Source organism: Eumetopias jubatus, unplaced genomic scaffold (genome assembly GCF_037043125.1).
Source record: "Eumetopias jubatus isolate StellerSeaLion01/CBP00866 unplaced genomic scaffold, mEumJub1_p1.0 scaffold_6, whole genome shotgun sequence".
In the NCBI taxonomy this organism is placed as follows: Eukaryota; Metazoa; Chordata; class Mammalia; order Carnivora; family Otariidae; genus Eumetopias; species Eumetopias jubatus.
In genome coordinates this window covers 30,558,896-30,703,074 of record NW_028274812.1, presented here as the reverse complement: position 1 = coordinate 30,703,074, position 144,179 = coordinate 30,558,896, and the positions used below count along the sequence as shown (strand labels likewise).

Below are 144,179 nucleotides of genomic sequence, written 5' to 3'. Positions count from 1 at the left end.
GGATAAGCAAAATGGGGCTAAGAAGAGGAGGATGGCCCAAAGGTATGGCAATCTCTGAAGATTTACTAAACTTACAGAAGATTTAATTTTTTTATATTTTGTTTATCCCATCCACAGTTGAGCTAACCACTCCATGATTTTCAGGTAATTAGATGATGGTTGACTTTGTATTGTTTCATTCTAGGCCATGATGCCCATCTTGGATCTTGGTCTGCCTCTTCCAGAAGTAGAATTCTGAGCCAAAGAATGTGACTAATTTTAGGTTCTTCGTATATATTGCCAAATTGCTACTTATTTTATACCAGACCAGAAGTTTCTAGGTGACTGCTCAGACTAAATTTTAAATTTAACTGTTTTTTTCCCTTGCTCATATAGAGAGGTCAAACCCTGAGCAGATAAAAAAGAATAATGGGTTAAGATTAGTGAGTTTCTCTCTCTGACACTAATTCACACTATCACACCCTTGGATCGACATACAACTTAAAAAAATAATAATATTTGTTCTTGGGCAGGACTCATGGAGAACATGAAAAACTAAAAATATTAAAACTGTGCAGCTATCGGGGAAAAGAGTAAACTGGTTTCCAAATTCTTGTCTTTCTATTCCTTTCCTAAGAATCTTCCCCCAAAAATTCTATCTTGTATGTCTCCCAGGAAAAGCTTTTACCCCTGAACCAGAAACCCCCAAAACAGATTGGTGCCAAATTAAAATAGATTTTGTTAACCTTTTTTCTCATAATAAAAATAATCTTTGATTATTTCAAAGCATTTGGAAAGAAAAGATTTACTTCCAGAGAGATTGATAAACATAACAAAATTAAGTTAATATTGTATATACAGTTTTTATTCTACTTTTTGTCTCAACACTAAGCTTTTTGCCATATCGTACAAATATCTTTTGGAAACATGATTTTTAAAGATAGGGTAATATTCTATTTTATGCAAAAACCGTAACTTATTTTCATACATTTAGTTTGTTTCCAATTTCTCTTATGATAAATAATAGTGATGATCCTTACACATCCTTACAACTTTCATTTCTTCTCAGATTATTCTTTAGGACAGATTCCTAGCAGTGATTTTTTTTTAATAAAGAGTGCAAAATTGCTTTGCAGAAAGCCTATACTCATTCAAAGTCTCACCAACAATGTATAAGAAGGTGCATTTCAAAGAACACTTATGAGCCCTGAATATTATATCTATATTTTTGTCAAAAACAACTCATTGCTTTTTCTCCAGGTCTTGGTAACTTCACTAATCTACTTATATGGCTTTTACAGAAGTCAGGGGAAGGATAGAGGGAGGAAGAGAGGGAGAGGGAGAGAAAGACAGAGAGTGAGAGATGATAGAGTTTCTGTCCCCAGAATTGTTTAAGGATTGCTCCGAAAACCAAGTTACTTCCCTTTATAGCATTTGGGTTGGGGTAGCTGTTGAGTTATGTGGTCAGCTGGAATTAGGCACCAGCACCCCCTAGAGATCCCCTATATGGTCTGGTTACGTTTGTTTCATGATTAACTTTACTGTTATGAACTCTTGAGGGACACGTAGAATAGATGCCAGGTCCTATCCCTTGTTTTGCACGGAGCTCAGAAGTCCTGTGAGAAATAACTTGAGCTCTGTTTAAAATTGGAATTAAAAGATGCAGGTCCCCAAAGTAATCTAGAGTAAAGGGAGAACAGTGAAGGCTGAATGAAAAATATCACCTGAGTGAGGAGTGGAGTGGAGTAGGCTTAACTGTGCAGCAAGGGGCGGATATTGAAGAGAATACTTGTTCCAGGGCGAGTGAGAAACTGGGCCCCGCTATCCTCTGAACCAGTCACTGAGGGCTGAAGGAACAGTATCCCAGGAGAGTAAATTGCTGGGCTGTGATAGACCTTTTTTAAGAGCAAGACATCAGAAATAAGAGATTTCCTACAGTTAGTGTAAAAAGAACACCAGGAAACTGCCCCGGAATTAGCAGAAGAGAGGCAGAAACCCATGGGAAGAGAGAAGGTCAGCTGTTCCAAAGCAACTGATTTTGGTTCCAGCAGGAGAGCCACAGCTGTCAACTGAGCAGGAAGGTGAGAAGAGCTAAAGGCTCCTCTGGCTCAAGGGGACCAGAGAACACCGCTCTGACTGCCTTGAGAGAAAAGCCCATCACCACTTCAACCCAGCTCCCATGCCCCCTACCAGTCTCCAGAGATTTCAACACTGAAAATGACCCGTACAGGATCATACTCCTAGGAATTCATAAAGCCAAACACCACAGCTTGCTAACCATGCCTTCAGCTCCTGCCTTCTTGCCACTGGTGTCCCCTTGCTCTGTGACCAACTCTCATCTGTCTGCCATCTGTCTCCAGTTCTGCTTTCCCCTCTTCACATAATTACATAGGCAGATTGATGACTCAGCTGCTTAAGCTAAAATCCCAAAAACTCCTTCGGGGAACAAAATGTCAGTCTCATAGTTTTTAAGGTATTCTTAAGGTCTGTAAACAATTACCTTGACTCTCCCTCCTTTACCTGATTTGTGGAAGGGGATAAGCAGCACCCTTCCTTTTTCCATGGGAAGCCACTGGAAAATAAGCAGAGTTCTCACCTAAGCCAACAGTATCTGACTCCAAAGACTTTTCCCTACTCTATCACTATCCCCAGGTCTTTTGTTTGTAGGACTGTAAGAAGCACTGGGGTGATAAATGAGGTTGAAGGAAAGGGGTGGGTGATGTGCTAGGATAATGATTGGAGGCGAGAGGGCTAATCCGCCCAGTTGTTTGTAAACTCTAATACAGATGTTAGCCCACAAATGTTTGAGTTTCCTTGGAGGGTGTCCCTATAGAATAGGATACTTGATGTCCCTTTATCCATAGCTTATAGCCTTAGTTGCCAATTCCAAGCAACAGGAAAAGGCCACTCAACAATTTTTGTGTGAGAAATGAGAACATGCTATACATATTTTTTGCAGCTTACTTTATAAAGTCGTGGCTGCATAAAATTTCATTGTTTTGCATACCACAATATTTTTAACCATTTCTCTATTTGTTGATGAATTGTTTCTAATTATTTTCACTTTTACAAGCAATGCTAAGATAAGCATCTTTATTATTTATGTACTCATGTTAGTAGTTATGTAGAATAGATTCTTACAAGTAGGATTGTTGATCTTGTTAAAATTTTTGGATAACAACTATCAAATTACTCTCACCAACATTTAAGAAGTTCATAATCCCAGTACCAAATGCCTCACATCCTTGACTGTACTCAATGTTATCAAATTTTTTAAACTTTTGCTGAGGACTTCTGCTTCCAGGAATCTGAAGCAGATATACTTTTCTCTATTCTGACTGCTAAGTACAATTAAAAACTCTGGACATTTTATATAAAGTGAACATAAGATGAAAGAAAAACATGGAACAACCCCTACCCCCTACAGTGTCAGTGAAGACCATGTGAGGAAACTGGACTTCCATCCCCATGTGTCAGTAAGGGAATGACCCTTCCCCTCTCTGCTGGGGTGGTATTAGAGAAGGTCTAGTGGAAAGTCAAGACTTTTTTGGAAAATGCAAAATTATGGAGACAGTAAAAAGATCAGTGCTTGCCAGGAGTTGGTATGGGAGGTGGAGGAATGAATAGGCAGAGCACAGAGGATTTTTAGGGCTGTGAAAATACTGTGCATGATACTATAATGGTCAACACATGTCATTATACATTTGTCCTAACCCTTATAATGTGTAACATCAAGAGTGAGCCCTATTGTAAACTATGGATGTTGAATAATAATGATATAGGTTCATCAATTATAACAAATGTACCACTTTGGTGTGGGGTGTTGATAATGGGGGGGTTATACATGCGTGGGGGAAGAGGGTATAGGGAAATCTCTGTACTTTTGTCTCAATTTTGCTGTGGACTTAAAATTGCTCTTAAAAAATAAAAAGTCTTTTTTTAAAAAATGACAATTAATAGATGCCATACTGAGATGACAAAGATATTAGAATTATCCAACAAATATTTTAAAGCAGCTATGATAAAAATGCTTCAAGGAGCATTTACAAGCCTGCTGAAACAAATGACAAAATACAAACATCAACAAAGAAATAGAAAGTCTTAACCAGGAAGGAGGAGGAGGAGGGGAAGGAAGAGAAAAGGCAGAGGAGAAGGGAGAGAAAGAAGATATAAAGAACTAAATGAAAATTTTAGAACCGAAAAATATAATAACCAAAATAAAAAGCTCAGTAGATGAGCCCAATAGCAGAATGGAGGGCACAGAGGAAAGAATCAGTGAGCTGGAAGATAGAACAATAGAAATTACTCAACCTGAACAAAAGAGAAAAAAATTATGCTGAAAAAAGTTTATTAGGTCTGCAGTGTCTTATTGGATTATTAAAAACAAAACAAAACAAAAACACCCTGACATTTTTGTCATCAGAGTCCTGGAAAGAGAGGAAAAGAGAACAGGAATGAAAAAAGCACTCAAAGATATATTGAAAACTTCCTAAATTTGGCAAAGACATAAACCTACAGATTCAAGAAGGTGAGTGAACCCCAAGCAGAACAAACCCAAAGAAATCCAGGCTAAGATGTAACATATTTAAAATTCTGAAATCTTTAGACTGAAAAAAAGATACCTTGAAAGCAATCAGAGAAAAATGATACCTTAGCTGTGTGAGTAAAGCAATTAAAAGGATAGTGAATTTCTCATCCGGAAACAATGGGGATTGATAAGAAGTAAAATAATATTCTTTAGGTTCCTAAAGTAAGAATTGTCAGGGCAGAATCCTATACCCATAACAACTTTTTTCAGGAATGAAGGGAAAGTCAAGCCAATCTCAGATGAAAGAAAACTATGGCAATTTTTCATCAACAGACTAGCCTTTAAAAAAAAATGGCTAATGGAAGTTCCTAAATAGAAAGAAAATTATATAAGAAGAAACTCTGGAACATCAAGGAGGAAGAAAGAGCAAGGCAAGGAAAAATATGGGTAAAACTTAATAGACTGTCAGTCTTTTCTTGAGATTTCTAAATTGTGATAGACACTTGAAGCAAAAATCGCTGTAACACTGTCAGATGTGGTTCTAAATGTATGTAGAGGAAATATTTATGACAGACAATTATATTACAAATGGGAGAGGGTGCATGAACATAAAGAGAGGTAAGATTTCTATACATCTTTCGAACCAATTAAATAATGACAACAGTAGACTGTGATACATTATATATATATACACAAGGTAATGCCTAGAGAAACCACTGATAAAAATATACAAAGAAATGCACTGAAAAACAGTATAGATCACAAAATGGAATTCTAAAAACATTCAAATAACCCCACAATAATACAGGAGGAATAAGAACAGAAACAGAAACAGAGATAAATAAAAACAAAATGGCAGACATAAGCCCAACATATCAATAATTACATTGAATATAACTAATCTAAATATATAAATTAAAGACAGAGATTGCCAGAGTGGATGGCCAAACTACATGCTGTCTACATGAATTCTCTTCAAGTACAACAGTATAGGTAATTTGAAAGTAAAAGGATAGAAAAAGACGTATCATGCAAACAATCCAAAAAAGGAGTGACTATATCAATATCATAAAAAATAGATTTCAGAGAAAAGGAAATTACAGAGATAGAGAGGGATATTAATATAATTATAAGATAGTCTGTCCACCAGGAAAATATAACAAAGTTAAATGTGTATGCACCAATCAACATAGGTGAAAAATATGTGAAGCAGAAATTAATGGAACTGAAAGGAGAAAGAAACAATTCCACAATTATAGTTAGAGAATTCAACACCCCTCATTCAACATTTGGTAGAACAGCCAGACAGAAATTAAGTAAGGATATAGAACTTCAACAGGTTCTAAAGAAAGTGTTCCTTCTATTAAAATTTTCTAAAATCTTGGTTAACCTTGGAATTTATTTCTGTTTATTATAAATAAGTGATTTAACTTATTTTTTCCAAGTGAATAGTGATTTGTCCCAAAGTAATTTATTAAATAATTCATTCTTTGCCAATTAATTTGAAATGTCAACTTTATCATATACACAATTCCCACATATATTCGACCTGTTTTTGAACTGTATGACAATGTGAGGTGGTTTCTTTCTAGTAATATATCTATATCCTACTTCTTATATATAATAATGTATTCTTTTTGCCCCAGCTCAGCTGAATGTTAAAGCAATTTTTTTTAACTTAAAGTACAACACAAAGTAGGGTACTCTATGTAAATTTTGGTTATGATAATTAACAAATATAGAGAATAGCCAGAAGCATGTACAATCCATCCCAACTGTCAAATACCCTAAAACTTGCCCCTGGTCATACAGTGAAGCAGTAGAGAGCTGGTTGTGGGCCACTTCAAATTATCTGTGGGTAAGCTCCATTTACTCAACTGTGCTGGTTACATACTAAGTATTATATAAAATAGAGTTGTATTATCTGCTACTGCTTCCATTTCAAGGGTGTTGTTGAGAACCTAAAAGAATATGCTCACCAATTTCACTAATGTTCCAGAATACCAGGCATGGTTGTACTTCTCCTGTCAACTGGTTTGTTTCTCTTCTTGATACTGTGACTGAGATAATATGTCTCCCTTTGCACAGATGCTTGAAAGATCATAGACAAATCATCAGTAGAAAAATCATAGCAAATATTCAGAGTCATGTAGCCAATTTGATGTACTGACTCCACCAAAGGATTCATCTTAGTTTTTTTTATTCCCATTACCCCTTTGTCATATTCTCTTCTCTCACTTGTTTTTCTTTTTTATCCTCCCTTGTATTATCCATATTTAGTAAGCAGAATAATGACTTCCCAAAGATGACTACCTTCTTATCCCTAGAACCTGTGAATACATCATGTCATATGGTGTAATGATCTTTTTGACATGCCAGTTTGGCTAGTTTAAAGTTCCTAGTTATTCAATCATTAATTGGTATGAAGGTCTTTTGTAGATGTGATTGAAGTCCATAATCAGTTAACTTGAAGTAAGAGAGATTGTCTGGATAGTCTGGGTGGGCCTGAGTCAATCAGTTGAAAGCCCTTAAAATCAGAGTTGAGATTTTCCTGATAAAGAAGAAATTCCACCTGTGGACAGCAGATTCAGTCTGTGCCCAAGAGTATACTTATAGAATAAAGCCTTTATCCACTGTTGGGATTCCACACAGCATTGCTTCCAATCAAGGAACTCACTTCACAGCAAATAAAGGCAGCAATGGGCCATATTCATGGAAATCACTGGTCTCACCATGTACCCCACTATCCTGAACCAGCTAACTTCTCAGAATAGTAGAATGGCCTTTTGAAGACAGTTATAGCCCTAACTAAGTGGCAACATCTTGCCAAGCTGGGACAATGTCCTCCAAGAGGCTGCATATGCTCTAGGTCAGCATCTAATACATGCTTTGCCTCCCATAGCCAGGATTCTTAGGTCCAAGAATCAAAGGGTGGAAATAGGAATGCTCTACTCACTATTATCCCTAGTGGTTCACTATCAAAATCTTTGCTACTTGTCTATATGACCTTACATTCTGCAGGTCTATCTAGAACTCTTAGTCCCAAAGGGAAGAATGGTTCTACCAGGAGACAAAAAATTATTCTACTGAGCTGGAAGCTGAGATTGCCATTCAGCCACTTTGGGGTCCCCATGACTCTGAAAGAACGGGCAAAAAAAGTTGTTACTGTATTTGCTGGACTGAGTTGACCTGATTAACAAAGAAATTGTAAGCCCAGTGACGATTCAAATTTTTCTTTGTGCACTTGGCGAATGAACACAAAAGCATGAAAGTATTGCTTTTGGGATTATAAATAAATTTTAGGATAGGTGAATTTGCAAATACTGAATCCTTGAAAAGTGAGGGTTGACCTATCTTGCCCTGTGCTAGTCAGGGTTCTTAAGAGAAATAGAATCAATAATATAGATGATAGATAGATAGATAGATAGATAGGTAGATAGATAGATAGATAGATGATAGATAGATGATAGATAGATAGATAGATGATAGATGATAGATAGATGATAGATAGATAGATAGATAGATAGATAGATAGATGATAGATAGATAGATAGACAGATAGATAGATGATAGATAGATAGATAGATAGATAGATAGATAGATAGATAGATGATAGATAGATAGATAGATAGATAGATAGATAGATAGATATTGTAAGGAATTAGCTTATATATAATTAGGGGAGGCTAGGATATCTCACAATCTGTCATCTGCAAGCTGCAGACCCAGGAAAGCCAGTGATGTTCCAATCTGAGTCCAAAGTCCTGAAAACCAGGACAGCCAATGGTATAAGTTCCAGTCCAAATCCAAAGGTGTGAGAACCAGGGGACCTAATGGTGTAAGTGTAAATTTGAGGACAGGAGAAAACTCACATCTCATTTCAAGCAGTCAGGCAGAGAGAGTAAAATCTCCTCTCTTCTGCTGTTTTCTTCTAACCATTGCCCTCAATGGACTGGATGGTGTGAAGCCACATCTGGGAGGGTAATCTGTTTCACTCAGTCTACCAATTCAAATGCTAAGCTCATTTGGAAACACCTTCACAGACATATCCAGAAATAATGATTAACCAAGGATCTGAGCACCCCATGGTCCAGTCAAATTGACACCTAAAATTAAGCATCACACCCTGTACTAAAGTAAATGGAAAACTGCAACAATCCGATTCAGCCAGGATTACTAATGGCCCAGACCCTTTAGGAATGAAAGTTTGGGTCACCCTGCTAGGTAAAGAACCAAAGTCGTTGAGGAGTTTGCTTTGGGTAAAGGGAATAGGGAATGTGTTGGTGGAAGAAGATAGCTATAATACCAACTAAGACATGTAACTAGCTGCAGCAATTAGGGTTATAATACTTATGAGTATTTCGTCCTCGTTTTGTCATGAAATATGTTTGTACGCATTTTAGCCAATGATTTTTGTTTTCTTCTCTCTCTTATCCCCTTATATAACATAAGATGTATTCATGAAATTAATTTTGTATCACATCATTTAAGTTACAGTATGTCAAAGAGAAGAGTGGGTATCATCCTAGCACTTTGCATCCTCTCCTGGAGAAAGGGTTAGTGTGTTTGGGTTGTATGCAGGATGTGTGATGTCAGGTGGAAGTGTGACTTTGTTGTTGCCTTTATTTGGAGCATAAGTATCATTTATAGAGGTGTGTAGCGATGCCAAACTGACAGAATGAACAGTAATGGTCTAGTTGACATGGCAACTTGCCTAGGCTGTAGTCCCAATTGTTAAACCAAAAATCCATGATCAATTAAATTTGACTTTAAATAAGAGTGATTGTCTTGCATAATTTGTATGAGCCTCACTCAATCATTTGAAAGGTCTTAAAAGCAGAGTTGAGGCGTCCTTGAAGAAAAAGGAATTCCACCTATGGACAGCAATTTCAGCCCATGCCCAAGATGTCCAGCTGCCCTCCCTGACTTGTCTAATCAGCCCCCACAATTGCATAAGCCAATTCCTTGCAATAAATCTCCTAATATATATCTCCTACTAGTTCTGCTTCTCTGGTTGAAACTTGACTGGTATACATGCCAAAAGAGAATTAAATCTGAAGATAAAATTAAGCTTGCTGATCAGTTGCAGCTGACTTTAAGATAGGAGGATTATCCTGCATTATTTGGGTGAACCCAGTGCAATCATGGGGTAGTTAAACGTGGAAGAGGGAGGCAAAAGGGTCAGTGGCAGAGTGGTACAGCATGAGAAAGAATCAACTGCTGTTGCTGGCGTTGAAGATAGAGAGGGGCCATGAGCCAAAATGCTGGCAGCTTTAAAAAGCTGGCAAAGACAAGAAAATGGATTCTTCCCTAGAGCTGCCAGAAGATATGCAGCCCTGCTGACACTGATTTTAGCCCAGTGAAAGCAATTTCAAACTTCTGACCTCTCAGACTATAAGATAATAAGTTATTGTTGTTTTAAGCCACTGAATTTATGGTAATTTTTTACAGCAGCAATTAGAAACTAATATACCAAATCTATAAATATATATGTAAATGTATTTATATAAATGATATAAAAATTATAGCATTGACTTAATTTCTTCTTTCTTTAAGATTTATTCATTTATTTTAGAGACAGAAAGACCAGGGGGAGGGGCAGAGGAAGAGGGAGAGAAAGAATCTCAAGCAGACTCCCTGCTGAGCATGGGGCCCAATGTGGGGCTTGATCTCATGACCTTAGATCACGACCTGAGCTGAAATCGAGTTGGACGCTTAACCTACTGAGTCACCCCGGTTCCCCTTAATTTATTCTTTACAAAAGAAATTCAGAAAAAAATAAGTACCCCTGGGATTAGTACTGTGTGAGAGATTGTTTAAAGTTTCTACTGAGACAGTCTAATAAAATCAATGCTAAGATTCATGATATGGTTCCTTTATGAAGAATTTATAAAGAAAATTGTCTAGAAAAATTGACTTCATGACCCTCAAATCTCTCAACCAAATCAAGAATATAAAAGGGACAGGAAAGTGTGGGGAGAGTTGGCAGAAGATATGGTGTGAGATATGAGACTAAACTGTGAGCCCAGTCTCACCCCAATCCCAAGAGGCAAAGGAGGAGCCAACTATCTTATGGGGTGGGGAAGTTTCCCCAGGGCTACCCAGATAGCTCAGTGTTTTATTTCTGCTTGAGGGGGGTGCAGGAGGGTTGGCTTCTTCTTTGGTGAAGCCAGGAGAGGGATACTGTGCTAGGATCTATATACCCAGAGCTTGTCCCCCACAGGAAAGAGAGAATAGGCCTATGAGGGCACAATGGGCCCCGTCTAAGCACACAACCTGGAGGGGCAAAGGGACCCAAGCAGTAAGTTAAAACCCACACATAGAGCCTCAAGTGGCCTCCAAAAGTGGAGATGCATCCATCTGGAACAAAGGACAGTGCCCATAAGAGAAAGGTTGGCTCTAAATGTCTGCCAGGTCCAGACCACATGGAGTCAGATTATAATGATGCCCTGTTCTTGTGAGAGCTTTTCTTGTCCCTTATGAGTCTCTGGAACAACTCCTTCCTGTTTCAACTTTTCAAGGTGGGAAACTGTGAGGGTTGAAGGTAGAGGAAGAAATAAAAAGGGGGGAAAAACTGAGATGCGGCCAACTCTATGCCCCTTTGTCACTTGCAGCCCCAGGTTGGCCTGTGCTAGGGGTTTGAGGCTTAACACATAATATAGTCCAGAATTTCTATTAACATCTTGGGTTGGATATTCTAATTACTTGATTGAGACTCCATGACACTTAGCACTGTCTCCTACATAAGAATGAGCACAAAAGTGAGAGGACTTGCCAAATTTTCATTCAGGGGAATAAGAAGAAATTCCCCCACTGAACACTTTTTTAAAAAGGCAGGAGAATGGATGAATAAATAAGTGAATTAACTGTTTGAGTTACATCAGCATACCAGTTATATTTATTATAGGGACTTTCCATTTCTCGCAGTATATTCCAGCTAGGTTAGAAAATTAACACGAATTCTGTTTTCCCATGATCCCCTGCTTCTGTGCCACACATAAACCGGACACCTAGAATCATCAAGATTTCCTCTCTTATACCCACCCATTCAGTCTCTAATGCAGTCTTCCTTTACATATATTTTATACCTCTGTTCCTTCCTTTCCATTTTCCCCACTCTCCCTTGTTCCATTATTATGGGTCCAGATGGCTTCATATCTTGGTTACTATAATAATTTTTTCATTAGTGTCCTTGATTAGGTCTTAGGATCACTTTCCAATTCAACTTATTTACACTGAAGCTAAACCTACATAAAAATATAGTATCTCTCCATGCTTCTTTGCTTAGCATTCAAGGCCCTCCACAATCTGATTCTACCTTCTTCTCAGCTCTATTCCTGCTTCTTCCCTATCCAATGAGTTTGTTCCCAGTAAAAAGGTATGCCTCTGTATCTTTTTCCTTATGCTTGAAATATTCCCATGACTGTGGCTATATTTCAATGTTTTGTGAGAACCTATCCTTCCTTCAACGCCCAACTCAAATGCTGCCAACTCCATGAAGCCTTTCCCAATTGCCTCAGTTTGAAGATTTAGCTGCAGTGTAAGGTGGATTCTAGAACAGTATACATCCACCTAATTAAATCAACTAGTAACTGGGAGAGGCCTAATATTTGCAGGTTCCCATCACTACTGATTTGACCTTTTAATATGAAATTTATATGTCTTGAGCCAAAGATGAATTGACAAAAGGAACGTGATTGACATAAGGAAACAAAAATCTCCATTCTATATTCAGAACTTTACAGGAAGATCTCAGGGGCAGAGGAAGTTTTGTCACAAGACAGTTACTTCTGTGCTGGAATAGAGTTAACTGAGTTTTCACTGAGGTTGGAAAAAGGACCCACTTTTATAGTCAGTGTCCAATCAGAAACCATATAGTAATCTGAACAATGAAGGTTTAATCTAAAAATTAGCTTTTTGATGTAGTGTTCCATGTATGGTGATTAACATAACATAATAAAATACAATTTAAAAAAGAAGTATGTTAATTATAACATTCTAAAAAATTAGAAATAAATTTTATGCCCAACATAAAACACATAAAAATAAAAAATAAAAAGTTAGCTACAAAAAAGCAAAAATGGGAAAAATAAAAAATTAACTACCGCAGAGGATTAACTAGAAAGAAGAACTGGGGCTAAGAAAGTATACCCTCAAAGGGAGTAAACTTGGAAAAGAGGCCCCCTCCTTCCAAGGCTAAGACTCGGGCCTTATTGGGGAAGTCCCCCGGACAGAGAAAACCCCTAGCTGTTCTGGGCCAGAGTTGATCGGTAGTTGGCTGGAGCACAGACCGGCAAGCAAGGAAATCCTGTTGGAGTGGAGTCCAGGGAACAGTCTTCCGGGGTGGGGGCCAACAGAGGCTGGCAACTGGGAACCATGACTGGGATTCACTGGGAATTTGCCCCGTGGGCATTCTGCAAGGGAAAGCATGCACAAGAGATGCCACACCTCAGAAGTCATTGTAAAGCCATCCGAGGAGGTACTGGGCACAGGTCCCCCCACGGGGAGGCCCTGTGTTGTGTTGGCCACCAGACACTGCTCGCTGCCACAGCTCTGTAGGAGCCTGGCCTGCAGAAGCCGGCCCCTCAAAGGACCCTGCTCGGAAGGAGCGCAGTAAGTGAATTTGAAAAAACGAGCCCCTTCTTCCTGCAATGTCCCTCCAGCTCCCTCTACTGACGAAGTGTAGCATTGTGCCAGCTTCAAGGAGAGAACTGTGGATCAAATCCGGCTGCAAAACAGTGGATCGGGGGCTGAGAGGCAACACACTGAATAACTGGAACACTGCCCAAACCGTTCTCTTCCGGTTTTTATTTTCCTATTCATCAAACAAAACGGATTTGTAAATCAACTTCCAAAGTACTTAAATCTCAGGATTTCTCTATTACCATCACCATCATCAAAGAATCCCAAGGGAACAACAACAAAAATTATTGAGACGTGTTCTAGAATAGATGCTTACAAACATCCTGATGTAGGATGCTATAATAGCCACTATATTAAACAAGCCATATGTAAGTACATGGTTTTATTCTTTCTATTTTAACATATGGGAAACTGAAGTCCAAGAACACATAGCTAGTAAGTGATGGATCTAAAAATATGAACCTGGGACCATCTGATTAGAAAATCATCACTCTTCTCACTAACTCAGCCTGAATTTCTCACCAAGAGACTAGTTATTTTTTTTTTGATGGGCCAAGAAATTCCAGGCATCAGGCTGAAAATGCAGTGCCCTTTGAGAAAACCCGCTGGTAATCAGCTGCTGCTGCTGCTGCTGCTGCTGCTGCTTCTTCTTCTTCTTCTTCTTCTTCTTCTTCTTCTTCTTCTTCTTCTTCTTCTTCTTCTTCTTTTTGTCTGACACATCTTTTCTTTGAATGCCTAAAAAATGCAATAGAAGTTATGGTTTTCTCTATGAAATTTGATAGTTTCGTTGTGAGCACACTTAGAGTCTGGTTGTACCCAACATCTCCGCTGCTGGGCGATGCTAGCAGCCTAATGTTTATGGAGCACTAGGTGTTAGGCTTGGCGCTAGGTCCTGCGCATGCCTTTTCCCGCCTAACCCTTGCTACAGTCCAGGGGGTAAGTCTGACCAGCCCCATTTTCCAGATGAGAAACTAAAGGCTGGAGAGGTTAAATATAACTTGACCAAAGTTATCACCTAAGCGGGGGCAGTAGGATTTGAACCCAAATAGGATTTATTTCAAACATTCCTGACTTTTAAGTTTTAAAAATATAAAATGGGGCTAATATTATTTTTTTAGCTACATTCAATTAATAAAAGAAATTACTGGGCGCCTGGGTGGCTCAGTTGGTTAAGCGACTGCCTTCGGCTCAGGTCATGATCCTGTAGTCCCGGGATCGAGTCCCACATCGGGCTCCCTGCTCAGCAGGGAGTCTGCCTCTCCCTCTGACCCTCTTCCCTCTCGTGCTATCTCTCATTCTCTCTCTCTCTCAAATAAATAAATAAAATCTTAAAAAAAAAGAAATTACTGCCTCGAGATTATTCGGCTCCTTTAAAAATGTTAGGCTATGTTACGGTGAGCAGCCCATTTCTCTGGAGTTACTGATACGGCACCCCTTGTCCATTCTCATTAATTCCAGGTGAGACAGGGCAGACCCATGCGTACTTGACTCAAGCAATTTGCAATTGTCTAGGATGAAGATAATTGCTGATATAGTAAATATTTTTGGCAAACTGATGTTTCATGGCCTCGTTTTTTACCTTGTGTCCGCTTGCTGAAAGCATTACATCGACCGAGGGGACCTCTGTGCAACTCAACTAATGAGTCTCCTTAGGCTTCCACTTCTATGTTTAGCCCAAAATAGATCTCAGTGCCCATTTCTGTGATGCTCAAACTAGAGCAACACTTATATAACTACTGAAAGCAAATTCATCCAAATATTTCACATTTAAGTATTAGCTTCACTTAGATTTCTTTAAATTCTATTTCATTAAATTATCTCATTTGTATAAGATGACTATAATGACAAAAGTATCTGTGAAAAAAGGTAGGGACAAAGAGAATTTTAAGAATTTAATAATCTATAGCATATTGTTTTACTTAATTCAGTTTTATAAAATAAAATTGTGCCTATCTAGACCTACTTTTAAGATAAACATATATATATATATATTCCTTCCATAGATCTCTTAGTCTGTGAACATAGATCAGTCAATTATATCTTCCTGGGACTTCAGAATGTCGCCTAAAAAGAATTTCACGTTCTTGTAAATCTCACTAAATGAATCACAATGACAATTACAAAAGTTGGTCATTACTGTTCTAGTTAATGAGAATTTACCGTGCATAATTTCCTCAGTTTTCACAATTCTCTGTATAAATCCCTCCTTTCCGTTCACACCACGGGGTGGCAGCCTTGTTTCTCATTTCAGGTTCTGTAGTTTCACAACAGGGATCCCCATTGTTACTGAATGGGTATTGGTTTTCAGAAGAAATCAACTCATACAAAACCACGTTTTGGAGGAAATGAGTAGGAAAAAATAGTGTGGGCCTTCTTTCCTTATTTATAAAACCAAACTGATCTCCAAAGTCCCTTCTAGCTCTAATTAATGATTCCAAGGCTGACTTGGAAACTGAACTTGAATCTAAGATTGTGAGATGGGGATGATGGGACAGAGCCTTCAGGAGCAAGCTGAACAAGCATGCAACAGATGGGGGAAGAGGTGAAGGAGGGCTTGAGGTGAGGGTGTTCCCAGCCTTTTCAAATGCAGAGGGTATGAAAGCAACCCGCTCAGCAAAAGTCTCTGAAAAGTTTGAGAGTCTACAGGACAAAAGGAATTAATGAAGATTCTGATGGAAGTTAGAAATGTGCTAGAAAACACTAGTTATAAGTATTTAATTTCCACACCCTAGAAAATATCCTAAAATCAATCCTTATATATAAAACTACCATCTTAGAGGAAAGTTAGGGGAAAAAATCATTGCTAATGGAAGTAATTCTAACTGCTGCCAGGAGGAGAAATACAAAACCACCCCAAGCCAATCAAGGCACAGTTTCAGAGAGGATAATCATTAACTGATCAGTAATATTATTGTAACTCTTCTGAAGAAAAAAAAAAAAGTTAACAGAAAGATAGCCATTTGCATGCTGTCTCTAAAGGGGAGGACAGAAAAATTTAAGACACCTTCTGCAGCATTGTTCAGGAGAGAAATCTTGATCACATTGCATTATATATTTGGTCTGTCTGAAGTATATGCACTTTTAGGTAAGATATTTACTATTCTAGTTTGATAATGCTTGCCATTAAAAGTATCCAAGTATTCTTCCTTGAACAAATGTCCTGATCCCTGGTTAGTTCTAAGAGAAAGTATCTTACTTTCAGGATTTATTTGGAGACAATATAGCAAAGTGTTTCAGGGCACAAGCTTTGGAATTATACCAAGCTTTGAATTGTCCTGCCACTTGAGTAAGTTACTCAACCTGAACCCGACCCTTTTCCTCATCTTGGTAGAGACACTAACTTACCCCAGAGGGTTGCTTGTGAGGGTTAATTGAAACAATAAATGTACAGTGTCAAGCAGAGTTTCTGGCACATTGCAGATACCAACAAATGACAGATATTGCAGGAAATGATCTCTTCACTAAAGTTTTATTAGTTTGGGTGGATTTTTAAATTGATTTTATTGGGGTTTCCAGATAACACCATCATGTGCAAATAAAAATCATTTTACTCTGCCTTTCCTATAATTATTTCTTTTTCTTATCTCATTTTATTGGCTAGAACTTCTAGAACAAAGAGGAGAAAATTATGGTGATAAGAGGCATCGTCATTTTTGTTCTACTTTAATGAATATGCTGCTAGTCCAGGCTTGACAAATAATATAAACACAAAAGACATCAAAATGTTCAAAGTTTGACTCTTCAGCTATCTCGTCTTCCTCCCAATAAGGTAAACGTTATCCTGGATTTTTTGTTTATAGTACCCTTACTTATAAAAAGAAATGTCTTTATTAGTTTTTTTTTGAAAGGCTTGCTTCAAAGAGCTTTTTAAGTTTGTTTAATTTTGCCCATCTTTGAGCTGGTATCATACTCTATATAGTCTTTGCAACTTATTCATAACACTCAATACTGAATTGATTGAACCCTGTGATAGCTTCTAGCTTTAGTTTATTCTTTTTAACGGCTATATAATATTTCCTTGTATAAACACAACACAATTTATCTGTTCTATTTTCAGGAGACATTTGGAATTTTTTTGTACCACTTTAGCTATTAGCAATGTGGCTTTAAATATTTTTGTGCACATATCTCAGTGCAAGAGTTATCCTGACAACTACTAACAAGATGAGATTGAGCATCTTTCCCTATGATTGACTCATATTTTTATTCATATTATGATGTTTCTTCTGTGAAATGCTCTTCAGGTCTTTCACCCATTTTTCAACGGGGTTGTCTGGCTTTCTCTTACTGATTTACAGAAGTTCTTCTCTTCTTGTCCTTGTTTTTTCACGGAGTGAGGACATTGATTTTAATGTTCTAAACTCAAACTGCTTTATGGTTATGGCTTTTTGTATCTTGTTTGAGAAACATTTCCCAATTCTGAGATCATAGATTTATTCTTCCATATTTTCTTTTTACAGTTTTGAAACTTTGCCCTTCACATTTAAGTCCTTAATTGTGCTGGAATTGATTTTCCTGTATGGTGTGAAGTAAGGGTCCTATTTTATAACCCATTTTCCTAACACTGATAATTGATTCGTCCATTCTTTCCCCATTGGAATTACAACATGACTTCTGATCTATATCATGTTTCCCTATATGAGTCTGACTTTGGCCCCTTACTCTGTTTCACAAGTCAGTTGATCTAATCCTGCACCAATAATTCATCATTTAATCATATAGCTTTATAATAAATTATGCTAAGTGATAGGGCAAGTCTCACCCTTTTCTCCCAACCTCGTTCTTCAAGATTTTGTGAAATTCCTCCAAAAATCTTCTGGGGATCTAGATTGGAATTCTATTGAATCTATAGACCAATTTAGGAAGAAATTACTTCTTTTGGATATTGAGTTTTCCTACCTGTAAAAATGGTATATCTCTGCATTTGTGTAAGTGTTCTTGAATTTAATAGTATAATTTTTACATAAAGGTCTTGCATATCTTACTATGAGTACTCATAAATGCTTTGTTTTGTAGATCCTATAAATATTATGCATTTTTATTACATTCTTGCAACTCTTTGTTGCTAGTCAAAGTGCATATGGTTGATCCTCAGTTTTCATTCCTGCTCTTTTCTAGTGTCACTGCTATGTTGTCACTGGCACTTGCAGCAGAGTCTGGAAAGCTAAAATCTACATCTTGCAGAATCTCCTTGAAGCTAGTTTTATCTTTGTGAATTAGTTCCCACCAATCATAAACACTTACAGGCAATTTGGGAGACAAAAGTAAGGCAAAAGTCACCTTTCTGTCACTTCATCAGTTTTTGGCGAGGAGGCAAGGGCACCGAGGTATGGAGTTTGTAGCCCTGTTCTAGAATCCAGTCGCACCTCGCAGGCATTGGGTTGAGAGGAAGCTGGGAAGTGGCTTTCTGATTTCAGATTCCTGAATTGCCGCAGTGGTGGTATGCTACTGAATGCAGTTGCCTGATTCTCTAGCTTAGTTCTTGTGGTCTTCTTTGGAGGATCCTTCTGTGCTGTTCTGCGATTCATATTTGGAAACTCAACTTTTCCAATGATTTCATATTCCTCTAATTTTGTCTATTCAATTTCTTTCTGTTTAAAGTAGTTAGAGTGGCTTCTGGTTCCTAGTTGTTAGCTGATTTATAGAAATGCAACTAATTTTTATATTTTTATTTTGTATTTAGCAACCTTGCCAAACTCCATTTTTATTCTAAATTTCCTTTTTATATAACCATTTCGTCTGCTAGAAATAACCATTCTGTTTTGTTTTAAATCCTGTATCTTTGATTTGTTTTTCTTGCCATACTCACCTGGCTAGTATTCCAGCAGAGAGCTGGTTGAAACAAAAGTTTAATGGCAATTGTCCTTGTCTGAGTCCCACTCTTAAAGAGAAAGTATTTGGTATTTCACCATTAGGTATGATATCTGCAATAAAGTTATTGTTATTATTTGTAGATACTTCTTACCAGTTTAAGGAAATTTGCTTTTATTCCTGACCTCATAAAAGTTACATTTTAAATCATAAATGCTTATTGAAATTCATCAGATGCTTTTTTTCCTATTGAAATATCCAACTGATTTTCTACTTTATTCATTTAGTGGATTATATTTACTTACTTTTTTTTTTTTTTTTGAGTAGGCTCCATACCCAGGGTGGAGCCCAACATGGGGCTTGAACTCACAACCCTGAGATCAAGACCTGAGCTGAGATCAAGAGTCAGATGTTTAACCAACTAAGCCACACAGGTGCCTCTATTCATTTACTTTCACATATGAAAGTAACCTTGCATTCCTGGGATAAACTCACTTGGCCATGGTATATTTCCCTTTTTACATTTTGGCTTGTAGGTTAAGCCCTCTATTGAAGTAAAATTGACATATAATAAACTGCATATATTTTAAGTGTATAATTTTATAAGTTTTGAGATATACTTACACTCAAAAAACCATCACCACAATCAAGATAATGAACATTTTTGTCGCTTCAAAAAGTTTTCTCATGCCCCTTTTTATAATCTCTTCCTCTCACCCCTCTCCTGCATCCTCAGGGAACCACTGATAAGCTTTCTGTCACTATATAGTAGTTTGCATTTCTGGAATGTTCTGCAGATGAAATAATACAGTATGTACTCATTTTGCTGACTTTTTTTTTAATTCAGCATAATTATTTCGAGATTCATCAATGTTGTTATTTTTTTTAAAGATTTTATTTATTTGAGAGAGAGAGAGAGAGAGAGAGAATGAGAGACAGAGAGCACGAGAGGGAAGAGGGTCAGAGCGAGAAGCCGACTCCCCGCCGAGCAGGGAGCCCAATGCGGGACTCGATCCCGGGACTCCAGGATCATGACCCAAGCCGAAGGCAGTCGCTTAACCAACTGAGCCCACCCAGGCACCCTCATCAATGTTGTTATTGCCTGTAGCAATAATTTGTTCCTTTTTACTTCTTATTAGAAATTCTGGTATTTCTTCTGTCTCCATTCTATGAAGATACCACCATTTGTTTACCCATTCACCTGTTACTGGATATTTGCTTTGCTTCTTGTTTTGGGTTATTAAAAACAAAGTTGCATGAACATTTGTGTACAAGTCTTTGCATGAGTTACCATTTTACATTTCCATCAGTAGTGTATAAGAGATATATTTCCTTTGCATCCTTGTTAACACTTGGTATGATCAGGTTTGTTTTTTTTTTAATTTTAGTTATTTTAATAGCTGTGTAGTGTTATTTCATTGTGGCTTATTTGAATTGCTCTAATGACTAATGATGTTAAACATCTTTACGTAGGTTTATTTGCCACCTGTATATTTTCTTTGATGAAGTGTCAAAGTCTTTTGCTCTGTGTTTTATTGACTTCTTTTGTTATAATTTTCTTTTTATAATTTTTTAGAGTTTTTATAAGATACATGATTTGAACTATTTTCTCCAAGTCTATAGCTTACCTTTTCATTCTCTTCACATGTTTTTTGAAGAGTAGAAGTTTGTGGGACACCTGGGTGACTCACTTGGTTAAGCCTCCAACTCCTGATTTCAGCTCAGGTCATGACTCAGGATCATGATCTCAGGGTTGTGAAATCCACTCTTGTCAGGCTCCACTCTCAGCAGGGAGTCTGCTTGAAATTCTTTCTTCTTCTTCCTCTGCCCCTCCCCCACTCTCTAAAATAAATAAATAAATCTTAAAAAAAAAAACCAGTAGAAGTTTTTTAATTTTGATGAAATCCAAAGTATTAGTGCCTTAATAGGTATTCTTTTGATATCATGTATAAGAAATATCTGCCTGATTTGAGGTCATCAAGTTTTCCCTTGTGTTTTCTTCAAGAAGTTTCATAGTTTTAGGCTTTACCTTTAGGTGTAGCATCCATTTTTGAAGTAATTTTTTATATATGCTTCAAGAAATGGATTGACGTTCTTTTTTTTTTCCCCCATTTGGTGACCAAATAATTCCAGAGCCATTTATTGAGAAGACTATCATTTCTGAATTGTTTTATTCAAGGATTTTGCCTAATGGTTAAAATGACCAGTATTTTCATATCTCACACTCTGTCATGTTTTGGTAACAAGTCATTCTAGTTTCATAAATAAATCTACAACTATTTCCTATTTTTCTATTCTTTGGAACATTTCATATAAGGTTGGGACTGCTTTTCTTCTTTGAATGCTTGATACCAGAATATTTGGTATCCACAAAAGCCATCTGGGCCTGAAATTTTTTTGTGGAAAAATCTGGGCTGTTAATTTAAGTTCTTAGGTGTGGCAAAATATGTTTTCCTAAGAATCTGTCCTTATCTTCTATATTATCAAATCCATTGCTATATATATAAATGTTTATAATATCCTCTGATTATTTTTTAATGTCTGCAGCATCCGTAATGATGTCCCTTTCATATTCCTGATAGTAACTGTTTGTACTTTCTCTTTTTCTCAGTTAATCTCAACTAAGCAATATTTGTAATTCTTATTAATCACATATATATCAGTCATTATCTCTTCAGATATTACCTTTGCCTATTTTCTCTCTCCTCTACTTTCTGGATTCTGATTAAATGTATGTTAATCATGTCTCCCCATAATTTATGTTAATACCTTTTCTTCTGTACTTTCTTTTTGTCTCTATTTCATTTTTAAAATATTTTGTCTAATTTATCTTCTAGTTCACCAATTCCCCTTTCAGCTGTGTTTGCTCTGTTGTTAAAACCATCAAGTTTTTAATTTTGGTTCTAGCAATTTCATCTCGACCTTTTTCAAATCTGCTATGTAATTTTTTCCTACAGATATTTCAAATTTATCTTTTATTTATTAAGAAGTAAGCATAGTTATTTTATTACCTATTTGATAATCTTCTAAATTCAAATATTAAATATTTATGGCTCTATTTCTGTTCTTGTTTCTTTTGGTTCTTGCTCACATTGTCTTCTTTCTCTAAGTGCCTGTGTAAGTTGAACTATATATGTGCTGGGAATAGTACTTGAAAACCTATTTATAGGGGGTCGCCTGGGTGGCTCAGTTGGTTAAGCATCTGCCTTTGGCTCAGATCATGATTCCAGGGTCCTGGGATCGAGCCCGGCATCTGGCTCCCTGCTCAGCAGAGAGCCTGCTTCTCCCTCTCCCTCTGCTGTTCCCCGTGCTTGTGCTCTCTCTCTCTCCTTCTCACAAATAAATAAAATCTCTAAAAAGAAAGAAAGAAAAAAACCTATTTCTAAGAATAATTTGAAACCTAATAGAAATTTACCTTCTTACAAAGAGGTCTGTGTTTCCGCTAGACATCTAGGGAAACTTATCAGTCTGAAATCATCTTAATATAAGTTCAAAGTTTGATGTTTCCACGAGAGGACTTGTCTACTTCACGTACATTCTTACGCTCAGCATATAGCTCTTTTGTGTCTCACTCTGGTGCCAGGAAGAACTCCTATTTAACTTCCCACTTAGTGCCATCACTGGGCTATTGATGTGCTCTTCGCTCAGTAAGGACATCAAAATACAAGTCCCAGTTCTCAGGACTGGCCAATACTCACCAAGCAAGATCACCTTCTAATGATCATTTACCTTTCTCAGTTCTTCCTTCGTTCTTAATTTTGGCCTTCTTATTCTCTTTTCAGTATTTGCTTTTAAGAAAGGCTTCTAGGGGTCCTGGGTGGCTCAGTCATCAAGCGTCTGCCTTTGGCTCAGGTCGTGATTCCAGAGTCCTGGGATGGAGCCCTGCATCAGGCTCCCTGCTCAGCGGGAAGCCTGCTTCTCCCTCTCCCACTCCCCCTGCTTGTGTTCCCTCTCTCACTGTCTCTCTCTCTCTCTGTGTGTCAAATAAATAAATAAAATCTTTTTTTTAAAGAAAAGTTTCTAGATTTTTCTCCCAGAATTTTTAGTAGTTTTCTGTAAGAGAATTGGTCAATTACCAGAATCCAGAGTTCTATTCCTTTCTTCCTGAGTCATTTTTGCTGTTATTATTTAGGGAAATTGCTCATTTCTTCAAAATGTCTGAACTTATTGGCATAAGGTTGCTCGTAGTGTTCTCTTTTTATCTTTTTGGTCTTTATCTGAGGCTAAGATTCCGTTTTTCATTTCTAATTGTTTTTTTTTTCATTTTTTTCTTTTAAGATTTATTTTGACAGAGTGAGAGACAGCGAGAGAGGGAACACAAGCAGGGGGAGTGGGAGAGGGAGAGGCAGGCTTCCCACTGAGCAGGGAGCCCAATGCGGTGCTGGATCCCAGGATCCTGGGATCATGACCTGAGCCAAAGGCAGATGCTTAACCACTGAGCCACCCTGGCTCCCTCTAATTGTTTTTATTTAAGCTTATCCCCTGTTTTCCTTGGTCAGACTCATACAAGTGTTGTCTACTCTATTATCCTTTTTAAAAAATCAGTAGAATCCTCTGTATTTTCTTTGTGTTTTCTATTTCATTAATTTCTGTCTTTATCATGTGTTTTTTCTATTTTCTTGGACTTCTTTCTGCTTTTCTTTCTCTAACTTCTTAAGTTGGATATTTAGCTCATGAATTTTCAGGCTTTCTTCTTTAAAGCAAATAAAAATCATATTAATTATATTAATCTCTACTAATTTTAATCTGCTTTACCTATTAATAACTCAGAGATTTATTGGCATATCTACTCTGATATAAATTAGTCAAATTTTAAACTTTTATCTACTAATTTTTACTTTTATTTTGCTGATATTAATACACCTACTAGTTTTTTATGATTAGTATTTTCCTGGAATTTTTTTAATTTAAATTCAATTAGCCAACATATAGTACATCATTAGTTTCCGATATAGAGTTCAGTAATTCGTCACTTGTGTATAACACCTAGTGCTCATCACATCACGTACCCTCCTTAACGCCCATCACCCATATACCCCATCCCCCCACCCTCTGGAATCTTTTTCATTTTTAATTTTCATAATTTTTACTCTTTAAATATAAAAACATCTTTGGAGATCTTATATTTTCTTTTTGTTTATTTATTTATTTATTTATTTATTTATTTATTTTTAAAGATTTTATTTATTTGACAGAGAGAGACACAGCGAGAGAGGGAACACAAGCAGGGGGAGTGGGAGAGGGAGAATCAGGCTTCCCGCCGAGCAGGGAGCCCGATGGGGGACTTGATCCCAGGACCTGGGATCATGACCTGAGCCGAAGGCAGATGCTTACGACTGAGCCACCCAGGTGCCCCTCTTTTTATTTTTTTTTAATCCACTGGAACAATCTCTGTTTTTGAACTCAACATATTTATACACAGAATATATTTCTATTTTTAATCTACTGTTATATTTTTCTGGCATATTTTACATGTGAGTTTAACCTATTTACATGTGTTATGGTTAGTAGAAATTTATAACTTATTTCCACTACCTTTATGCTTTCTTTTTGTTTCACTTTTTCTTTTTTAAGATTTTATTTTTTTATTTGAGAGAGAGAGTATGTGAGAGAGCGAGCACAAGCAGGGGGAGCTGCAGAGGGAGCCCAATGCTGGGCCCCATCTCAGGACCCTGAGATCATGACCTGAGCCGAAAGCAGAAGCTTAACGGACAGAGCCCACCAGGCTCCCCTGTTCCACTTTTTCTATGTCTTTTTTCTCTCTTAACTTTCTTTATACTTGTTTAATTGTTTATTTGTTTTATTATTTAATTTTTGTCTTCTAGATGAGAATTTATACACTCTATTTTTTTATTCTCTTTATAAAATAGTAGTCTTTTATTAATCTTATGTAACAACCCAACAAGATCCAAAATCGGTCATACTGTTAACTTTTTTCAAACAATACAAATCTAAGGATATTTTCCCCACATCAACCTCCACCCTGCTCCCCCCAAGTTAATGAGTTGTTAAGTGTGCAGGATAAAATTTCCAGAGTAAAAATTAAGTACATAACTTTCCCACTACGAGAGGGCGAGATGCATTTTCTAACTAATTTTATGTATTTCAAAAAAACGCTATTTATCTTAGTTGTGATTTGAATTATGGATTAAATGACCAAATGAACTTTTTTTTCAAGTAGGTGGCCTAAAAATACAAACATCTCTAGCTTTTCAAGATTCAATTATATTAATAGAAGAAATATAAACATAAAATGTAATCCATAGCAGCACAAAAAATGACTCTGAGGTGCCACCAGAATACCAGAACAGAGGAGAGTTTCTGAATCATATAAAGTAGATGTCACATGATAGTGTTAAATCTGAGGTGGGGGATGAGATGGCAGGAGGGGGGAACAGAGGAAAGTCCATTTGTGTGTGTATGTTTGTGTTGTCTGAATTTCTACAAAGGAAATGTATTTGTGTGTTATTTGTGTAGAAAAAAAAGGTTACATAGTCATTTATAAATAAACTATATGGATAGAGATTTGATGATAAAACCTAACAGAGCTGAGGATCTTTGAAACTCACACATTTGACAAATGTCATAAGAACTCCTCCAAAAGGGGGCTAAAATTGGAGACAGTAGAGCTCTTTAATCCATGTGGAATGTATTTTTGTTATGAAATAAAGATCTGACTGTATATATACCTTTTTCAGTGGATAGCCAACTGTCTTCCATTTATTGACTGATTACCCTTTTTCAACAGAATTGAAATGCACCTTTATCATTTAATAGGCTCCTTCAAATACATGGATCTCTGTTTTCTGTTCTTTTCCACTCATTTTCTGTCCATCCTTGCCCCAGTTCTATACTATATTAATTATTGTTGCTTTTTAATGTGTTTTTAGATCTGTCAGTTTAATATATATATATATATATGTCATGCTCTTGTATTTTCTTTTTCAGATGAAATTTAGAATTTGATGAATTTTATTAAAAATTATCATTAGCTATTGATAGGGATATATTACATTTATACATACATATGAGGAGGATTGACTTCTTTAAACTGTTGAGCCTTTCCATCTTATTTCTTCCATCTTCTGTCTCTGCTTCTCTTCCTATGTCAGCTTTGTTAACTGCTAGCGAACATTGTCTTCCTTTTTACAGAAGAGGATATGTGAGTCCATTGCCCTCAGTCCACACCTTCCCAGTCATACTACTAGAAAGGGAAACTGTTCTTTTTCCCAGCTGCACCTCAATAAATCCTGAAGTAGGACGCTCTTTGGCCTGGCTTGGTCACATACCCTTTCTTTACCTCACCAATCACAGGAGCCAGGAAAGTGGGGTAGTGAGTCCAATCAGGAGAGGTAAACTGTGCAGTATTTTGAGCAGAGACAGTATAATATAAAGAATTTTTAACTATAACAGGAAATTGGAGTATTAAGGGGTTAGCTAGCGTGAAACAAAGAAAACTGGAAAGAATACAGAAACCGCGTATTTAAAAAGCAGGCACTACTCCTGGGGCTGAGATGGAGTGCCAAGGAACAGCCTTGTGCACACACCGCCCCACCCGCCCCGATGCCGCTGAGCTCCAGACCTTGGTGGAGAGGGCATGGCCATGACTCACTGAAATTTACTATGATACTTCACAGACAGAATTCACAGGAAATCCCCCCTCTAACTCTGGGGATAGCAGGTCACAGGGAGATATCTCACTGGACGGGCTCTCCTACAAAGGCTCATGCTAGGGAGCAGGTTTTGGGGGTGAGCTGCAGGAGGGGAAGCTACATGTGTTGTTGGAGGCAGACACTAGAGAAGCTGCTGACACTGTAGGAACCCACATGCACAAACAGGAGACCGCCTGACTGCGGAGCTTCCAGAGGCACCTCTCTACAACAAAACGATGCTGTATTTCTATGTAATTATAGACACTGCTATCCTTAGAAGTGAAATTCTCATCTTTTCCCCAAATGAGGAGAAACAGTCTTCAGACTCATTGTATCCATTGCTGGCTATATTAATCCTCAAATTCAGTCACAGTGCCACTGAATATTCTGTTACTTAAAGACAATTTTGTAGGGGTGCCTGGGTGGTTCAGTTGATTAACTAAGTGTCTGCCTTCGGCTTAGGTCATGATCCCAGGGTCCTGGGATTGAGCCCCGCCTCAGGCTCCCTGCTTAGCGGGGAGCCTGCTTTTTCCTCTGCCCCTCCCCCTGCTTGTGCGTTCTCTCCGCCCCCCCCCCGTATCAAATAAATAAATAAAATCTTTAAAAAAAAATAAAAAGAACAATTGTAAAGTTAACTTCTATAGTGAGTTGCATTGTGGCCTCAGAAGATATGTCTAAGTTCTGGTGCCCAGTACCTGTGAATGTGCCCTTGTTTGGAAATAAGGTCTTTGCAGCGGTAATTAAATTAAGGATCTTGAGATGAGGTCATCCTGGATTTATAGTGGGCCCTAAATCCAACGCCTGGTATCCTTATGAGAGAGAAGAGGGGAATTTGAGACCCAGACACACACAGAGAAGACAATATGAAGACGGAAGCAGAGATTGGAGTGATGCATTCACAGGCCAACGAATGCCAAGTGTTACCAGGATGCCACCAGAAACTAGGAGAAAGACATGGAACACATTCTCCCTTAGAGCCTCCAAAAGAAATCAACACCGCCAACACCTTGGGGTGCCTGGGTGGCTCAGTTGGTTAAGCGACTGCCTTCAGCTCAGGTCATGATCCTGGAGTCCCAGGATCGAGTCCCGCATTGGGCTCCCTGCTCAGCAGGGAGTCTGCTTCTCCCTCTGACCCTCCCCCCTCTCATGTTCTCTCTCTCTCTATCTCATCCTTGATTTAACAGAACCACTGATGCGTCTCATGAAAGAAGCACTCTCCCCTTGGGGACTAAATTCTCTACACCAGCAGCAAAGTTTCCAGATAAGGGAAGAAAAATTCTGAGTGGTTTATTAGGTGAAATTGTGAGAAGAGCCAGTCCTACTGCCATACCTTGATTCAAATTTATTCTGGCTATGGAAGGGAAGGTACCACGTAATGGTCTCCGATTCAAAATATAACCTGAAAGACAGAATGTCATTTTTCCAGGGTGTTGCCTCCCAAGAAGGCTACAGCTGAGTCTTCAGTAAGTCATTTCACTGTTCAGTTAAGCCAGCTGCTTCCAAGTGTTGGTCGATGTGGTAAGATCTGTTAATTTCATAGACATGGCCCCATTGCTGCACTTCCTTTGCTGTGAAATGAATTCCCTGATTAGATGCAGTGTTGTGTGGGATGCACTGCGGGCAGATACACCGTTTGGTGAGTTCACAGATAGTGGTGCTAGCAGAAACATTAAGGGAGTAAAGCCAAATCCATTTTTCAGAATATGTGATTATTCCAATAAGGATGAATCTTTGCCCCCTCAGTGATGGAAGAGGTATAGTATAATCAATTTGCCATGAGACAGCTGGGTCATACCCTGGGAAAGGGGGCCATATCAAGAACTCAATGTTGTTTCCTGCTTTTGGTAAATTAGGCACTTAACAGTAGTGCCAAGATGAGCCTTGGTTAAGGAGACGTCCAGATTGTTGAGCACATGCATAGCCTGCATCCTTACTAGGATGGCCATTTTGTTCAAGGGCCCATTGAGCAAGCCTGGATGGCTGGGTAAGAGGCTGGCTGACATCCACAGATAGTGCCATTTTGTCCACCTGATTATTAGCAGTCTCCTCTGCAATGGATACCTTTAGTGTGCATCGAAATGGGACACAGATATCGTCACAGTTTGTGTCCATTTAGAGAAATTCATCTATATATCTCTTCCCCACACGTCCTTGTCACCAATCTTCCAATCTTATTCCTTACAAATCCCTGTATGTCTAGAAAAACCATTAGCAATTGCCCATTCTGGTCACCCCTCACTCTAGACATGGTATACAAACAAATATACTGTTCTAATTATGCCCCCTTGGAAGATTTTCCTTTATCACTGACTGTCCTTCAGACCCCTGAGTGGCCATAGGGGAGCCACCTGTGCTGTAGGAAGTAGATTCTAGGGAAGCCTTCCATGCTTCCAGAGCCTGTCAGGAGGTACACTGGAAGCAGGAAGCAAAGCCCTTTCCTACTTCAATGTCTCTCCATCCTTTTCTACTGATAAAACTTAACATTCTGATAGCTAGCAAACAAGAATATTTAAAGGATTAAGACCCATCTTCACAGAGCAGACATAAAGTGAATTTGGAACTGAGAGCGATAACTCAATTTCAATACAGTTGCCCCAGCTTAGCTCAGAAGCCTGCCTCTCTGCCAATCATTATCACTACTGCAATTCCCATTTGGATGCACATGGGATTGGAGGAAGGTAAAGAGGAAACATATTTCCCCAAATAAGAGGTAAGAGTGCTCTTCCTAAAGGAAGAGAGGTGTTCTGGGCTGACAAAACGATAAATGTTTCCTACATGATATCCTTTGACTATTCAGTGCACGTATGTGTACACACACACACACACACACACACACACACACACACACACACACTGGTTTTTACATATCTATAGTTTCTCTCTTTTTTTTAAAGATTTTATTTATTTATTTGACAGAGAGATGGAGAGTACAAGTAGGCAGAGAGGCAGACAGAGGGAGAAGGAGAAGCAGGCTCCCCGCCGAGCAGGGAGCCTGACATGGGGCTCGACCCCAGGACCCTGGGATCATGACCCAAGCCGAAGGCAGACGCTTAACTGACTGAGCCATCCAGGCGCCCCTCTATAGTTTCTCTTAACATAAAGCAACTGTACCTTATGCAGTTGAAAATGTGCTTGATCCCTATGCAGTGGGAGGCGAAAACTCAAAGTCACATCCAGCCCAAATTCAGGATCTTTGAGTGTAGTCAATCTTGATAAGGTCCTGATCTAGCTAAATGATAAATAATGTATTTTCCCCCAATGCACAAATATATAATAGAGGAGGTGGGGAACAGGATAACAAAAACTAATGAGAAGTGGCAAAAAGGAGACTCACTGTGCAATGGTTGAGCATATACCGTATCCTGTTGGACAAGAGGTACCTCTGAAACAAATAATGCAATATATGTTAAGGAAAAAGAAAAAGAAGAAGATAGCAGGAGGGGAAGAATGAAGGGGGGTAAATCGGAGGCAGAGACGAACCATGAGAGAAGATGGACTCTGAAAAACAAACTGAGGGTTCTAGAGGGGAGGAGGGTAGGGGGATGGGTTAGCCTGGTGATGGGTATTGAGGAGGGCACGTTCTGCGTGGAGCACTGGGTGTTATGCACAAACAATGAATCATGGAACACTACATCAAAAACTAATGATGTAATGTATGGTGATTAACATAACAATAAAAAATTTAAAGAAAAAAAAAAGAATAAGGGTAAGAAGGCATCTCTTCTCCAGCAGAGAATTGAGATCTTTGGTCAGCCACTCAAAGTGTCAAGATTTCCTTTATCTATTATCCTCAAAGACCCTGCCTTAGAGAAGTAGTGAGAAGGAATTTCCTGGGACCGCTCTGGTAACTGAATTCATCTTTCTGCTGATACCGAGACTGGGATGTTGTCTTTGACAAGCACACCAGTAGAGGCCTTTTGCAAGGACAAAGGCTTTCTGGCAATCCCTTAAAATTTACTTGGCTGTCAGTCAATGTCATTTGGGGGGAAATCCATTAGGTTGTTATCAGAAATCTCATTGAGACAGTAAGCTTTGAATAGGGACTTTGCCCTTCTTGTTTCTATCTCTTGGAAACTGGCCTAGCAACTCTGCCAATCACCTTGGATCTTAGTTCATTGTCTTTGCCACAGACTCTATCCAATGATAGGGAGAGAAACAGGCTGGGATTGTAAAGCCAGGTTACAGCTTTAGACTCTGTCCCCTAACTTATGCACCATTCAACTGGTATAATGGGAGAAATTATCTTTTTCAATTGGTAAGGGGCCACAGGAGAAGATATTTGAGGAGAGTCCTGAGTAATGAGACATCCCTGACTCCATTGCTCTGCTGGGTCTCTGCATTTCTGGTTAGTGTATGAACCTTATGGGGGGCAGAAAACGTAGTTGTTTCAATTGACAGAGTAGATATTATCTGATCATGATCAATAAAGGATAACTAAACCAGGAAGCAGAAAGGACTCCTCTTAACAGCTATATAAGTACCACCCTACCATTGCCCGTCTCTTTCAGAATGGCTCTACTGAACCAGTTTGTCTCTCTCATAGCACTAAGGGAGCAATAAGCAGCCAATAATATTCCAATAGCTTGATTTTTTTTAACCAAGTTCATAAAGCTAGAAGCCTTAGTAGGCATAGCTATCTATTGTGAAGAATCGCTGTTTGATTGTTTTTAGTTAGCAACCCGATGCAGGCAAATGCTTTCATAAATATAAAACTGCATGCTTGGATACCATATTAATGTCAAATTACTAGAAGTTTTGAAATGCTCCTCTCAATTTCTATACTTATTTCATTGCTGATTTCACTGCAGTTTGCAAACTGGCTTTGGTCCATACACCACATTCTAAGTAGTACTGATCTAACAGATAAATCTCACTATTTTCCCAGCCTCGGTATCAATTTCTGTGTAAATGGAGAGTCTTGGTTTGGAACATATACTGTATATTCTAACCTTACCTAGCACCTGAATAATGAATAATATTATAATCTGACCTGGCACCTAAATAATGGAGCACATTCTAAGACCAAGGAAGCCCACAGACTTTATCTCATTGTCTTACTTCTTTCATCATGAAGTGAATTCCGTGGGCAGAGGAATGGTGTATGGGCTAATGTGATAGTGTATAGACAATCAATAGGTCTATGGAGAATGATGCTTGCAGAAAAATCAAAATCCATTTCCAGAATGTGGAACTGTTGTACTGAGACAAATTGTTGACAAAAATCGTATGACAAAAGGGATTCCAAAACGATTGACATGCTTTATACCAAGTATCTTGCTAGTCCGCTGAAAGAAAGTTGCCTCATAAAGACCTTCAAGTTGGTCACAAGTGCAGGAAAATTGACTTTTCAGCAGTGACACTAATCACTGGATTACGGCCTTTCCCTTGTTATTCCCTTGGTAAATCAGACCGTGTTATGCTACAGCTTAAAACACTTCACTTCTCCTAGCACTTGTAAGAAAATCCAATCTCCTTTCCATGTCTACAAGGCACGAGGTGTATAACGCCTTAGTCTCTCTCCAATTTCATCTCATGTCACTCTTTCCCTCGATTTGATCAGGATGCCCCATCCACTCTAATGCTCCAGCATAGCAAACTCTTAGCATCTTGTTCCCTCTGCCGGTAACACTATGAACATCCCTTCCACTTCCATCCCTTTCAGTTAACAGCTGATGTTACCTCCTAAAAGTCATCTCCCTACTAACATACAGACATCTTTCCAATCAAGCTTCTTGTTTATTTTCTTCACTTACACCTAACACAAGCTACAATTATTTGAAAATGTTAGTACAGAAAATGAAACAAAATGGCAATTCCATAAATCTACAGGGCTTTTAAATGCTCAGATATTTTTCTGAACAGAGCGGGAAGCAAAAGACCAAGAGGCATTCTTGGAGACCCGATAAATAATAAAATACCCAAATGGTTGCATACTCCCAAATCCTCTGAAGTCAGCTTTCACCTTTTCTCCCTAAAGGACAGTGGCTTTATCATTTTTCATCCAGGAGTCACACCAATCAGAGGCCAGGTACCTATGACCCCGCCTTGTTGCCGTTTATTAAATCAGAGCTGCCCATTGGCCTCATCCAGGGTCAGAGGCTTCTGACTGCAGCGACTGAGCTCCGGAACAGAGGCCCGTGCCTTCCTGAGAGTAGGGCTCCGGGGGCGTCTCAAGGTTCTGCACTGCCTGGCGCTCCCCAGGCCGTTACTCGAGTCTCGCTCCTGCCGGTAGCGTCTCTCAGGCCACCCACCGAGGGCTCATCGGGCCCCAGAGCGGCCGTTCAAACTGGCGAGGGTGCGCCTCCCGGGGTCCCCGGATCATTCCAGGGCTATTTGAGCGCAGAGCCGTGGAAGGGTCTCAGGAAATTTAGCAAGTGAGCGCCCTCCTACGCCCGTTGGCCTGAACAGCCGCTCTGCCCCGCGCCCCAGCCCCAGCCTGCAGCAGCCCTCTTCCCCCGTCCATCCTTCCCGGATCTGGCTACACTGCGAAAAAGCCACTGAAGTGCTTGGGCTCCAAGGCGGAGCCCTGACCACAAACCCAAGTTGAGTAAGGAATAGCGAAGGGAGAGGCGACAGAAGTATGACCTAAGCTCCCTGCCCTATCTATCTATCCATCTATCCATCCATCCATCCATCCATCCATCCATCCATCCGCTATCATCCCCTGTCGCTGTATTTTAGGACTAGAATTAGAATTCCTTAATGAAAGCTTTATAGCGTCGTAAAATAACGCGTTTAACTGAAAAAACGAAAGAGGACTTTTTCAGACAGAAAAATGTCTTAGAAAATAAATTTAGTTGTTGAGAACTAGTTGTGCTAATTATATTAAACAGTGGACCTTTCAGTTGAATGAGCTAACGAGAAGGTTCTATGGTTTCGACAAAAAAATTTAAAGTCCTTTTATAGTATACTGTATGCCAGGAATTACGTACTTAAGTTTAGATATCAGCTAAAAATGTATAAAGGTCACGCAATTTTTTTCGAAATCTTTTTAGACGGTTCTCAAGCAAAAAACGTCCAGCCCAATATTAATCCCTGCCCCCAATACCCGGACATCACCAAGCCCAGGAGCGGGAGGGGCCCGCCTCGGGGGACGAGGAAGGAGGAAGGGAAAGTGGGGAAAGGGGCGGGGGGAAAGTGACGGGAGCAGTGAGAGCCGGAAATGACTGGCTAGCGAGGAACCCAGGGGCACCCTGTCCGGCGGCGCTCTAGCCTCCGCGCTCTGTCTCTATGCTCCCCCCGCGCCTGGTCTATTTATTGTCGCGGGGAAGAAGCGGCCGCCCAGTACCCGGAACAACAAAGCACGAAAGACGGAGCCCGAGCCTCGGGGGCTCCTAGCAACGGGCCGGGGCGGGAGTTCCATGGAGACTGGGGAGCGCGCCCGCCTCATCATCATCCTTGTCCTCCAGCTTATCCTTCGCGTCCGACGTAACCGGCAGCAGCGCTGCCGCCGCGTTCTCTGCCGCCGCCCCCTCTTCCCACGGTAACCCCGTAGGCGACCCTGGGCTTGGGGGAGCGCGGGCGACTGGGCGGCCTGAGTGCCGGGGGTGGTGTGTGAGAGCGGGGCCGTGCTGCGGGTGGGAGGTGCGGGGGCGGACGACCCGAGGAGAGGAACTAAGGTGGGGGCAACTGGTCCGGGGGCCGAGGGAGGCTCCACTTCTTAGGAGGACAGGGTGATATTTGGGGAGCTCATCAGGGATAACGGCGTGGGGGCGGGGCGTCCCTGCCTGCGAGCGTTATCGAGCAGGGTGTAGCATAAGAAAAGAGGTATTTTATTTTTCGTGTTAGCCATCCCTAGGAAAGACAGGAGAAGGGTGCTTCCCCATCTGTCTCTGTGAAGCTCTCACCCAGAGAAAGAAGGATCCTGCAAAGATGCTAGGGGTCCATTGCTTACCAGAAAACTTCCAGCGGCCTCTGCCGCGGCGGGAAGGCTCCCAAATAGCACCTTCGCGGTTCCTGGTGCTGGTAATGCCAACAGCCCTGCTTTATTATTATTATTGCTATTAACCAAATTAGGTGTGATGAAGAGTCTGGAACTAAGGAAGATAAAATGAATTGTGGGTAGGGCTAAGCAAGGATGAGAATTGGGATAAGCGCTTAATGATAGCCAGTAAGAGCCCTAAAAGTAAATTTAATTGGGAATGACGGTTTTTAAGACCCCTTCTGCAGAAATGTGCATCTGCAGGCTCTGTCAGTGTGCTCATTGCAATAAGACTCACACTGCAGCCAGTCCACATCTGTGAGCTCTCCGGCTGCATCTGTCACCTGCAGTTCCAGAGCGACACTGGTAGTTAACCATCGTGGGCTTCTGTATTTAGGGTTAAGAACAGTGCCTTAAAATTGGCTCAAGGAAAAAAAAAAAAGAGGAAACAGGCTTGGTTTGATTTTTGTGTGAAAAACCAGTTACAGAATCCCTGAGAAAATTGAAAAAGATAAATATAAGGAAAAGATTTAGCTATTGGAGCATAATCTACTGTCTGTTAAAGTTTCAGAAAATGGCAGTTCATTCGAATGGAGAAGGGACTTTTATCGCTATCAGTTCTGAAGAATTATTCACAGTCTGATACGTCCAGTTACATATTTATCAGCTTATATTACCTCTTTATGCTTTACATCACTATTTAATGGTTTTATGCTTTCCCAAATCATTCCAGGTCAGTAAATGAGGTTTCCCTGTGGCATACTGAAAAGGCTACATATACCTACTAGAGAATATCATTTTTGTGTCCAGTGAAAATAAAGCTCTTTATATAAAATCGAGGATTAAAGATGAAAATAAAACTGATAAGTCACAGAGGCAATTATGTCAACCACAGCCTCTGTTTGTCTCCCGCTTTTTTGTTGTTGTTGTTGTTGTTAAGCCTGGCTTGTCTTAAAACGAAATGTGTCATTCTTATCCCCAGCCCCCTCTCTTCATGCTCTCTGCCATCAAAATCAGAAACTGTAATGGTCTAAGTGCTACTAAGTGCTCTTGATTGGTTGACTGGTGCCAGAATAGAGTTTTTAACTCAGGCATTTTCATGGAATTGAGATGAATTGAGGTTCAGTGTCTCTTGTTAAAGGAAGTTCATGGATGTGCAAAGAGGTGGGCAGTTTCTTTTAATGGGAAGTATATACATTGGGAGACTTAAAATAGCATTTTAGGACTCCTCAGAGGAAAAACACAGTATTGTCACCTTTAGGTGAATGAATCAAGGACTGTTGTTTAATCTTTTCGTAAAGCTGTTCTTCTGTGAAGGATATCCTGGAGGATGACCACACTTGAGGCTGTTGGATGTTGAGTCCCGAGATTTTCATAGTGCCTATGAGACTTAGTGAATTTCCTCAATCTCAGGGTTGCCATCATACTCACTTCACCTAGACCTATTTGTGTTTACCTCTATCCCTTCCGTGTTAGAGTGGGTGTTAGGCCCTAGCTTCCACCTTTAGTAACAGTCCCAATTTCTGCGTTCCCTGCTCCCTACGACACCATTCCCAGTGTTGGGTGGTGTTTTAGTTCCTCTCCTTATTTAATCATGTCAAAATGATTTTTTGTGCTATTTGTATTATTTGTTTCTTATGGAGTTTTCAACATATGTGGTTGGCCTATATATCTTTTTCATTAATCTTACTTTGTTGTATTTTCCTTCTGTATCCCTCCCCTTTATTTGGAGAATTGGAGTGGTCATGTCACATGTCTGTATTCATTCTATTTGTGCAATACAACAGGTTAGGAGCCTCATGCTGAGAGACTCAAAAGACTGTATTGAAGTAAGGCATGTACAAAATATTGCAATTTTTCAGAATTAAAGGTGTTTTAGAAGTTCGAGTGGTAGTATTATAACTGTAGACATAGTCACTTTTTTAAAGGTAAGAGAGTATTGTAGATTTTACTGTGTGCTTTTATCTGAACCTAAGATTTTCATAACTCTTATTCTAAAACACTTTTCTTAACATTAGTCTTTTCTGATTATTTTTGGATCTGAATATTTGACTGAAATTACATTTTGCCAAATTTGAGGGAACAGTTGAAGTTATTTCCACAAATTTTTCTTTATGTGGAAAATTTTTGTCTCGAAATTTTTGTGGATGTATGGTGGTTCCCTGTTTATCTGTGGTTTTGCTTCCCATGGTTTCAGTTACCCTTGGTGAACCATGGTCTGGAAGCAAATGATCCTCAGAATGTTAATAGTAGCTTAACACTAGGTCATAGGGCCTACATCGTTCATCTCACTTCATCTCAACACACAGACATTTTATCATCTCACATTATCACAAAAAGAAGGGTGAGTACAGTACATGAAGATATTTTGAGAGAGAGAAACCACATTCACGTTAACTTTTATTGCAGTATATTGTTATAATTGTTCTGTTTTATTTTTGTTGTTAATCTCTTATTGTGCCTAATTTATAAATTAAACTTTGTCATAAGTATGTATGTATGGGGAAAACGTACTATGTATAGGGTTTGGTATTACATAGCTTTGGCATCCACTGGGGGTCTTGAAACATATCCCGCACAGATGAAGGGGACCTACTATATACATATATAGAATGTGCAGAATTTGCTCTAAAGTAGAACAAATACATGTGCAATATGCAACTGAATATTTTTAGAGTGTTATTTCTTATGGATGTGGCACATCATTTAAAATAAATATTGTATAATATAGTTGAGTGGGTGTCAGTGTTGTTTTTAGGTGAAGGATGTCTGTAATAATCTGGTGATTGATTTCCTTCTGTTGCATCATCGACCATGTGATGAAATTACTATTGCTTTGAAAAATAAAATTTAAATTGACTTTAGAAGAATTTATAGTAGAGTATTTCCACAGTGTCTCTAACCGAAAACCTGTAGTGCTTTGAAAATATAGCTATGTTGTGACATTTAAATTAAAAAACAAGGATTTCCTGAAATTTATATTCATATTTGTTGCACCTTTTATATGCCTGATGCCACGTCAGGTATGTACAGCTGGATGAAAGGTGTTTCTTTTCAGGTGCTTTTTGTGCACTTGTAGATAGCAGAGAAATGCCATACACGAATACCAAAACATGACACACAAATGTGTATTTTATCTTTTTTTAATTTTATTTTATTATGTTATATTAGTCAACATACATTACATCACAAATATGAATTTTAAATCCTTTGTTACTCTGGTGCTGTTGGTGTACAGATTTCATCATGTCCGCTAAATTAGAAGTTCCTCGAGGATCGGGACCATGAGTTGCTATCCTGTTGTATATTAATGTCATGCATGTGTGTTCATATTTGAAGATTAACATTTTAATAAAAGGATGTATACATATTTATTCTTTCACTTCAGGGAGTTGTCTGGTAGATGAGGGGAATCTTTCAGATTTCTAATCTAATTAGTAATCTAATTCTTGTTGTCTACAATTTCAACTTTTTTATGCTGGCTACAAGTTATAAGCGGCAAAAATTTCTCGTACATGATTAGGGCCTTTTTTTTTTTTTTCTAAACCAATTCAAACAATAAAAATAATGATTTTCTGCCTTGAGTAGATGCAGTCTTTTCTCTTGTCCCAAGAATACCACCTTGGGCAGTTTCAAAAAGGAGAAAGAGTATGTGCATGTTTGAGGTCTTTCCAGCCCACGTATGCAAATTTGACTTTTGTATTGTGATACAGCCTTTTATTAAGTAGGGAGATGGAGTGTGTGTAGTTGTGGAAAAACCAAGATTCCAGAAGTATGTCATTAATGAAAAAGAATCAGGTTGTATCAGAAATTATATTCATCTGGTTTTATCTTGTGACTGGTGATAAAATTCAAGGTTTGGTTTAAGTGGCTTGTTTTGTATGGGAGACATGCTGCTAGGGATCCCATTAAATGTTAAAAAAAATACAGTAAGGTAAATTTTGGGACAGTTCAGATTGGCCTTCATGCAGGAATCAATAATAAAACTGTTTAAAATTTCACCCAAAAAATGCAGCACAAAAGTTTGGCTGTCGACTTTGACCACACAGGATTCATTCATCAGTCAAGAGTATTGCAAGTCAGAGTCAATGTTGAGTTTTCTCAGGACATGTGTGGATGACTCTTAGTATTTTAAGTCGGAAATTTTTTATTGATTAAATAATTCCAAAGAATCAGGTGCTAACCTCCTTTGGCTGATAAATTACAGGTATTTTCATTGTGAGGCAGAACATTTTTTATCAAAATCAGTTATGCTTTCTTGGGATTAAGGTTGATATATGGACTCTGGATACGGGTTGTCTGTGTTCAGCACAGTGGTTTTCTGCTTCTTGGTGATGTGGCCTTGAGCAAGTTATTTCACTGCCTGGATTCCCCAGTTTCCTCAACCACAGTGTGGGGTTAATATTAGTACTAGCCTGTGGGGGTTGCTGTGAGAGCTAAGTGTAAAGCACCAGAACAATGCTCAGCATAGTGAGCTGAAAAACTAGTAGCTGATGCTCCTAGCAGCGGTACTAGGCAGCACATTAAAGGTGAACCGGCTGTATGCTTTTTTCTTCCTTCTGGGGACTTTCTGTTAAAGCATTGGAATTCTTGATTTGCGATCACTGACTGTTGGATTCGTCTCTGCTGTTAGGTTTTGGGGGGAGGGAAGCACTTTGTTTTAATTTTGAATTATCACACAGGCATCTGGTTATCACTTACGGCAGATGGACTAAGTAAAAAGAGACATCTCTGGTTCTTGGAAAAGGAAGGCCAACAAAGCCTGGTCTGGCACCACGTTGCAGCTATTGAAATGCTATTACCCTGTGGACTTGACCGCTTGTTTTGCTGTATGGTGCTTCTGAATAAAAGGAATAGACCCCAATGGTTTCATTTAGCAGAATTCGTCTTTCTTTAGAGGACACTATTTTTGCTTGTATAACCTGAAATGGTAAACTCGAAACTTGTTGGTGTCTTTGTCAAGCCATTTAACTTGAGTTTTCTGTGTCACTATAAATGTTGTACATAGTAGCTTTTAGTAGATTTCTTGTAATTTTAGAAGTAGCTGAAACTGCTGCTCTGCTCCAGTAATTCAGGTGGCTCAAGAGTGACTGCATACGATTGGAAAATTATTTGTTTATGGTAAGGCCGACACAGTATACTGAGGCTTGCCTAATCAGGGAAATAACTTGATAATTGTGGCTTTGTTTAGGCTGTTACTGAAATGGTTCGCCTTTTAAAGTTAAGTCCAAATGTTTTAGTTTAGTTATATGGACACTTGAAACTGCTGACAGAAAATAAATGTTTCTGTTTTTTCATTTATACAATGAATTGCAAACTGTTCTTTCCCTTTTTGGCTAATATCCAGCTCTTGGTTTTTAGCTGAAATGATATTTTTATAAAATGTGTATTATAGAAGTTTATATAAAAGATACTATTAGAAATGTGTTTTGCTTTAATTGTATAGGAGTAGAGTTTCACAACACTTTCTTCCATGTTGTGCTGTTTTTGTTGGTTTTAGTTGGTTTTTATACCTTTCCCCACTAAGAAAATTGGCCAATATGCTTGTATTTGGAGATGTGGCTTTTGTTTTCCTGTTTAAAGAGAATGAAGTCTAGTTGATATTGCTGATTTAGTTGAGTAATCACTATGTTGGCCAGATTGATTTAATATTGATAAAGTATTGTTAACATTATTCCCATAGCCATCATGGATTCTGAATCTGAAAAATACTGAGATAAGCAAGGAAATGGTCATGGCTAATTCGCTGATATCTATATAGATATAGATATTTGATATATACATTTACATATATCCTTTAATTTTAGATATTCTAAGGACTGGAGTGGGAAATTTTTGGACCAGGAGACCAGGTCTCTATGGTGTCCATATTGCCCAGAATAAAAGCCTTTTTTGAAATAAAGGTTTGACTAACACATTGTTAATGTTTCCTTATGTTCTTTCCACCGCACTTTCTTAGGGATAGGTGTTGCTGTCCTTGAGATATAAAGACAAAGCTAATGTGAAATCCAAAAGTACAGATAAGAAGATGGGAATTTGGTTTTTGACTATGGTCAACATTTACAGAACCCATCATTGGTTGAACCTCAGCTAAGATTCATGAAACCTGAAGCTTTTGTGGAACAAGAACCACCCCATTCTTTTTAATTTTCCACATACTTTTGTTGAGCAACAAAGCCTTTTTTTTTTCCTTACCAGCTTATGGCTAAAGTGAGCTTCTTGACTATCTCCAGTTACTGTATGCATGTGTAACCGAGTGACACTGTAATGAGCATCCTTTAACTGCTCATGGTGGATTGACCATATCCTAGGACCTCCACTGGTGGCAGGTGAGGGTAGATGTGGAAGGCACAACCATGCTGAAGGCATAGTCTTCAGTTCATTAGACCTTCCTCGGCATGAACTCGGTATGCTAATCTCAAAGGTACACTAGATTTCTTAATGCAGTTCTCTACTCCTTTTTTGGTGGTGATGGGGGACCTAAAGTATGTGACACAGCTCAACAGTTTATAACTGATAAAAAGCCATGCGAATAATACTCTTATCATCTTCTCAGCAGCATATTGCTAATGTAAAGCTTTATGTTAATATAGCAGAGAAAACCTTTAGCTGACCAGTGATCTTGAAAATTCTGCTTTAGTGCATAGTACAATACTGCTTGGATAATTGTTCAATTTGTGTGTCCATTAATAACATGTGCCTTTTAATTTACTCTTTCTAGGCTTTTTGCTTGTGGCCTGTTAAATTGGAAGAGTTTCAAATGTCTGAAGTTACATTCTTAATTTGCCTTGTGTTAAATCCTCACTCTCATTTCCTAAAGAAAGGAACGATGGCTTTATCATCATACCCATTCAGTTGGATGACTGATGTGTGCTGAAAGTAACTGACCTGTTAGCTAGTCTCTAACCAGCTATCATGGAATGAATTTAGGATATGGATGTGTAAGGACCCTTGGGGTTAAAATGGAGACTGCAACTCTTAGGAGAAAGGGAAGGGAATATGTCCATCAAAAGTGCTGAGGATCTGTATGTGTGTTTTAATTAAAACAATTCTTTCCTTACATCAGAAACATGTTTCTGTATTTGTAAAAGCTCCTGAAACACAGTTACCTTTCAGGATTTGGGGGTCTAAACTAAAACCAATAATAACTTGTTAGGTGTAGGAACACTAAGCAGAACATACCAGCCAGTTAAAAAAGGAAATAATAGGATGCTGCTAGAGAACTTGAGTGGTCTGGGGCTACTGAGATTCTTATTTGTTATCGTGAAAAATGTCTACCCTTCCTACTTATTCCCCAGCCCCATAATTTTCTCTTTTAATTGTCCTTATTCATTTAATTTAGCAACTCTTTATTGAGTCAATGACCAAGTGCCAGCTAAACCAAATTCTAAGGACACACATTTGTACTAAACAGTTCTCTTCAAGGAGTGCGGTCTAGCACACAGTTATGGTACAGACGGTACCTTTGCAGCGCCCTCTGCTCGGAATCCCTCTCTCAGTGTTTCATGACTGGTTCCTTATCCCGCAAGATCTCATTTGAATAATTTGTCTTCTCTGAGGAAGTTAAGAAGCCTGCCTGCATCATTCCCCCTAGAGTTTCTCTTGTGTCATCTTATTTCCTTCATAACCTAGATCACATTCTCTAATTTTTTTAATTGCATGTCTGTTGTCAGATTCTGCAGCTGCCGTGAGCGTGCCTTACCTGACCATTTTGTTCTGAGCTGTATGCCCGGTGTCTAGCCACGGTGCTTGGTTCACATCAGTTGCATATTTAGTGAATCCAGTTACAAGTACGAACGAGTCTGTTGAAGCAAGGAGCAAAGGGCATCCTGGGCAAATACGAAATTAGGAAAAGGTCTGCTATTGCAGGAGAAATGGTAAAAAGTTGAGATTGTTAAGGTGTGTTGGAAGTGGAAGATTAGGTTACAAAAGGTAAATTGGAGACTTGGAGCTCACTGCATTCCAAGCCAAGCAAGCTAGATTCTATTTTGTCCGTGCAAGAGAGCCAAGAGACTTTTCTTTAAGCAGGGCTGTGGCACAATTAGGAAGATGATTCTGGTAGCTTATTTGGTAGATGGACTAGATGTGGGGACTGCAGGCAGAGTTCTTTCCGTTAGAAGGCAGTCGCCATAAAGACATGAGAAAGCCTAAAATAAAATGCCGATGCTTTGGAGGCAGAAAAGAAGCTAGATGAAAATTTAACTGGGTAAAGAGAAAAAGAAGAGCTGAAGGATGATTCTGAAATCTGATTTAGGTGTGTGAGTGTTGGAGGGTGGCTCCATTGACTGAAATTAAGAATTAAGGAGACCACAAGTATTTCTGAGGGGACTGATTAATTTTGGATATGTTGGTTTAATTTAATGAATATGCCAAACAGCCAGTTAGGAATGTGGATTCAGATCTCTGATAGGTTAGGTTTGATGTAGGAGCCATAAACTCATAGATAGCAATTGAAGCCTGGAAAGCTTAAAGAAAAAAAGGATTTATGGCAGTGGTTTATAACCTTCGGGGATCTTAAACTCATTGAGAATATGAAAAAAAAAAAGGCCTCCTCAGGTATGCATCCAAATTTGTGTGTATACAATTTCAAGGAGTTCCTCACCTCTGGAACCTATTGTTGAGCTTTTCAGGGACTGTCATGGATTTCAATTAAGTATTTCCAATTTAAGGAGCAGAAAGAAGTATTTGAGATGGCAGGAAAGTGTAGGAAAAGGTGTCTCAGAAGCCAAAAAATAGGGGGTGGTAAGGGAGAATTTTGAGAATCAGGAGTGCCCGGTGTTTTATCTTCTGGAGAGGTCCAGTAGGAGGGAGTTTCAGCTGTGACATCAGATTCAGCAGTGAACTTTGTAAACATCTCATACCATGCTGAGGACAAGGTAGATTGTGAAGGTTTCATGCGTGAATCAAGTTAAGGAAACAATGCATGGTAAACAGAGTGCAGAAGTCTTGATGTTCTCTAATGATAAACAGGCCTGATATGAGAATAGAGCCCATTTTAAGGACCTGCTGAAAGGGAAATTCCATTATTTTGATGACCTGTTGTGGCGTTTCAGCCCAGTGGCTCTCAACTGGCTGCCCATTAGGAACAACTTAGAAATGTTTTAAAAAATTAGGGCCCTACAAAGGTTAGTTAATCAGTATCTCTGTGGGTTGAGGCTTTTCATAGTGTTTATTTTGTTTTATCTTTTTCTTAATAGTTAAGAACTAGTGTTCCAGTCAGAAAACTTCGTTATCACTCTTATGTTCTGTGTAAGAATCCTTTCTTTTACTTGTCTGTTATCTAATTATGCAGCTTACTGTTGTGCTATTTTAAAATATTTTTAGAGTTTTCTCACAGACCTTAATTTCCAGTTTAAAAAATGTTACGGCTTTCTTCTACTCTTTAGCCCCGTTCTCCATACTGACTGTTTTTGAGTGACACGGACCCCAATTATTAAAAACCTGACAGCTCTGAGAAAAATAAGGAATTCTTAATGGTGCTTACATGTGGAAAGAGTATTAATTCTCTAATCCTGTTTGCTTTTTTTAAAGTATGTTACTTTTTTACTAAGTAGTAAAAACTATTTTTTACCTAGAAAAGTTTGAAGTCTGTATACTGTTTTCCCACAACTAACTTACTTCATAATTCTACCTTCCTTTTCTTAAAATGGCAGTCATGCACGACATAGACCTTAAACAGGTTGTCTACGCTAGAGCACACAGTTTATATGAAGGGTAAACCTGTAAAAGCAGTTGAAAGGAAACTGTCAAAATAGAAAATTTCACATGTTGTGTTTTCACCTTGCCGTGCTTTCTCTTGATTAAATTCTTGATGAGCTGTCAGCATTTGAGTTTGAACCCTGTATTCCACTCCTGAATAAAAATCAGAATACAGAGAAGTTTGAGCTTTATGCATGCCAAGCCTGACACCAACCAGACAGAAGCTGAAAGAGGGGTTGTTTGGTTTGTTAGCCACCTAGTGAGTTAACATGTACACTTACAAAGAAAATAATAATCTTTTTAAAAGTATGCACTTTTATTATCAGGTAATGGCTTGATTAGTCTCAGAAATTGTAGCTACTTGTGGGTAAGTTAGGACAAATATCAAGATTCTCTATAAAGTGATAAACTTACTAGTTTTTGAAATGATAGCCCGTAATATGTGAAAATATAGACATATAAGACCTGCTGGAGAAAATTGATGCCTTACAAGTGAAATGAAATGAACATAATAAATTTACACTTAGAAATGAACATGATAAACAGTTGTATTACAATTTAATTTCTAAATGTCACTCTTCTGTCTACCTGTGTTTGCCAGTACCTAGCTAAGTAAAAGTTAGCAAAATATACATTTTGTAATATGTAAGAGACTTGTTCAGATTCTCTTCCCCTCTTCCTATTCCCTTTCTCCCCTAATCCCGCTCCCCCTGCCCCAAACCCCCCACAATCAACACTTGGTTTGAAATGATTCCGTTATTATTGGGGATTTTTTTTTTAAATCACTGCTAAATTTATTTTTTTAAATACTAATTTCACTTAGTGGGTACATCAAAATTATATTCCTTATTTTTACCCCCTTGCTTTTAGACTTGAAGGAACATGATCTGTTTTTGTGTTCCAGAGCTTAAGGACAACAACAAATAATTAGAAATCCTTTCCATTTTGAACATTTCTCTATTCATGGAAGAGGAAGCAAGGAGATTATAATTGTAGCAACGAGGATAGCTAAATATGAATGCTTACCGTGTACAAGTACTGTACTAAGTGTTTTGCATAAAATGTCAACTTTTGCAACACTCTGTGATAGGTACTGTTACCTGCCTTTTTTTATAGATCAGGACATTGAGGCACAGAGGCATTAAATAACTACCCAACACCACGCTACTGGTAAATGGTAGAGTCTGGATTTAACCTAAATGATCTACTGCAGAGTCTAAGCTCTTATAATTTAGTGTGTGTGTGTGTGTGTGTGTGTGTGTGTGTGTGTGTGTGTGTGTACTGCTTTTTGATCTCAAGCTAACAGTTAAGCTCTTGCAGACATTTTATTGAATGTGTTTGGTGTCTCAGGAACCATGCTAAGGCTTGGGTACAAAAATAAGTAAGATTTGATCATGTGTCTGAGGAGTCTATTGTCTACCAGGGAAACATAAATAAATGGGAAATTTCACTATAGTGTGGGAAAATGCTGTGATAGTGGTTTGCATAGCAACATGGTAATGGGACTCAGGAGTAGGGATACCCTGGCTCAGTGTTAGGGATCAGATGTCTTACTTCCTTTGATTTCTTATTTTACCCATCATGGTTTTTTATTTTTTTTAAGATTTTATCTATTTATTTGACAGAGAGAGACACAGCAAAAGAGGGAACACAAGCAGGGGGAGCAGGAGAGGGAAAAGCAGGCTTCCCGCTGAGCAGGGAGTCCGATGTGGGGCTTGATCCCAGGACCCTCGGATCATGACCTGAGCCGAAGGCAGACACTTGACCGACTAAGCCACCCAGGCACCCCTACCCATCATGGTTTTAATTGCCTTCTATACTAGGGTTTTCAGATTTTCACCTCTAATCTAGACTGACCTGTCTGAGTGATGGACTCTTATCTGATTGTCTGCTCTAGACCTTCCTTTGGATGTCTCACAGGTTCATTCAATTCAACATTTCTCCAACAGAATCCTTACCCCTCCTTCTTTTCCCGTCTCCTCTGCAATGTGCTCTTCCTCCAGTGTTTCTGTCTCAGTAAATAGTATCTTAGGCCACGAACCTGGAGTCATCCTCCATCTCCCATTTCCTCTTCCCCATATCAGCCACAAAACTCTGTTCCCTCATCTCCCAAAAATGTCACTCTTCTGTCTCCTTCTTTCCATCTTCATCCACCCTGGTCTCCACTGCTGTCCTCTCTCACCAGGACTGCTCCACTAGACCCTGACTGAGTTTCCTGACCATTCTTATCATCCAGTCCATTCTCCCATTACAGAAGTGCCAGTGATAATATTTTTAAAAAAGCAAATACTTCATGTCATTTCTTCTCTTTTAGTTCCCCATTGTGAAAATGTGAATGTGAATGTGAAAATCCTTAATATAGCCTAGAAGGCATGATTTGACCCCTCCCTGCATTTGCAGCCCAGTCTTGTGCCACTCTTTCCACTCTAGCCATGCCAGCCCTTCTTCATGTATGAATAGTTCATAACTTTCAACTCACTTCAGAGCTGAGAACACCTGCTATTCCCTCTACCAGGTCTCCTTCGTGCTGGAGCTCTGTCCCCTAGCAGGAGGCCTACTGCTTAGATATCCAATTCATTGTTAGGGAATTGGTTGAATGAAAGTGATGCTGAGCTATAGAACAAATAGGAGTGAGCCAGGTGAAGAACTTTAGCAGAAGGAATAGTATAAGCAGACAAAAGGGTTAATATTCTTCAACATATAAGAGCTTGCATAGATCAGTAAGGAATCTCAGAAGGAAAATGAACAAAGGATCTGAGACAGTTAACAGAGTAAATATGAGGAGTAATATTTTACAAGCTCACCCTCATTAGTATTTAAGAGGATCATCCTCACCAGTTAATTCAATTTTGCTTTCTCTCATATCTCAAATTGCCAAAGACTTTGACAAAATATTTTGTTGAGTAGACGTGACTGCATATACATGTGTGATCTCAATCTTGTTTAATGTGCAGATAAATAGAAGGATTCAGCAGCCTAGAAACGTGTGCCTATATGAGCATAGGGGAAAAAAACTTGGTAGTTATCACTGTGGTAGGACTATGAATGACTTGTTTTTGAGTATTTTTTATGTAAGCAGAAAATGACATGTTATCTTCCTTAAAAATCATATATTAAAACCATTTATTTGAAATACTAAGAAATCTGTCCAGTGGGTGCCTGGGTGGCTCAGTTGGTTAAGCGTCCGACTCTTGATTACGGCTCAGGTCATGATCTCATGTATCCTGAGATTGAGCCCTGCATAGGGCTCCATGCTCAGTGGGGAGTCTGCTTGGATTCTCTCCGCCTACTCCTCCACCTGCTCGTGTATACCCTCTTTCTCTCTCAAATAAATCTTAAAAAAAAAAATGTATCCAAAATAAATTTTGCTCTTAATAAGGAATTGGTACACCTGATTTCTCTTTTTGAGTTTGATTCCCCAAATTTCAAGTTGTATTCAGTAAATTGTACTATTTCTATTCTTATCCACAATAATACATTAGTTAATGTTAGCACTGACTAATATGACATTACTTTAATTGAGTATATTATGATTTGTGAGGTGCTCATTAGTTCCTCAAAACAATCATGATGAGTAAATGGTGTGCACTGTTTACAAATAAGTGTAGGAACAGTTCAGAGCTAACCCACTGTCACATAGCTTCTATTAGGATCCAGGTTTTCTTACTTTATAGATAGGTTTTAGTACAACATAAATAAGTAAATGAATAAATAAATAAATTCTTAAGTAGGCTACTGTTTAAACATTAATATGAGATGCATATTGGATTATGTATTTTTTAAAGATATATTTATATATTTTAGAGACTGAAAGTGAACCTGAGTGGGAGGGGCAGAGGGAGAGGGAGAGAGAGTCTCAAGCAGACTCTGAACTGAGTGTGCAGCCCAACTTGGGGCTCGATCTCAGAATCCTGAGATCACGACCTGAGCTGAAACCAAGAGTTGGACAGTTAATCAGCTGTACCACCCAGGCGCCCCAGATTATGTATTCTTAAATCGCAAAATATTTTCTTAACTGGAACTTTTTCACAAGAGTGTAAACCATTGACTTATCTTATACTAAGCACTCATTCAGAAAATCAGCATCATTTGAATTTTCCTCCACTACTTTTTAGGTACCATTACAAATATTTTTATTGACTGAGGCATAAAATTTTTTCCTTACTGTTTTTTTAAATAGATAGTTGCTGACAAACCCCCAGCTGTTGTTGTTGTTGTTAATTAATGTTCATAAAAAAATATTTTTTTATAGTTTATATGGATTTAAAAAATTGTAACGGTTCATTTTGATGCAAGTTATTTACATGAATGCTCCCTGCTTACTACTCTTCAGAATTGGTATTTAGACGAGTCACAGATAGTAGGTGGAGGCAAAAGTAATGAAGATACTTTAACTTTCTGTTTAACTTAATGTGATAATGGTTTTGTATATCAAATACTTTCACTTTCTACTTAAGTATTTGTTAAATGTTTTATATAATATGGGTGGCATAATATATAATCCTTTCCTTTGGAAAGTACAAGAGTTTTTGAGGCCAGGCCTACTGTTAGTAAAGCTTTCTTCCTGTGGCTGGAACACAAAAATGCCAACCCTAAGGATGGGCCCCCAAAGGCTGAGCTCTTGCGCCATGCATGAAAATGGCCTCCTTGCTGCCACACAAATGAAAGGGTTGCAGTTTTGGTCGTGTGCCTATACTTTTGCCCCCTAGTGCTGCTAACAACTGTCTTCCTTTCCTGCCCCTTTGAACACAAATGCGTGTTGAAGAGAAAATGGGATGTTGAGAATTGGGATGTTAATTTAACTAAATTAACTAATTTAACTAAATTAACATAATAGCTCTTGAATTAAAATCAAAATTTAGTATATAATTCCTAAGTTCGTCTGTAGCATGTCTGCATCTAAGATGTTGGAATCTGGGATTTTAGAATTAGATGGGATCTTAGAAACCATCTAGTCTCCTCTTCCACTGAATGGAAGACTCATTCTGTAACATCCCGAACTGTTGGTTAATTCTCTAGCCCTGCTGCCTTTTTTTTTTTTTGAGACTTCTCTTCTGTGGAGGCTACTGCTTTGTAGGTACTTGTTTATTGGTGTGGCTTTGAGATTTGCTGCCATGTGACGTTAACTGGTTCTATCATTTTCCTTTTTATTCAGATATTTGAGAACAACTGCTATCTTTTCTTTCCTGTGCTAAATGTCCTGAGACTTTCCTCACACAACTATTTTTGTATTTCATACCATCCTACTTTCCTCTGGATATCTGTTGTCATTGTCCTCTTTAAATGATAATGTTAGGACATTCTAGACGTTTCAGTCACAAAAAAGACTATTACGTTCTTTGCTCTGGGCACTCCTATCTAACCTAGCTTTTGTTTGTTTGTCTTTTAAGTAATTACAATTTCATGTTGCCTTAGTGTGGCCTAGTATGAAGTAATGTCTTTTTCTTAAATACCCTTTAAAATTGTTATGGAAATTTTCAGACAGAATTGTAGGGAAAATAATATAACAAGTACCCATATATCCCCTAGTTTTAACAATTGTTAACAATTTTTTTTTAAAGATTTTATTTATTTATTTGACAGACACAGTGAGAGAGGGAACACAAGCAGGGGGAGAGGGAGAGGCAGGCTTCCCGCTGAGCAGGGAGCCCCATGCGGGGCTCTATCCCAGGACCCTGGGATCATGACCTGAGCCAAAGGCAGACGCTTAACGACTGAGCCACCCTGAGCCACCCAGGCACCCCGAATTGTTAACAATTTTAACAATTGTTCAATTGTTAACAATTAAACGATGTAATATATGTTAACATATATCCCCTAGTTAAACAGTTGTTTAAATAATTGTTACTCTTTAACAATTAAGAAATGAAATAGTAACATGACATTTTTTGATCCTAAAATACAATTATGTCTATTATCCAAATCTGTATCTCAGAGTAGATTGTCCCAATTTGTTTGATTCCCATGGCAAGATGCCAACATCTAGGGAATCATCTGAAACCTTATGCAAATCTAATTGTTACTCAATTCAGACAATGACAAATGCTTGTATTTTAATGTAAATTATACACATGACATGCCTCCCTGAATATTTTAGTATGCATCTCTAAAAAATAAGCATATTTGTCTCCATAACCACTCTATCATTCCGTGTAACAAAATGAACAGTAATTCCCCAATATCATCTATCACTCAGATCCATACTGATTGCCCTCAAATATTTCTTACAGCTGGTTTGTTCAAGCCGGGATTCAGTCAAGGACCATGACAAACAGATGTTTTGCTCATCTTAATAAAAAGGTGGGCTTTAAAATTTGTCAGTGTTACATTTTATTTTATTGATACTGCCTCATTGGGCTAGCCCAGGAATTGAGAAGCTTTTTTTTTAAAGGAACTGATAGTAACTATTTTAGTCTTGTGGGTCATTTTGGTCTTCGTCAGAACCGCTCAGCTGTGTCACATAGCCATTCGGTAAATACTGGAGCGTGGCATGTTCCAATAACACTTTTTTTTTTTTTTTTTTACAAAATAGCCACTGGCCCATTGGCCATAGTTTGCTGACCCCTGCCTAACCTGTTGTGATATCCAGTTTTTTCATCTGTTAATGTTACTGTTCTCAGGCTTTGCATCAGTTCATTAAATAATACTATTTGATAATAAAATTCAACTACCTGTTAATCCATCAAACAGTAATAGCTGCCATATAATGAGCGCATGCTATATGCAATGTACTGGACATAGATAACCGTATTTAATCCTTAAAAGCACCTTGGGAGGTGCAGTGATACCACCAGTTTTCAGAAGACAAAATTAAGAAGTAAGGTATCTCCTATACTATTAAACAGATGTGAAAGAACACCGTCTTTTTAGAAGGCAAAAACGTTAGTTTGGTCATAGGCATGTGTTGAGAGACTGTCAAGTAATCTGTTGGAATCTGGGCACAAGATGTCTATTTCCTAATGTGCTATTTTGAGAGCTTCTTAGAGAATAGATTACTTGGATGATATGCCTCACTTGTAGAAAAGAACAATTTTCAGGAGACCGTGAGGGTTCGTGTTGTTTGCAAATTGCTCTATATATTGCTCTATATTCAGTCTTCCCCTACTTCTGCCATTTCTCAAATCATGGATGGTAATTTTGTGGTTAAAGCGTTGGAGGCCCCTCCCTCAGTATCCTCAGATGCAACTTGAATACACTTAAAGTAGCTAGATTCTACTTTTCTGTATTCTCAGGTTTATTTGGTTTTGTTCTTTTGGCTTTTTACTGGATTTTAGGGGTTTGCCTTGTTTTGATGACAGTGTTTATTGTAGCCTTTCAGTTTAAATATCTTTCCTGGCATGGAAAATATAGAATGTAGTACAGACATAACTGGTTTTATTGCTCTTCACAGATTCTGAGTTTTTGGCAAGTGGAAGGTTTGTGACAGTCCTGCACCAAGCAAATCTATTGGCACCATCTTTCCAACACTTTGAAAAGTCTCTCAGTATTTTAGACTTACTCATTATTGCTATATTTGTTATGGTGATCAGTGATCTTGGATGTTACTCTGTAATTGTTTTGGGGCACCATGAAATGTACCCATGTAAGATGGCAAGCTTTATCAAGAAATATTGTATGTGTCTGTCTGTTTCACCAACTGGTCGTTCCCCTCTCTCTCTCCTCAGACCCCCCTATACCCTGAGACACAACAATATTGAAATTAGGCCAGTTCATAATCATACAGTGACCTTTAAGTGTTCCAAGTGAAGGGGAGAATTACACAGCTCTCACTTTAAATCAAAAGCCAGATATGATTATGCTTAGTGAGAAAGGCATGTCAAAAGCTGGGATAGGCCAAAAGTTAGGTCTCTTGTGCCAGGTAGCCAAGTTGTGGATGCAAAGGAAAAGTTCTTGAAGGAACTTAAGAGTACTATTCCAGTAAACGCATGAATGTGTGCTTTCTTGCTGATATGGAGAAAATTTGAGTGGTCTGGATAGAAGATCAAACCAGCCACCAGATTCCCTAATTTGGAATCTGGTGGCTGGCCAGATTCCAGCCAAAGCCTAATTCAGAGCAAGGCCCTAACTCTCTTCAATTCTGTGAAGGCTGGAGAGGTGAGGAAGCTGCAGAAGAAAGTTTGAAGCTCATAGAGGTTGGTTCATTAGGTTTAAGGGAAGAAGCCATCTCCATAACAGAAAAGTGCAGGGTGAAGCAGCAGGTGCTGATGTAGAAGCTGCAGCAAGTTCTCCAGAAGATCCGGCTCGGATCATTCATGAAGCTGGCTACATTAAACAACAGATTTTAAATATAGACAAAACAGCTTTAGATTGAAGAAAATGCCATCTGAGGCTTTCATAGCTAGAGAAAAGTCCATGCCTAGCTTCAGAGAATAGGCTCTTTTGTTAGGGGCTAATGCAGCTGGTGACTTTCAGTTGAAGCCAGTGCTCATTTACCGGTCCAATTATCCTAGAGCCCTTAAGAATTAGACTAAAGCTACTCTACCTGTGCTCTGTAAATAATAACAAAACTTGGATGACAGCACATCTGTTTACAACATGGTTTACTGAATATTTTAAGCCCACTGTTGAGGAATCAGATTCCTTTCAAAATATTGACTGCTCATTGACAATGCACCTGGTCACCCAAGAGCTCTGATGGCGATGTACAATGAAATGAATGCTATTTTCATGCCTGCTAACACAACAGCCATTCTGCAGTCCATGTATCGAGGAGTCATTTCAACTTTCAGGTCTTACTATTTAAGAAATACATTTCCATAAGGTTATAGCTGCCACAGATACTGATTTCCTCTGGTAGATCTGGGCAAAGGAAATTGAAAACCTTCTGGAAAGGATTCACCATTCTAGATGCCATTAAGAACATTTGTGATTCGTGGGAAGAGATCAAAGTATCCACATTAACAGGAGTTTGGAAGATGCTGATTTCAACCCTCATGGATGACTTTAAGGGGCTCAGGACGTCAGTGGAGGAAGTGACTGCAGCAGATGTGGTAGAAAAAGCAAGAGAATGAGAATTAGAAGTGCAGCCTGAAGATGTGACTGAATTGCTGCAATCTCATGATCAGATTTGAGTGGATGACGAGTTACTTCTTACAGATGAGCAAAAACGTTTTCTTGAGATGCAGTCTACTTCTGGTGAAGATGCTGTGAAGATTGTTGAAGCAACAATAAAGGATTCAGAATATTACATACGCTTAGTTGATAAAGTAGTAGGTTTAGTAGATTGAGAGGATTGACTCTCAACTTTGAAAGAAGTTCTAACAGTGGCCCAATGCTATCAAACAGTATCACATGCTATAGAGAAACTGTTCATAAAAGGAAGATCCAATCCATCTGGCAAATTTTATTACTGTCTTTCTCTGAGAAATTGCCACAACCTCCAACCTTCCGCAACCACCACCTGATCAGTCAGCAGCCATCAACATCAAGGCAAGACCCTCCACCAGGCAAAGATTGACTTGCTAAAAGCTCAAATGATGGTTAGCTTTTTTTTTTTTACAATAAAGTACTTTTTAAATAAGGTATGTACATTGATTTTTTTAGACATAATGCTGTTGCACACTTAATAGACTACAGTATAGGGCAAACACAACTTTTATATGCACTGAGAAACCAAAAAATTCATTTGATTTGCTTTATTGAGTTACTCACTTTATCATGGTGGTCTGGAACCAAACCCACAATGTCTGCAAGGTGTACGTGTAGTCTTTGATGAACTTGTCTTAAGAGCCAGCAGGTGGCGGTGTTTTCCAAGTAATGCTTTAAGGTTGCAGTTTGCGATGGTTGGCCAAGTAATGTTTTTGAATACCGCTAGAAAGTCAGAGAACCTAAAACACAATTTGTTCTTATCCCTAAAATCATCGAGTGAGGAAGAAGCTGCTTCAACTTCTATGATGCATTTTTTTCTAAGACTATTTAAAAATTTTTAGAGATACAATTGACATGTAACATTATGTTTCAGGTATACAGCTTAATGATTCAATATATGTATGAGTTACAAAATAATCACCACACTATGTCATTAACATCCATCACCACACATAGTTACAAATTCTTTTTCTTGTGATGAGAACTTTTAAAATCTCTCTTATCAGCTTTCAAATATAGGAAACAGTAGTATTAACTCTTAGTCACCAGGCTGTACATTATAACCCCAGGACTTACCTATTTTATAACTGGAAGTTTGTCCTTTTGACCACAATTATAATGCATTTAATAAAAATCTAGAAATATGACATTTCCTGAAGTTAAGACAGGTGCAGTTTTGAACTTTGCTTTTTATTAGAAAATATTGGACAACTCATAGGCATTTACTTGAGACACAGGACAAAACACCTGATTAAACCATGGGCAGTGAGAAAGTTATTGATAATTATATTGAAATCACGGGCGCCTGGGTGGCTCAGTTGGTTAAGCGACTGCCTTCGGCTCAGATCATGATCCTGGAGTCCCAGGATCAAGTCCCGCATCGGGCTCCCTGCTCATCAGGGAGTCTGCTTCTCCCTCTGACCCTCCCCCCCTCTCATGTGCTGGCTCTCTCATTCTCTCTCTCAAATAAATAAATAAAATTTTAGAAAAAATTATATTGAAATCAAAATTGAATTTGATTTTTCTTATAGTAATTTTATATATATGTTGTTTTACTACACTGTACAAAAAATTGAAGAATCTTACTTGTTAATACTCATGAAAAAACTATTGGAATCTTAAAATTTGAGATGAATTTTTATTTCTACCATGTTTGCTTTTTTAGTTGTATTATTTCTACTTTTATCTTATTATTTTCTTCCTTATATACTTATGGTTGTTATTTACTTGATTTCTTGGATCAAATGCTTAAGTCATTTGTTTCCAAGCTTCTTATTTTCCAATAGGTATTCCTTTCTTGTTTTTAACCTTTTCTTTAATTGAAGTATAGTTGACATATACAATATTATATTAGTTTGAGGTGTACAACTTAGTAATTCCCCATTTATATGCATTAAAAAGTGCTTATGACGATAAATGTAGTTACTGTCTGTCACCATACAAAGTTACTACGATATTATTGACTGATATTCCCTGTGCTGTACTTTTAACCCCAGTGAATTATTTATCTTAAAACTGGAACTTTGTACCTCTTAACCCCCTGTATGTCACCCATCCCCACACCCACCTTCCCCTCTGACAATAATCAGTTTCTGTATTTTTTAGTCTCTGCCTTTGTTGTTGTTTATTTGTTTTGTTTTTTAGATTCCACATATAAGTAAAATTTTTGTTTGATTAATTTCACATAGCATAATACCTTCAAGGTACATCCATGTTGTAGCAAATGGCAAAATTTCATTCTTTTTTATGGCTGAGAAGTATTCCGTTGTATATACACATATTCCACATCTTTTTTATCCATTCACTCATTGATGGACACTAGGTTTTTTCCATATCTTGGCTGTTGTAAATAATACTGTGATGACCATAGGTATGCATATATCTTTTCGATTTGACGTTTTCCTTTTCTTCAGATGAATATCCAAAAGCAGAATTGCTGGATCATATGTTATTTCTATTTTTAATTTTTTGAGGAACCTCCATACTGTTTTCCATAGCAGCTGCACCAATTTACATTCCCACGAACAGTGCACAAAGGTTCCATTTTCTCCACATCCTCACCAACATTTGTTTTTTGTCTTCCTGTTAACAACCTTTCTAACACATATGCAGTGATAGCCCATTGTGGTTTTGATTGGCATTTCCCTGATAACTAGTGACACTGAGTATCTTTTCATGTGCCTGTTGACTATCAGTATGTCTTTTTTGGAAAAATGTCTCTTCAGTTCCTCTACCCATTTTTTAATCAGATTATTGTTTTTTACTATTGAGTTATAGGAGTTCTTTATATTTTTTGGATATTTACCTCTTATCGGGTCTGTGATTTGCAACTGTTTTCTCCCATTCAGTAGGTTGCCTTTTCATTTTGTTTGCTATGCAAAAGCTTTTTAGGTTAATCTATCTCCCACTTGTTTGTTTTTGCTTTTGTTGCCTTTGTTTTTAAAGTTAGATCCAAAAATCAGGGGCACCTGGGTGGCTCAGTTGGTTAAGCATTTGACTTTGGCTCAGGTTATGATCTTGGGGTCCTGGGATCGAGCCCCGGGTCCGGCTCCTTGCTCAGCGGGAGTCTGCTTCTCCCTCTCCCTCTGACCCTTTCCCCACTCGTGGGTTCTCTCTCTCTCCCTCTCTCTCAAATAAATAAATAATCTTTTTAAAAAAATAAAGTTAGATCCAAAAATTCAATGCAAAGACCGATATCAAGGAACTTTACCACCTATTTTCTTCTAGTTTTATATTTCCAGGTTTTACATTTAAGTGTCTAATCCGTTTTGAGTTAATTTTTGTGTATGGTATAAGATAGTGTAGTTTTATTCTTTTGAATGTGGCTGTCCAGTTTTCCTCTACACCGCTTATTGAAGAGACTGTCTTTTCCCCATTGTATATTTTCACCTCTTTTTTCATAAATCAGTGGACTGTATATGCATGGGTTTTATTTCTGAGCTCTATTCTGTTTTATTGATCTCTGTGCCTGTTTTTATGCTAATGCCATACTGTTTCGATTACTGTAGTTTTGTAATATAGTTTGAAATCAGGGTCCAGCTTTGTTCTTTCTCAAGATTGCTTTTATGGTTCCATACAAGTTTTAGAATTGTTTGTTCTGTTTCTGTGAAAAATACCATGGGAATTTTTTTTTTTTTTTTTTTTTTTTTTTTTACCATTGGAATTTTGATAGAGATTGCATTGAATCTGTAGATTGTTTTGTGGTGGTACGGACATTTTAATATTAATTCTTTCAATCCACGAGTATGGTATATCCGTTTATTTGTTTATTTTTCAGTTTCTTTCATCAGTGTCTTACAATTTTCAGTGTATAGGTCTTTCACCTCCTTGTTTAAATTTATTCCTGGGTATTTTATTCTTTGTGATGCTATTGTAAAGTGAGTTTTTAAAATTTCTCTTTCTGATAGTTGTTGCTAATGTATAGAAACAGAACAGATTTATATATTGATTTTGTATCTTGCAACTTTACTGAATCCATTTATGTTAGAGCTGTTTTGGTGGAGTCTTTAGGGTTTTCTGTATTTAAAATCATGTCGTCCACAAAAAGTGACAGTTTTACTTTTTTCCTTTCCAATTTGGATCCATTTTCTTTTTCTTGCCTAATTGTTCTAAGATTTCTAATACTATGTTGAGTAAAAGTGGTGAGAGTAGGCATCCTTGATTCGTTCCTGATCTCAGAGGAAAAGCTTGGAGCTTTTCAACATTCAGTATGATGTTAGCTGTGGGGTGAATCTTTGTTAATAATATCCAGTACTACTCCCTTATTTTACAAGATAGATAAATTAATTGTAAGTGTTTTTTTTTTATTTGTTTGTTTGTAATGCTTCAAAAATATGGAGTCTTTCATGTAGGATGTCTCTTTTTTAAGTACTGGCTTCATATTATATCCTTGATATAAAACCTATGAGAGCAATAGTATTTTCTGAGGCTGCTTGCCAGATTATATTCATGTAAAATATGAACATTGAGTAACTTAAGATGAACTAGGCCTGTGACCTCATTTTTAGAATTTAAGTTGCTCAAGTACAGACACAATCACCTATTTTGTATTAATTTCAAGGTTTCTTTGCATTCACCAAGATTTGCTTTACACCTACTCTCTTGACTTTTTTTACCCTATATATTGCCCTTGTATTCTCCCCTTAATTTATTTTAACCTGTTTGGTGTTAAAAAATCTGTGTGAAACAGTAAATTTGACATAGTTTCTTCATAGTTTCTCCTTAAGTAGTGCTTTCTGTAGCCTGTCTCATGGGATGTGTATCCATTAGGATTAGGTTTGGCAGCATATAACAAAAATCCAACATGTTCAGGCCTGATACGGAAATTGATTTTTCTCTCACGTTCATCAAGTCTGGAATTAGGAAGTGAAAAGATAATAAGGAGTTTCACTGTATCGGGAATTCAGGCCTCTTCTGTCTTCCTGTTCTACTGTCCTTATCACATAGTCTCATGATCCCAAATGACTACTTGAGCTCCAACTCTTATATCCAAACTCCAGGCAATAAAAGTGAAGAAGGGTGGAAAGGCAAAGGGGTCTTTGCTGGCTTAGTTTGGTCACTCTAAGCAGTCTTTTCTTCCCCAAAGACACAAAACCAGTTATTTGATTTTACATTAACCATGACAGGTCCATGTGGCCTCTTGGCCGTTACCAGGGAGCCTTGAAAGTATGTAGAGTATTTGATTTCTCCCGCACTGTACCCAGCTAGATTCTGTTGGGTTCTGTTCATTGTGAAGGAAGGATAGAATGGATGTTGAAGTAAGCAACTAAGAGCTTCTTTACCTCACAGTTATTGCACAGTTTTTATAGGAACATAGGAAACCCAGTGAGGTCTAGGTGGCTCAATATCTGGTTTATAATATAATCATGGGAAATGATACTAAGGTATCTCTGCTCTGCCTGCTGATTTAAACTTATTTGATCTATATTAACTGTCATTTTTGTGTTATTGTTACCAGATACATGCGCTAAGTACTTTTTATACCTTCTCTGTAATCCCTACACTTTCTGGTAGGGCACTGTCTTTCATGCCACAAATGAGAAGACTGAGGCCCAGATAGATGGCATAACTTGTCAGATTCTCATGACTGGTTAAGTGGTGAGTCAAATATTGATCCCACTGTTTAAGATCAGTATTGATAACTGCCTCTGTCCTCTTTATTAATCTGTCTACATATATAGCTATCCACTGCTACCCCTGCTCCACTCCTTGTACATAAAAATTGTTTGAGGTTGCTCAGATATACACAAAAAACGACAAAACAAGAAGATAAGCAGATGGAAGGGAATATAAATGTGAGAAAACCTGATGAAGCTAAGATACATGTGGTACACAGAGCTGAATGCTCCATCATCCCAGACTGGTGCTGGAAGGCTTGGTCTGACTTGTGTTCTATCAAATACTAAAAGACAGGAAAACAAGCTTGAATTTTCTTTATTGGGACTCTTGGCATCTTTGTTGTTTTAATCATAGAATAATTTGAATCCTTATAAGGAATACTAGTTTTTCATTTTGCAGCTTCAAGGAATCTTTAAAGGTCATTATAATAGTAATGTTAGTGTTTTCTGGTTTTCTCTTTGTGGGTTAGTAAGCTGAGAGAAGCGGGAACCTAGGGACACCTGGGTGGCTCAGTCAGTTGAGCTTTGGACTCTTGGTTTTGGCTCAGGTCATGATTGTGAGATCAAGCCCCACCTGGGCCGTGCTGAACATGGAGTTTGCCTGAGACTCTTTCTCTCTCTCTCTCTCTGCTCCTCCCCACCTCTCCAATAAATAAATAAAAGTAGAAACCTAGTCAAAAAGAATTTTTTAGCTGGATATGGGTCATACGCTTTTAGTAAAAATGAGGGCTCATTTTTGTTTGTTATAGAAATGCTCATATCATAGTTTTGAAAGGTATATTTTGGAAGACTGTGATCTTGACAAAAATGGTGGTGTGCTTTTTACCAGCGCTCCTTGAAGACAAAAGATTTTGTCTTACTCATTTTTTTCTCTGGTGTCTTCAGTGTATGGAAGATATTTGATGAGTGAAGAATGAATGAATGACTAGTAAATGAGAAAAATCTGTTAACTAATATAATTAATATTTCTCCTTCTTTAAACAAGTAAGCCAGTTACCTAAAATAGAGGAAAAATAGGTCATCTTTTTTTTTTTTTTTTTAGCCCTGGCAAGTTGTATGGGGTGGGTTATAGTAATGATTGGACATTGGGACCACGAAGTCCAGCCCTTGAACTTGGTATATTTGGAGAATTGCTATAACTGTGATACACCTGAAACATAGTGGTTGTCAAGGCAAGTAGCAGGAGATGAGTCTGGTAGGCTCCTGGCATGTAAAAGTTCCTTATTAATTGTAAGGAATACAAGTCAGGTCCAGATTTTAAAAGATTTTATATGATATGTTTGTTATCTTTTTGAAAATGACTTTTTTAATGGGCAACAGAAGGGACACGATTTGGTTTGAATAACATTTAAAAAATAAATAATGTAATTCATTTCTTGTATTTTAATTTTTAGGACTATTTGTGAAAAATAAATTAACAGAATATTTACTTTTTTTTGTTTTATTTCTCAGGATGTGATCTTCGTGGTGGGAAGCTAAGTTTTTAAACTACCCCAATGGATGCAGACAGTGATGTTGCATTGGACATTCTAATTACAAATGTAGTCTGTGTTTTTAGAACAAGATGCCATTTGAACTTAAGGAAGATTGCTTTGGAGGGAGCAAATGTAATTTATAAGCGTGATGTTGGAGTAAGTATCTTAATTTTGGTATGTGTGCTATATAGACTAATTTTATAGTGCTGTGAATCATATTCTAAAACATATTCTCTATACAGATAGTTTATGAACACCTTACCATGTACCAGTTGTACTGAATACAACATTGAGCCTTGTAGAAGCGGCCCCTCCTCCCATGAAGTGTCAGCTTTTGGATGTTCCCTGTCTCCAGGTCTTAGCAAAGAATTCACAGGCTACTAGAATTTTACTGTTCTCTCAATTTCTTTTAAATGAAGAAGGGGACATTTATATGTGGCGTATACTTATTCAAATATAATTTTTTAAGGGCTCCTGGGTGGCACAGTTGGTTAAGTGTTAGAGTCTTGGTTTTGGCTCAGGTCCTGGGCTCAAGTCGTGAGATCAAGCCCTGTGTCAGGCTGTGCTCTCAACGCGGAGACTGCTTAAGTACCTCTCTCCCTCTAGCCCTCCCTCCACTCTCACTTTCTTTTTCTCAAATAAATCTTTAAAAATATATAGTTACATGAATGATGTATGATATGAATGATGCCCTAATATATATGTTGTGATTTTTGTAGTATATTTTAATACCCCTCTTTATTTAGCCAAAATTGTTGGTATTCTTTAGTAACAAATTGCTCAAAATAATATGGTTCATATCCTAACCCAGACACTATATATTTCAGTTTTTGTTAGACCTGTAATATTTAAAATAAAAGCATTGATAACTTGCTTTTAACCTTAATGCGATTAACATTACAAATGACAATGTGTGTTCACTGGCTTTTATAAACCAAATGATATTGAAATATATATCTTACACACTTACCATGAAAATTATGAATGTATATGAAGGCTCTAGCTCTAAAAATTAGGTGCCAGTATATCTCAGTAAATTATCATTAGCTCTTAGTACCAGAAACTAAGTTAAGATGAATTAAATTCAATTAAAAATTGCAGTGACCCACAATTAAAGATTTTCAAGTTCATCAGTAATGCCATCGTCACCTAAATAAAGGAAAAAGATATCTGCTAAGAAGGTTAGAGAGTGAAATGCCTAATACTGCTTTGGAACTTAGCATGCCATGTGACAGGGAAGTGATTTTTCATAGAAGGTTAATTGAAGAAGCTGAATTGATGGATAAGGTGGTGGTGAAAGACAATTAAATGCAGAATAAACTCTGTTTCTCAGCCCCTTGTGTATGAAATTTTATAATATCTTTTAGTTCAAGTTTAATTTGGCTCGTTGTTAAATTTTATCCTTCCAGCTTTTTAGTTTGATAATGTGACATATGACAGAGAAAGGGTGAAACTCCAAAAGTAACAGAAGTTTTAAGGAGACGTCCAGTTCATTTATATGTTACAGTATTCAGTAAACATTTATCTCTTATGCATAATGGGCATATAATATTTTCCATAAATGAAAAATTGCAATGAAAATTTAAATTCACACTGTTCTCTTGGACCTTAGTCCTTGACTGATTTATGCTCACTCTGTAGATAATTTCATTCAAACCCACAACCTTAAATGCCTTTCATATCTAAGGAATCTAAAATTACATCTCCAGGTCCAACATTTGTCCTGCACTTAAGATTTGTATATTGAACTTGAATATGTAGTAGGCATCTCAATTGTAAGATACAATATAATGATGAGTACCATGAAGCAGAATAAAGCAAGGTAGGAGGTTGGGGAGCAATGCGGAGATGGGTGCTTTGGTGGAGTGGTCAGGGAAGGCCTCTCTATCTGACATCTGGTGAGAGAAAGAAAGTGAGAATATCGAAGGAAGAGTATTCCAGATGAAAATAGTAACAATTACTGCAAAACTCCTGAGGTTTGAATAAGTTTGGCATCTTTAAGGATCCATGCAAATTGCAAATTCCAGTTATGTGACTAGGGTGGAATGAGAGTTAAAAAGTTTGCATGCTTGTAGCACATTGATTTCAAGTATATAGTAAGACGTTTATACAGACCTTGTATTTTTAATTAATTAAATGTCCTTTTGAATTAATATGTTCTTTGTGTTCAGTATGGTTCTTGATTTCAGAATGGATGATTTGGAGAACAGCTATTTATTTCAGTCTTGGGTAAGCGTTGAGTAGTAGTTACACTTTTATTAAAATGGCCACATGGAGCAGAATCATAAGTGAAAATTAACACTTAATATATAACCACGTTTTTGTTTTATTTTGTTCTTTTGCAGAAAGTATTAATGAAGCTTAGAAAACCTAGAATTACAGCTACAATTTGGTCCTCAGGAAAAATTATTTGCACTGGAGCAACAAGGTAAATTTTACTTGAATTTTTTACTTGAATTTTTAAATTTTTCCTTCGTGGAAAGGACATTTTCCTAGACTTAAAACAAAATCATGTGTACAATTTGTTATGTTTGTCAGTATAAAATTCATTTCCTGTGTAACTGATAATCTTTTCTTTCCTTAAAACCATAGTGAAGAAGAAGCTAAATTTGGTGCCAGACGTTTAGCCCGCAGTCTGCAGAAACTAGGTTTTCAGGTAACATTTTCAAAAAACATCCAAACTACAAATATTATGGGATTTAATTTATAAAGTTAAACTTTTTAATTTGATAGACTAAAGAAATCACACAGAGGGGTGCCTGGGTGGCTCAGTCAGTTAAGTGTCTGACTTTAGCTCAGGTCATGATCTCAGGGTCCTGGGATTGAGCCCTGCCTCGGGGCTCCCTGCTCAAGGGGGGCCTGCTTCTCCCTCTCCCTCTGCCACTCCCCTGTTTGTGCACAGTCTCGCTCTCCCTCTCTCTCTAATAAATAAATAAAATCTTTAAGGAAAAAAAAAAGAAATCACACAGATACTCTTCTCATGATTGGCCTTTTTCTTATTGTCCTTCAGTACAAAAATTTAGTAGCAAACTCTTACTCATGTGAGTACCTGTAAAGGATCTTGGCATTTTCACTAACCCCTTGCTCACTGAGAGACTTGTTGCCTTACAAGTGAACTGCCTTTTCAACTCTTTTAGGCTGTTCAGTTCTCACCAAAAAAATCTTGTTTTTGATCATCTCAAGAGTGGTATGTCGGGATGATGAGTAGAGAGTAGGGCCATATGTTTGAAAAGTTAAAGTGTATTTGTTTTTATAGATAGCTATCACATAAATTATAAAGAAGAAAAAAGAACTACAGTGGAACTTCCACAGATCTATGCATTTAATGGCTAAGATTAAACAGTGTTCCTACGTATTACGGTTAGCGAGAACATTACTCTTATAATAGGGAATTGTGATTATTTAAAATATGCCGAACTGGGCGCCTGGGTGGCTCGGTTGGTTGGGCGACTGCCTTCGGCTCGGGTCATGATCCTGGAGTCCTGGGATCGAGTCCCACATCGGGCTCCCTGCCCAGCGGGGAGTCTGCTTCTCCCTCTGACCCTCTTCCCTCTCGTGCTCTCTATCTCTCATTCTCTCTCTCAAATAAATAAATAAAATCTTTAAAAAAATAAAATAAAATAAAATATGCCGAACTTACGTAATCTGTGCTTTAGCAATAACTACACTGTGTTGTAAGTTGAAAAGAATTCACATGACTAACTAATACCAACTATACACCAGTGTATAAGGACTCAGAAAAGGCTGCATTCTGTAAAATCAATCAGATGTATTAAAAATGACATAAATCAAAACAAAATGCACATTGTATAAAAAGGGACATTTGTAAGATTGGCTTGCTGTGTCAAAGCCGTGGTTTGGTCCACAAAAAGTACACACTGGTTGGTGCGCTCTCACATGTAAAGTGACTGTCACTGGCAGGTTTTATCAAATATAATTTTATGGAGGCATTAATTTGAGTAAAATTAGTACATATTTCGGATTTGTTACATCATTTGCAAATGATGAGTAAATGAAAGAAAGATAAAGATGAGCTGTGGTCCCCAAAGAGGTGGGTCCGGGCTGTATGGAATTTGAATGAGCAGTGTTGGAAAGTTGAGTTTCTTTCTGACCTCTTCAGTCTTCCCTGAGGTGGAAGGTGCTAGAAAGGCATGGAAGTGCTGGTGGGTAGGGGGAGGGTTGGTGCTTGAGGAAAGTGGCAATATTGAGAGTCTTGACTGATGGTGGTGCCACTTTGGGACAGTTTTGTGACTTTCATCAACTGCCTTGTGCAAGTACTCAGCTGGAGAACAGTTAATCCAGAATTGTGGTTTTACTGGGAACATTTCAAAGCATAATAAGATACAGTCATTCAAGTTATTGGTAGGAGTGGCTGAAGTTACTTTTCAGCCTTGGAGCTTCTTGTCTTAGCAAAACATTGGAAGTGTTGAAAAAATCCCAGTTAAAAACAGTTTTCTCACCTTACCCCCGCAAAAGGAAAACTGATGAGCAGTTGTTTTTTTTTTCCCGATGAGTAATTTTTTTGTTTCAAAATAATTCATTGAGTTGTACTTCTTTCCTGTAGGTAATATTTACAGATTTTAAGGTCGTTAACGTTTTGGCAGTGTGTAACATGCCATTTGAAATCCGTTTGCCAGAATTCACAAAGAACAATAGACCTCATGCCAGGTAAGTCTTTGAAGAATCAAGACAACTTACCAAATTTGTAATTACTTGTCAACCTGTAAATATTTATATTAATTGTGATTTTTTTTTTTTTTGGTATAGTTACGAACCTGAACTTCATCCTGCTGTGTGCTATCGGATAAAATCTCTAAGAGCTACATTACAGATTTTTTCAACAGGAAGTATCACAGTAACAGGTATTTTATGATATTGGAACCAAGCTTATGGTCAATTATGGTTTGAATGAGGTGCCTATATCAAACTGGAAATAATGTCTCATTTGCCCCCGTTAGTCACTTCTACTCCTCAAGGGGAAACAGTCTCCTGACTTTTAACACTGTAGTTTAGTTTTCTCTACTTTTATATACTATTTTAAAATATTATATATGCTATTTTAGATCTGTCTTCTTTCACTCATTATTATCTTAGTGTGAGATTCATCCATATTATTCCATGTAGTTGTAGATCAGTCATTCTTATTGCTGTATAGTATCCAGCATGTGAATTATACTGTCCATAAGCATTTGGGTAGTTTCCAGTTTGGACCTGTTAAGAATATTCTAGTATATATTTTCATTGTATGGTATTTCTTTAATTTATGATGTCTTGCATTTAAAATATTCAAGAGGAACCCATTTTATAAACTTCATGGAGAAGAGGTTTTATATAAGTAAAATAGGCAAATATCATTGGTACTTATCTGTCATGTCTTATGTGTATTTTGTTCTATAACTTTTGAGTCGTAAGTATTTAGAAGGGGTGGTTTCAAGCAACTAGGCATAGAGAACATTAGCACACAGGATGGCTTTAAAGGTACTGTATTTATAAATGGTACAGAAACATCACTTGGGATCCAATCTTCAGCTAAATTGAGTTCAGAAGAATTTCTTTGGTGTTCTTGAATTTTTCTTTGTATTCCTTCAGTCCTTAGAGGAAAATACACATTATTGACACCTTTAGACTCTCAACAAGTAAACCTAGTTTTGACTCATCCTGTGGGTTTTCACATCTTCCTTGGAGACTTTTAAAGCCTACTGCCAGCGTCATGCCTGAATCTTAAAGTGGAGGGATGGTGAACAGACCCATTTGTTCCCTTCTTTCAACTTTCTCTTTCTACATTTTGGAGCCCAGACTTCTGAGAAGCCCCAAAGTCTATTGATCCATAGGTCCCTACTAAGTATAGAGTTTACAGTGCATAGGTAAAATCTATATTTACTGAGTTAATAGATAGTTAAACAACATAAAAACAGGCCGAGGATAATTGGGTTAATTAGTATGCATTATATATTTACATCTGGAACATGCTATGAAATGTTAACAATTCAGTGAACAGATACTGAGTGGTTCCCATAGGCAAGCACTGTCCTGTGTGGGGGAGGGGAGGGTAATCAGGAAGGAGCAGACCCAGATGACACGTGGTCAGTACCTTCAGAGTTCACAGTGGGTTCAATATGTACGTTTTCAGCATCTTTCAAAAGAATTAAGAATTTTGAAAAGTTTTATGAAAATATTTTCATCATCTCTTTTTATGTTTCTTTTTAGCTATTTAAATGGAGATTACATTTTTAAAAAGTTATTCCAAGCATTATATGGATTAATTCACATATACTGTCACCCCCTTCCCGCATGTGTGTTTCCCTATTTACTGAGTAAGCTGTGAGGATGAATGGCCAGATTAATATTAAACATGTGGCAGGTAGTGAGTACTAGTAAATCTGTGAGGGGTTTTTAGACCACTTAGTTAATAACCGCTCTCCAGTTTCCCAGTACTTTGGAAGCAGCTTTGTTTTACTTTACTGGGTTCCTCAGTACTCCTATGAGCATCAGTGGTAGCCTAACCAAAAGCCAGGTTACAGTGACCAAAAGGATAGTGACCAAAATGTCTAGTCCCGTTTATCATTTCTTCCTTTAATCAGCATCTAACAGCGCTGTTAGATGTGATTTTTATATAAACTGTCTTCACACTGCCCTAAACCAAGGTGAATAATAGCATTTTGTGTTTCACATTTCCTTGAATTGTTCAGAAAAAATTTTACTCTCTTGGTTTTATTATGACTGTATAATTATGTAAAGTGTAGATCTTTTTTTTAAACAATTAATCTGATAGTCTAAACCATGTGAATGTTTTCAATGCTGGGAAATGCACGTTCCTAGCGCTCGTCTCATGAGGCCTTTCTCCGTTGTGCTTGTTACAGGGCCCAACGTAAAGGCTGTTGCTACCGCTGTGGAACAAATTTACCCATTTGTGTTTGAAAGCAGGAAAGAAATTTTATAATTCATCACGTAATTGGTTAGAATCCCTAACTGAGCACCTTTTAAAACCTGCTGCACATTGGACTCAAAACAAAAGGAAAACTGGACCAACATTAATTGAGGAAACAGACTCTTTTATTCATTCACGGCTACAGTGTAAGCTCCAGGCCCTTTGGATTTTATTTCAAACCTTGCTGTAATATAAAAAGGAAGTTTACAAGACATGACATTGCTGCTTTTACAAAAGGACATTCTATTTATTTTCGCAGTAATTCTCATGTCCCCGTAAGCAGAGCTGTCACAGTGTGCACTACCTTAAATTGTTTCATTATTGTCATTATTTCTTCCCAGTTTGAGCTAATGTGTTTTATTTGTGAATAGTCTTTTACATTTTTGTATGCTGAATATGGGCACCAAAGAACCTGTAAAAGTTATCTTTTTCAATTGAATGTGCACAAATAAAAGTTTGGAAAAGATCTCTCTTCATATCCATTCTGTAACTTTTATTCCCCATTTTCTATTTTAACAAAAATTGTATTCATAATTCTTTTTTCTTTTTAATCTATGCAAGCTTAGACTTTTGCTAAAGTGTGTTGGCTTCTTTTTGAAGTGTATTTTGTAAATATATATGCCACATGTGTATAGTATCTTTTACTGCTCTGTTACCAAATATTAAATAGGAATTTTTTTCTTGCAGATTAGAAATAAAAGTATGTATATAAACTCTAGGGAGCGAACCGGAGTAGAACTTTATAGATTAAGCATAATGTTTTATGTTGCTAATTTAATATGATAGAAAATGTTAAATATCTTTTACAAGTTACGAAGTAGTTTTAAAAAGCGAAACCTCTTACCTACAAGATGGATAGGAGAAAGAAGCTGTGATGGGTTGTACCTCATATGGACTTTTGTTGTTCTGGTAAGACTCACCTCTAGTTGTAGGAAAGTAGTAATCTTAGGTTGGTGCTGAAGGCTCTACTAAGAGTCTTGTCAGAAGTTGATACATTGTGCTGTTTTAACAAGAAGTGCCCACAAGCTGCCTCTGTGCCACAGTATAATTATAATATAGTTCAACTTGAACTTGAAAGCCATTTTGCAAGATACGTCTTTCCCCTTGCTGTGTCTTATTTAATGGAGCTGAAGAGTGACTATTCAGTATTTGGGATTGCTCCTCTTATAAGGTTACAATAAATATGCATTTGTGAAACATTAGCCCTTCCGGCTCACCCAAGAGCCCTGGGGGTAGTGCACGATCAGGCTGCACCTGTGTCTACCACTTGGGATTAGGAGGTTAGAACCAACAGTAATTTCACTTAGAAATAAAGCTGAGTGGAGAGTCCAATTAGCTTCCTAGTAGTAACTTAATAGAGACAATATTCCAACACAATCTTCCACTAAAACCTGAATTTTCAAAATGTTTTGAAAGTTTCATGAAAAATTGCAATGTCTTGTCCTCCGTGTTCTAGTTCATTTTCCTTACCATATTTATAAAGTCTTCCAAACCTAGCTTACATACTGCACTGAACAACATACATTATTTTATATATATTTTTATCTTCTTTTCTCTCGATGCCTTCCCCTACTGTGCCTCTCACTCTTAAATCGGGGGGCAAAGGCTAGCTTTTATATTTTCTTTCTTGTGAAAGACTTAATTTTATTTTCAAACTTCTCTTATTCTCTCTCTCTCTTTTTTTTTTCTTTTACATTGTGTTTATTTGCTTCATTTTAAGATCCAGCAGTATAGGGTAAACCTCATAAAATATAGAGGATACAATTTGGTGAAGAAGTCACAGGTTCTGTGAGACTATTTTTAAAAATTGAGATTTTCCACTTAGCTTTAATCAACAGTAATAAGTGATCTGTTTTGTAAATGTTCACAAAAAAAAAAGAAATATAGAAAAGGCGGAAAACACGATTATATGGCCAAGGTGCAGATCCAGATGTTGTAATATTTTCAGTATTCAAGTGACTTGAAAAGTAGGTAGATCAGTAGCTCATCAAAACGCTTTCTCAGAAAACAGGAAGAAAGACAATCTAACCAGTTCAGGTTTCAGGGCTGCTGTGTGAGTGTCACCTGGCAAAGTGTCGTGGATAACCCACTAAACTTAATGAAGCTGGTAAGAATGAGCGTGTCTGATGTCTTCTGCTGGCTCTTCACAAGTGCTGTAAATTTTTTTATAAATAAAAACTGTGAATATATACATACAAATGATAAGTATTCCCCCTTTTTTTATTTTTGAAAATCAAAAAACTCTGGTTAGGGGTGTATTGGGTAAAAATTTGTTTGAAGACAGAATTATTTAGTTACAGACTCAGGATAATAGAAAAATACAAGCATGTTTAAGATACTGAAGTTGAAATCACTAGTGATAAACCTAAGTTTATGAACAATTTCCTACCCATTTATGATGAATGGCTAAAACAAGAAATTGCTAATGTAGATATACAGTGTTTGAACTTTGAAGGAAACATGTAACAGTTTTGTTAAATATCTTACAATCTGTGATGCTTGACAAAGAAAAAAATTCGTATCGATTACCTGTCTTGATTTTTTAAAAATCAGCTCCACATATAATTCCACTGAGGATTCATAATAAATTTCTTAAACTGATCCTCTACAGAACACACTTTTCCTTCTCCTTCCAAAATAAAACAAAAAACATGCTCTAACTTGCATAGGAAATGTGCTGTGGTAGAAGATCTCAAGTCTCTCTTCCTTGTAACTTTCCCCTGCCAATCTTTATGTAATACATTTCAGAATCAGGACTTTCAGTCATTCTCCTGAGTCTCTGCTAATACAGTTTCACTATTACTTACATAGATTTATAGTCTTTCCATTTTGTTATAGGGGAATTCCTAGATCATACACCCTTATATCAAACTGGGACAGTTTGTTAGGGGCCAATAGGAAAATTCCAGTCTAAATAACAAAGGGTTTTGGCTCTTAGGATTCTCTTTTCTTCAGGCCAATCATAATGTTTTATTCTTTTTCAAGTTAGGTTGTTCATGCTTTTAAGTTTTTGTGTGTCTCCCATAGCTTATAATAGTAATTTAATGGGTCACTACTTAAGTAGATCGAGATTCTTTATTGCAGATTTTCTGTCATCATATCCAAATTGGTAAAATACCTCACCGAGTCCTAATATTCAACTGGAGAAATACAGAAGAGAGCAATTCATTGTTGTGTGGGAAAAACCCAAGTTTCTGGTACAGTTGGTGACCTCCATTTCATCCTAGAGAAGAACATGGTGAGGGAATTGTCCTGATGTCTGAATGTCACTCACTACATCTGCAGTCATCTGAAAGTCAGCATCAGTTATAGCCCGTATGCCATAACCTGAGGTAGTGACAGTCCTGAGGAGTGTAAAGAATTGCAGGAAGCTATGGATCGCTACTAAGTCATCATGAAAGCCTTCCAAGGAGAGAGTTTTATAAGCTTGACTTAATAACTCACACCTAATTGATTAGAGATTTGGATCAATAACCTAATGACCTGACTCCTTTTCTAAGGTTTTACTAACAGGTACTACTAAATAAAAATGGTCCCAGAATTTTTAAATTGTCCTTTCTAGTCGTATTTTTTAAAATGGTTGGAAAAATGTTTACTTTTCTCAACTATTGCAGAATTGTTTCTTTTAATATTTTATACATAAAATTCATTAAAGGGCATTACACTGTAGTTCATAATTCATAAAAGCAGCTGCATAATCTTTGTACCTGTTGAACTATAGTTAGGAATTATCACTGAAATCCTAGCCAGGATCCTCTCCTAATCTAGAACATAGGTGCAATTACCCACGTTGTGTCCTGGTTCTGTTTTACAGAAGGCCCAGTGCAAGTACTGTTGTAGTGGGCAAAAAACCATAAGCTTGTGTTCAGGCCACTTCGGTGTCTGAATCATAAAGCTGCAGCCAGCCTCTGTACATACATACCTTAAGGCAAAAGTTGATCGCATTACTAGTTCATAGTTTTTCAAAGGTTGCTCTGTGAAAAAGGTGCAAAGTACTGAACCAGCCAGTATGTGTTTCACCTGGTATCCTACGCAGCGTAAGAAAGGGATCATGGGATCTTGTACCTCATTTACCTTTCGAGAGGTGAAGGTTAAGGGTGGTCTTTATAATTTCAGGGTGTCTCTAAAACTAGCTCAGCAACACTAAGGAGAAAACATGGGAGTGGCCAATATGTATTGGTACAAAGACACCCTTAGAATTGTTCTACTTTATCAACATTTCTAAGGTTTGAGGCCATTAGGTCTCTGGAGAAAGCTGCCTTGGTTGTCCCCTACCACACAGCTTTTTACACTCCAAGAGCTGCTCTTGGGGTTTTCTTTTTTGAAGCGGTTTTGGCACTAATTCCTCTTGATGATGACTCATAAAACAAATGTTGTTTTTCACATAGTTCCTGAAAGAGAAAGAAGCACTAATGAAAATGTCACCCTTAGTTTATAGTACTTGGAAAAAAAACAAAAAAGGTACAGGCTATTATTTTTTTAAATCACCCTGGGGCTTTAATGTTTTAACTAAGCCAAAAAGACATTTTTATTGCAAAGCCTGATGTATCATGAAATTCAGTATACCACCAAACTTTGGTCATTCTCACGCAAAGGGTAAGGTGGGGAGGGTGACTTCCCAGAAAAATCAAGGCATTCCTACCTGCAGAGTCCAAGGACAGAACTAATGGAGATAATGTCCCAGATCCTATTTTATTTTTCTCCTCTTCTCAAATTCTACCAGTATGCCTATATTTATGTCTGTGTAGTCTGCCTTCTGCATTACCCGCTTGCTCCTGCATTAATAAATTCTATGGATTGGGCGCCTGGGTGGCTCAGTCGTTAAGCGTCTGCCTTCGGCTCAGGTCATGATCCCAGGGTCCTGGGATCGAGCCCCACATCGGGCTCCCTGCTCCGCGGGAAGCCTGCTTCTCCCTCTCCCACTCCCGCTGCTTGTGTTCCTGCTCCCGCTGTCTCTCTCTCTCTCTGTCAAATAAATAAATAAAATCTTTAAAAAAATAAAGATAAAAAAGTCTATGGATTATTTCCATCAGCATAAAAATATGCCCTAGTATTTTAAGTTTTTTAAAAACAAAGTAAGGCCACCTTTGAACCTCTTTCAAAGATCTTTTCCTGTCATTTAATCAGTTACTTGAGTATAGACTTCTGCTTTCAAGGACGTTACCTTTTAATAAAGGAAACAAGTGTATAAGCATATAATTTCAAGTATTAAAAGTGCTATTGAGAAAAATGGAGAGGAAAGAAGAATGAAAACAGTCGGGTGGGAGGTGACTATATCACACTGCTGGCACCACTCTAAAGAGGTGACATTTGATCAGAAACTGATAAGGAGGAAACCCTGTGAAGAACTGGAAGCACTGTTTCCAGAAAAGTCAGAGCATGGCTAATACATGAACGACGAGATGAGCTTAGATTTGTGTAATTTGAACCACAGGGTGTTGAGCTGAGGAATGACATCTTAAAAAGATCAACTGCTGTATCGAGGATAGACTGGAGGGTGCAGGGGCTGGAAGACCAGTGTAGAGGTTAGTCTAGTCCAAGGAAAAGATGGTGGTTGCGACTAAGCATGGCACTAGTTGAAAGGGTCAGGTTCATGGTATGTTTTCTTAACAGATTTAACAAGATTTAGTACAGATGTGAGGTGTAGGGATTATCATGGATGAATCCTAAGCATCTGGCCTGAGAAGCCCCTCCCCACAACCCCCAGGCAGAAGGTTTCCGGAGGAATGTGTGTACATTTGGGTGAGTGGGACTGAGAATTAAGAATTCTGTGTAGGTCATGTTAAGCGAGAGATGCCTATTAGACATTCCAACCAAAGATGTTAAGTAAGCACGTTTGGAAATTTGGAAGTCAGGTAAAAGGTCAAACCCTGGAGATATACATTTGGGAGTCCTCATTTTATGGCTTATAATGCCTTTGGGATAGATCTTAAGAAGTGAATATAGATACAGATCTAAGGATTGAGCCCTGGCACTACTGTATTTAAAGGTGTAGAGGAGGGGAAGGAAGAAGCAAAGGAGACCAAGGAGTGACTAATGAGAAAGGAGGAAAAGCAGGGAAGTGTGATATTCCAGAAGACAAAGGAAAATAAGTGTTTCCTAATGATCATCTCAAAATGAATATATCTAAAACACCTCTCCATCCCTGAAACCTAGTTCTCTCTCTGGCTGCCCTATCTTACCATCCATGCAATTTCTCAGGCTAAAAATTTAAGTGTCATCCTAACTCCTTCATTGCCTTACTCTTATATCCAATTCATTCATTCATTGAATAACTTTATCTGAGATCAGTAAGCCAGTGAGGCTGATAGAGAAGTGGTCTAAGAACTAAACCTTAGGGCACAAAAACTTTAAAATAGTGGGAAGATAAGATGGAACCAGCAGAGGGTGCTGAAGGAGTGACTGGCAGGAGACAACCAGGAGGTGGTTCCCCGAAGGCAGAGCAACAAGTATTTCAGGAAGGAGGTCATGCTCACCTCAGTCCAATTCTGGGGATGATCACCACGCTAGCCATTAAGATGAGGAATGAGACTGACCACTGGGTTTAGCAATGTAGAGGTCACTGGGATGTTAGAGCAATTTCACTAGGGTTATAGCCATAAAAGTCTCATTGGAGCAGGTTCATGAGAGAATGGAGAAAGTAATTGATGACAGTGCATATTCCAGATTTTTGCTATAAATGGTAGCAGAGAAACAGCACAAGCTAAAGAGGAAAATGGAGTCAAGACCATTTCCTTTTTTTTTTAAGACGGTTGGGGGGGGGGCGGAATCACACGATTCCCATGCTGGTGAGAAGTCGAGATCCAGTAGAGAGGTAAAATGTGCATGATGCCGAGCTGAGCAGAGAAAACTGTTGGAGAATGTCCTGGAAAAGGGATGGGGAAGAGCATGAAGTGGCCTCACATAGGAATGATGGAACTAACAGAACCCAGAAGGATGATGGTGTAGTTAGATACAAACACTAATGTGTGGGTTGGTGTGTAAGGTTATGGAAGTTCCCTTCTGATTGTGTCTACTTCCTCGGTGAAGTCAGAGACAAGGTCATCAGTGGGAGTGAACAGGGCTGAGGTGGGGAGGTTTCCAGAGAGAGAAGGTGGAATGGAGCAGTCGTCTAGGAGACAAGCAGTTAATAGGTCTGGGACATATGTGACTGCCAGGCAGCACTGAAGGCCACTTGAGGTCAACGATCATGATTTTTTTTATTTATTTGAGACGAGAGAGAGAGAGAGAGAGAGAGAGAGAGAGAGAGCGAGCATGCACAAATGGGGGGAGGGGCAGAGGAAGAGGGAGAAGCAGACTCCCTGCTGAGCAGGACCCTGGGATCATGACCTGAGCCGAAGGCAGATGCTTAACCGACTGAGCCAGCCAGGCGACCCCAAGGATCATGATTTAAAGTGAGAAAAACCCAACACTGCGCTTATGTGCCTTCTCAGCCATGTTCAGCTGTGTGACTGCAGAGGCTCACTTGGCACACCTCAAAATGTAAATCAGCTCACGTCACTCCCTGCTAAAATATTTTAGTAGCTTCCCATTGCACTTAGAATGAAATCCAAGGGGCACCTGGGTGGCTCAGTCAATTAAGGTTAAGCATCCACTTTCCACTCAGGTCATGATCCAGCCTGCCTGCTCAGGGAGTTGTCTGCTTCTCCGTCTGCCCTCCCTTTGCTACGCCCCCACACCCTGCTAGTGCTCTCTCTCTCAAATAAATAAGTAAAAATCTTAAAAAAAAAAAAAAAGAAATCCAAACTTGCTGGCCTGCAGGGCTCTGCACGCTAGTCTCTACCAACTTTCTAACTAAATCTCACAGATTTCAGCCTCCTGGCCTTCTTGCTGTTCCTGGAACAGGTCAAGTGTGTTTCGGATTAGCCTTTGTGCTAGCTGTTCTCTCTGCTCCAATTCTCCTTTGCCCTCTTTGTTGGCTCCTTATTGTCACCCAGATTTTATCCTAAGTGTTACCTCTCAGAATAACCTTCTCAGATCACCTGATCAAAAGTAGCCTCGTAATCACTCCCTATCTTATCGGCATGTTTTAATTCTCGGGGCATTTTTGCTCGCTGAGTAATGTGGCTGTAGCACCTTGAACAGTGAGTGCCTGGCACATACTAGATGCTCAGTAAATATTTCTTGAACAAGTGAGTTTGGATGAAGGAAGGAAGGAATGACCACATACACTAAATTACTAGAAGTAAAAACTAACCTAAGTCTCAGAACTAAAATATTTCCAAAAATGTCAGTTTGTTCATAAACTAAGAAAAAGCATCAAAGTCACAGCTGAAATAGCAAATATGGCCAACATCCCATTTTGAATTTGTCGCTGGCAGGGCAGAAGTTCAAAATAAAATCCTTTCAAATTACATTATTGCTGAAATCTTTTCTGACCTCCAGCTGAGTCACTGTTTATTTTATAAGAAACTTAACAACCTTGGAAGAAGGCTGTTTTCTCGGGCTTGCAGAAATGGAAGTAAGAAAACCGAATGCCAAATATGAGAAAGGAAAATGTTAAGCTACATGTAATATCACCTTAGAAGTTAATTTCACATTAGAAATCGTTTCCTTTCTTCCTCCTTAGAAAGTCATTGGGATATGCAAGTCAGGACTCTCTCTTCCCCTGGTGACAAAATTGGACTCACTCTTTTCATTAACTCCTAAATTTGTGAAGACTCCCTTAACACAATCTCTGAGCTCACTTCAGCTTCTGGGTCCCAGCAAGCTCCCTTGGGCTTTCCGCAGGCCCCGCATGTACTTAGCTAGTTGGATAACTTCTCAATACCATTAGTATTTTATCTTCCTTTTTATTTTTGTCTCTGACATTTCCCTCCAGGGAACCTTGTTTAACATACCTATTCCATACATACTTTAGCCAGCTAACACGATTCAGGCTACTTACATTTCCACTTTAAAAGCCTTTGGGGGCGCCTGGGTGGCTCAGTGGTTAAGCGTCTGCCTTTGGCTCAGGTCATGGTCCCAGGGTCCTGGGATCGAGCCCCGCATCGGGCTCCCTGCTCCACGGGAAGCCTACTTCTCCCTCCCCCACTGCATCGGGCTCCTGGCTCCATAGGGAGCCTGCTTGTGCTCACTCGCTCTCTCAAATAAATAAATAAAATCTAATATATATATACATATATATATACACATATATATCCTATAGTACTACAGAAATAGGAGTCAACCAATTTTCCGAAAACAACTGTTTCCTCTCTGCCTCACAACACACACCTTAGTAGGTACCTTCACTACTGCTGGGAGTTTCACCTGCAGGATTATTCTGCGCCCTCATCTTTTATAATTCTCTGCATCAGACCTTGTATCTGCTCTTGTTCTTCAACACCCATCACCTGTCTAGGGTTGCCAGTATTTGGGCTTTTGGGTTTCCCTTACTTTCCAGTTTACGACTACAGGTTTGGATTTAAATTTGAATAACTGCATGACTCAAAAGTAACAGAAATGTGATTCCTTCAAAAACATTTCATAATTCAAAGTTACTAATTTAGACAGATTCTTTCCCCACCCCATTTCTGAATGAGTAAGTTTTGTTGCGTTTTAGATAGCCAAATCATAGGTTGCTAGGGAAGGTCTTATTCCGGGGCTCTACTAGATAGAAAGGTTGGCTTTTCTTAAGTTTTGTCCTCAAAGTTTTACTTGGTTTGCAATTTGATACATTCTGACAGCCCCATTTGAAAGATAGATCTAAAAGTTTCTTAACCTTAATTCCGAAACATTCATTCCAGTTTCAAGTTAGACTTTTTAAAAAAGAATGTGATCAGGGGTGATAACAGAGTAGGTTGTTCTTTTCGTTCAGCTCATTCATAATTGCTTTCTCCCTGCCTCAACTTTGTAGTTAGTGTTGTTCACAAGAATTTTAACAACCCTTTGTTTTTAAAGGAATTTCACTCCCCCAGCTAATAAACAGGTAGTTAAAAAGTGCATGTGCACAAGGAGGACCTACCATAAGGCCAATGACACTGTAGCCTGGGGCCCCTCACTTCACAGGCTCTTCCAAGACCCACGCAGTCACATCTAATTTTGTATTCATAATTTGCGGGGTTTTTTTCTTAAACAGGGCCTTCAAAAGCTTAGGCTCCACAAAATGTGGATCTGCCCTGGCTTACATAGGCACTTACTACTCACTGATGTGCTGAGGACCAGCTTCCAAAGTACACTGGTCTTTCCTCCCTTCCACTCACATGTCCTATAGGCACCTCACAGTCAGTATACGCAACCTGAACTCGGTGTGGTCCCTGAGCCCCCACCAGACTCCGGCCTCCCAAGCCTGCTCTTCCTCCTCCTCATCTTACTTCAGTGGCTGTCCCCATTGTATATGGGGTCAGTTATCTAGGCTCGGGGAAGATCCCAATTTTCTCTTTTTCCTCAACTGTCTTTTCCAATCCAGCTCTGAGTCTTTGCATTCCATCTCTGAACGCCATTCAGCTCCATAGTTTTCTATCCAGTTTCTTCAGCAAACTCCCTCTGGTCTCCCTCATTCAGCAGCCCCCCTTCCAATCTCTATATTTTGCCAGAGTCCTCCTTTAAAAATTGGGTAACTCTCCCCCCCCGCCCTGTTGTTTTAAACGTACCCCACTGCCTTCAGCATAAAACCCGAACTCTTTACGAAGACGGACGAGACCCTTCCCGACTGCTCTCTACCCTGCACTCTGGACTCATCTCTCGATCCCCAACCCAGAACCCGTCTTCTTCAGACCCCACCAGTGAGTATACTGGCCTCTGCGTGTGATTCTCCTCCGACATCCACATATTCCTCTTTGCCCAGATCATTCCTTCAGGATTCTGCTTTGGTATTATCTCTTTCAGGAAGATTTTATAAATGACATCCTCCAATATATGTGATTTTCCTCTGTGCTTGCCAACAACGGTAAATATTTGCAGTGGTCTGTTTTCTTGCCTGCCTCCTGAAGGAAAGAGGCTAGTGACTCCTCGTCACCTACAGCCTCAGTTCTTTCCTAGCACAGTGCCTGGTGCCTAGTAGATGGTCAAAAAAGAATTGAATAGATAACATCTGAAGTGGTGGGGAAGGGAGTGGTGTGGAAAAGCCAGAATATCTCACTTACCTGCCCACATATCTCTTCCTCCGCCCCTTGCAAAGGCTGTATTAGACTGTAGATTAACTCACATCCTATGACCCACGGATCAAAGCGTGTTGTGCTTTACACCATTATCCATGATCTAATCCCCCCCCACACACAATGAATTCAGCATTGGCCTCATTCACAAGTTATCAAACTGTGCACTGAATACTTTTTGATCATCTGCTAGGAATCAATATTAAGCTAGACACTGTATAGAGAGGTTCCATAGGAAGGATAATGGGCAGAGACCATTCCTGGAAACCAAAATGTTATAACTTAGTTAAGGAGGTGAAACCACTAGAGTCTCAGCTAAGGCAGTAGAGAAGAAAATGGGACTAGAAAATATTAAAAATCCAGGAGAAAGGAATGCTCTCCAGGGCTAAGTTTATGCAGGACTTCACAGATGAGGATTTGCATTGTCTTTTAAGGTATAAGGATGTTGGGCTAAATCGTCAATGGTAATTAGAATGTAGGAATAGAAGGAAAGATAAAAGAGATAAGTGCCTGTGAGGTAGGAGGGATTCTAGGAAAGAAAATTGTTTCACGGGAGCTAAAAGAGAATTTCAAGAAAGAGTAGGGGTAGTAGATTAAACGTCACTAAAAAAAAAAATTGTGTCCTTCATTCCATCAGGAGAGTCGGTCAATTTCTATACCCCTTGATACTGGGCTGGCTTTGGGACTTGTAGGGTATTGGAAAGTAATGGAGGTACTGCAGTGTGACTTTTAGAACATACACTTCACAGGGCCTTATAGCTCCGGCTTCCACAGCCTTGGAAAGTTGCCCAGAGTCTGCCATGTGAGGAAGCCATGTTAGCCTGCTGGAGGCTGAGACCCCGTGGAGAACAAGAGAAATGCCCCACCGAGTCAGTACCCACTGTCATCCACGCGGGTGAGGCTCTCTTACACCGGCCAGACTGACTGAGCCTCCTGCTGATTTAGACACATGAGGGCACCCAGGCAGAATGAGCAGGAGCACCACCCAGGCAAACCAAAGCATCCTGGGAAATGGGAAGTCGTGTATTTTAAACGACGATGTATGGGGATGGTGTGTCACACCTAAACAGGCAACTGATGGGAAACACGTGATAGGGCAGAATGAGAAATGAAGACTGGACAGTAGATTTGGAAGTCTTTCGTGTCCTGGCATCTTAGTCCTGGAAAAGGCCCTGATCTGAATGAAGTCTCCAGATGAATGCATGGAGTTACCAAGGTCTTAGTTATTTGACTTAGTTATTTGACTCGTGTATCGGTAATTAATAGTCTTGTTCAGATTCTGTGCTTTCCGAGAAACCAAGTCAGTTGGCTTCAACTTGCATAGAGCCAGGCAATGTGCTGATCAGGTCAAGGGTCCAGTCACCTTCCTGACAATTATACTTCCTCATAAATTAATAACTTTCATTTTCATTGTATTTTTAAAAAAACAGGGCCTTATCTATATTAAAAATTAACCCTACAATTTGATATTTAACTCACAGTTTGAATTAAGAGGAAAGTCTTTCTGCTTGCTAAAGTGAAATATTTAAAAAATGCAAACCACTTCTAAGTGTATAAAATAAAGTGGAAGTTTTCCAAATCCTACTATAAATAAATATGTCCACATACAGCGACCAGCAAATCACCTCACAGGTTTATTCTTCCTTCAGATAAATGCCAAAGAATCACTGCGCCCATAGTTCCTGTAGCAATCATTTCTCTCTGGCCCACTGAAAGTGTTTATAGAAGAAATTCACAAACTGTAAATAAGGAGCGCCCTCCCATTAAAATGCAAGAACAAGTACCCTACATGTTCAAGTATAATGATTTAATCTTAGGAAGAAGAACAAATTCCGCTTCATTCCAGGCCCCTGGGCATCACCTCCTTCCCTACAGTTCATCAGCACGTAGAGCTCTGAGTTCTGTTACCAAAAGGAAAGAGTTTTCTACAGCCCACGTCAAAATTAGGCTGCTTAAACAATCTCTCTGTGAAATGTGTTTAACCAGCTCTCTAGCTGCTATCCACAGGAGAAACTCTTTATCTTTCTGAAACTCATTTTGATTGTGCCATATTTGGAATAATTGCAGTCATTTAAACCCAAGGGTGTTCCTGATCATCTGAGCCTTCATAGGTGGTTAGGGCTTAAGGACGACCTACACGGTGAGAGAGGAAGGAGGCCCATGGTTCTGGCACAGGCTGAGCATGCCATTCCAAGACTTACCTGAAACCCCAAACAAAAAAGCCCTCCTCCGCAGGGGACCCAGAGAGATGAGAGGGGTTCTTTGAACATTACTGAAAAAAGCTTTGCAAGGTTCACCTGTTAGAAAGCACTGGTTGTTCTAATTCCTTAGCTTAGTCACCAAGATTCATCACATGGCATAAAAACTGAAATTATGCTTTGAGATACGGTTTCACGCCAAAGGAAATATCCTGAAATAATTTCAGATATTGGATCATTATTCGGTTGAATATAAAACTGCAGTTTTTTGACCAGAGCATTGTTTGGACAGCGTGCACATAATACTTACGCTTTTGCCAGCTCCACTGATATTTGTTCCAAAGAGCATCCCTTTGTCTCAGGTATAAACACAACAACAAAAGCCAGGGCTGCTAGGCTCATGATTGTATATATAAAGCACACCCACGGCAAGCCAATGAGATCTACAAAGGACAAAAGAGACCGATTAAAAAATGTGTTTTGTGTTTCTTTGACCCCATTCTGTGGACAGCTGATTCTTGGGGCATATATAAAAACGTGTATTTTCAAACATGCTGGTAGGATCCTGGGAAATGGCAACCACAAATTAAAAACATAGCCAACGTCTTTAAGTTTCCTTTTTACAGACTACCTTAGCTTTCTCTGTTAAAGCCTTGTGACTATCACAATGTAAACCCAATGCCATCTTCTTCATGAGCATGCTTTCTTTTTTCAAAATGGTAATATACATCCCCATAGCAAAATAAAGTTAAATAAAATAAAATAATAAAATAAAATAAAACAAAATAAAACGATCTCAAATGACACAGAAGCATAGAAAGCAGAAGGTAAAATATCTCCGCTGGCTCCTCATCCTCACAGGCGCCCCCTCGGGAGTCATGGCTGTAGCAGTTTGGTTTCTATTTGGTGGACATTTTTAAAGACATTGACACAGATGCACTTTTCTTGAAATGAGCTCACCCTTCTTTACCCTGATTATTCAAATAAATCATTTCATGCCGGCCATATTTCCTTTTAGTAGCGGGCAGCGTGTTTGTAATGCTTCCTCCTGGATTCAGAAAAAAAAGTGCTAACAGTTCTCAGGAAAGGCCTTCCCTTGCTAAGAGTCATCGTCAAGAAGCCACATCCTCAGGCACTGCTGGATCTCGCCGGCCAACCTAGGGCCACTTCTAGCCAAAGGGACAGTCCTTTCGCAGTTCCTGACCCAGGTCAAGGCACATGAAGTGGCGAGAGATGGCCCCCAATGCACCAGAGCTTAGGAGCAGGAAGTCCAGCCCTGAGGGGTTCGGGAGCAGGAAGTCCAGCCCCGCGGGGCTCAGCTCAGGAGCAGGAAGTCCAGCCCTGAGGGGTTCGGGAGCAGGAAGTCTAGCCCCGCGGGGCTCAGCTCAGGAGCAGGAAGTCCAGCCCGGCGGGGAGCAGCGGGGAAGAAGCAGGTTCTTTACAAACGCAGGCTCAGACTGACCGCAGCCAGAAACCATGCACACAGCCCTTCACGGGGGCAGCCACCAGTCCTCACTGGTCAGTCAGGAGAACTGACCGAGCAGTTCCATAGTAACACAGTGTGGTGGATGCAGCGTGGGAAGATCTAAGCATATTAACTACCTGTCCGTCCGTTGTGCTGAGGTGAAGAGAAGCAGGAAGAAGGGACAGTACGACAGCTCTTTCAGCAGTTTTAATTAAAGCCCCATCCCTCTGTGCTGTTCTTGCTGCGGGCACAGGTTTTTGCCCAAGTGAGTGCTTAATAAAGTGCTTGTAGAAATGGTCCTCCTATCCTCTCGGGGACAGAAAACCAGGATACAGAAAGCGAAAAAACAAAACAAAACAAAAGGTCACCTCATCAAACCTGTCCTCTGTTCTGTTTGAGTACTTCCAGTAACAGGGAGCTCACCCCTTCGGAGATTCTCACTGCGTGGTGGGCTGGCCCTGCGTCTTACCAAGGTCTTCCTCCCTGATTTTGAAGTCCAAGTCTCCCTTTCGGGAGCTTCAGCTCAGAGGTTCTGCTTTGCCCTCCGGGTCCGCTCTCCATCCCTTCATGACAGCACACCAGCCGACAGCCGTGCAGACATCTGTGTGCACCCCCATCCCCCCACCCCCACCCCCACCCCCACCCCCACCCCCACCCCCACCCCCGCCTCCCCTGAGCACCTTCTCGCCGCAGCCAAACACCCTGAACTCTTGAAACCGTTCCGCACAGACCACAGGTCCCATGCCCATCCGGGTGCCCTCCCACGATGGACACACGGCAACGCTCTGAAAAGATCCAAACAATCCTCTTAAAATACTTCACTCAGAGCTGAGCGCAATGCAGCTGCATCACGACCACTGCCCAGTGAGTTGGTTTCCCCGGAACACTGCTTTTATTGATCCTGCTGAAATTGCACTGAAAAAGGCTGGTGTCCAAGGGCTTGCTGCCAAGCAGAACCCTTACGTCTTTTACTTGGAAAATTGATTTTTGAAAGTAAGTACAGATTTTGAAAGTAAGTACTTCCCTGCTCTGGGCACGTTTGCATTATGCCACTTTGCTTTTCTGAAAGACCTACTTAGTACCGGTTTTTGCCGAGAGAAATCCAAAGAGGATTTTTGCCCTCAGGAAGTGTAGCTGCTTTTCTGCTTCACGCCATCTTGGCTCATGAAAGGTTTCCTAGAGACGCTCTAGTTTCAAATAGTGGGAGAAACCTGTACCGAATTTCGAGCTTAGTCCAATGGAATGTCATCTACAGGTTCATTCCAGGATTTTTAAGTGAAAATGCTTTCCCAGCATTTGTTCTAAGTGCAGGAGAACTTCTGAATGTGCATTAGCTTATCCTATACGTTAGCCATCCTTCCCAGAGATTTGTTTCCTCTTTTTTCCACCCCTGATCATTTCCACTCTTTCTTCTTCTGTTTAATTAAAAAAAAAAAAAATGTTAAGTATAGTTGACACACAATGTTACGTTGGTTTCAGGAGTACACCATAGTGATTCATCAAATTTATACATTATGCTGTGCTCACCCCATTTTTTTCTTTTATATTTCTCTTTTCCACATCAAAGAGCAGATAAAGGGGGGTGTGTGTGTGTGTGTGTGTGTGTGTGTGTGTGTGAAGGTAAAAGGCACAGGTCTATGCATGTGATCTGAGTAGGATAGGTATGGTTGGTGCTAATGACCAGTGCCTTTGTTTTTTTAATCTTGATCCATTTCTAAAAATGTGGAACATAAACATTTAAAATGTTATGTAAAAACCCAAACCATGCTTAATTAATAACTCCAAAAGTTAATTTCCAGAAGTAGATGTACTCAAAAAAAAAAGTGGTTGATAAGACTCAGAAGTGCTATAGATATATACCTTTTTGAGTATATGTCCACTTTTCCAAATTTATATATTGTATGTATTATTTAATATTTATATCATATACATGTATGAAGGAAAGAGGAAAGAAAGGAAAGAGCTCACTGGCCAATTTTGGAGGGTGCCGGGGAACTACCTCATTACTTGGGAAACTAGAAAATAAAGAGAAAGTTTCAAGCATTTCTCTTGCCTTTTTTCTTTGATTCATACTTCAGGGCAGGCAAATAACTAAGGAGAAGAAACTTCTCCTTAGAGAAGTAGAAGCTATGATCCAAATGTAGAAGGAATGATGGAATGAAAATAACGGATCTGGGCGATGATCCTCACAGAAGCCTACATGACAAAGTGGGAGACAGATAGGATGCACCTTTGTGGCAGGACGTACGCCATCATCTGTGAAGGAGTTTACAAACAAACAAATGAAAGAATGTAAATCTGCTCAAGCCTCTAGACCTAAATAGCAGTTCACTGGAAACACAGAGGACAGAAGGTCATGTGATAGGACTATAATCAGCAAAACCCAGCATGGGAAAAACCCTATGAAACACAGAACCCCATTTCTTCATTAAAAATATAAAGATGGGGAGGAAGAGGGAGAAATGAAGATGCAACCTACAAATTATAAGAGACATGTCAATCAACTGTGAGTTATGTTTTTGGATCATGATTCAAGCAAAGTATAAAAAAATTTTATCAGACAATTGGAAGAATGGGAAGACAGACTGGATATTTGATACCAAGGGATTACTATTAACATTTTTAGGCTTGATCATGATATTGCAGGTAGAGTTTTTAAATGTCTTACCTTTTAGAGGTCCATGTGGAAATTTTATAGACAAATTGACATCATGTTTGGGATGTGACTCAAAATAATTTGGGGAGAGAGCAGGTGGGGTTAAAAATGAATTAAGAATGATAACTTTAAATTGGGTGGTCGGTACATCAGGTACCTTCTTTTTACTTTTGAATGTTTTGAACACATCCACAGTAAAATGACCTTTAGGTGAGTGTGCTTCCCTCACATTTGTCCTAAGAGCACAAAAGGTATTAGAGGAAAACAATGAGTCCTTACCGGTCACAGTCAAAAATGTCAGAGAGATGAGGAGATTGATGCCCCAGTTCATGCTAGAAGTTAAAGCCATGGCTCGTCCTCTAATTCCACCAGGAAAAATCTCGCTCAGTAGCAGCCAGGGCACTAGAAGAAAGGGAGGGAGGGGGCAGCAAAATGATCAAAACCTCACTGAAACTGAGGGCCAGCCCTCTGCCCTCTGCGCCCTGCCCCCTGCCCCAGGCCTGAGTGGTTTGTGGTTGCAGAGCGGGGCTGTGTCCTTCCTCAGCAGGAGGGGAGAGAAATGGGCTTCCTTCTCATCACCAGCCGAGTGAGAAAGGATTCAGGAGAAATACTGACAGAGCCTGACGATAATCCTGGAAGGAGGGGTGTATGACACAAGCCTGAGAATGCAAGCGGGAGGGGCAGTGGCTGGGTCACCTGCCAGGGAGCAATGAGAGAGGCAGCTTTGGACCTCTGCCAAGCACAGAGCCTCAGCACCAGACCCGGGCTCTCCCTGCTGTGGGTCCTGGCCCTTCCCTTGGAGAAGTCCAACATCACAGCTAATGAGTGGATAGGAAATGGAGCCAGGAAGACGGGGGGAAGGAGGCCCGCTACTCTCCCTGCTCCCACTCGGTCTTCCTGACCCGGGGCAAGCTGAGTAGACAGCAGCTCTGAATTAAAGCAAGCCCCAAAATTTGATTATTATACTTGACGAAATGTATGAATTTCTGAAAGGAGACTTGTTGGCACCAAAACTGATCAGAGCACTTTTTATTATCTGAGAGTGACAGGGAACATTACAGGGCCTGCCTGATGGGATTAGAACTCACTTGTCTTCTGCTTACCACCCATCAAGCCCAGCGTGCCCAATAAAATAGCTACGCATTCTCACAAGGGGCGGAGCACCTTATGAACCTCACCTCCAATGATTCTCCCCAAATCTTCCAAGACAGGAACTTACTACTATCCCTCTTTACAGAGAAGAGATTCAGGCTTCAAGAGTTAATCATCTGCCAAGGTCACAGAGCTCAGAAGTGGCGGAGTGGGTACTGAGTCCTAGCAGTGAGTCCGTGAAACTCATGCTTGTTAATCATGGTGCTCTCTTGGTGGTGGCTCAATAAATATTTGCTAATGAATAAGTAAATGTGGAGCATAAGCGTTTGATCCTGAAGAAAGAAGGATGTAGGAGCTGCCCCAGCCCTGGCTCACTGCTGGCGAAGGCACTTTGTACTGGAAAGACAACAGTTATCTACAGACCAGCTGCGGGGTCCTAGCCCAGCAGAGGCAGTGGAGACAGGGCCCCAATGCCAGCCACCACTCGCGTGGCCTATGTGGGAATCGGGAGAGTCAGCTGTGCCTCTAATTTAACAACTTGCCTCCCCTGACAAGATCAGGGTCTGGACAGAAAACATCTGCTCATAGTAAATCTGCTGTTTTAAAGTAAGAAAAATAAATTGAATTATAGCAGAGGGCTGGAGAAACACTTTTTTCTTGATTATCTTTTTCCAAGTGAATCCATGTAGGGTTATCGTTAGGGCATGGAAGATAACTGTAACAAAGGAACATGTTTATTATTCTAATTGATAGGGAATTCAAAATTAAAATTCTGTATCCCTCCCCTCCACTTCCTACCCCCCCCCCAAAAAAAAAACTGTACTAGATTCTTGCAGATTATATCCTTGGTAGGATCACTTTGCTCTTAATGAGCCCCGTGCAGTGCTCAGGTAACCTTGTCTTTGTTGTGAGACTGGGGATCTGGCTCTGGGTAGAATGACAGCTGTATAGTTCTGGTGAAGTCTTTGTAATGACCTGCCCTTGGACAAATACAAGATAAAATTATGTAAATCCAATGCTTTTGAAGTTAAATAATCTATGCCACAGACCAATCCCCTGTGCCCCTTTCTGCCATTGGTATCTATCACAGTGGCGTGGGGGATCTCTCATTATCTTTTGCTCTAGCAGCCATGAGGAGGAGGTGGGGGAAGGGTCACTCTTTCTTTTCTAGATGAGTTCACAGAGGTTTTCTTAATCTACTTCCATCCCACTTCATCACCACTGAAATGCCTTCCTCCCTTCCCCACCTTTCACCATGACCCTCAAAACACTAGTTATACAAGCACTCAGTCTGAGCTGTCAAAAGTCTTGCCTAAAAGGACCCACAGTATACACTGAAAGCCTGTCCTAGACATGCATTCAATTTAGCACCGAGCCAGGTTCGTGGGCAGCTGAACCAGTCAGTGAGCAATGAACTGAACGTTGAAAGAGAGACTTCCCGGGGCGCCTGGGTGGCTCAGACAGTTAAGCGTCTGCCTTCAGCTTGGGTCATGATCCCAGGGTCCTGGGATCGAGCCCCGCATCGGGCTCCCTGCTGAGGGAGTCTCCTTCTCCCTCTCCCTCTGCCTGCTGCTTTCCCGGCTTGTACACACACACACACTCTCTCTCTCTGTCAAAAATAAATAAAAGTTTAAAAAAAACAAAAAAGAAAGAGACTTCCCTCCATCTCTGATGAGAACTTGTCAGTCAAATCTTGTATCTGATGTTTCCAAAAATAATGTAGTGTTGCAGAAAGCTTCTACTTCTTTCTTGATCTAATAGAAAGAATTCAAGAATTGATGCTTTGATTTATCTGATATTGACCAACTGGATGTTGTAGCATTTAACAAGGGTTTTGACAAGGATGGTCCAGCCCCCAATAAGGAGCCAGTCAAGTCAAAAATAAGGAGGATATTATTTTAACAATGATTTCAGCGCCCTAAAATCACAGATTTTCAAATCCAGAAAGTGAAATCAAGTTCTGAAGATGGTCCTTGCTGCAAGATAAAACTGACTGAAAGGATCAGAGTCTTCCCAGGGCCGTCTTAGGAGCAAGATGATGCCAGAATCTGACAGGCCTCCATGGTCCCTGGAAAGGGGCTAGGAAGGTCCAAAGCAGAAAAAATGGAGCAGCTCTGTTTCAGCTCTTAAGTCAAGGGCACAGAGATGGAAGCCGTCACATGGGGATTTCATATGTTGACATTTACAGTGACAAAAAGTCTTCTACAAATCACTGGTGTTTTTTCTAATGAGATGGCCTCATTTCTCCGAAAGTCAACCTGTCACCACCCGCCACAGTGAAGAAGTGGAGCCTTTTGGGGTGTCCTGGTTCTCCACTGCCCTGATGATAGACCCAAAGGGGATTCTTGTGCTATTTGCTTGTAAGGAATCCAGGGGGTATTCAGAGACGTAGTGAACTCTTCTCCAGTGAGGACCACCACTCCTGTATAGCAGGCCCCGAAACAATCCTCCTTGACCTCCACCCTTCCACTTTGGCCTCGGCATTCTAGGGTGAGCTCAGCAATATGCACCTCTGGAAATGTCCGAGTCTGCACATGTCTTTAAGGCCTCCCCTGTGCTGCAAGGATAGAGGAAATTTTGGACTTGCCGGGACATAAGTTACCCACAGGTATTGGCACCTGGTCTTTACATGGTATTAAATCACCAAGGCTGCCCGTCAGAACTTGCCTGATCCAGATGAAATCCGCAGACAATGTTTATGGTTGCACAGAGTGTCATGAAAAGACGTGAAGGACAAATATGTTAATGTGTCTCCATGTGCCGTGGAGGACACGGGCTTTCGTTAGCAGGGGCAATCCGTGCAGATGACTTTGCCCACCCACGGGTAGATAACCTGCCATGTTTATCCCCGCTCCCTCCATATAAGCCACTGAGTCTGTCACTTAAGCCCTTGCCTTGCCTTGACTTGAACTCTTCCTCACCCGCCTGGCATGCTAGCTCCAGGTTTGCAAGATTCACGGATTCACGGAGGTCTTAAACTCTTGCCAGAGAATTCCCAGCAACTCTGGAGGCAGAATTCTCAACAGCTTGATTTGCCAACTAGTCGGTGTTCCATACTTTGCCAAAGTGAAGCCAAATCCCATGGCTTTTATTGTCTATGCAAACAGCACACAGCACACCTAGCTCTCTGTCTGCCAAGAGATCCTTTAAATGTGAAGGGAAATTCGCCCATTTCCTTCCAACCAGATGTTTAAATCCTGGCTTCATTAAGTTCCCTAAGTGGCAAAGGTATGCTCTTTAAAAAAAGACTCCACCATGGGTGACCATCTCCAACATCAGCAATGATGCAATAGCTTTTATTTGTTTTTATTTTTATTTCTCATATTCCCCTTTCTCAGTTTCTCTGAGTTTTGCTCATGCCTCGCCTCTTCTAAGTAAATATTTTATTCTAGCATATTATCTTGTATTACTTAAATAAACCAAGAAAAGCAGTGAAATAAAGCCTCAATTTTTCCCAGTCTTTCTATCTTAATGATTTCTAGTCTACACTAACTGAAATGATTTTTTTAAAACATTTTAGGGAAAATTGAACACAATGGAAAAAACAATTTAAAAAAATGCAAGAATTGATAATGAAACTCTTGTGAGCAAGTACTGGTTGGGAATAAGAAAAAGCTACTGGCGGTGGTTTTTAAATTTTCTTGCCTGTGTAACCTTTAAAATAATTCGAAAAACTAAGTACTTTCTTTCATTTATAAGTCAACATCAAACTTTCTTCTTGCTGTAACTTTAAATGATAGCAAAGAATGCAATTTCTATTGTATTACAAACTCTAACATATAAAAGAGAGCACTTCTCATGCTTTTAAATATTTCCAGTAGAATTGAAATACCATACCTATCTGATATTCATCATCATCCATTTAAAAAATACAGGAATGAGGTACTTAAAGTAAATTTTATATTTTTTTCACCTTGAACTCAGTATTTTATCCTTTTTCAATGCATTTTTAAACTTAAAAGTCTTTTGATCACTCCATCATAAGTGCTCTGAAAAAAATTACCATAAACTGAAATTTTAGGGTTGTTTTATTTCCCCTAAGAATTTTTAGGTATTTTTTTTCTCAGCTATTAACACAATAATTAATAAAAAATGGATCAAAATTATAGAAATATATTACAAATCTTTAGAATTAACTATTAGATATGAAAAGTGAAATTTATTGAAAGAAACCTCTCTTAACAGACAGGGAGTTTTTTCTTTATTATGTATGTGTGGGTGAGTGTCACTTCTAGACTAAGGATATATTTCTACTCTTTAGATGAAATTTATTGTTCTCAAGAATAATGAAAAAAGATGGGGAATTGAAGAAATTTTATAATACAAGAATCACTCAGTTCTTTGAATTAACAAAAAAAGTGATTTGTAATGATATATCAGCTGATCACTTGGTTAGGTCATCCTTTAATTTTGCTGAAAGCAAATTGTTGGCAATATCTAGGCCTATGAAAGATTATTATGTAGTCATTAGAATCATTTTTTCATACCACACCTACACCAATATTTCCAATTATCTTTTTGATTACTACTCCTGAGGTTTTTATAATTTGGGACATGTATCATCATAATAAGTTTTCTAATGGATTAATAGGTGTGCTTTCTTCCACTTAAAGTGGAAGGACAATTATCACTAGGGAGATGAGGAAAAAGAAATTGTAGGAAACAGATTTTTCTGGAAAATCAAGAAATTGATTTTCTTTGACATATCATCAAAGCAGTACTCTGCAAAATGAACCCCCAGGAGCATGAATATCCCAATTTTCAGACCACTGAACTAGGATTCAAATTGGAGAAAAAAAAAGGAGTTCCAAGAAATTAACCTTTTCTTGTTTAAACTGTAACTGGAATGTCATGCTTCAGATGTAATGTTATGTTGTACTTTTTTGATGATTGATGCTTTACTTTAATCAGAAAGGTATTACAGTTTTTAATATTACAAATGCTCCCTGGAAAAATTCTTAACATTGTGTTCTGGAAAACAATAAAGTAACAAAGGAATGCTTGTGTTTATTAAGATAGTGTTAAACCTTAGTTTATGTCTTTAATGTCTTTACTGTATGATACTCACAATTCTCAAGGGCACAGGACTGAGAGGAAAGTTCAACACTGTTGTTTTATGTGAACAGTTGCCCATGGTAACAGAATTGATGGTGTCATTTCACTGTGTTGAGTTGTGCTCATGCTACAAAAATGCGGTTTTTAGACTGGTTCTGTTAGGTACTGGTCGGCTGCATCATCCAACTCCAAAGAGGAAAATAGGATTTAATTAGGTAAGGGCACATATGTCTTTAAGTTTTTCCTCCTTTGCTTGGATGCGAACTTAGTGTAAAACTATTCAGATACTAATTTTTATTTACTTCACATTATTTTAATGGTTAACATCAGAGGACCAAATAACTCATCACTTTCATCAATCAAAATGGCCTTTAACTTCATTAATTGGAAAAAAAAAGGAACAGTATAGATGAGAATATTTGTGATAACTAAAACCTAAGATTTAAAAGGAAAAATATGAAAGTTCTTAAACTTATACAATTAACACTTAACTTATACTTAACACAAACAAGTGGGTGAATATGATTGTTTAATGGCTACAGTTGATACTGAGACTCTCATATTGAAAGCATAATAATTTATGCAGTATGCCTTTTCTCTAAAGGTGTGTAATTATCCCATTAGAATAGCAGGGGGGAAAAAAGATCACTAAAAATGCCTTTCACTGCGATGATTCTGACTATTAAAGACCTAAAGTCTAGGAGAAAATATGAAGAACATCGAAATCTTTTTTGAAACATTGGATGTACTTCTGGTCTAAAAGCTTCTCTGTTCTAAACTCATCTTATCTTGGAGTAAAGCAGCTAAGTAAACTTCTAAATTAAAACCTGCTGTTTCACATCCCTGGAATTCTCAAAATCTTTAGCTGTGCAAACATCACATGAACAATTTCTTTTTGAAGAGCTAGAGTTATTTGGGTATGAAATCTAAATTTAAATGTTATGGCAGATGAGTCTTGTGCTTCCTACTGATACCCATCCTCCAAAAAGCTGGCTAAACTCCATAAAACTAAACCAAACAAAAAGTTAGACTCCACAGTTTTTGAGCCTTAAAAAAATTCTAGTTTGTTATTTAAAACCGAAAAGTGGCCTTTTTAGGATACTTGACAGACAATTCTCCATGGATCTCTTGCAGTTCTGCATGTCTTAGGAGCAAAAGCAGTGACTTTTTTTGTTCTGGCTGTTTTTCTAAGGATGTTTACATAACAAACAGCCTTGGAAGACAGAGACAGTGTCTCCTGTATCCAATAAATTAAAGATAATGTCTTCTTCCACAGAGGAAATCAGGCGGGCTTACTGTCTATTATAAAAGACTTGGGTTCCCTATACCTGGGGCTCTTCTTCTCAAAAATGACCCAGTGTGTGTGCAGGTGTCATCTGGTTCCCTTCATGTTGCCCTGTGAGTACTGGGGCTTGAGGAAATGAATGGGGCAGTGCTGATATTCTGGCTATTGCTATTGCTGGGGGTAGTAAATTGTCCTTTGTCTCTGATCAAGAACTCTTAATGTTGTTTTCCAAAATCCATAAAACTGTGACAGGGTAACTTGTTAGCTTGCAAGTGGGCTAAAATATTAGTCAGTTTGCAGTTCTTGAGAGTTTGATTACTTGTGGCTATGGTATGATTTTTCTACAAAGATCTTTTATTACTATTATTAACTATGGACTGCCCTTTTACATCTGAGGGATTTCATAGGATTGTTAAGCCTGAGATAATCCATTGAAATATTTCTATAAACTCTAATGTTAATTAAATAAGCAAAAACAAACCCCAAAGGCCAGGTTCAGATTTTCACATATTTCTCTTAGGAAAACTGTGAAGGAATTGTCTTAAGTCTTTTTTGTAAAGAGTCAAGTTTAAATACATCTAATTACTAAACCAAGGTATGAAAAATTATCCCATGATATTGCTCATCTCAATCTTTTTTTCTAGGGAAGGGCTGGGTCTTGTATTTGAAGAAAAAAAATAGAAATCTGGAAATGAATATTTTGTTTAACACTATAAATTTTTTGATGGCTTAAGTTTAGGAAATTTAAAACACAAACCTTCTTAGGTCATCAAATATTGGAGATGGCCTTGTGTCCTCAATTGACTAGCGTTATTCAGATACAATTTTTGTTCAAATGTGCATGGAGTTCCCCACACCATACATTCATCTCTAATTCCCTATATACTGACTCAGATATATACCAGAGGGATCAGGATACATCAACTCCAAACTAGAGAGAGAGAGAGCTTCCCCCTAGTCACAGAAGCTGAGAGAGTTCCAGAAACACTTTTTTGACTCATCCAACAAATATTTGTTGAGCCCCTGTTGTGGGCCAGGCCCTAGGTTAGGCTGGAGGAAACAACAGTGAAAAAGAGTTTGTGTGCACATAGGACATATAGCCTAAATTAGTTGCACCAACTTAGAAGAGTGGACATTTGAATGTTTCTCAGGCAACATCACACCTTTCACCCTTCCCCAATGCCTCAGGACTTCCTATAAAACTTGTCTGGTTTCCTAGGAAGATCTCTTGACTGTAGGTAATCCAGAATTAAACTATATTTCAAAGCACAAATCTATTCTTTTTAGTCTTGACCCAACTGGAATGGTCTATGGGAGGGAGGTCAGGAGGACCATGGCATTATAATTCAACTTAGGGCCATGGAGCACTTCCTGTGTGTCCTGACATGGCTTAAGCAAAATGCCTGCTGATGTCAGGGTTGCCATTATCAGAACTGTTCATGTCATGTGTAGACCACAGTCTGACATTTATTAGCACTAATAACTAACTGTATTGAGTCCATACTGCACACCAGGCACCAAACTAGGAACGTTGTATACAGATTGCCTCACTTGCCCCCAACAATTACACTGTGAGGGAGACAGTATTGCCCCATTTTCTAGATAAGGAAACTGAAAACTTGACAGAGGAATTGACTTGCCCAAAGTTCTACACCCTGGAGCTGGGATTCAAGGCCAGGCAGCCAGATACCAAAGCCTGGTCGGAATGCAAACACTCTGTGCCACAGCCTCAACAGGCTTTCTTACTGTGCCTTCAAGTTCGTGTCCCCTCAAGGCCACTTCACCTGCCGTCATCCCTACTCCCAGATCTTCACTCTGCTTTCTTCATACAAGCCGTGGCCCAAGAAAGACCTTCTGTGACCATTCGACCTCCTCCACGCGTGCTCCTTCATTTATTCTTCCCATTGTTTCTTTACCATTCTTACCTCCATCTAGATTTGAACACTTCTCTCCTCCTGACACTGTATTGTACATGTATTCATGTTCTTGCTTCTTGCCTGTTCCCACCACTGGCTCCATGAAGGCAAGTTGTGGACCTTGCTCATCCATCCCCAAATTGCCACACCGAGCACTGGGTGAGCAATACACACACACACACACACACACACACACACACACACACACACACACGCTGCATACGTGAGTGAATGAATGAATCCCCACCACTTCCTCCCCCTCCCCTCTCCTCTTGGTCACCCCAAGTTGCTTTCTTGCTGGAACGCCTGCCTATTTGGTAGAAGAGCTCAGGGGAGATGATTTGGTGGCACCTGTCACTCAGCCTACAGTGTGAGGTTCTGCTTGAATGAGTGAATACAAAGGTAGTTAAAGGATAACTGTCATAGTCTCATTATTAAACTTAACATGTGACGTTGGACAAATTCCTTCCATCTGCTTTCCTGAAGAGATACTAGTCATGAGATTGAAGAGGAAGTTGATTAATTAATGAACATAGGAATGTTTGGATTTTGAAAAGCCCTAATTATTGTGAAAAGAATAGCCACACACATTTTTCTACGTTACAGTGGCTAACTTAAGGAGGGCTGGGTTTCTATACAAATATCACCACAGATGAATTCATGAGAATTCATGCCTTGGGTTTGGGTTCCCCTGTGCTTTACTTTTGAAGCATGAGTAGAAGAGAAATCTTCATGTGGCTCCATAGCCTCACAATGTCAGGAATCTTTGGTTCTACCCTGAAGTTTGAACCATGATGGATAAATATTCAGCTATTAAAAGGAGCTAAGTGATGATCAGGAGCACCCTAGAAATGCAGTGGAGGGTTAGATTAAGATTTTGAACATATTTTATTTTTTTTTTAAGATTTTATTTATTTGAGAGAGAGAGAGCACATGAGAGGGGGGAGGGTCAGAGGGCAAAGCAGACTCCCCGCTGAGCAGGGAGCCCGATGCAGGACTCAATCCAGGGACTCCAGGATCATGACCTGAGCCGAAGGCAGCCGCCCAACCAACTGAGCCACCCAGGTGCCCGAACATATTTTAAAGTGAAAAATGAAGTATGGAAAGTTAAATGTTTAATAAAGGTCTCTAATAAAAGCAATGGAGTCTATATCTTGATTTCATTTGATGGAGGAGTTTTTGTATTAGTTACTGAAAAATGGAGGGCAGAGGCTCCTAACCTCTTCAGGCCATGGACCCTTCAGCAAGCTGGTGAAGACTATGGATTCCTTTGAATAACATTTTGAACGCATGAAATAAAATATGTGAGATTACTTCGTACCACCCAAATTCATGGTCCCTCTTGAATTTAGGTTCTGGCAACCCTATTATTTTACAATTAGGAAAACAGAGGACCAGAAAGTAAAATGATGTAGGGCATATGCTTTAACCTAAAAATAGAAACACTTTTTTTTGGCTGGAGAAACTATGTTGTGATCTAATACAATTAAGGAATGTTGTTCTAAGCCAACCCGTATTTAAGAAGGTTTAATAAAAATGGTTTTAGTCTTGCTTTCAATTTTACTTTAGAAAAGCAAGTACTTTTCCCTTTATACCACTCTTTTCGCAAAGGATTTGTGTCTGTTACAAGCAATAAACTCTCTAAATGAAATACCTGGGCAAAAATCACATCAGGTTAATAAATTTTACAATGCATTCAAGATCTGGTATGAAAACCTTGCTTCTAATAAAAACCTTCTTTAAACTCTAACTGCTTTGTGCAGTTTATACCAATGCTCTAGAACACAATTTTGGTGATTGAATTGGAATTCCCAGGATGTGTTTTCTTTACAAAAGAAAAACTACAACATTAATACAGACATAAACGACTGACTCTTGGCAAGACAAACAAGGACAATGACCAGATCCTTTCTAAAAACTCTAGGAGAATCAACAGCCCCAAACCACGGGTGTGCAATAACTGCTTGTTCTCTTTAGAGGAGAAGATTCGGGATTCTGTCTCAGACTGCATGCCTCACACACATGCCATGTGTGAACACCCAGCTCTTCAGGCTTGTTTATTTTACTCAACATGTGCTTATATGGCACTTCTCAGGGCCAGTTTTTAAGGACTTTATTATGAGCTGACTTACTCCTCACAATCCTATGAGATAACTATTAATTGTATCCACATTTCTAAGTGATAAAAGGTAAGGCACAGAGAAGTTAACTAACTTCCCTAAGGTTGCATAGCTGGCAAGTGGCAGAGTTGAGCTTCGAATCTGGGCACTGCCCTACTCCAAAGTCCATGCTTTCCCTTTTCTAAAAAAAATTGAACCCATACCTTGTTACCTACATGTAACCCAGTTCAGTCCTTAGAACTGCAATTATAAGTTGGAGAATCCATGAGATGACAGGTCATTTCTTTTTCCCATACCCAAACCTCCTTCAACCATGAGATTCTCCATCTCGTTAGCAAAAGGAACCTTGTTCTCCGTATAGCAGGAAAAAGCAGAGGTGTCCAAGACAAATCCGGAGCTACTTTTAGATACTCTGAGTCTGAAATAACTCTTCACGACTTAACAAAGAAAAGCCCTATTTCTGAGCACTCCTAACCTCCCTACATCTTATAGGCAAAACCACAAAGAGATTTTTCGAACTATGCCCAAGTGAAGATTGTTCTGCAAAAAGCCTCACAATGGCGCCCAGCAGGGACAGCAGTGTCTGTGGTAGCCTAGCATTTCCAGCTGACGCGGTGCTCGGCCTGCCCTGGACAGCTTGACACACACAAAAAACACACTTCAAGATCTTTCTTATATTTGTATCCCATTCTTAAACTCCTTCTTCCCCAACCTCCCTCTTAGAAACACTAACATATTCCTCCATGGTTTTCAAACAGACTTATGCAATGTTCACTTGGAGGGAGAGAAGGAAGAAAATATGAGATACCATTTCTTCCCTCAAAGACCTTATTCTAGGGCGCCTGGGTGGCTCCGTTGGTTAAGCGACTGCCTTCGGCTCAGGTCAGGATCCTGGAGTCCCGGGATCGAGTCCCGCATTGGGCTCCCTGCTCAGCGGGGAGTCTGCTTCTCCCTCTGACCCTCCCCCCTCTCATGTGCTCTCTCTCTCTCATTCTCTCTCTCAAATAAATAAATAAATAAAATATTTTAAAAAAAGACCTTATTCTAATAACTATGTTTGGTAACCAAAACAAACATACAGAAGCAATACAATTCATCATTAAGGACAAAGTCGTGTTGTTACACCCACCGTGACTTCCACTCCCACCATATGCAACAGTATCCCAAACACTCACCTGTGCTTCAGCTCATGGGACACTCACTATACCTCATGAGATCGAACGAGCGTTATTATGAACAATTCATAGATGAGAAACAGATTCAGAGACGATAGATAACTTAAAGATCACACAGCCAGTAAGCAGAAGAGCTGGAATTGGAAGAACCCAGCTTTTCTGATTTTACATTCAGGCTCTTTATTACCCAGACCTGAACTACTCTACACTAGAAATATTTCCTAGTTCATACAAATAAAGACCTCTAAGAAACAGGGTGAATTCATAAAGGAGATTAAGACTTTCACTAAGCTTTAAAGATAGGAGGGATTCGGGTAGAGCAGAGGAGAAGGAGAAGGGCCACCAGGGCCTGTTATCTCTTGACCTTGACTGGGGTGTGGAGCAGTGGAGATAAAGGGGCACAGAGAGGACTGCACGTCGGCAGGGGGCGTCCCTCACTATGCATTCCACGAGGAGTGGAATGTGTACTTGTGTATGAATGGTGGCCGAGGAGCACAACACCACTAACTACAAGGTAAACGGTGCCCCCAGAGTTGTGCAGGCACCCAGACAGAGCTGAGTAAGATGATGGTGGGCCTTGAAAATCACACCACCTTTCCTCAGAGATGGGTCAGATAGTAGTAGAAAGAGAATGGAATGAGGCTCCAGATGCCTGGGGTTCTAGTCCTAAATCTGTGTGACCTCATTCTCTTGGACTTCTTTCTTTTCTATAAAAGGAATATGGTAGGCTAGATCATTTCTCATCTTCGTTTCATCTTGAAAGATATTTGACTTCTCTGATTTGGTAGAAAGTAGGAAGCCATGGAAGATTCGTGAGCCGTGCTGATATGAGGAACATGGTAATAAATGTGCCCTTCTATGGAGGATGGGTGGGCATAGGAAGGGTCTCCCAGGAATCTAGGCATGAGTTCATAAGGGGTAGACTAGGATGGCAGAAACGGGAAGGAAAAGATAAATACAGGAGCCATTTGTGAGGGGGAAAGCAAGAGCATTTGGTCACTGACTGGATTGAGAAAAGGCCCCAGAGCATCAGACTGAATGACAGCATGGACATTCCCCTGGCATAACGGAGAAAAGAATTCAGCATTTGGGCTTCTTGCACTGGGCTGATAGTGAAGCATAAAAGTGGACAAATCCAGTACTCATTAGGAGAAAAGGAACTAGAAAACGTGTGACATGGTAGAACTAAAGCTAAGTGAGAGTCATCAACTCAAGGGAGACCATGAATGCCCCTAAGAAAATAAATGTGGAGGCTTTTACAATGCATTAGCAAAAGAGTGTTTTTTGGTTTTATAGCTAAAGAAACAAAAGCCAAGAGACATTAATTTAATGACCTCATCTCTCTTCAGATATTGATGGGATGGAAGCTAGTCATACACTTTAACAATTAATATTTTAATTAAAAGAAATAAATACCTATTATAGCATTTGAAGAGAGAATTCAGGGCCCTTGACCTTCTGGAATATTTTTTTTTTTCCACATTCACATCTGTTCTTTCTGAGTCCAGAGTTTATTACTCTGGCGGTTCTATACTGTGTCCAGTTAGCTGAACTGGAACTACGTTTCCCAGAGTTCCCTCCTCTGTTTCATTTTCAGGGAGGGCTGGCTGGAAGATAAATTTGCAGGAGACTTGGAAGGCCAAAGTGACACATCAACCCTGTGCTGGGTCCTAGACATCCCTGCAGCTTGTCACGTTGCTGTGACCTGCTGCCTCTCCTTGCTGGTCAGGGGGAACGGCCAGTGCACAGGTCCCCTCCTTCAGCCTCTCCTACTACTAGACCAGGCACACAGGGCTCTATGGAGAAGGACACCTGTTTTTCTGAAAGTGGCCAGTGTCATCAGAGTCCATGTGGTGAGAGACAGATACAGGCTCCAGTCGCTTCTCACAGATTCCAGTTTGTCCTGGGTTCGAGTCCAGCTTGTCTTCCCCCGGCCCTGCTGACCTGCAGGGACTGCACACGACAGCCAGATGTGGAGGCAACAGGCTTCCACAAGCTTCTTCACCAGCTTCCCTTTGTCATGGCCCTGATGAGTGACTTTCTCTTTTTCCTCTCACCGTCCCCTTCCAGACCTTTGCTTTCTCAGTGTCTTCCACAGCTACGTGAGGTGCAACCCTTGCAAGAAATTCCTTGTCCCCTATTCCTCACAGTGGTTCTGCTTCCCTGATAGAATTTTTCACAGTGCTGGGTGCCTGGGTGGCTCAGTCGTTAAGCGTCTGCCTTCGGCTCAGGTCATGGTCCCAGGGTCCTGGGATCGAGCCCCGCATCGGGCTCCCTGCTCGGCGGGAAGCCCGCTTCTCCCTCTCCCACTCCCCCTGTTTGTGATCCCTCTCTCTCTGTGTCTCTCTCTGTCAGATAAATAATAAATAAAATCTTTAAAAAAAAGAATTGCTCACACTGCCTTATTATCCAGGCCTTTCTATACCCAGCCTCCTTTTAATTGACTGTACTTTGTGCCTTTCACTTATTCTCAAGGGACCATTAGCTACCAGAAAAGGGTGATGAAATTTTAAAATATATCTTAGTATTTTTAAATAATCATCATGATGGACTGAGAATCAATATTAAAGCACTGGCTACAGGGAGATTTGGGGACACCATCTATAGGCTTCTGGCACCTGACCCTGGAAACCTCCACAACACCCAGAACTACCCAGTTGCTAAGCAGGAGAGAAACAAACTCCTACCTTATTTCAGCCACTATTATTTTGGTGTTTGTTATGAGACTGACGCGCTACCTACTGCGCTAACGAGGCACCTATTTTGGTGTTTGTTATGGCTGAGCTTGAATTCTAACCAAATACACATTAAACATTATCTTAATCAAGTTCAGTTATTCAAGTAAGGGCACATCGAAACTTATCATTATCCTCCCTCTCTTACCCTGTAGCTCAGCCTCATAAATGGATATGCTTGCTTACTGAGCAGAGCTTCAGAAAAAGAGAGACTCTCTATCTTGCATAAAATGCAGAGTGGTCCATTTAATAGCTTTATGTGACGGACAGTGATCCACTCTTTCCATTCATTCTTACTTCTAATGTATCTTCGTGGCAGACTGAACTAAAAGCAATTAACATTTATTAACAAGACCAACACTGGACTGTCTATTCTTGTCTTGCACTAGGCATTACCACTGAATTTCAGAAGACAAGAGGTATTTTCAATTATTTGAGAAAGTCACTTAGCCTGAGATAAACTGCCACCATTTATAAAATTTGGTGAATACTCTTTCTTCACAGGCTTGTTGTGAAGGTAAAGTGAAATACTCCAAAGTATGTAAAGGCTTCCTTTGACATAATAGGTGTCAATAACTATTAGTCAAATCTAAAGCCCAAATTAACATTTTAAAAGAATTAGTATAGAATACTATTTTAAAGAATCCCAAAAAGCAAATAACAAGCAGACCCCAATAATTTTTTTCCAAAATCAAGCTAAGTTTCCTGAAAAGGGGAATTCTTGCTCTAATACAATAATGTATCAAATGATACGCTAGTGACTGAGAATTTGCTGCATTTTTCAAAGTCACCCAAAAACTAAAGAGAGAAGGGTAGTATGAGCTGGGGAAAACTCTGACCATGAATAGGTGGGTTCTGGAAGTTTAGATCAATGTCTCTGATATAATATGCGCCATGTTGTAATCTCTGTTAACCTGAAAGTTTCTCTGACTGAAAACAAAGAAAGCATCCTTTTCTTTTTGCTAAGCTTTCCTGAGATTCTTAGTTGATTCTTGATATTTCAAAAGATTGGATCAAAAAATTGATGTAAAAAATATTTTTAGTTTTATGATGAATCTATAGGAAAAAAAGAAGATGCTGGCAAAGGTATTTGGACAATACCACCTGATGTTTATCACATGAGTAAAACTGTACTTATTAATATAAAAAGAAGGTTCACTTGTATCTTGCCTTTCTGGTAGACTTTAAAGAGTTTCTAAAAATAAAAGTATAAGATGGTTTCTCAAAGTTCATTAGCTTTATGTAACAGAGTAAAGACATAAGTATTGTCTGGACTGCATGTTTGTGCCCTCCCTACAATTCATATGTTGAAGTCCTAATTACCAATGTGATATTTGGAGGTAGGTCATCAGGTAGAGTCCTATGATGGGATTAGTGCCCTTAGGAGAAGAGACAAAATAAAACTAGCTAGTTCTCTCTCTCTCTCCATCCCTCTGCCCTGTGAGGAGACACTAAGAAAGTGGTGGCCATCTACAAACCAAGAGGGAGGCCCTCACCGACAGCCAAGTCTGCCAGCACCTTGATTTTGGACTTTGCCAGGCTCTAGCCTGTGAGAAATAAATCTCTGTTGTCTGAGCCGTCTGGGCTTTGGCGATTTATTAGAGCAACCCAAACTGACTAAGACAAATGTGTCCCAGGTACACACCCAAGATGATTGAATCCTGAAATAATAGTAGAAACCTGTTTCTAGGAAACTATTGATTAATAATATTTATCATTGTTAAGTCTTAACAGGGAGGGCCAGGGTTCAGAAACAAGTCAGAGAGATCAGAGCCTGATGGTATTACAGTATTTACTCTAACCGTCCATGCTCAGTCACTTATAAGCAAATCTGTCTAATCCTAGTGACAGAGGAAGGGCCAATCTGGTCATCCACAGTTTGGGCTATGTGCCTAGAGGTGTCCCTGAACAACCATTTATGACTCTGCATAGCAAAGAGCAGAGTCAGTCATATTCCTTCTCTCATTCTGGAATTTGAAAGAGTCAAAATCCAGAAACTGATCTCACTTAGAAGTGGGAGTAGACTGCAAGGTGAGGAAACAAAGCTGCAGTATAGGCCATATCAGCCATGTGCAAAATCCAGTTATTCATTAACTGAGATTAAGCAGGCCAAACCTGCTGGTTGCTGACCAGAAAGAAGCAGACATAGCGAATATAGCTCCGTCAATTCAGGCATAATCTCCTTGAAGACAGGGACAGTGTCTGTCTTGTTCCTTACTGTTTCCCCAACATCTAACATAGTTCTTTGTTATTGAAAAAAAATAGCCACTTGATATGTATCACCTGAATGAATAGTTAATGACTTAACAGTAGATCACCAGAGAAAGCCCTAAAGTGACTTTCTTTCTAGAAACACCGTCAGTTCCTGGCACCAGAAACCTAAATTTGTCCATGAGATTCCTTCTCCTTCAACATATGTCTTCTTGTGTTCCTAAGCTCCACTACTTCCTTTTATTTGAGCATATTTGTTTGGTCCTTGATCCTTGTAAACAACAACAACAAGAAAAACAAGACTGTGTGAAAGAGGAAGGAAGAAAGGGCGAAGGGGAGAGAGGTCTGAGAGAGAGAGAGAGAATGAGAGAGAGGTGTAGGAGTTGAGGCTGGTAGAGAGACTACACTTTACTTCCCTAAGAGAGGTTTAGCCGGGGTGAGAGGCTGAAAGACAAGGAACTGCAACAACCTGTTCTAGAAAACTCTAGAGGGTTTGCTCAAGATAAGCGTTTAAACTTCATCACTGGAGTAGACCAGCTATACAAAATAAGACAATCGTGTAGCTATCTCCCTGTAAATTGTTTATATTGTATTGAATGGGAGTAACTTGACTCCCATTCTCCTGCTTAATGAGTGAAGTGCTCAGGGAGGTTACACTGGTGATAAGACAAAGGGTACTTAAAGGAATAATCCACCCTCTTTCCCAACTCATCATTTCCTGTCCTTCATTATTACGGAACGCCTCCACTAGTGTGTCTTTAAGAAAATCTAAATGCTTGAATTTTTTCCATTTATGAAGAACTCAGGAATGATATGGAAGAAAATGTTATCCCAGTAGACTGCTTTCATAAAACAATATGTTCTCTTGGGCAATACATATCTTTCGAGGTCGGGTTTATCCCCAATCAATCACTGTTAAATTATCCTCATGTGACAGATAATGGAAAACTAATCCTTCTGTTGAATACCAGGCCCACACATTTCACAAAGGAGGTATGAGTCAAGCATACTTTCCGCATTAGTAGATACATCAGGTGGCCAGTATTATCCCCATCTTACTTCTAGTAGTTATATGTAAAAGGTACCATAGCCATAAGATGCTCTGATGGTCAAAAGCAATATGTTAACATTCATAAGGGCAAAGAAGGAAGGAATAAAAAATAAAATACTTACTTGGTCCTAGACCAATTGAAAAAGCAGCAACATAAACAAGCAAGCTGGCTAAGGAAAGCCATTTCAAGAAAGCTGGGACGTCCGCAGGGTCTGTGACTATCTGGTATTCAGCTTGGCTAAGTCCAGCATTTGGTAAGGTCGTCACCCCTCTCTTATCCGCGTCATTTTTTGTGGGCATTAGGGAGTTTCTGCTATGGGTAGTGATCCCCTTAAAGAGCTCTCTAAGAGTGTCGTCACTGGCTGATAGGTTTCCTGGCCCAGAAAACACAGACTCATCCAACGACTGGTTGATAGGGCTATGGCTTCGGCAGATATTGGTGAAGTTCATGGGGATGTTGAGATTCACGATGCCCATGGTCACCAATGAAGCTGCCATCACAGAGGAGCCGACACAGAGGAAGGTTTTGCTCCCAACGTGGTCTACAAGAAGAGTGGCAGGGATGGTGCTGATGACCTTGACAACTCCAACCCCCGTGGAAGCGAGGCTAGCTGCCTCATTGCTTTGGAAGCCAACAGACTTCAAAACAGTTGATGCATAGAATAATATGTTTGGCTGACCGGTGACTTGCACAAAAAATACCAATGTCAGGCCTATCATTATCCGAGTCCTCATGTTGTCCTTTGATCGAAACAGATCCCAAAAACTATACTGATATTCATCTTTCAGGGAAGATTTTATCCCAGTGAGTTCCTCTGTTGTATCCGAGATGGCTCTCAACCTTCTGAGAACCTTGCCAGCAGCTTCCTCGTGTCCTTTCATCACCAGAAACCGGGGACTTGGAGGAAGAAAATACATTGCAATTGCTTGCAAAACTCCCAAGGGAATAACAAGGCCAAACATATATTTCCAGCCATGGGAAACATTGGCAAACGCGTAATTTGAAATGTAGGCGAAAAGTATGCCGATGACAATCATCAGCTCATTCAGGGACACAAGAAGACCTCTTCTGTGTTGTGGAGCGATCTCTGCTATGTAAACACATGTGGCAATTGAAGAGAGTGAAATGGAAACCCCTATAGCAATGCGGCCCACTATGAGAACTGCGTAAGATAAACTGAGTATCAAGACTAAGCTTCCGAGTCCAAGGAGGCAGGATGACAAGATGATGGCAGCCCTTCTTCCATACCTGTCAATCAGGACCCCTCCAGTGAGGGAGGCCAGCAAGGCGCCAATGAGGAGGGAGCTCACAACCATTTCCTGCTCATGGCAAGTTAGGGCTAATAAGGTTCTTATCTGAAGAAGGGCCCCAGAGATGAGCCCAAGTTCATAACCCACCAGGAGGCCACTGACAGCAGCAGTGACAGATGACAGGAGAGTAAACATGCCGCAACCTACAGGCAGAGAGAAGAGACAGAGAGGTCAGTTCTGCGCTGTTACTTTCAAAACTTTATGACTGAATGGAGACTTAACCTTGTATAAGTAAGTTTTTCAGAGCACTGAGTATAACCACACACTTAAATATAGTAAAATAATATATCAACAAAAATGATTAGATATAAAAGGAAATATCCTTTTTCTTTCATTTTTAGGAGGCGAGGGGTAGAGACATTTAGGAAGTCACTTCCTTCTATTTGTGATGCTGATGTTTTTAGTTACTAGCAGACAGCTATGCAAGATAAGCAGATGACAGATGATGAAGACTGAACAAACAAGAACACTGTTTCGTTCCTGCTTTGGCGTTGAATCAGAAATTCAGACAGCCCAGTTCCTCAGGTCCCGCTGCAGGCCATTCTCTAACAGCAAACCTTTGAGGCAGAGTAGAGAGGATAGGAGCCTCAGGAAGTGCTAGAGGCTTCCGTTGTGTAACCTGGAGGAAAATGAAGCACAGCCTCCAGGAAACCTGCCCTCATGTCTCCTTGGCCACATCCGGCCACAGTTGGCTCTTGCTGAAACAGAAGAGGGTACTGGGTGTGCGTGTGTGTGTGTGTGTGTGTGTGTGTGTGTGTGTGTGTCTCAAAGTTAAGATTGTACCAGAAAGAAGGAAGAAAGAAATGGATGCGGGGGAGGGAAACAACAACATCCATTACTTGCTCTGAGTAAGGAGGCAGCGGAATGGAACTTGGGGGGAAGAAGAACAAAAGGGACTTGATATTGTTTTACTATTTTAATGTTAAAAACTGAAGGAAAAGAGCAAAATGTTAGCAGTCATTAATTTCAGAAGTAGGTATGTGGATGCTTATTATATGTTTGTAACTTGTCAAAAATAGAAACGAAACGAAACAAAAACTAACCAAGGGAAGAGCACTGCAGGCACAGGAAACAATAGTTTGTAAGGCGTAACATAGGAAAGCATGTTTTTGGAACTGTTGGGCAGCCAGTACATCATATGTGGGGCACAGCAGCCTGGGGAGTTAAATAGGATCCACTAAACTTGGATAGGGACAGAGGGGACACTTCAAACAGGATCCTGCAAGTCACAGTGACAACTTTTTATGGTTTTCCAATTATAAAGAGGCAATGCACACTGAATGGTATGGGGGCACTGATGCCAAGTTTCTTGTTGGGTGCAGACTGGTTCTTCCAGGAGCAAGACTGATAACAGAAAGGAGTATGTTGCCTTAGAGTTAACAAGAGATGATGGTAGCTTAGACTTGGATGTTCAGAGTAGACCTTGAGACAAGTAGACAGATTCAAGGGAATTTGGAGGTAAAAATGACTACACTTGTTCATGAATTGGAGTTAGAAGGTAAAGAGGTGGGTCGGAACCCAAGATGGCCCCATGATTTGAGCCGTTGGTTGGGTGATTTTACAATGTTCAATACCCTGTATATAGGCCTATATATTGTTCACGGCAATATCCTGACCAAAGGCAGGCTGAGAACCGAACTGGTTATGACTGGGAGTAAAAGAAGGAGTGGAAATCAGAAGTTCTGTTTTAGATTTACTGAAATGTTTTAATTGATTTAGCTATAAGACCTTCAGTTAAAAATGTCAATTCAGACTCATATACAGATTTGGAGCTTAGGAGTTAAGTCAAGCCTGGAGATATGTATTTGGGATTCAGCAGCATGTATCTGGGATTTAAAATCATGGGAATGAATGAGATCACTTGGGCAGATAAACAGAGGAGCAGGAGAAGCGGGAAAAGGACTGGGACCCAGGGAATGACAACATTTAGAAGAGGAGACAACAGTAAGGGAGATGGAGAAGAAAAGAACTGAGAGGTGTATAAAATGGACTAGAAATGTGTGTGGGCACACATTTATCACAGGCTGAGCGAGGGCCATTTAACCCTGCCATTTCAGGGGGTTAAAAAATGCTGTTCCACTCTAGGAAAAGAAGCAGGTCAAATAAAGTTGGTCTGAATCTCTTCCCATCAGAAATATCCAAGGCATTTTACATCTCCAGGATCCTGGGACATAGGTGACTTCAAAAAATAAATCTAAAAAGGACTGAATGTTTAAATGGAGGAACAAATAAAAATGCAAGAATCCATGATAATATAAAATTAATTTATAAGCATGTGAACACAAACCATTAAGTTGAAATTAAATCAGTAATTTATTTAGCTAATCAGAAAACAAATATTTAGTACCAGTACATGGCAGACTTTTTCCTAGGTACTGGGAGGCATATCTGTGGCGTTGAAAGAAACCATGTGTAGTTACATAGTTGCCCCCCAAGAAACTCAACATTCTAGTAATATCTCTATTACCTATCATTTATTATGTACTGCTTTAATTTTTACTCGCAAAATGACTTTAAAGTACTCTTATAGGTTCGTTCATGTCCTAAACTTCCACATATCTTCCCCCATTGTGATCTTAAAATCCTCATGTTTCTCACACACACACACTCACACACACACACACACACACACACACCCCAAATGTGGTAGAGCAACATATTTCTCTACCACAAGGAGAATCAAGTCAAATCCTTACATTTGGGTAAGAATACTGTATTACTTCGTATCTCTACTTGTCGTTACTCATTTTATCTATGTTTGACATATTGATTAGCTTCTATGTGCTTTGGCAATTGGTCTCTGATATTCAGATTAAAGAAAGGAGTGACACTGGAGAAGGAAACACTTATAAGGCAGATTGAGGGAGGCACCCCAGGAGGGGTTTAGAGGGGATACTGGCCAGCACAGGGTACTGAGATAAGGACCTGGTGTAACAGATGTCAGAACTGCTTGAGTAGCAGAAGATTGTCCTTGCCATCTTGCCCTTCTCCTTCCCCTTCCTAGTTTGCCCCCTTTATTAGGTGGGAAATAGGGCTTCCCTACCAGAAGAAAGACCCCTTGAGATACAAGAGTCCCTTCCTTTGATGCTCTATCATCCTACTTCAGACAGAGTCTGAGGTGGTGAGTTGAGGAGGAGTGGGTGTGAGGGGTGGGGCAAGTCACAAGCCTGCTTCTTATATTCGGGCGGGGCGGGCGGTAAATGCTCCTGACCCGAGAAGGATCCAGTTCCTTTGTCCATTTTCTGGACTTAGCATCATATGCCTCGTGAGATCTTCTGTCTGTGATCACGGGACACGGACAAATTGGGATGTGTGCAGAGGGTCTGGAAACCATCCTAGTTTGTCAATGTCCCTCTGGAGACCCAGCAGCTAAGAGTATAATTCTTCAGAGATATACTAGAATTATTTCCTTATGAATTACTAAAAATTATTTGTATAAAATTACAAGTTCTAAAATAATTTTATATATCAAATTATCTATCATCTATCTATCTATCATTTATCCAGGCGGTTGGCCTTTAAAAGCTTAAAAAGGTACACTAAGGCATTCTATGACCCTATTCTCACATGGGGGTCCTACCAACATGGGTTATATGCCACAGAATTAGGCTAAGGTCTTAACCATCTGTATCTTATTTGAGGGGTTTATCTTCCCCGTGATGTGCTTTAAGGGATACTGATCAAAACAAATTTCACTCATCTCAGTACTGCTACTTTTTACGGCTGACGTTCCTATACAGTCTTCACGATGCGCATTTGGGATTTTGAATTCCAGCAGCCTGTGGAAGGTTGGTCCCTAATGCTCCTGGGATTGCGGCCCTGTGACACCATGGGACTTCCACCACTGGACAATTTCCTGGGGCAATTTTATCATATAAAAACAATGAAGAGAGGGCGCCTGGGTGGCTCAGTCATTAAGCGTCTGCCTTCGACTCAGGTCATGATCCCAGGGTCCTGGGATCGAGCCCCACATCGGGCTCTCTGCTCAGCGGGAAGCCTGCTTCTCTCTCTCCCACACCCCCTGCTTGTGTTCTCTCTCTCGCTGTGTCTCTCTCTGTCAAATAAATAAATAAAATCTTAAAAAAAAAAAATGAAGAGAAACATAAAAAGTGGGCTTTTTTTCTGTCTACATTTTGGTTGATGATGAAAAAAGCAAGGCATTATCCTATGGGTGCCAGAAAGGAGATATAACATTTCCAAGAAATCTGGCCACGAACAGGAGGAAAGAGCGCGTGGCAGGAAGGTGGCGTTTATGTTTGCCTGAACACAGATGGCAGAGTTTGGGCAGCTCGCTGGACCCAGAAGCAGCAGCCCGAGCTAAAGGAGAGGGTAGGATGAGGAATTACAATGAATGCCTTTTCAAAGAACATCCAGTCCTGAAGTCAAACACTTTGCACTTCACTTTCTTGGTGAAATTTAGCATTTCCATCCATTTTGCTCATGGCCTTTACTCACAGTGGCCCTTCCTTCACATTTATTTTCCCCAAAAGGGCCACGGAGACATCTCAGCCTTTTGCAGACATCACAGAAACCACTTGTAACTGGTACCGCAGGCCCTTGGCTCATGCCTCCCTCTGTGTCTTGCTGCTTTGCTAGAAGACCAGCAGTGTTCCTTTTGGTGCAATGCTGATTCCATAGCAAGGTAAGAAAGTAAAACCGCTCATGGGAGATGCAATCGCAAGCAAGGGGCTTCACGTGAACGCCCTGAGACCCACACGGAGGACACAGAGGGCAGGAGCCTCCGCAGGCTTGGCGAGGCCACAATGGCTGCATTGTCTGCCGCTTATGGTGACTCACTGGAAGCCACGCCGTAACTGGCTCGCACATGAGACACTCAGTTTTCCATATTATTTGAGTTTCTGCCTGCTCTCTGCTTTTCTTTCTTCCCCATATGCCTACTACAGCCTACGTACCTAATGGACACACAGCGAGCACTTGCCCTCTCACTAAATCCTACAACACACGGCGGGGCGTGCGCACGCAGGTCCTTCTGGCTGGCAGCCAGGGGGTTAGACAGCTTGGCCCCGTGCGAACGCCTCAGGAATTGAGAAGCCCCCCTACTTCATGTTTTGCTCAAGAAAAACTTGCAGTGGTCCCCAAATGGCCTTGCAGATGTGGCCTCCCCCTTTCTCCACTCCTCCTCGCTGCATTATCTTTCATGCCAACTCATCTTCCAAGAGTTGTCTCAAGCGCCACCTCCCCCAGGAAGGCCATCCTGCTCTGCCTTATTCTGTAGCCTCACCCTTAACCCCTCGGCGCTTCTCCTGCCCAAAGAATGTGTTTCTAGGGCACCTGTCATCTTTCACGGTGCTCATTTATTTACCCATTTGTCTTCTCCGGTTAAACCGAAAGTTCTTAAAGCCAAGAACTCGGCCTTCTTTATACCTGTATTCTCACCTCTGGTCTTTGACAGAAAGTAAATACTCAATGAATGTTTGCTGAGTGATTGAATAAAAGAATGAATGATAACAGCCCTCCAGAATACGGATCCTTGGTCCTCTGCTCCCCAGGGTTCTGTCAGTAGACGAAAATGAATGCATCATAGTATGGAAGAGTCAGCCTATACAACTTTATACTTACGTAAATGCTTAGCATTTGAGCAGCATAGTATTAGCGTTTCTATAAAGCTTTCAGCACTATTATTAGCCTGTTAATATAGCACCATTATAGAGACCATAAACTGTTTCATTCTCACTTGTATATTTATACTTTATGAAATGGCAGCCCCGTGCACGGACTTGTTCTCTAGACGTTCAGACTGTGCGTAGCAGCCCCAACGGGGACTCTGGTTTGCAGGCCCCATAGCAGTCTCCAGGCACCAGCTCTTCAGCAGCCCATCCCCACCACTTGCTGTTTCTGGAAAATGCCATGCACCTTCCCAGACTCGTGCTTCTCTTCAAGCTGTTCCCCCTCATGGCATGTCTCTCCCCGAACTTCAGAGCCTAGGGAAATCTGAGTCATCTCTGAAGATACAGTTTGAATCTCCCCTTCTCTACAAAACCTTTCCAGACGACCTCTCTTTGGTTAGCACTGATAGCTCTTCTCTCCCTTGCCCTTCCTTCCGTGGCCTCACAGTGCCCTGGATTATAATTAGTTCTGCCAGTCACCTGCCTTAGATCGGGAGCTCTTTGAGAGTAGGAGTGTCACCATCAAGGGACCCACACCGGGCCTGATGCGAAAGCTCAGTGGACTACTGGATGTCACGTGAAGGAGGAGCACAGGCTTAGCCAGAGAGCTCCCCAGACCCATGAGAGTTGAGGGGTGCTGTCCCACCAGCTGCCAAGGGTCCCAGATGCTGCCTCTTGGCCCTAGACCACGTGTGAGGCCCCCTGCGGTGGTAAATACTGGGCACTAGCCTTCATCTAACCACTCTCCCCCTCCTCGGCCCGCTAATCCTCTTTAGCATACAATGAAACTCAGCCCGGTGGAAAATTTGGCCTCCCTCTACACCGGCTAGCTTTTGACCTTTCTAAAACAAAAGGAGAGGAACTTTGTCTTCTTTTTCATTTTTCAAATCTCAGGTTTGATTCAGTAGTACTTGTACAGACACACTTTTCTGAAACCAATCTTCTCTGACTTCTGGGGGCCGGGCAGGTACACTGAGGGAACAGCACTTACACGGGGTGTATTCACCCTTCGCTGGCTCTTGCTCTGTGAACTCCCTTCTTCTGCTGATGACATGTAGGACTTTCCTTCTTTTCCTTCTTTCCTTCTACTCATTTGTCTTTCCTTCCTCCCCTCCTTCCCTCCTTCAGTGTGGGACTTTCACCAGGATGAGTCTGGGCGCTTGCTTCTTCCAAATTCCACTGCTACTACTTGACTTCTTCTACTGAGAAAAGACTTACAGTGTTTGGGGTTTTCCCCCTATTTGTTTAGTAATAATTATTTATGTGTTTGCTGTACATATATTCATCTCATCTCCTATCTCTGTCTTCTTGTCCTTTCTACGTGCACCCAGAATGGCGTCTCCTATTTATCCTCCATGTCACAGATCTCAGATGATAATTCTGCGCCTGTGGCTTTGGCGCCCTCACACTCATTACAGTTTCCCACAGGTCTGTCTGCACCTCCGTCCTCGGCCCCGTCTTCACCTCGATTTATTCCCACTGTCAGATGTCGTCCTAGTCTTTCTTCAGAGTCCACTTTTACAAAAATTACGGAGAACAGAAATCAGATGCTTTCCAAAACTGATGTATGTTCCCTTAAAAAAAGAAAGCTTAAAATGCAGCCCTTGCCTTTGTTTTTAAAATAGCCTTGCCAATGGCCAGATTTGCTGCCTTCTCTTTACCCAGCCCCCAGATCAGTTATGATATTTTTGACTGTAAGAAACCAAAACCTAAAAAACAAGGGTTTAAAATATTGTGGCATTTACTGTTTAATTAGCGAGAAGACCAAGTTGAGTTTGGTATCTCCAAGGATTCACACTCTATCCATCCTTCTGTTCCTGCCTCCTCAGAGGGTTGGCTTTTGTCCCTGATTTGTCACCATATGTGCAAGGTGGCTGCCGCAGTTCCAGGCATAAAATTCTCTCACAACCAAATTCCAAGGCAGGTGACAACGGAAGAAGGCTTGGGGCAGGCCTTTTTCCTTTTACTGGGGAGGGAACTTTCTAGAAGCACTGTGGAAGATGATGGGTTTCGGGATATGCTACCCCTAAAACGTGGTATCGTGGCTTATTGAGTATTTTAATCTGAAGGAGTCTGAGAAAATGGCAGAAGCAGGCGGGTCCCTCTGACCTTCCCCCTGCCCTTCTCCCCTGAAGCAGGCAACAAACCGTCACATGAGAGATGCTTTCCCTACACCCAGAAGAAAGGGCACTCTTAGCTCTAAAGACCCAGAGAGGCCGCGAAGGATCCGAACACACAGGCCTTGCCTCATACAGCCTGACCTGCCACATTACTCCATGGCTGTCCACTCTTCATCAAACCGAGCATACAACCACTCAGGCTTAGCTTCTTACAGTCTTTATTTCCTGGCAAAGGCTCCCGTGTCATGTAGAACCTACATTAAATACATTTGGATGCTTTTCTCCTCTCATCTGTCTTTGCCAGTTTAATTTTCAGACCCAGCTGAAGACTCACCCTAATGTCTCATTGGCCAGAACCAGTGGGTTCCATGCTCCATCTTGGCAAGAGTGACTGAGACGTGAGTGTCGAATACTTCAGTTCTGCAGGAAATGAGGAGGGAGTTAGCGTAGCTGTTGGGTTTTCAGTGTCTGACACATCTCATTCTAGCCACAGGTTGCAGTTGGGAATCCCTCTTAGCTAGGCTGGGGGGAGCAGCTGATGAGGCAGAGGAAGGCCAGCCGAAGACAAAGCACAAGCTGACACCCCACAATCACCACCCCCCCCCCCGGAGGTGGGATCTGGGTGACATTCCTCAGGCACTCCTGGCTGCCCTAAAACTAAGAGAAGGAAATAAAAAACAAACAAATGGTTAACTAATAGAGATCACAGTCCAAAAAAGACAAGAGCCTCTATCAGTTTACAAAATGTCTTAGTGATTTACAAGAAAAATGCGTTCTTATCAATAACCTAAATTCCAGAAGGAAACTCCCAACTATCTTCATGTTAATGCTTTACTCGAGGGAAAAATCATCTTAACTTGACAATGGCAAGGCCTCCAGGGTCTTGTCCTCTTCAGCATACAAAAGTTCTTTAGAAAACCTCCCTTTTCTTTGCATCCCCCAACTCCCAAGTATATAATCGGTCACCCCTCTCAACCCCGGTGCGGCCGCTCTTTCTGCCCACAGATCCTATCCCCATGCTTTAATAAAACCACCATTTTGCACCAAAGATGTCTCAAGAATTCTTTCTTGGCTGTTGGCTCCGGACCTCACCAACATTCAAAACTACATTACAGCTGCTGGCCAAATTTCTGATGTCTGGAAGTTATTTTTCTGGTGTGACTTCATTGGACGAAGGAAGGAATTTTTTTTTTGCTTCCATTTCTTGGTCCCCTGACTAGGAATAAGAGATATCATTCCTGCATGATTTAAAGGGGCCCGTAGTTCTTTGCTTGTCAAAACCAGTATCTGCTGAACTAAAACTTCCGGAAGGCACCATTCCAGGGGCTCATCTGGGCTCTGTCCTTTCTTAATACTGATTTCATGTTCCGGAATGCAATGAGCCGCTGTCTTTCCTACCTGCCCAGAGTTGCTGACATCCTGGAAATTGTAGCCCCTGAGAGAGAAAGAGAAGGAATGGTAACAGGATGGCGGGGAAGATCAGACTGTGGAGCAAAACTGCGACCCTCTGCCAGTGCGGCTCCAGGGGTCCGTGGGGATGACTTCCCTTTAGCCGGCTCCTGAAAATTCTCTCAATGAGGGATGCCCCGTGGGAGTTTGTGCAAAACTAAAATTTCACTGCCTTTTATGCATTAGGCCTATGTGTGCATCTTATTTAGGGTTAAATCCTAACGCACTGATGAATATATCTGGCTTTCATGTTTTTGTGATTTTGCATCTCTTTGCATGTTTTTATGGATATTTTATTTTATTTATTTATTTTTTTATTTATTTGACAGAGAGAGAGACAGCGAGAGAGAGAACACAAGCAGGGGGAGCGGAAGAAGGAGAAGCAGGCCTCCCGCAGAGCAGGCAGCCTGATGCGGGGCTCGATCCCGGGGTCCTGGGATCATGACCTGAGCTGAAGGCAGATGCTTAATGACTGAGCCACCCAGGCGCCCCTTTTATGGATATTTTAAATAGACAGTTAAGGGCGGGGAGGGGGAGGGCAGTGAATGTGCAGAACAAACCAGCAGCCCTCTCACCTAGAGATCTCTGAGGTTTCCTGGACAGGGCTCTCAATGTGCGCAAGCTGTGGTAAGCTATGGACATTTGAGAATTAACAAGACCTTTAAAAAGGATCCTCATCCCATCAATGACTAGTGAATGTTGGAAAAAAAATAGTAACATATTTGTACTTTAAGATTTCAAACGTATGCAGACGTGATGAAAACATTTTTAAAAAAATTCAAAGTGCCAGGGATTGCACAGCAGGTTTCCGTCAGCCTATATTTTCCAATCAATAAATATAAAACTTCGAAGACTATGATGTGAGGATTTAAAGTTGTTGAAGGAATTGCTAAAGGAGTCTACATACTTGAAAATGACTGTGAATCATCCTTAGTGCATTTACAATTTTTAAATTAGGGAAATACAGGGCGCCTGGGTGGCTCAGTCGTTAAGCGTCTGCCTTTGGCTCAGGTCATGATCCCAGGGTCCTGGGACTGAGTCCCACATCAGGGTCTCTGCTCAGTGGGAAGCCTGCCTCTCCCTCTCCCACTCCCCCTGCTTGTGTTCCCTCTCTCGCTGTGTCTCTCTCTGTCAAATAAATGAATAAAATCTTCAAAAATAAAAAAGAAAGAAAGAATGGCTAAGAATGCCCAGAAAGAGGAGAAATGGAAGAAAAGGTCCAGATAAGTTGTCAAGTTGTTGGGGAGGGGTGGGGCTGGGGCTAGGGAGCCACATAAGGAAACAACAGGGCCACAGCCTATGGGTTTTACATAAATTGGTTTACAAGAAATTCCCTATGGTGGATTTGACAGGAGACTTTTAAGAACGGGCCCCTCGGATATTTAATTGCTCAATAGCTCTCTTCCAATCATAGAAACGATCCACAAACAGCTTGTATGAATGGGATTTGAGAGTGGGAAGGAAAAAGGGCCTTGATCCACACACGGATTGGGGCAAGGATTAGAGAAATGACTAGTTGCACGAGGTGAAAGTTAACAATCAGTGGAGAAAGGAAGTTGGCGCAAAAAAGTGATCAGAAGAACCACCAGACTCCTAAGGGACACAGTGTGTGTTTAAGGATGGGCAGAGACGGGCGGAGGGCAAGAAGGCATGTGGACTTAACCTTATAGGGGCTGGAGCTCTGTTTACTGAAATATTAAAAGAATGGTGACCCCAGGAAGCTGCGGGATTTCAACATGCGGGTGAGGCTCTCTAGGGCTCCCTAATTCTGTCCCCACTGTGATCACTTGCAGAGACTGGCTTGGTTTCTCTAAACTGATATGGTCTCTTCCTAAGAATTCTCCCTCTCATGGTACTTAGCACAAAGGTTTCCTGATATAGTCCCTGCTTACATCTTCAGATTCCTTTGCCATCCTCTGGCCTCTGGATGAACTCTGCGCTCTCGTCATACAGAAATATCTGTAGATCCCTGAATGTGCCATTCTCAAAACTGGCACACAAGCTATTTTCTCTGCTTATCATGCTCTCTGTAAACACACTGACCTCAGTTATACCTTCTTGACTCGGAGTCGCTCTACATCTCCCAGAATCCATTAAAAGCTGGTGGAGGTGCCCCTTGGGCCCTTGCAGAGCATCATTCATCCGGCTACCTTCTCCATCGTGGGTTCCCTGATCTCTTGTCCTTCTCCACCAGTTGGTAATAAGCGCTCGCATCGGAGGGATGTCTTTTATTCACCGCTGGACCCGGGGTCTAGCATCGTGTCTGAGTCTTAGTAGAATCAACATTGGCTAAACGATCATCTTGTAATTACTTCGATTCTTATCTTTCTGATGAGTTGGTAAAATCTATAGCCATGGATAATGTATTATGTGTCTTTTTTCACTCTGAAGCATCCAGCTCAACAAGTATTACTGAAGTAAAATGTTCTTTAGTTTAGCTGAACAAACACTTAATTCATTTACCCATTTAACAGTGAAGCATGTACCATGCACCGGCACTATGTGTTGGGCACAGATGGTGACAGGTTCATCTACGTAAACAGTATGGGTGGTCACCGTGAGCACTGCGTTGAGAGATCTCCTAGCTTACATCTGGATTTGATGGCTCAAGACGGTGGTTACTTGGGCGCCTGGGTGGCTCAGTTGGTTAAGCGACTGCCTTCGGCTCAGGTCATGATCCTGGAGTCCCGGGATCGAGTCCCAAGTCGGGCTCCCTGCTCAGCAGGGAGTCTGCTTTTCCCTCTGACCCTCTTCCCTCTCGTGCTCTCTAACTCTCATTCTCTCTCTCTCAAATAAATAAATAAAATCTTAAAAAAAAAAAAACAGACGGTGGTTACTTGTCCCACATGCATGTGATCCCTGATGGAAACACGGACGAAAGGTGGAGTTCCTACTTCTTATGAGCTGCCCAGTATTTCTTGCACACACACGGTACTTGCAGTCAGCTCAGAACTCTGATAGGTACCAGAATATATATTTTATCCAGAAATGTATAAACTGATAGCCAAAGACATGTTGCATAGAAAATTAGGGAACTAGCTAAAATAAAAAGCAATGACGTTCTGAAACGAGTGAAACAGGGACCCCAAATCCCAGATCAGATCACAGAACAGAGCACGAAGTAGAGACATCAAGTGCTGGGTGGTATTATCGGTCAAGTGGGCAAAACCCTGGACTGGATCTTAGGATACTGAGACTCTGCCCCACATTACCCATGCTTCCTGGAGCGCGTCCCTTTGCTTCTGTCTAGGAAGTGCCTGGGCTGAATGGTGAAGGTACGGTCAGGAATCAGAGTGACTGATTAGTTACCAGCTAGCTTGTGACATGTCTCTTAATCTTTCTGTTCCTCTGGGTCCTCATTCCCAAGATATAGATAATAACATTACCTACTTTATAAAGTTGCTATGAAAATCCATGAGATAGAAAACTGCACTGGGCATGGTAATGTTTGCTGTTATTCTCTTAGCCTCAGTTTGCTTATCTGTGAACTGGGCATAATATCACTTCATTGGGTTGTTTTAAAGATAGGAAAGGATAATAGTAATAGAAGCATTTGACCCACAATAATCATTCAACAAAGATTTGTTTAATCTGAATCCGAGAGGTAAAATCCCCATAACAAGAAAGTAAAACTTTGAAACAGTCTCCCTTACTGATAGCGCCGGAAGTAAAATGATACCTTGTTTCCAGCATAACAGTTATGCCTTTTCATAAATTCTTGAATTCCTTTGTTTTGGGCAGTACCTACATAATTGGGTTTACATCATGAAAAATTCTTCCTGTGATTTTGCCTTGGGGTTTCAACAGTTTTGTTTCCCAATGGAATTGAAACATACCATTAGCTTGGGCATGCTCTCTCACCTTACAAATTGATCTTAATCACAACTTTTCTCTCTATTTGTAAAAGTCTTGCACACCTGAGGCTGAGATGCCATTGTAGGCTGGTTTCTAAATTAGCATTGCACATTGCTACCAACTGTGCAGGAGCACAATATTGTGGAGTCAATAATATGGATGTAACCAACAGGCCCCAGAGCCTCACTGTGCCCAGCAGACCTGAGTCTTAAGTGTTCCTGAGAAACAATTACTTCCAAGGAAAGCATCAGGTAACAGCTTAAAGGTGAATTACACTTGATTTACTCAAAGAAAAAAATACTCCTCTAAGTCAAACAAAGGACTGCATTTTTCTCCCCGATATTTTGGCAGAATGGTATAAAGTGAGTAATTGTTCCAAAAAGAATGAAAGCTACTAAAAATAAAATGATGTGATCATTTATTTTAGTCTTATTATTACTTCTACCTAAATTGTAGAAAAATTAGTATATCACCGAGGCATAGCCATTTAGCAAATGCATAAATGACTGCTGTGACATAGGAAGTAAAATGATACCAATGAGCCAAAGCAAACCAAACTTAAATTTGAAAGAACCCTATGAATTTATGATTTACTACAAAGATAATATATTTGACTCAAAGTTTCAGCTGGGAAATATCTGGGGTGATTTCAAGTCTTTTGCCTTTAACAGCGATCGGGTACTTTCTGAAGGAAGATGGATTAGAAATTATCCTTATTTGGTATTTGGTCAAACAGCCCCTTGGGAAGAAGCCCATATTCCAACGTTCCCCCTTACTCACCACCATAACTCTTGTCTTTTTACATGGCTTTCATCCCCTATTTTATTCAATAACTCATCTTTTTGGGGAAGACTGTGCATGAGAAAAATTGAACTAGGGAGCCCCAACTCTGCTCCATTTAAGAATCACAGACAGGGGTGCCTGGGTGGCTCAGTTGTTAAGTGTCTGCCTTTGGCTCAGGTCATGATCCCAGGGTGCTGGGATGGAGCCCCAAGTCGGGCTCCCTGCTCGGCGAGAAGCCTGCTTCTCCCTCTCCCACTCCCCCTGCTTGTGTGCCCTCTCTCGCTGTGTCGCTCTCTGTCAAATAAATAAATAAAATCTTAAAAAAAAAAAAAAAGAAGAATCACAGACAACCAGTGCTCACTCACACAATCTGAGTAAATAGCTGTTTCAATCCTTAGAGGCACAAGCTAATTGCGCACTAATGGAGGGCCATTGGGAGCGCTCAGAACATTTCACACCCTTAGGCTAAATATTACTTAGGTTCCTACTATTGGAGAAAATGCCACCTACAAAACCATATTCAAGAACTAACTATTCTTGAATGAAAAATAGATGCCCATATATCTACAGCAATTAAAAATAGCATTTTAAAATTGGCCGAATCACCTTTAATTTACACATGTAAATTAGAATTTCCTTAGCTGGCTCCAGGGTGGATCCATTATACTTTGAGGGTGTTTGTTTGTTTGTTTGTTTGTTTTACCAGCTAATATAAGATCCAGCCCACTAAAAAGTACCCTGTTGACAATTCACAAACAATGTAAGTGAAGGGCTACCACTAGGCCTGTTCCTGGGGTCTCTGAGACCTCCACTCCTGCTAGCAGTCTTACCAGACAGAAAGATGATGTTAAAAATATTTAATGACTGGGAAAGGGGCATTGACCGATTCGAATAGACATGAGCTGTAAAACCAGCTCAGGCACACCAGTGTCTGCTGACTAATTCCAGTCCTCCCCAGGTCAGCCACATTGCATAAAGCCTCCGTCAGGGTCTGCCAGGCCTTGCCACCTGCAGACTGCCACCAATGCCTATCCGCTGCTACGGGGGCCGCCGGGAGCTAGTCTGTGGCAAAGTGGCAACCTCTCTGCCCTCTCTAGGTCACAGCGATCTCCAAGGGAAACAAGAGCCCTGGCTGCCTGAGCCAGACACCACCCAGAGTTTGTGGTGAAACAGGTGCCGCCATGTTTGTTTAGAGCCTTCTCTCTTTCTAGATCTCGGAGAAGCCACTTGCTGGAGCCTCACAGTCACAAAAAGCCTCAAATTTAGACTTTTGATGTGATTTCCAAGTGATGTGAAATGCACAATCATAGAGATAAGCTGACTGAAGTGAAGAGAGGTGGCTACCTTTAAATCTAGTCTTATTTCCAGACAAGAGTCTACAGCCCCTCATAGATTCACATGTCTATAAATCCTGTCACTCTCTTGGCAATATCAAGTTGCATACAGTCACTTTTTGCCGTTACCAGCCATTAATTTATTAAATATGCGTGTTTTTAAAACACAATAAAACACAGTCACTCTTTGATATATGGAAAAGCCTGGAGAAATGGTAATGGCTAAGGCCCTGGGTCTTCCCAACATGACTGGTTCGTTGTTAGAAGTCTTCCTCTCACAACCAAGGCTCTGTTACGAGGTCAGCTGGTTGTTGGCCTGACTTACTTTTCTCTGGGGAGAAGCTTGCTTCTAAAAGTCTCCTCAGCTCTCTGACAAGGCTAACCCTGGGACTCCAAGCCTCAGTAAGAGCGTAGTAAAAGTGCCCTGACCTCAGGAACAGGGCCTGCATAAGCAGAGGAGCGATGGACTTGTGGTTTGCTACTGTGGCCCCACCCAGGAGCCCGCTCAAGGATATAAGGGGTAGGAATGGAGCAGGGAGACACCGGCCTCGGGTTTTTCCTTTCCCTACCTCCCCTCTTTTCCCTAGAGAGGCACCATGATGACTTCTCTTATGTATTGATCACCTGTTCAGCTTCTCCTTTGCCAAAAGGAGTTTCACAGATTTAAACAAGTTTGAGAACAACTGCCTTTGGCTACTCATCTGATTAGCACAAGTGTGCATTTCTTAAGTCTCAGGCTGTGGCATCTTGGATTGAGAAGAGTCTTGGCGGAGATGAAGCCCAGTCCTTTCAACTGGGTCAGTGAGTTCAGTTCTAGTGACCCGGGTTCTAGTACATTCCGGCAGCGGGATCTGCCATGCTGAGAACCTGCATTCATACAATGAATACTGTTCTTGGTTTCGGAACGTTTGGGCGGGTGCTGGTGGGGTAGAGGGGGGCCTTAAGGAAACCCTCCCCTTAGCCAGTCATTTGAAACATGAAATTAGAAGAGCCTGGGAGACCCATCTCCTGAGATAGAGGAGGAGGCATCCAGCCTCCCAGGCCAGAGACACCACGGTCAGTTTTGCACCAGCACTGAGTGAACTTGGGCCAACCAAACAACTTCTCTCCCTTGTGTAAGATGTTCTAGCAGCGTACTTTTCTAATATCACCTATACCATGGTCAGCTCTAGGCACCAGGATGGAGCTCAACCCTGCCTATGAGGTCAATTATAATATGTCTGTGAACACTAAAAAAATTACTGAAAATATATGCACTTTGAGTCATAACTTCTTGAAAATGAATTTAAGTTCATTAGCTTCTAGTTATTGGAACAAAGCATTCTCTCCAGGTGAAGAAGGGATGGCCGAGCAAGATCTGCCAGCACTTTTTATTGTGCATAAAAGTATTTGAGGGTGCAATCACGGAGTTTAGGAATTTTTGTTTTGATTTGGTTTTCAGGATCTCGAATGACTTAATTATCTACCCCCGGGTTGTATGACTTGTTCCTCTTTGTGCTTTAATTTTCCCATCTAGGAATATAGAAAAACTTGTATCTTCAAATGTAGGAATAGAATGATAATTATTGAGCATATTTAAATACTCTGAATTTCCTGGATGAAACTATGGAAGTTTAAAATACAAAGAAGTCAAAAGAAGTATTTGACAAGCATTATTTCATTAAGCCTCAACATCTTTATAAAACAAACTAAAGTATAATCCCAAAACACACAGCAAGCCTGCACTATGCATTTGGTAGATATATATATATATTTGCCTTTGGGTACCAAGAGATGTCTCAGACAATTTAGGAAAATTTACACAAGTAATGTTAAAATGTTTGCATTCATCTAAATGTAAACTATAGCACAGATCAAAGTTTTATTCATTTAAGATTTTAGGGAAACATTTCGGCTTTCTTTTCTATATAATAAAGGTTCCTTTAGAATTAAATTTAAAAAATAACTTACAGTATTTATCCATTTGTCATTTCTTCAGAACACAAACAGTTGCACTTTAAATTGCGTTTTGTGCGTATATTCAATCTTTCCAAACACAAATACTTGTGACCTTACTTCAGGATAATTGTGCACTTGCACAATTTAACCTATTAAGAGTACACCGTGCTTTCAAAGCTGTATCAAAATTAAATAGTCCATTTTTAATTGTTGCTGTAGAGGCCCCCTCAGGACAAAATTTCTTTTCTTCTTTGCGACATTATCGACTATTTTTTTTTTAAGATTTTTATTCATTTATTCAAGAGAGAGAGAATGACAGATAAAGAACACGAGAGGGAAGAGGGTAAGAGGGAGAGGCAGACTCCCTGGCGAGCAGGGAGCCCGACGTGGGACTCGATCCCGGGACTCCAGGATCATGACCTGAGCCGAAGGCAGTCGCTTAACCAACTGAGCCACCCAGGCGCCCTATCACCGACTATTTAGTGATTATTGATTTGGCCACCTCAGCAAGCTCTGCGGCTCAATCTTTCAGAACTTGGAGAGAACACTGCGATTCTTTCCATGAACCCTCAAATACAAGCTTCCCTGGGCTGCTCTGAGACTGAGCCAGAGAGCACCCGGGAGGAAGAAGGGGCAGCTCTGCTTAAGAGAGGGACTCAGCCATCCTGAAGGATGGCCCCAGACATTTATTCTTGAGCAGAAGTGGGAAAGCAGGAGAAAAGTTGAGCAGGGAGCAGGGTAAGGGAAGGCTGACAGCTTCTCGTTGCCTAGGAACCAATCTGCACCTCGGACAGAGAGGTCGTGGAATCAAGTCCAAGATCAGACAAACCCACAACGCAAACATGACTTTACAGATCCATCGCAAGGTGAAAGGTACATGCCTTTTGTATCATTTAGTGTTCTGGACTATTCATGAAATTCCAATCTATGGCCTGGGAATCTATGGTATGGTGAAGGGGAGCAGAGATGAGAGAGAGAATTATTTGTGTTTGATTTAATTTCCTATTACAATTAGTTTCTATTCCTTTGAGAACCAGCTAAAAGAGTAGGAAAGGATGGCCAAAAGCTTGCAACGTGTTTGTGGGAATTGTAAATGTGGAAGTGAAGAACAGCATTCAGCACGGCAAAGATCACTGAAATGAATTAAAACTTTTTCAGATTTCACCACTGAAAGGAAAAAGTATTAAAGGAACCCCCCAGTTTGAAAGGCCAGTTGGAAAGAGAGCAGGAGCAAATCAAGCAGAGGTTTTAGGCTTGAATTCATTACAAATCCATTACACACGGAGGCTGGGAACTTAAAAAAGTGGTGTTCAGTGATTACATAACTAATACTTTCCTGAAGCCTACTGAAAATACTGATTTAAAACATGGTGGTTGTAAATGTCCACTTGTTACAGAATGCCCATTTGTGCCAATAAATGAAAAAGTGTGTGTGTGTGTGTGTGTGTGTGTGTGTGTGTGTGTACACATGGGACTCTCTTGCCAGTCACTCGTCCCCGAATGAACGAGTTCTACATTCTGCCAACACAGTCGATGGACCCATCCTGCCAGTGGTGGGACCTGGATCTTCACGTTACAGCTCCTTGTCATTCCTGCTCCCACCGGACTCGGTCCCCTTCTCTCCACGCCCCTCGCCCGCTCACGTGTACACACGCACACGCACACACACACGCGCGCGCGCGCGCGCACACACAGGAGCGAGAACCGAGTACAGCTCTCCGCCCCGGCCGGCCCGTGCCTCACTTTACCTCTGGCCCAGGGAGGATGCCGGCCGTCGCCGGCTGCGCCGCCGCCCTCGGTCTCGGCCGCTCTCCCCTTGAGGCTCAGCAGCCCTGGGCCCTCGCGGTTTTCAACAGGTACCATGGTGGCGTAGAAGTTACAGGGGCCCCCGCGGCACCGCGCCGCCCAGGCTGCCCGCTCTGACAGCAGTGGTCACTTTCCCCATGGTCGCCTGCTAAAGAACGGTGGAAAAAAAAAAAAAAACTGTGTGATTTGTAACCAACTTTGTTTCTATTTCCGAAGGCTTTGCCCTTTTCGGTGACACAGGCTGTTGCTATTCCAGGCAGCCTATCACAGGCAGTGGGAGGGCCGGGCTCCCAGGATTGTTTTCGCTTCAGACGCGGGTTGGAAGCGAGGGGTTAAAAGGCTTGGGGACAGAGCTCAGACCTAGTGTTTTTGGCAATTAGCTGGGGGGCGGGGGGTGGAGGACGGCGGGGGGGCGGCTTGTGTGCCTGCACCTTTGAAAAGAGGCAGAGAAGAGAAACACGCCGCTTGAAAGGGAATGAGGAGAGAGAAGGGCCCAGAATGCTCACAGATGGTATCAGTTACTCTTGTAGAGAGGGGAGCAATTCATGCAAAGACATACCAGAAGGAAAAGTGTGTCAGTTTTTCAGCACGACTGTTATTCCAAGAGTCGGGACACTTACCATGTAAACAAAGTATAAAACATCTTTACTGTGTCAGCCTGATTTTGCTCTAGGTGAATGCGGTCTGTCCTCTTTCTCAGCAAGGCCTGGCAGACAAATCCAGGCCGGAGACCAAGCATGCACCGACCCAGACTGCAGAGATTCTTTGGACTTTTTACACCCTGAGATTTTAGCAAAGTAATCCCGTTTATCTAAGCACAGGTATCTTTAAGAGAGGAGCCAACCCTGAATCTTCTGTCAGGTTGTGTGATGAAAGCCTGCTTTGGGGGCGCGTCTGGGTGGCTCAGTTGTTAAGCCTCTGCCTTCAGCTCAGGTCCTGATCCCAGGGTCCGGGGATGGAGCCCCACATCGGGCTCCCCGCTCTGCGGGAAGCCTGCTACTCCCTCGCTCACTCCCTCTGCTTGTGTTCCTGCTCTCACTCTCTCTCTCTCTGTCAAATAAATAAAATCTTAAAAAAAAAAAAAAAAAAGAAAGCCTGCTTTGGGAGGAGGGTAATTCCAATTCAGAGAGACCAGACCAATGCCCCATTGTGTGCGTTATCAGTGGCCATAGATAGTTGAGGCAAAAATCAGGGGGTGAGAAGGATTTTTTTCCCCCTGATTTGTGAATATATTTATACAAAAGGTCTTTCAGACTTGTGATATATTACCTCCAGTTATATAGTTAGCAAATCACATTTAGTGAAAAATCTTAGAGAGGAAATTGGGATCATTTGAGAAACTCATTAGGAGTAAAAACTAAAATTTTTGGAGCACTTATTATGTGCCAGAAATTGTGCTAAGGACCTTAACCCAGATGATTTTGTTTTTTTTGAGATGATTCTTTCAAGGAAAAAAAACCCCACTTGTGAACAGGTCCCCATATTACAAAAGAGACAGTGGAGCCTGAGTAACTTGCCTGAAGTTTCATAGCTTGGTAGTTAGTGGAGGAGCTGAGACTGTGAAGCTAGGCAGTCTAATGCCGTAGCTTTCCTACAGCCTAATTTCCCAGCCTTGTCCTTCTCGGATTTTCTTGGCTTCCTTCCCTTTCAGCCCTTCTTGATTTTAAGAGGATGCCATGAAATATGCCCTTTCGTCCTGGTCACTTCCCCGGACAGAGAGGCAGATTTGTGCCGTAGGCAGAAGCCGAACTACTCAGGACTTAGTTCTACTTCTTGGCTGGATCAGAACACAGCTGTAAGTGAACTTATCATTTGTATATTTCCTTTGCTCATCACTAGATATTTCCAAATTTTTCTTCTCCGTCCAGGAAATCGGGGAGCAAATGGAAAGAAACCTGTAGTAATTCAACCAATATTGATTGTGCACCTGTTGTACGTCTGCTGATAGTGCTGGAAAAGGGAAGTTCTCCAAACGTAACCCAGCTCCCTCCTGGTTCAGAGGTGAGTAGTTCGGAATCCCCCAGATCAGCTCGTCCCCACTGAAGAATGTGTAGTGCAGTGATGCTTTAGTGTTTATGTATTCCCAGAATGTGTTATGATTGTAGGGGCAGTGGTTTTTGTCTGTGACACACACACACCTCTCATCAGTTCTCTATGTTCTCTTTGCTGCTACCTTTTCTGCTCAGAGCCAGTGACCGCAACTGGGGGTGGGGGGGGGGGCGGGCGGGGCATGTTCTTGCAGTAGGTGGCTCATGTAATTGCTTCGTTTATAATTGCTTTGTTTAATGATCCTAGACCCTGTGTCTCCTCCAGCAGCTTGTTGGCACCATCGAAGTGTCGGGGTGTTTGCTGTAGTCTTGGATGGGACAGAAGACAAACTTAATTCTAGAATTCCTCAGTATGGCTAAAGGCCATTCTCACTTTGTTTTCTGTAGTTGAACTATACTGGGACTCCTAAGGCATAAACCAACAAGAAATCAAAAGGAATGAGCAAACAGTATGACTGACTACATTGCCTCCTGGTATAACTAATTCTGTTCTTCATTCCATTGCAGACCTGGCATGAGCCGTGGCTCTTCCAGTCCGTTCTGGGCTCACCTTACTCTCCTAACTCTAGGCAAACTTTAGTGGGGTAAATTCTTTTCACCCAGGCAACAGGGGAATAGTTTTCTGCCTGAATTTCCTGAAGTAACCTGTGCTTCTCCTTCATAGTATTTTGCCCATTTCTAATATATAGTGGATTTATTGGTGTGGATTGATCAAATTTGGCTTTTCTATTAGACAGTAAGCTCTATGAGAGTGTGGAGCATGTTTGGTTCAGTATGGCATTCCAAGTGCTGGCACTGAGTGAACACTCAGGAAATATTTGCTGGCTAACAGACGGATTCCTGTAAGTCCAACCAACTTTAGCACTGCTAGAATGTAAACTCCAAGAGCAAAGGCACCTATGTCTGTGTGTCTCGTCCATCTCTGCAGCCCCAGCTGCTGGCATAATACCAGGCATGCTGTAGACCCTGGATTAGTATTTCTGAAATAAGTGAGCGCTCACAAATGGAGCTTTTAGTGACCTGAAGAACTATTTAGTTTTTAGATATCAAAACCCATTTGATGACTTCCTGTAACAGTCTGTCCTTCGTCTCTCACTTCCATTAATCTCTTTGGAGCCAATATCACCACAGGCTGTCCATGAGCCACTGCCATTCACAAAAGCTGTCCCACCACTCAAGAAATATATCTTCCACAGTCAGCCCACAGTTCATTCCCCATAACCCCAATTATTGTGCTACACACCATTTTAGACCGCCTGCTCGTAGTCAGTGCTACGGAATCCTAGAGGACGTGTCTTTTGCATATTATAAGCTGACAAGACGGGTAGGCGGGAGCCAGAAAGAAGGCAAGGAGCATTGCCAGGCATGCAAACGTCTACCATACAACGGGCTTATATTTGCAGCAATTTTTTTTTTAAAGATTTTATTTATTTATCTGACAGAGACACAGCGAGAGAGGGAACACAAGCAGGTGGAGTGGGAGAGGGAGAAGCAGGCCCCCCGCCGAGCAAGGAGCTCGGATGCGGGGCTCGATCCCAGGACCCTGGGATCATGACCTGAGCCGAAGGCAGACGCTTAACGACTGAGCCACCCAGGTGCCCCTGTGGCAATTTTTTTTTAACTTCACAAATTCATGAGGTAAATACTACCACCCCCATTTTGAGAAATTGAATTTAAGAAGTTCATGAGCATGCCCAAGATCAAAAAAGGCTTTCCAGTGTTTTATTATGAACATTTTCAATAACACGGGAAAATGGAGAATCTGTAATCAACACATTACAACATCCTTGCTCGTTTTCCTGTCTATACCTCAATCCCTCTTATCCAGCCATCAAACCATCTTAGTTTTTATGAATTTCAAGGTAAGTTGAAATACTTTGGTATGTGTGTCATTAACTAGAGTTTAATATTTGTTTAAGTTCTTCTATTTTCTTTGCAACATTTTACATACAATGAAGTGCACAAATCCTAAGGGTCCCATGACATGATTCCAGAAAAGTACATACAACCCCCGTTAAGTTACAGAACACACCCACCATCCCCAAAAGTTCTTTTATATCTCTTCTGAGTAAATTCCCACCTCAACCTCTGGAAGCAACCAATGTTCTGATTTTTTTTTCACATGAGTTAACTTCACCTGTTCTGGCTCTTCACGTCACGGAATCATAAAGTATGTAGTGTTGTGTAAGGCTTCTTTCCCTGAGCATAGTTTTGAGATTCACTCACGTTTGTGTGTGTGTTTAGAAGTTCATTCTGTTATTGCTGAATCGTATTCCATGGGAGAATATACCATAGTTTATTTATCCATTTTCCTACTGAGGTACACCTGGGCTGTTTCCAGTTTGGGCTGTTATAAATAAAGCTGTTTTGAGCATTCCTGTGCAAGTCTTTTTTGTGGAACATAAAATTTCAAAGCACAGCGGTCCAAGTTCATTTGATTCCAAAACCCACATGTTTTCCACTACACCCCGTTGCTTCTCGGCAGTGTATCTTACTGCACTATGTTTATGTGGAATGTACCTCAGAGTTTTTAATCCCAAAATGGTTCATTACAGTGTAAACACAAATGGAGAAATATGATCTTTAGATAAAAAATATCCAGATAGAAATTCAGCTCTTCATTACCCATAGTCCAATAAAATACTCATCTTGGTATGATTTTTTTGAAGGATAGTTATCATTTTGCCACTTTATACTATCAAAATAACTTCTTTCTCTAAAAGTTTTCAATGTAACTTTGTTTCCTATATGTAGAATACTACCAATCACAACATGTGGATTCAAGTGCCTCAAATTACAAAAGAAGCATGGTTGAATTTATTACATGTTTGCTTGATATAAAACTATAGAATAAATCATTAAAAGACAGTATAGCAATAAAAAATGTTATACTATTATTATAAATGGGAAAATCAGAGTAGAAAATTGCACGCTGATTACGATTACAATATTTTTAAAATCATATGTGCATATTGGTAGTGACTAGAAGGGAACTTGGAAAAATTGAAAATCACTAATAACGTTGGAAAGGTAATCTTAGGCCATGTTAAGAAATTTAGACTGATCCTAATCATATGTAAATCATGTGTAAAAAGTATTTTCAGAAAAAAATATTTTCTTAATGTTATAATATTGTATATCTAATGAGTATGAATCTGAAGAAAAATTCTTCGAATTTAGGGCTACCATATACTACTGTGCAGTTCATACACTGCACAACTATAGGTGGACCGTTCCCATTCACTGACAGCACAGGTTGGTTTGTTTCATTATAAAACAAATTTTCCAGAAAATGATACTAACAATGTCATGAGGCAGGGGCAGCTTTTTCAAATTTGCACAACGAGGCATTTGAGCAACTAAGAGGGCTGTACCCCTTATAATCTTCCTTTAAATGACACTGTCTTATTGATTTGTTAGGCCTACATCTGCTTTTGTCCTGTTTAGCTATATAAATGAGCCCCCTTCTTCATATTCGATCAGCAATTTTTCCAAATAAGTTATTTCTAATTTTTAAATCTTCCTCCGTACTCTTACATGGTCTTTGGATGGAGACATCCACCAAATTTTTTTCAATGACTCAACCTTTCCTTTGGGCTATCCTTCCTTTCATACCATGATGTCAGAAAAAGTTGCTCAATCCTGTGGGACAACAGCGGCCTTTATTGGCTTGGACGCTCTGGTCTACCTACATCACATCTCTCCTCATTCGCTGGTCACCGAGGAGGGTATGGAATAGAAAATCAACTGCACAGGGGCGCCTGGGTGACTCAGTCGTTAAGCGTCTGCCTTCTGCTCGGGTCATGATCCCAGGATCCTGGGATCGGGCCCCACGTCGGGCTCCCTCCTCCTCAGGAAGACTACTTCTCCCTCTCCCGCTCCCCCTGCTTGTGTTCCCTCTCTCGCTGTGTCTCTCTCTGTCAAATAAATAAATAAAATCTTAAAAAAAAAAACACAAAAGAAAAAATCAACTGCACAGAAGCTGGGAAGGCCCCTTTTCTGGCTACCTTTACACATACAGCCAGACTCTGCCGAGCAGATCACACACCCTGGATTTTCCTTCAGAAGCTGGTGGCAGGAACTAATAGGAATCTCACGCCTCTTTCAGGCGATAATGGTGGTGGTCGGTCGTTGTGGCTACCAGGGCCGGTGTTGAAGGTTACTAGATATTATGCTGTGAGGCATGGGCCCAGGGGCAGCTCCGAGCAGGACTTTGGGAATTATTTTTTTTTAAAGATTTTATTTATTTTATTTGAGAGAGAGAATGAGAGAGAGAGCACATGAGAGGGGGGAGGGTCAGAGGGAGAAGCAGACTCCCCGCCGATCAGGGAGCCCGATGCGGGACTCGATCCCGGGACTCCAGGATCATGACCCGAGCCAAAGGAAGTCGCCCAACCAACTGAGCCACCCAGGCGCCCTGGGAGTTATTTTTGACTGCAGAGTCTCCAAGTCGGAGTTGGTTCCTGAATTCGTCTAGGGGGATTTCATTGTGTGCAGAAGCAGACTGAAGACAAAGCTAACAAAATTTAGGCTTCAGCGCCTCTCACTCACATTGGCCCTTCCAGCAATGCATTCATATGATCGTATGTTTTTGTAAAATTTGCAAAAGTAAAATACTTAACTTCAGTAAATTAAGACCACTAACTCTTTGCACCATGTCACTGACATCCTCTTTGTCACATTTTCTTCGTGTCAGGTGACATAGCGGCCCTGGAATATTTGGGATCCAGCTTAGGGGCAGTTAATTTGGAGAAACACTTGGTTTGGGCTTCCCTGAGATGGCTCACAGGCACTTTGGTGTCTAGTTAAGCTCTTGCTAGCTCTCCTTATAAAAGGACTTCCAGAAATTCTCCTGCTGCCCACTGTGCCAACTCACATGGCACATATTCCACATTGTCACTCCTGGGACACAATGAGGAAAGGGACAGAGCTAGAAGCAGTCTCTTAATGGTAACATGTCTTATGGCTCCCGACACCAGGAGCATGCGGGCTGTGGAGGATAGTCATGCTAGAGGACAGGCTGGATTCTTTCCATTCTCTCTGTAGAAAATAAGGTCGCCAAAAACACGTGTATGAAGAGGAGATGGGGAGAAAGTATTGTGAGATGTATCAGGCAATTCTTTGATCCTGTGTTGTTTGTAACATTTGGCAGCTTTTTAGTATTTGTAATTTAGCTAAATAAATATTCACTTTCATACTTAATTTTGCATTTTTTAAAGTAGGAGCCCCCCAATTTTTAAAACTTCCAGGCCCCACAAAATTTGGATCTGACTCCGTGAATTTGGGAAATAGCGTTCTGTCCAGATGAACACGCTTACTAACCATCTCCCAGACCCCTCCCCTTCTCCCCTTCTCCCCTTCTCTACAGCTGCTCTCTGAATCCAGGCCCCCTGACTGCCTGCCCCCTTGGGCAGAACCTCTAACAGATTCCCCTGACTGTTCTTGCTCCCCGAGGCCATTTCCATGGGGCACCAATTAGATTTCTTTTCTCATATCTAGACCCTTAAATGGATTCCAGCTATTTTAAACCTTTCATCAGCTTCCAGTGTTCTGAGGATTGGTCTCAGTTTCTTAATGAGACTTAAGATACCCTGCAGGGTCTGGCTTGAGCTGAGCTGACATCTCAAGACCCATCTCCTGCCCTGTTGGACGTGAACTCTGCAATCTCCTCCCATCTCGGACTCTACAGTGGGCCAGCCAATCAGCGCCTCCCTGACTTGATTTCCCCTCTCAGACGGGGTCTTGTCTCACTCCTCACTGTGGTGGTTCCATTCCTACTTCAGCACAACCAGCTAAACCAGGAATAGACTTGTCTTGCCCAGGAAGCCCACAGGCTGGGCCAGGATCCCCTCTTTCACACCTTCTCTCTCTGAATTAAGTTAGGGACCGCTCCTATTAGTCAGAGTTCAGTGCTGGAATCTTAAGCAGGAAGGAATTTAACACAGGGAAATGAGTGCTTATAAAATCATTAGAAGGCCTGAAAGATCAGATTCCAAGCACGCAGAAATGACTCCCAGAATAATACAGAACTGGGCGTCTGGGTGGCTCCGTCGGTTAAAGCGACTGCCTTTGGCTCAGGTCATGATCCTGGAGTCCCGGGATCGAGTCCCACATCGGGCTCCCTGCTCAGTGGGGAGTCTGCTTCTCCCTCTGACCCTCTTCCTCTCGTGCTCTCTGTCTCTCACTCTCTCTTTCTCAAATAAATAAATAAAATCTTTCTTTTTAAAAAAAGAATGATACAGAACTGACTTAGCTGAGCTCCTATATCCAAGGCCACCTAACAGAGCTGTGAGCTCAAGAATGTGTTGCTTAAATCTAGGGGTCAGACCATAACTGCCCCCATCACTGCGTTCTTCAGGAAGCTACTGATGCTGGAATGCTGCCTCAGGAAAATCTCACATCTACCTGATCCCATAGGCCAGCAGAAACTCCCTGAACAGGCAGAGGAAAGAGCCTCCCCATTATATCTACCTTCATGCAGATGCATGTAACTGACATCCAGAGCCTGACTGCAAGGAAGTCTGGGAACCGAGACTGAGTTTCCTCACCTCTAAAATGAGATAGTAATAGCACCCATCTCCTAGGTTTCCTCTAAGAATGAAATGAATTAATATACAGAAAGTATCTAGAACAGTATCTGATCCTTACTAAGTCATAGCTGTTGTTGCTATTTGCATCCAAGGGACGCCATAGAAATATAGGGCAATAATAGAAAAAAATACTAGTTCAAGAGTAGGATCATATAAACTCTAATGTTGGATTTTTTTTTAATATCCACCTGACATTGTGTAGTTCACATCATCCCTCTAGGCTCAATTTCCTTATCTGGACAGGGAGACATACATTTGCTTTGACCAAAGCTGCTTTTGCCAAACGGCCAAGCTCCCTTCTTTTGGCAATATCCTTGTAATTTTCTTTTGGGAAAACTACACGCTGTTTTGGTGGACCTGCCAACTAATGCACACCACCCTTTGGCCAAGGGGTAGGCTTGTAACTGCCTGCTGTGACAATGAGATGTTTTGTCTTTGGAATGTGAGTCTTCAGAGGTGACACAGGGACTATACCTGAATGGAAGAGTCAGTCATTCCCGATGACAGAACTCAGAAAAGACCATTCACTAATTCCCATCAACCATTTCTCTAGAACTTTCCTGGTTCTTCCCAAGACTTGGTTCTCCCTATTGCCTGCCTTTGTTCTATAAACCACTCCAAAACCAAGCAACTGATTCATTTTTGGCCAATGTTGGCCAGAGTCTAAAATTCCTGACATGAACTCTCTAAAACGATTTTAGTGAAGATAAAATCACTAACATTAGCGAAGTATTTGAAAGTGCCTTTAAAACTGTTAAGGTGCTATATTAAATATAATTTATTCACCAACACAATAGTAATAGTAACTGTAGATGAGAAGCTATTTGTTTATCCATCCAAATCATGCACTCCATTTCTAAATAAGGACAAAAACAGCATATGACAGTTGACTGGCAAGGGATACAGTGGTGATAAACCAGAAAAGTCTATGAATCCCCAGCCTTTACAATAGCATGACCTGACTCAACAGTTCACAGAGCCGCATACCCAACTGGAGGCCCCTGGTGAGATCTTTAACTTTCACATGAAAATCTGAGGGCTGGCCTGACTTCCCAGGAGAGAAGTGAGAAGGGAAAGCTCCAAGTGTAAAGGATTGAGGGTGTATCTACATTTATCAGGCTCCATCTTTAGATAATTCACTCCACGAAATAGCAAGGGCAGCACTGTAGTCCGCCCTTCCCTGCTGCCAAAGAAATGTTCTCTCACCTTTAAAGCTGAGAATCAACGTGGGCATCAAGACAGAATGGATTTGCTAGGACAGCACTTCCTAATTCATGTTCTACAGAGTGTCCCTTGAGAGGTTAATAGGTATTCTGGGGAATTAAAAAATGAGAGGGGTCTTACATTATCCAGAAAATTTGAGAAATTGTCCACAGGGTATGCTGTTCTTAGAACACAAACACTCTAAGAAACGTTTCTGTATAGTCACCAAGCACTTTTAACGCAGATTTCTGCTAACTTCTCTAATTTTAGATCTGTAATTTCTCCACTAAACAAAAAAGCATTACCTTTTAGAAGGACACAGCTTGGAAAATCGGCCTTGAGATATCTGTGGGAGTGAGGTGGGCTTTGCTTACAGAGGCCTCGAACCTGAATTTGCTCTTCTCTGCTGTCCCCTCCTGGTAGTTAGAGGGAAGAGCAGGTTTCCTGCCACGAGGGGCTGAGGAGTTTGCAACATTTAATTGCCCCCAGCGATTACTGGGAAAAGAGAGAGCTCCTCACCAATGGTGGGAGTTGCTCTTGTCACTGCTCTGTGTGGTTTTTGTGGCTCCAGTAAGCTGTTTGTTCATGCTGCATCTATGCCTACCCAGGTGTCCTTGGGCCCTGGAAGGAAAGGAATATGGGCAATCATTCAAAAAAATTCATTCGTCCATCCATACAAATGTGTGCTTATTAATATAGCAGTGATAAGCCAGTACAAAGTGATGGGGATAGAACCATGAACAAGACACTCCTGTGGAAGAACTAGAGACTTTTCCAGACTGTGTGACTGCATTCATTGCGCCTGGACCTGGCCTTCCTTTTGAGTCCAATATCCTTCCTTTCTCTATGTGAATCTCAGACTGCAGCCGTTGATGGAGACTTCTTTGTTATCACATAAAACAGCCATCTTTTTTCAGTTTTCCAGGTCCCAGCTGCTATTCAGTAAGGACACTTTGCTGGTTAGTCATAAATGGTCTCCTTAGGTTCATATAATTTTCACTGTCTCCAGAACTCTTGTTTTATTCTGTTTTGTACTGATATTTGAGACAGGATCTGGGTCACAGAGTCTACTTGAAGCTACCCTGGGTGTGAAAAGGTATTCACTTTGGGAATAAATATGAATGGAATTCTTAAGATATATGTATCATCATCTTGAGCATGGCTCACAACAAAAGGAACGTTTAAAAATTTCTCTTGAAAAAATAAGAAACATTCATGAGGCAGTTTCTAGTCCCTCCATCTCTTTCCTGGCTACTTCTATCCTCATAGAAACTTCTAAGTGACAGTGAAGAACCTACTGGCAAATTCTAGAGTCTTGCCCCCCTGCAGAGCACCACAGAGTAGCCCAGGTAGGCTGAGACACTGTCACTTCAGTCATCCTCATTGTATGGTATTTGTGTCATTCATTGGCTGGAAGAAAACAGCTCTATTTTATCGCTCTATGAACTTTTGCCAGAACTTATATCTGCCCTCTGAAAAAGGTAGAAGAACTAAGACCCGTGTATTTTGATGGGCAGGACAGCCATGGCACCACCCACCCCAGACCTTGTCCCCAGCACCAGACTCACCAGCCAGCAGAGTCTGGGTTCTCTCCAAAATCTCAGCTGCATCACAACTCAACTTAAATCTTTCCACAACCCATGTAACCTACTCGAAACTCTTTAGTGGATCCCCTACTTCCTAAGCAGACATTTGAGAATGAAAGAAAAGAAAACCCAGGTTTGAAGATCTGTATGTATAAGAAACATAATAAAATTGAATTAGCACATATGTTAATTCAAAGAGCAAGTATCTTTCAGAAAATGAGCAACATCCAGATGCCTTTGTTGATTTGTTTCTAGAAGACTAGGAGATTTGCACCCTTTTAAAGGGTTCTACCCACCGCCTAATTTTTCCTGGGCTCAGGAGAGATCTCCCTGATGCACAATCATTATTGAGTAAGTAAACTGATCCTTGGCCATTTCTTCTCTTCAGCTTTATAATGACATTACTAAGAACCACAACATGTAAGAACTGAAAGCGACCTCAGAGACTATCAAGTTCAGTGTGCCCTTTTGACAAGTAGAGAAACTGAGGCCCTAAATGCTTAAGTAATTAACTATGTTGTGACCTACTCAGCAGCTTTAGTTTATAAATGAAGCCGTTAATTATTATATGGTAGAATTACTAACTTCATGTCATCTTTAATCTTTAAAATTATCAAAAAACATTAGTTAACTCCAGGTCAGTTTGGGTGCTGAGCCTGATGTGGGCCTGCTGTACTCAGGGCCCTGCCGATGCACCTCTCCCTTTGTCTTACCCCTGGCAAAGGCCTGACAAGGAAAGAGTCTTGTCCAAGGCCAAGGGACTGGTGAGGAACAGGACAAAGATTCACATCAAGCCCTAGTAAATAGAACTTTCCTTGTCATTGCTTCAGGTGTTTCTTTTCTATTCCTTCCCTACCTTTCAAAATATTTGAACACCATGAAGGGCAATTAGAAATCTAAAGAGGGGCGCCTGAGTGGCACAGTTGGTTGGGCGTCCAACTCTTGGTTTGGACTCGGGTCATGACCTCAGGGTCCTGGTATCTAGCCCTGCACTCCGAGGGGAGTCTGCTTGAGATTCTCTACCTCTCCCTCTGCCCCTCCCCCTGTTCATGCACTTGTGCTCTCTCTCAAGTTTTCTCTCTTAAATAAATAAAATCTTAAAAAAAAAAAAAAAAGAAATATAAAGAATGGCCAAATTTGAGGTGGCTAGGCAATTAGATGATGAAATGAAGTTGTTTATTTTTAAAGATTTTTTATCTATTTATTTATTGAGAGAGAGAGAGAATGGTAGAGAGAGAGCACATGAGAGGGAAGGAGGTCAGAGGGAGAGGCAGACTCCCTGCCGAGCAGGGAGCCCGATGCGGGACTCGATCCCGGGACTCCAGGATCATGACCTGAGCCGAAGGCAGTCGCTTAACCAACTGAGCCACCCAGACGCCCGAATTGAAGTTTTTGATGAGCATTCTGAAAGACATTTTACTTGAATCATCAGGCTGATATGCATTATACACTTCCCTGCCTTAGCTGACATAGGGTAGGAACTAGATGGAATGTTTCCTGGGTTATCCTGGGTAATGACTGTATTCAGTTGTCATGCAATGATGTCCTGAAAAGTAACTAGCGTGAAAATATGTAGCCGCCTTTGCTCCTTCACTCAGTTGCTTCAAGCTGGTAGCCCTCAAACATCTTTGCTCAAGGATACCAGAAAAAAATTTGAAAAACTCTTGAGAAATTCTGTAGCTCTTCATACATTTCCAAGCTGACATCTAAATGTTTTACCATGAATTTAAATAGTTGCAAAGTCTGTATTTTCCAGGATACTGCATAATATATATATACTCTTTGGATATATTCATTAAAAGCAAGGAACTATATAGATTCTATCTGTGCACGACATCTGTCACATATCATGATAGGCCTCAGTGCCAAACCGAACAGTCAAATAATACTTATTTTCCACCAGGAAATATTTAAGCTCATTTTTGAGTTCAGATAACCACATTAATGTGCACCTTTCTGTGGCAGTCTTCTCATTTCTGAATTCTTGTTCAAAAACAGATTGATGATAGACGGAAAGAAAAAAAAGAATATTTGCCTCGAGTTGGGACTGGAGACCCGAAGTTTGCATGAGGAGCAGGAAGGCCCACCACCCATCTCGTAATGAAGAAATTGTTAAAAAGCAACTACAGCTGTCGAGTCATGACAAGACATGGAGGAACCTTAAATGCGTATCACTAAGTGAAAGAAACCATAAAAACAGGCTTCTTTTGGTATGATTTCAACTATACGGCACTCTGGAAAAGTCAGTATGGTAGAGATCAGTGGTTGCCAGGGTTTGAGGGGAAGGAGGGTTGAACAGGTGGAGCAAAGAGGAATTTGAAACCAGTGAAATTGTTCTGTATGATTATATAACATGTCTTTATACATTTGTCAAAATCTATAGAATATATAACAGTCTTGCTGTTATATATTCTATAGATTTTGACAAATGTATATAAACATAATTTACATATGTTTACACGAATAAAAACATAATTTACACTAATGTAAATTATGTACCATTCTGGTGGGGGATGTTGATAGGAGGGCCAGGGAGAATAGAGGAAATCTTCATACCTCTGCTCAATTTTGCTGTGAACCTAAACTCACTCTAAAAAATAAAGCCTTAAGGGAAAAAAAAAGCAACTGGACTAGATTTGACCAAGCTCAGTCTGAACTGATCTGCGGGTATCTGGCAGGTGCCGTAGTACCAGACTAAATCACTCTGGCCTGGAGAACTGTGCTAACGTTGGTCGGCTGTGTCTGGATACTATTGTCTTGTCAGGGTCAAAGAAGAAGGCAAAACCCTCTGAACTACGGCTGCAATCCCAGGAAGCAAGTGGAAATTTCCATAGTCACTCCTGTGAAAGGGGCAGATCTAGAAACCAAAAATGACAACTTTGAGGTCTGGGATGAGGTTGGGTGGGGAGGGAGGGAAATGTTCTTTCTTTGGGGCTTTAAGGAAGCAGGGCTCAGGGATGAGGCAGGAAAATGCTCCGGGAATCCCTGCGGGAGGCCCAGCAGGGAAAGAGTTGGCTCCCGAACCTGGAGGCGGGCAGGTGTACAGCAGCCAAGTTAACATCAGCCTAGCTGTTGTTCTTTGTTGTTCTGAGCTGTTGTTCTTTGTGTTGTTCTCTACACTGTCCACAGATTTGGCAAAAGGTGGTGGCCGATCTCAGCTATTTTGTGAGGAGTTGAGGCAATGGTCTGTGCCCTTGCTTAGGACCAAGCCAGAGAAAGGGGAGCGGTCTTTTCTCCTTCCTTGTAAACTCTGATCCCTGAGCAGCCTGCTGAGCTCCTGGGAGGTCTGATAGGCTGTGGCTCTTCAGCCCCTCTTTTCCCACATCTCACATTCTCTACATCTCCATTTGGAACCTAGGAAGGAACTCCAGGCTAAAGGAAAACAGTTCCCCCCCCAAAAAACATTTACATAATTTAATAGGTTCTGTGCCTGAGGAAGGAAGGGGTAACTCCATCTCTCTCCTGGTGAGTAATATACATAGACTTGTGAGATCTCTTTTGAGTAGCTGAAGCCAATTTTTGGTGTTTATTTCTGAGTTTGAGCCCTCATGAGTGGGTGATGACACCAGAAATGTGGGATTCAAATAAATCTGGAGATAGAAAAATACACATCTAAAGATTCATCCAAGAACACATTTTCCCCCCACCTTGTATGAATTCTAAGGACACCCAGCATATCCCAACCTGGCCATACCACCTGAGTTACAGGCTAAGCTGTTAGGATTTGGGTGGGGGAAGCCCACCCAAATGGAAATCAATCAGAAAATAAGTAGCTGTATGTACAGTCTGACACAAGTGAGGATAGTAAGTAAATGGTCTCACAGTGACAGGTGTCCAAGGCCAGAAATAATATCACCTATGAAATATCTCAGGTGCATTCATTTGCTAGGATTGCTGTAACAAAGTACGATAAACTGAGGGGCTTAAACATGAACATTTATTGTCTCACAGTTCAAGAAGCTAGAAGTCTAAGATGAAGTCATCAGTGTAGTCATGCTCTCTTTGAAGTACGAGGGAAGGCTCTGTTCAGAACTTTCTGCCAGCTTCTGATAGTTCCTTGGCTTGTGGCATCATAATTCAAATCCTTACCTAGTGTTCTCCTTGTGTTGTCCATCTTCGTATAAAGAGAGGACATCAGTCATATTGGATTAGGAACCAACCCAGTCCAGTATGACCTCTTTGTAACTAATTACATCTGTGAAGACTCTATTTCCAATAAAGTCACATTCTGAGGTGCTGGGGGTTAGGTTAATTTAGGGGGGCACAACAGGAACTCTTCTCAGAGCAACCTTTCTTCAGACATTGCATTTAAAATGTCTAAGAACTTTAGAAAAGGATTTCAAATCCACTGAAAACCAAAGGACACTGCAGGTCCGTTTCCTAAACACCCACCTGAAGGCTGTCGAAAAGGCTGGGGTCTGTATTTGTACTGAAATTAGAGTTTCTGGTGCAGAAGGAGATGGCCCAGGAAATTCAGACACCTGTAGCTGGGAATTTGCTCTTTTAAAACAGGGTATATGCAAAACAGAGAGCTTCACCTTGCTGCATCCTCACCTTTTTTTTTTTAAAGATTTATTTATTTATTTATTTGAGAGAGAGAGAGAGAGAGAGAGAGCACATGAGAGGGGAGAGGGTTAGAGGGAGAAGCAGGCTCCTCACCGAGCGGGGAGCCCGATGGGGGACTCGATCCCGGGACTCCAGGATCATGACCTGAGCCGAAGGCAGTCGCTTAACCAACTGAGCCACCCAGGTGCCCCCTGTATTCTCACCCTTACTAGGCATTGTATACCCACTCTCCCACCCCAACTTCTCTCCTACCCACTGAAATGGGTGAAGGAAAGGGGGGAGGTAAGGAATAAGGAAGCTATTGCTCACTTACCTGAGTGCAAGAGCAAGGCATGAATAAATTGACCTCAGTGGCCCATATCTTGCCTGCTGTGATAGATGGAAATTTACCATAGCAACAAAAAGCCCTGACTTCCCTGAGCAAGCTTTGGGGAACTTGGTGTGGGCACCTTTTTAGAGAGCTGGGTCCTGAGGCACCCTAGAGAGAATACCCTCTGGTCTGGTACCCCATCAAATGGCTCTTACTTGGTCCTTAATGGAGCCTGGAACTGAAGCAAAGCCACTGAAACATGCAGTAGGCTCCCCGTGGCTCCAGGGGAGACAAGGAGCCCTTCTTAGCCCCATGATGGGAAGATCCGAAGCAAGCCACCAAGGGTTTAGGAAAGCCCAATGGGCTTGTATTTGCTTTTCTTATGGTGGAATCTACCCAGGAATGGGTAGATTCCTAGATAGAGGAAACTGGGCTGTGTTTATAGTAACTGTGGAGAATCTGGGAGGGAGCAAGGAGTGGAGACATTACAAACAATAAGAAATTAGGCTTAGCTGGCTTCTTTCGTTTTCCCTTTTACTCCACATTATAGAGGTCCTAAAAATGGGGAAAAGAATAGTGAGGAAGAGAAGGGCACAACCCCCAGTTAGGAGACAGGGTCTGGTTTTGTCAAAAATTGACTCTCTTCCTCTCCAGCTGCTTTTAAGCCAAATATTGCTCCCCAAACTTGAGGTTTTACTAGGGGCTTCAGAGCCTAAGAAAATTCTGTGCCTCAGGCACATAATGAGTTGGGGAGTCGCCTCTTGGTCCACTTGCTAGGGACCCAGATGCCCCTGCTTAGTAGTCCAGAGAACGTGGGGAAGATCCCTCACCACCTGATAAGCTGCTTCAGGCTGGGGAACTAACCTCCTGGGAAACCTAGATCGAGTCCTCTTGGAGGGGCCACAGTCTTCTTTTCAGAGACTCCAAGATTGTGTGGGGAGATGGGAGGTGAGGAGAAGAATCTTATAAGATCATTCTTTGAAAATATCAGTTTGTGTTTCAGTCTGGCTGCTAGGGAGTGTTTATCCCCCCGACCCAGAAGATCTCCAGGCCTTTGTGTTCCAAGCCAGATCCAGTGCTTTTGTGCAGCACTGCAGGAAGTGGTGGTTGCCAGGCACCCAGAAGACAGGCCCCCCTCTCCTGGCTTTTGTTTGGCCAAGACCTCAGATGCTGGAGGGGAATTATACTGCCTAAGAGGGAGGTGAAGAGAACTGAGTGCTTAGGGTTGAAAAGACCCAAACAACTAGAGGGGAGGAACATTTTTTTTTTTTTTTCCCAGAGCTTTCTTCCAGAACTGGGAAGAAAATGGGGGCTTTTGTGACTTCTACACCTGGAGAAGCAACACTCCCCTGTCCCAACATATCCACACTGTCTTGAGCATTTTGGAGCAGGGCTGTCAGGAAGCTCAGGGGAATGGATTCTAGGTCCAGCAAGAGGCTGCTCCTCTTCTCCCTAGCCAGGCCTTGTGGAAATTAGACCCCAAGCTGTCCCCTTCACACACAGGGGCTGATGAACAGAGTGCAGAATGGATTTCCGTTCCTACTGGCTCCTTCACTCACACAAACTTGTCAGTCCCAGTCTCTGTTACCAATTCATTATAGCTATTTTTAATTCTTTGATTGGATTTTTCCACATGCCTCCAATTCTCACTATATCACCTTCTAACTTCTAAAGCTCAACTTATTTTTACATGATCAATATTTATAGCATTTATGTTTGTAGTGTCTTTAGCTCTAATTAATTTATTCATACTTTACCTATAGATGGTTTTTTAAAAATCATACCACATTTATAACAGGATACTGCTTATAAATACATTATTCACTGTAGAATTAATTGAAGTAATGTGGTGGGATACATACAGAAATGTACTCATGTGTCACTAAAAGCTGTAATACTAAAAGAAAAAAATATGTCCAAATGTTCAAATCAGATAATTTATTTTCTTATACTCTACCAATTATTTAAAATTATACCACATTTTTTATTGCTTCATATTTGAACTTTGATTTTCTTATGGATATTTGTTTTTCTTTTAGTTTCTAATTACTTTCATATTTTCCTAAAAGAGCATATATATATTTTGCACTAAGGTCATTTAGCTTCCTGAAGATATTTGTGGAGGTGAATTCACTGACCTCCTTTGACTATTTGTTTTAATATGAACAGGTCGGTTTTCAGCTTTGCTGTGTAATCTTCATCATGGGCTAGTCTCCTCTCTCTTGACCTCATACTTTTTTTTTCTTGGATTCAGTTTAAGTTTTCCTGAAGTAAATCCTCATTTTTTTCCCCGAAGAGTAAGTAGTAGAAAACCTTTTGAGCTATGCATGTCTGAGAATACCTTTGTCTTGCTTTCATGTTGGAGTAATAGTGTGGGTTGATATATAACTCTAGGTTAAAATAGCTCTTCCTCAGAACTCTGAAGGCATCCAGCAATAGGCTGCCCACTTAATCTTCATTCCTTTTAGAGAAACTGGTATTCTTCTCCCTGTCAAAATTTCTTAAGCTCTTCTATTTATTCCTGGATGTTTGGAATTTCATATCTTCGTGTAAATCTTTTTTTCTCTGCACCTATTAATCCCTCTCAACAGTTTTCAATTGGAGTTGTTAATTTTTTTTCATATTTTTGGAATTCTTGTATTGCATAATTTATTATTTCTTCCCCTTTATTTTCTGTATTTTTTTATTTCTAGAACTCCCCTTAACCTTTAGGTTAAGACTTTAGGTTGATTTCTCATGTATTAGTTATCTATTACCGTGTAACAAAGTGTCACAAGCTCAGCAGCCTAAAACACATTTACTATCTCATAGTTTCCATGGGTCAGGACTCTAAGCACAGTCCAGCGGAGTCCTTTGCTCAGGGTCAAAGTGTCAACTGGGTTGCAGTCTCATCTGCAGGCTTGATTGGGGAAGAATCTGCTTCCAAGTTTGGCAGAATTCATTTCCTTCCAGCTATAGGACTGAGGGCCCCAGCTTATTGGGGGTTTTTGGCTACAGATTGCCCTCAGCTCCCCAAGGCCACCCTCAGATACTTGCCACACAGACCTCCCAACATGGCTATTCTCTACTTCAAAGCCAGCTAGGGAGAGAGAATCCCTAGCCCTAGTCTTCTAGCAAGAAAGGATCTTGTATAAGGTAGTGTAGCCACAAAAGTGACATCCATCACCTTTGCCATAGTCAAGTCACTAAAAGAAAGTCATAGGTCTAGTCCACACTCAAGGGGAGAGGACTATACGAGAGTGTGAATACCAGGAGGTGGGGATCATGGAGGAGCCACCCTATCATTTATCCACTGCATCCCATGTTTCTTAGTCTCCCCTCACCTGCCTTTTCTTCCCCCTGCAGTTTTCATTCGTTAATACTTTTCATCTTTTAATCTATACTCTGGAAGCTTTCCTCTTCTTTATTTGCTGGTTCTTCCTGAAAATACTTCCCATGAAGTAGGAAAAAAAGAAATACAATAGTGTGATGTCCTGGATGTCTAGTGAAGGATATGATTAAAAGAAGGGAGTGATCAACAATGTTAAAGCTATGTTTTATTTGCTAATGAGTCAAGAAAAATGAGGGCTGATAACTTCCCTATTGGATTTAGCAACATGGCATCACTGTGAGGTTGGAAAGAACAGTTTTGGTGGAATGATAAAGGCAGAAGCCATTTGGAATGGGTTCAAAAGAGAATGGGAGGGAAAGAACGAGAGTAGGAACTAGAAAACTCTATGGAGTTTTGTTTTGTTTTTTTTTTTTTTTTTTGCTTTTAAGTTTGTTCCCAATTTTACCGAGATACTGGAGGAGTTTTTCTTTTTCTTTTTTTTAAGATTAATTGTTTATTTGAGAAAGAGAGAGAGAGAGAGCAAGCAAGCAGGGGGAGGAGCAGAGGCAGAGAGAGAATCCTGAAGCAGACTCCCTGCTGAGAGCAGAGCCCAAGGAGGGGTTTAATCCCAAGACCCTGAGATCATGACCTGAGCCAAAATCAAGAGTCAACTGCTCAACTGACTGAGCCACCCAGGCACCCCTGGAGGAGTTTTTCTATTAAGAGAAACCGAGAAAATGGGGCAGGAGTTGGACAAAGATGCAGGATTGAGAGAGATTATTTAACATGTGAGAAGTTATTTCATGCTTATATGCTCATGGCAGTGATCTAGAAGAACAGAGAAAAAATATAGAGGGATACAGGAGAGAAAGGGAACAATAGCTAGAGCAATAGCTTTTAATAGATAAAAAACAACAGGATCTGATGCACAAGTGGAAAGGTTGGCCCTAAACAGCCATGTAGAT

General features: G+C 40.4%; 2 protein-coding genes across 3 annotated transcripts; one reads left to right on the top strand and one right to left on the bottom strand.

Moving 5' to 3' along the window:
• The first annotated feature begins 33,860 nt into the window (after window positions 1-33,860).
• On the top strand, window positions 33,861-69,540 carry TBPL1 (TATA-box binding protein like 1). The gene is made up of 7 exons (XM_028125334.2): window positions 33,861-34,096; window positions 60,391-60,569; window positions 62,759-62,841; window positions 63,006-63,069; window positions 64,978-65,081; window positions 65,181-65,275; window positions 67,274-69,540. The coding sequence occupies exons 2-7, from the start codon at window positions 60,435-60,437 to the stop codon at window positions 67,351-67,353; spliced, it is 561 nt and encodes a 186-aa protein (XP_027981135.1). The 5' UTR covers window positions 33,861-34,096; window positions 60,391-60,434; the 3' UTR covers window positions 67,354-69,540.
• A 3-nt stretch (window positions 69,541-69,543) lies between these two features.
• SLC2A12 (solute carrier family 2 member 12) lies at window positions 69,544-123,764 on the bottom strand. Of its 2 annotated transcripts, XM_028125332.2 has the most exons (5): window positions 123,544-123,764; window positions 103,501-104,832; window positions 85,018-85,140; window positions 80,928-81,060; window positions 69,544-71,732 (listed from the first exon to the last, which is right to left on the bottom strand). In XM_028125332.2, the coding sequence occupies exons 1-5, from the start codon at window positions 123,656-123,658 to the stop codon at window positions 71,579-71,581; spliced, it is 1,857 nt and encodes a 618-aa protein (XP_027981133.2). In that variant the 5' UTR covers window positions 123,659-123,764; the 3' UTR covers window positions 69,544-71,578. The 2 variants fall into 2 exon arrangements, with proteins under 2 accessions (XP_027981133.2, XP_027981134.2); XM_028125333.2 differs by lacking the exons at window positions 69,544-71,732; window positions 80,928-81,060; window positions 85,018-85,140 and adding an exon at window positions 86,994-87,584.
• Between the last annotated feature and the right edge of the window lie 20,415 nt (window positions 123,765-144,179).

Excerpts from the sequence above, each read along its gene's own strand:
- TBPL1 (XM_028125334.2), top strand. The coding sequence starts at position 60,435 with ATGGATGCAGACAGTGATGTTGCATTGGACATTCTAATTACAAATGTA. Across the intron at positions 60,570-62,758 it reads TTTATAAGCGTGATGTTGGA|AAAGTATTAATGAAGCTTAG; the intron begins GTAAGTATCTTA and ends GTTCTTTTGCAG. Across the intron at positions 63,070-64,977 it reads TGCAGAAACTAGGTTTTCAG|GTAATATTTACAGATTTTAA; the intron begins GTAACATTTTCA and ends TCTTTCCTGTAG.
- SLC2A12 (XM_028125332.2), bottom strand. The coding sequence starts at position 123,658 with ATGGTACCTGTTGAAAACCGCGAGGGCCCAGGGCTGCTGAGCCTCAAG. Across the intron at positions 104,833-123,543 it reads GCATCCTCCCTGGGCCAGAG|GTTGCGGCATGTTTACTCTC; the intron begins GTAAAGTGAGGC and ends CTCTGCCTGTAG. Across the intron at positions 71,733-80,927 it reads TCAGTGGAGCTGGCAAAAGC|GAACTATGTGAAAAACAACA; the intron begins GTAAGTATTATG and ends TTTCTCTTTCAG.